The sequence below is a fragment of the Spinacia oleracea genome, chromosome 3, assembly GCF_020520425.1.
Source record: "Spinacia oleracea cultivar Varoflay chromosome 3, BTI_SOV_V1, whole genome shotgun sequence".
Taxonomy (NCBI): domain Eukaryota; kingdom Viridiplantae; phylum Streptophyta; class Magnoliopsida; order Caryophyllales; family Amaranthaceae; genus Spinacia; species Spinacia oleracea.
The window spans coordinates 1,305,006-1,447,454 of record NC_079489.1 but is presented as its reverse complement, the minus strand read 5'-3'; the positions used below and the strand labels follow the sequence as shown (position 1 = coordinate 1,447,454).

Below are 142,449 nucleotides of genomic sequence, written 5' to 3'. Positions count from 1 at the left end.
TTTACAATTTTTATGGTGGTTTTTAATCATAGGTTTCTAATTAAATTACAATTAATTATGAAAATCAAATTAATTCTAAATTATTCTAATTTTCAACAAATTAATCATAATTACAAATTAGATTGCATAATTAACAAGACTAGGCATTCAAACTTGTTAAACATATGCAGTAGGTCAATCAAAAATTCAAGATTTATCAACAAGAATCGCAAATATTTAATTTAACATCTTAAATTTACGAAATTTTGCATTCGAAAAACTAAAACCTTCGAAAAGTCATAGTTAGGCTTCGAATTTGAGAATTCTGGGTTCGGCAGAAAAATACTTATTTTTGTCAAAATTTTAGAATGCCTTTTACATGCGGAATTGACACAAAAATCACTCAATTCGGATGAGTAACGAAGAAACTGCCGAAAAACTGCGTACGTATAATTAAATAAACGCAATTTGCAATTAATTAACAATTACGAAAATTAATCACCCCTTTTAATTCTTGCAAATTTGTAATATTTAACCATGTTCATGCAATTTAGATTATGAAAATAATAAGGGGCTCGTGATACCACTGTTAGGTTATGATACATATGACATTACATAGATCATGCGGAAACAACCATTAACCCAGGACAACATATTATTTACACATAATCATATAGCATAATTTAGATGCATACTCTTTGTTGCGTGCCCTCCCTAGCTGCGCCCGAACCGAACAAGAACAAGTCTTTTAGGACTCCAAGTGTCGTCCCTCCGTAGATAGTCCACAGCACGTCCGGATCCGCCTTAAGATTGACCAACTAGAATCGCCCTTAAGGTACTAGAAAATTTCGGCACTTTATGAGCAAGATGTGTGTTTTAATTTTCTCTCAAAAACTCACTTTTGAATACTTTGAAACTTATGTATAAATTATGACCCCTAGGCCTTTATTTATAGAGTTATGGAAAAGGAATCGTAATCCTAGTAGGATACGAATTAATTGAAATTAGAATCCTACACGAATTCTATTTAATTAATTTATCCAATTAGGAATAGAAATTTAATCATACACTGACTCTTGCAGATTCAGGAATCACGCATGAGCACAAACTCACACACACACGGCAGCCACAAGGGCTGCCCATGCGCGTGCGAGCAGCAGCCCACGCAGCACGGCCCACGCATCCGTGGCCCTTGGCGCGCGCTGGGCCTGCCTTGCGGTAGGCCTGGGCGCTGCCTTGGCTGGGCTTGTGGCGCGCATGCTTGCTGGGCGATGGCCCCGGCTTCGTGCTGGGCCTTCGTCCGGCAAGCTTCGTCCGATGCTAATTCGTACGATACGCTTCCGATTAAATTTCCATTTCCGGAATCTATTTCCGATTACGAACAATATTTAATATTTCCGATTCCGGAATTAATTTCCGTTTCGAACAAATATTTAATATTTCCGTTTCCGGAATTATTTTCCGATTCCGGTAATATTTCCGATTCTGACAATATTTCCGTTTCCGGCAATATTTCCGATTCTGGTAATATTTCCATTTCCAATAATATTTTCCGATACGTACCATGTTTCCGTTTCCGGCAACATCTACGACTTGGATAATATTCATATTTCCGATACGATCCATATTTCCGTTTCCGGCAATATCATCGTTTCCGGAGTATTCATTTCTTGCCTGTGACGATCTTAGCTCCCACTGAAACCAAGATCCGTCGGTTCCGAATATTCATAGATGGAGTATTTAATGCCATTAAATACTTGATCCGTTTACGTACTATTTGTGTGACCCTACGGGTTCAGTCAAGAGTAAGCTGTGGATTAATATCATTAATTCCACTTGAACTGAAGCGGCCTCTAGCTAGGCATTCAGCTCACTTGATCTCACTGAATTATTAACTTGTTAATTAATACTGAACCGCATTTATTAGACTTAACATAGAATGCATACTTGGACCAAGGGCATTATTTCCTTCAGTCTCCCACTTGTCCTTAGGGACAAGTGTGCATTTCCTAATTCCTTTGTCGCTCGATGCTTGCTCTTGAACATAAGGTAAGAGTTGTCATCCTTATTATGTCCAGAGGTGTTCCTCGGTTTCAGAGTTCAACTGATCAAATAAACAGATAATCATAGCCTATGATTCATCCGAGCACGGCCATGCATTTCACAGTTTCTAGCTCTCCGAGTGGCCTTGTACAACTTTTAAGCATCTCTTCCCGATTTATGGGAGGACAATCCCATTCTTGCGATCTTGAGATTAGACTTCGTTTGATAGGTGATTACCTGAGCGTTGCCTTTATAGCCTCCTTTTACGGTGCGACGGTTGGTCAACGTCAAAGCAACCAGTTCTCAAACAAGTAATCTCAAATCACTCAGGTATTGAGGATTTAGTGTCTAATAATTTAATGAAATTTACTTATGACAGACTTTTATCTCTTACAGTAAAGTTTCATAGGTCTTGTCCGATACTAGTCTTCCCAAAGTAAGTATCTATGCAAATGATTATGACATTGCCATGTCCACATAGTTCAAGAAACAGAACTACTAGTCATCTTGCATTCTAATCGTCTAATGTTTTCTATGCGTCCAATTTTATAGAAAACTCCGATTAGGGACCATTTTCAACCTTTGACATTCAAGTTCACTTGATAGACATTTCTTAGTCACAGGACTGGTCCTGACAGTCTATCTTGAATATATCGTCAAGTTGAAGGGACTCATCATTTAATAAACCACAAATTAAATGGAAAAAATGAATTCCTTTCATTTATTGTGAATGATTAACCAATAATGTTTTACAAAGATTTAAACTCTAAAACTTTAAAACATTAAACAGAGACATCAAAGCCATTCTCCAATATGCTTGATTCCCATAGCTGCAGTGTGCGAGTTGTGCTTCGCTTGCGGCAGAGGTTTAGTTAATGGATCTGATATGTTGTCATCAGTTCCAATTTTGCTTATCTCGACTTCTTTTCTTTCAACGAACTCTCGTAGAAGGTGAAATCTACGAAGTACATGCTTGACTCTCTGGTGGTGTCTAGGCTCTTTTGCCTGTGCAATAGCTCCGTTATTATCACAATACAGGGCTATTGGTCCTTTAATGGAGGGGACTACACCAAGTTCTCCTATGAACTTCCTTAGCCATATAGCTTCCTTTGCTGCTTCATGTGCAGCAATGTACTCCGCTTCAGTTGTAGAATCCGCAATGGTGCTTTGCTTAGCACTTTTCCAGCTTACTGCTCCTCCGTTGAGGCAGAAGACAAACCCAGACTGTGATCTGAAATCATCTTTGTCGGTTTGGAAACTTGCGTCCGTATAGCCTTTAACAATTAATTCATCATCTCCACCATAGACCAGGAAGTCATCTTTGTGCCTTTTCAGGTACTTCAGAATGTTCTTGGCAGCAGTCCAATGCGCCTCTCCTGGGTCTGACTGGTATCTGCTCGTAGCACTGAGTGCGTACGCAACATCCGGGCGTGTACATATCATAGCATACATTATTGAACCAATCAATGATGCATATGGAATCCCATTCATTCGTCTACGCTCATCAAGTGTTTTTGGGCACTGAGTCTTGCTTAGAGTCATTCCATGAGACATGGGTAGGTAGCCTCGCTTGGAGTCCGCCATCTTGAACCTATCAAGCACCTTATTGATATAAGTGCTTTGACTAAGTCCAATCATCTTTTTAGATCTATCTCTGTAAATCTTGATGCCCAATATGTACTGTGCTTCTCCTAGATCCTTCATCGAAAAACATTTCCCAAGCCAAATCTTGACAGAGTTCAACATAGGAATGTCATTTCCGATAAGCAATATGTCGTCGACATATAATACTAGGAAAGCAATTTTGCTCCCACTGACCTTCTTGTATACACAAGATTCGTCCGCGTTCTTGATGAAACCAAAGTCACTGACTGCTTCATCAAAACGTATATTCCAGCTCCTGGATGCCTGCTTCAATCCGTAGATTGATTTCTTTAGCTTGCATACCTTTTTAGCATTCTTTGGATCCTCAAAACCTTCAGGCTGTGTCATAAACACAGTTTCTGTTAAAACGCCGTTTAAGAAAGCAGTTTTGACATCCATCTGCCATATTTCGTAATCGTAATATGCAGCGATTGCTAACATTATTCGAATAGACTTTAGCATTGCAACTGGTGAAAAGGTTTCATCGTAATCCACACCGTGGACTTGCCTGTAACCTTTTGCAACCAATCTAGCTTTGAAAACTTCAAGTTTCCCATCCTTGTCCTTTTTCAGTTTGAAAACCCATTTGCTTCCAATGGCTTGGTAGCCATCTGGCAAATCGACCAAATCCCATACTTGGTTTTCAGACATGGAGTCTAATTCAGATTGCATGGCTTCTTGCCACTGCTTGGAGCTAGGGCTCGTCATAGCTTGCTTGTAAGTCGCAGGTTCATCACTTTCAAGTAATAGAACGTCATAGCTCTCGTTCGTCAAAATACCTAAGTACCTTTCCGGTTGAGATCTATATCTTTGCGATCTACGCGGGGTAACATTTCTAGATTGACCATGATTCTCACCAGATTCTTCTAAAGATCTCTGAGTTTCATCCTGAATGTCATCTTGAGCATTCTCTAGAGTTTGTTGTTCGACTCGAATTTCTTCGAGGTCTACTTTTCTCCCACTTGTCATTTTGGAAATGTGATCCTTCTCCAAAAAGACACCATCTCGAGCAACAAACACTTTGTTCTCAGATGTATTGTAGAAGTAATACCCCTTTGTTTCCTTTGGATAGCCCACAAGGATACATTTGTCAGATTTTGGATGAAGTTTGTCTGAAATTAATCGTTTGACGTAAACTTCACATCCCCAAATCTTAAGAAAAGACATATTTGGAGGCTTTCCAAACCATAATTCGTATGGAGTCTTTTCGACAGCTTTAGATGGAGCTCTATTTATAGTGAGTGCAGCTGTATTTAGTGCATGTCCCCAAAATTCTAATGGAAGTTCGGCCTGACCCATCATTGACCTGACCATGTCTAGCAAGGTTCTGTTCCTCCGTTCTGACACACCGTTCCATTGTGGTGTTCCAGGAGGAGTCAATTCTGATAGAATTCCACATTCTTTCAGATGGTCATCAAATTCATAGCTCAGATATTCACCGCCTCTATCAGACCGCAGTGCCTTGATCTTCTTGCCTAATTGATTCTCTACTTCACTCTGAAATTCCTTGAATTTGTCAAAGGATTCAGACTTATGCTTCATTAGGTAGACATAACCATACCTACTGAAGTCATCAGTGAAAGTGATAAAGTAGCTGAAACCACCTCTAGCATTTGTACTCATTGGTCCACATACATCTGTATGGATTAAACCCAATAGTTCATTTGCTCTTTCTCCAACTTTGGAGAAAGGTTCCTTTGTCATTTTGCCAAGTAAACATGATTCGCATTTACCATAATCCTTTAAGTCAAATGGTTCTAGAATTCCTTCCCTTTGAAGTCTTTCTAAGCGTTTCAAGTTTATATGGCCTAATCGACAATGCCACAGATAGGTGAGATCTGAATCATCCTTTTTGGCCTTTTTGGTATTTATGTTATATACTTGTTTGTCGTGATCTAATAAATAAAGTCCATTGACTAATCTAGCAGATCCATAAAACATCTCTTTAAAATAAAACGAACAACTATTGTCTTTTATTATAAAGGAAAATCCCTTAGCATCTAAGCAAGAAACTGAAATGATGTTTTTAGTAAGACTTGGAACATGGAAACATTCTTCCAGTTCCAAAACTAGCCCGGAGGGCAACGACAAATAGTACGTTCCTACAGCTAATGCAGCAATCCGTGCTCCATTTCCCACTCGTAGGTCGACTTCACCCTTGCTTAACTTTCTACTTCTTCTTAGTCCCTGTGGATTGGAACATAAGTGTGAGCCACAACCTGTATCTAATACCCAAGAAGTTGAATTAGCAAGTATACAGTCTATAACGAAAATACCTGAAGATGGAACGACTGTTCCGTTCTTCTGATCTTCCTTTAGCTTTGGACATTCTCTTTTGTAATGGCCTATTCCATCACAATAAAGACAGCTTGATGTGGACTTGTCCTGCTTTGATTTAGCATTGCCCTTGGACTTTCCACCTTTCTTGAATGGTCTCTTTCTAGCCTTGAGTAAATCTTTGGCTTCACAGTCCAGTACTATTTCAGCCTTTCTGACAAGGTGAATAAATTCTGCAACTGTTTCTTCTCTTGGTTCACTTAGGTATTGTTGCTTGAAGCGACCAAACCCACTGTGTAGTGAATTGAGCAAGACAGAGACTGCCATCCTTTCGCTTATTGGTGTTCCTAGTAGACTTAGGCGATCAAAATATGAACACATAAGATCCACATGGAACCTCAGTGGGACGCCTACCCTCTGTTTAGTGCGAAGGAGCTGAACATGTGTTTCTTGGACCTCCATCCTATAACACCTGTTGGGAGAACTAACCTTTAGCCCAGACATTGATTCAATCAACTCATGGACGTTCAGGTCCCTGTCCTCCGTACTTCCACGACAGATATCCCTCAGATTCTTGATGAGCGTAAAAGGTTCATAGGCTACAAACCTTCTAGCCCAATCATCAGGGATATTGTTCAGCATGAGACTCATAACCTTTTTGAGATCCGCATCCCAGGCGTAAAATCTCTCAGGGGTCATGTCTCTGGCATAGTAGCTTGGCATGGGATGTGATAGTACATACTCAAGTCCATTGAGTTTGACTATTTCAACTAGCTTAGCTTCCCATTCAAGAAAATTTGTCAGGTTCAGCTTGACCATAAGCTCAGAACCCATGATGATGTTTTGATTGTTGTTTGCCATATTAAAACTACAATTGAAAAGAATAAACAAATAAATAACCATTCACAGTTTCTCTTAATAAACTTAAATTCTAGCATTCATGCATAATTCAATGTTTATTAAGCATTTTATTCAAGTTATGTGTTCCGGCAGGTGTGAATAAAATGATTCCAAGATCCTAAAATCATTGAAGAACTAAGCACAGTTTGTCGACTTAATCCTAGAACATCTTAGGTAAGCAAAAGCCTTTTGCTAATAGTCTAGAAACTATTCTTGGTTGATAGGTACGTCTAAGAACTTATTAGGTAAACCTATCGAATTTGCCACGACATAAAAGGACTCCTTACTTATATCGTTGAGTTTCACCAAAACTAACATGTACTCACAATTATTTGTGTACCTTGCCCCTTTAGGACCAATAAGTAACACCTCGCTGAGCGAAAACTATTACTAGATTGATGTAAAGGATATCCAAGCAAGTGTATATTTTGGCATGGCACCTTTTAACTCAATTTTTAAGTTTGGAACTTAAGGCTCTTACTATGTTGGTTAGATTTTAAGTGAACTAAAATCCTTAATCATGCAACATAATCAAGCTTTTGATCTCATGCATTTTAAGACATATTTAAAACAATAAATAACTTAAAACATGCATAAGATATTTGTGATCTAGTATGGCCCGACTTCATCTTGAAGCTTTGACTTCAAAGTCCGTCTTGAAAATCTCCGTGGGAGGCACCATTTTCTTCAAATAGGATAAGCTATAACTAATTACAACTATTTGATGGTACGCAGACCATATTTGAATTGAAAAATAACTTTGGTGCTTTAGACCAATTACATTCAAATTAATGGTACGCAGACCATATTTTCTATCCTGTTTGGGCCATACTAGTCACTTCATAACCTGCAAAACAGTACATATACAATATATACCATTCACCCATTCATTATCATGAATGGCCCACATAGCTGGTTAGTAAAACACATTATGCATCACGTAAACATTTGCAGCAATTAATCAAGGGCACCAATAATCTACCAATTATTCAGTCCTTATTAATTCTAATCGAGTTGTTTTAACCTTAAGGATTTGTAGACCTAATCAAGAGTTTATGACTAAAAAGCGCTCCCACTTAAACCAATAAATTCATATGCTTTACCAATTTTAAACATAAAATTGTATTTCTAGTTTAACCGGAAACATACAAATTTAATTAAAATTTAAAGCTCATATAAATTTATAATTGAATCCAAATATTTAATTTAATTTCAGTCGCATTTAAATTAATTCATGATTTTAATTTTAGTAAAATAATTAGAATAAATTCCATTTATTATAATTATAATATTCAAAATTAAAATCCAAGAAATTAATTCAATTTATTAATTTTAAAATTAATTAAAATTACGTGAACTGAAATTTTCAAATTAAACATTCAAAACGATCTAATCGTAACGCAAACACCCTACGCGTTGCACGCCCATGGGCCGTACGCACACAGCCATTGCTGGCCATGTGCGCGCAGCCCATGCGCTCGTCGCATAGCTGCTGCTGTCCTATCGCAAGCCTCCGCACAGCGCCCCATCGCACGCGAGCTATCGCTCGCAGTGCGCGCGCGCGAGATCGCTCGCTGTGCGCGCGAGCCATCGCTCGCTGGGGCGCGACATCGCTCGCTGGGCGAGCGACATCGCGCGCTGTGCGCGCGAGCCATCGCTCGCTGGGGCGCGACATCGCTCGCTGGGCGAGCGACATCGCGCGCTGTGCGCGCGAGTAGTGCTGGGCGCAGCGCTCGTGGCACGCGAGCTTGCGCTCGCTGCGCGCGAGGCTGCGCGCACTTGTGCGAGGCAGCGCGCGTTGTGGCGCAGCTCGCTTGCTGCCCACACGCGACTGCCTTGGCTCGCCCCTCGCCCATGCCCATTCGTTCATTGCTCGTGGCACACGACACAAGGCAGGGCTGCTGCCTTGTGCTCGTGCACTACGCCCTTGCTCATTGCATTCGTGCCGCACGGGCGACGAGCTCCCTTGCTCGTCGTCGCATGCCCGCATTATACAACACCCCTTAAGGGTAACACGAAGCGTCCATTGCTTCGTGCGTGCAAGTTATTTGAACGAATCGCATAAAAATTTAAAATTTATATTTAAAATTAATGACAAATTAATAAATAATATTAATTTCATAATTTTAGGGCGAAAAATCGAAAATTTATTATCCAATTGATTTCCGATTGATATGGATTCAAGTCTAGGTCATAAAAATTTAAAATTTATCGTAAATTTACAATTTTTATGGTGGTTTTTAATCATAGGTTTCTAATTAAATTACAATTAATTATGAAAATCAAATTAATTCTAAATTATTCTAATTTTCAACAAATTAATCATAATTACAAATTAGATTGCATAATTAACAAGACTAGGCATTCAAACTTGTTAAACATATGCAGTAGGTCAATCAAAAATTCAAGATTTATCAACAAGAATCGCAAATATTTAATTTAACATCTTAAATTTACGAAATTTTGCATTCGAAAAACTAAAACCTTCGAAAAGTCATAGTTAGGCTTCGAATTTGAGAATTCTGGGTTCGGCAGAAAAATACTTATTTTTGTCAAAATTTTAGAATGCCTTTTACATGCGGAATTGACACAAAAATCACTCAATTCGGATGAGTAACGAAGAAACTGCCGAAAAACTGCGTACGTATAATTAAATAAACGCAATTTGCAATTAATTAACAATTACGAAAATTAATCACCCCTTTTAATTCTTGCAAATTTGTAATATTTAACCATGTTCATGCAATTTAGATTATGAAAATAATAAGGGGCTCGTGATACCACTGTTAGGTTATGATACATATGACATTACATAGATCATGCGGAAACAACCATTAACCCAGGACAACATATTATTTACACATAATCATATAGCATAATTTAGATGCATACTCTTTGTTGCGTGCCCTCCCTAGCTGCGCCCGAACCGAACAAGAACAAGTCTTTTAGGACTCCAAGTGTCGTCCCTCCGTAGATAGTCCACAGCACGTCCGGATCCGCCTTAAGATTGACCAACTAGAATCGCCCTTAAGGTACTAGAAAATTTCGGCACTTTATGAGCAAGATGTGTGTTTTAATTTTCTCTCAAAAACTCACTTTTGAATACTTTGAAACTTATGTATAAATTATGACCCCTAGGCCTTTATTTATAGAGTTATGGAAAAGGAATCGTAATCCTAGTAGGATACGAATTAATTGAAATTAGAATCCTACACGAATTCTATTTAATTAATTTATCCAATTAGGAATAGAAATTTAATCATACACTGACTCTTGCAGATTCAGGAATCACGCATGAGCACAAACTCACACACACACGGCAGCCACAAGGGCTGCCCATGCGCGTGCGAGCAGCAGCCCACGCAGCACGGCCCACGCATCCGTGGCCCTTGGCGCGCGCTGGGCCTGCCTTGCGGTAGGCCTGGGCGCTGCCTTGGCTGGGCTTGTGGCGCGCATGCTTGCTGGGCGATGGCCCCGGCTTCGTGCTGGGCCTTCGTCCGGCAAGCTTCGTCCGATGCTAATTCGTACGATACGCTTCCGATTAAATTTCCATTTCCGGAATCTATTTCCGATTACGAACAATATTTAATATTTCCGATTCCGGAATTAATTTCCGTTTCGAACAAATATTTAATATTTCCGTTTCCGGAATTATTTTCCGATTCCGGTAATATTTCCGATTCTGACAATATTTCCGTTTCCGGCAATATTTCCGATTCTGGTAATATTTCCATTTCCAATAATATTTTCCGATACGTACCATGTTTCCGTTTCCGGCAACATCTACGACTTGGATAATATTCATATTTCCGATACGATCCATATTTCCGTTTCCGGCAATATCATCGTTTCCGGAGTATTCATTTCTTGCCTGTGACGATCTTAGCTCCCACTGAAACCAAGATCCGTCGGTTCCGAATATTCATAGATGGAGTATTTAATGCCATTAAATACTTGATCCGTTTACGTACTATTTGTGTGACCCTACGGGTTCAGTCAAGAGTAAGCTGTGGATTAATATCATTAATTCCACTTGAACTGAAGCGGCCTCTAGCTAGGCATTCAGCTCACTTGATCTCACTGAATTATTAACTTGTTAATTAATACTGAACCGCATTTATTAGACTTAACATAGAATGCATACTTGGACCAAGGGCATTATTTCCTTCATTAGGTACCCAAGTAATCGATGAAGTGCTTTCCAATGTTCACTACTAGGATTGTGAGTATATCGACTTAATCTACTTACCGCATAGGCAATGTCGGGACGTGTGCAATTCATCAAAAACATTACACTTCCTATTACCTTGGCATATTGCTCTTGAGATACGCTTGAACCCTTATTCTTTGTAAGCTTTACACTTGCATCATAAGGAGTCTTACATGGATCCACATCATAGCAATCGAACTTCTTCAAGATTTTCTCCACATAGTGAGATTGACTCATTGAGAACCCATCCTTGGATTTGGTCAAACGAATACCAAGGATCACATCGGCTTCACCTAAGTCCTTCATTTCAAACTTAGTAGACAAAAAATCTTTAGTGTAATTCACAACCTCAAGGTTAGTGCCCATAATAAGCATGTCATCAACATAGAGACAAATAATAACACAAGAGGAATCAAACACTTTAGAATACACACAAGAGTCCGAAGAATTAGTCACAAAGCCATCACTCCTAAGAGTACAATCAAACTTTTCATACCATTGCTTAGGAGCTTGTTTCAAACCATACAAAGACTTTTTAAGTCTACACACCTTATGCTCTTGACCCTTAACTACAAAGCCTTCCGGTTGAGTCATGTAAATTTCCTCATCAAGATCACCATTAAGAAAGGCCGTTTTAACATCCATTTGATGGACCACTAAGTCATGAATTGCCGCTAAAGCAACCAAAGTCCTAATGGTGGCAATCTTAGTCACAGGTGAGTAGGTATCAAAAAAGTCAATTCCCTCTTTTTGAGTGAAACCTCTAATAACAAGTCTAGCCTTAAACTTATCAATAGAGCCATCGGGTTTCTTCTTCTTAGTAAAGATCCATTTATTACTTATGGGTTTAGACTAGAGTTGGCAAAAATTGACCCAACCCACCAACCCAACCCGAACCCAACCCAATAATAAAAGGTTGGGTCAAGATTTTCAACCCGTTTAATTAAATGGGTCAACCCAACCCAACCCGTTTAATTAAATGGGTTGGGTCAGGTTGAAATTTTCAACCCGAAAACAACCCGCCTAACCCGTTTAAGTTCAAGCAAGTATGTAATATAGATCTGTAGAATGTGATTTGAAAGATTTTATTTCTCATTTTCTCTTCAACATTGAATAATTATTTGACGTTTTGATTCATGTCAAATACATATTGGAGTATTACTTTTTGCTATGAGATATGCCATAACAAAATCACCTCGCAATTCTATAGTCAAATCAATTTACACTTAAAAGTGGGAAAAAAAATTAAGCGGGTCAACTTCAGGTCAACCCGTTTATAGTTGGGTTGGGTTGGGTTGAAAATCTCAACCCGTTTAATTAAACAGGTCGGGTTGGGTTGGGAAAATCTCAACCCGTTTATAAATGGGTCGACCTGATTTCGACCCAACCCAACCCATTGCCAGCTCTAGTTTAGACCCCTTAGGCAAATCACATAAGTCCCAAGTATGATTAGACATGATTGAATCTAATTCACTTTTAATGGCCTCTTTCCAAAAACTAACATCTATGGATTTCATAGCTTCACTATAAGTCTTTGGGTCTTCTTCTAAGAGAAACAAAGAAACAACAATTTCACTCAAATAATCCACATCAAAGTCTTCTACAAGAAAAACGGTCAAGAAATCTGGTCCAAAGGTAGTCTCTACTCTAAGCCTTTTACTCTTCCTAGGTTGGACTTCTTCCACTATAGTGGGAGGAGGAGGAACACTAGGACTAGGCAAAGAAACATCCAAAGGCACATCAACACTTGACTCATGCACATGAGAAGACAAAGAGGATTTCAACGGGAAAATATGCTCAAAGAAAACTGCATCCCTAGATTCACAAATAGAATGATCACTCAAAAGCATGAATCTATATGCGGCACTATTATGAGCATAACCAATGAACACACAATCAAAAGTTTTAGACCCAATGGTGGTTTTCTTAAAATCTGGAAAAGCAACCTTTGCTAAGCACCCCCACACTTTCAAAATACTCATGTTAGGACTATAACCCTTCCAAAGCTCATAGGGTGTCTTATCCAACTTCTTATGGGGCACTCTATTGAGTACATAACAAGCGGATAAAACCGCCTCCCCCCACATGTTGTTGGATAATCCGGAACTTAGAAGCATGGCATTCATAGTCTCTTTTAAAGATTTGTTTTTCCTTTCGGCAATACCATTTTGTTGTGGGGTGTAAGGAGAACTTAGCTCATGGATAATTCCATTGGTTTCACAAAATTCTTTTAAAGACCATTTTCCATATTCACCACCTCTATCGGTTCTAACTCTTTTGATCTTAAGGTCAAGTTGATTTTCAACCTCGGCTTTATACTTTAAAAATGCACTTTCGGCCTCATCCTTAGTTTTCAAAAGATATACTTTAGTAAACCTTGAAAAGTCATCAACAAAAGTTATGTAGTAATTTTTCCCTCCTCTACTAATAGTGCAATTTTTAAAGTCCGCTAAATCCGAGTGAATCAACTCTAACAATTTAGTACTTCTCGTTGTCACTTGCTTAAAAGGTTTCTTAGTATGTTTGGCCTCAACACAAATAGGACATTTAGAGGCTTTGTCAATTTTATCAAAAGAAATTAAGTTCATGTTTTTTAACTTTTCCATGTAAGAAACATTTAAATGTCCTAATCGATTGTGCCAAACATCCATAGACTCAACGATGTAAGCAAAAGAAGAAGTACTTTCATTATTGTTCAAAACATTCAACACAAACAAGCCTTCACTAAGGTAGCCTTTCCCAACAAAGTCTCCATTCTTAGAGATAACAATCTTATCCGCCTCAAAGACAAGTTTTAGGCCGGCTTTGTTGAGAAGGGCACCCGAAACAAGATTCCTCCTTAGGGAGGGAACATACAAGACATTATTCAAAAACAAAGTTTTTCCGGAAGTGAGTTTAAGGTGGACCTTTCCTTTGCCAAGAACTCCGGCGGTGCTACTATTTCCCATGTAAACATGGTCTCCATCGGTAGCATCCTCAAATTCCGTCATGATAGCCTTGTTAGCACAAAAGTGTCTTGATGCTCCCGTATCCAAGATCCATTCTACCTTGTTCTCCACCAAATTGGCTTCAACCACCACCGCGGCTATCACCTCATTCTTTTCAACAAGGTTGGCTTGGGAGGCACCATTGGAGTTGCTCTTGTGGCGGTGATCACATTGATAGGCTTTGTGTCCTATCTTTCCACACACATAGCAAGCTCCTTTGGTCTTTTGAATCTTGTGGTTGTTAGTGAAGTTTCCTTTGGTTGAATGATTTTTCTTCTTCCCTTTGAACCTGTTTTTAGCCATAGGAGCACTAGATTCAACCAAGTTAGCTTTAGAAGAATTCAAAGAAAGGGATTCAAACTTATCCTTGAGGCGATTAGCCTCTTCGGTCCTCATATGACCAATGAGTTCTTGAAGGTTCATGTCCTTCTTCTTGTGCTTCAAAGAATTGCGGTAGTCATTCCATGATGGTGGAAATTTCTCCAAGAGTACATTGGCTTGGAGAGTTTCACACATCTTCATACCTTCACCCAAGATGTCGGTGACGATGTTCTCGTAATCATGGACTTGATCCATGATGGACTTGTCATCCGTCATCTTGAAATTGATCCACTTACCAACAACATACTTTTTCTTACCGGCATCATCGGCTCCATACTTCTTTTGCAAGGTGTCCCAAATGGACTTGCTTGACCGATTGGTGATGAGGAGGTCAAACAAGATTCCATTCACATGATGGAGAATGTGAGCCCGAACAAGTTTGTTGTCTTTCTCCTTCTTGGTCAATGCTTCGGCCGCCTTCTTGACATCTTCCGCCGAAAGGGAGGGATCCGGTGCTACCGCCTTGCTTGCTTCAATTGCTTCAATCACATCCTCATAGAGCACATAATCTATTTCAAGTTGCTCAAAAAAGATCAATAATTTTTGTGACTGTTATTCCAGTAGGAACACGCACAAGAGGGGGGGGGGGTGAATTGTAATTAGAACTTTGATAAAGTTTCTTGCGGAACTTAAGAAACAATCAAGAAACTGAGAATAGAGAAGACAATAACAACAATTGTGAAAACTTCTTGATACTAATCAAGAAGAGAATTCTTTTATTATGGTAATGCCTCGATTACAATAATCTCTCCAACACAAGTTCCTCTCAAACTCGTGTTCCTCACAGTAATCTACTTCGATTACAACTCCTTAACTTCTCTTTCTCAGACTTAAACTCTAAGTCTAAACAGGATAACTCTATCCTTACTAATACAAAATATAATTCGTGTTTGGATAACTCTAGATATTAATAATGCTTTTGTGTGGATATAAGGAACTTAGGAACTTTGAATTAACTAGGACACAAACTGTTTTAGAAAATCTTAGACAAAACGTTTTTAGGAAAGCAAGAACTCTCAGAATGTTTGTGTACTTTAAACCAAAAACGATTTCCCTTTTATAGTGTTTATCCTTAGGGTTAGTTCCCTTCAAAACCTCAACTGCTAACTGCCAGCACTTTGGTCTCCACGTCCCTTGACTTGAGGAACAAGGGGAAGACCACTTCCCACGTTCAGCCATAAAGCAGTTAGTGATTTGACTCAATCAAACCCTAAAATATTTCTCTAAAACAGATTTTATTTATCTACAAAAACTTAGGAGAATTTTTAGGAAAATAAGTTTTGTTTAAATAAAATAAAACGTAAATCTATTTTATATTAAATATGCAAAACTTGTTTTTATTTATGAAAATGTTTTCCATAAAAATCGCTTCCAATAAAATAAATGACCTAATTAAATCATAAGTTCCTTGGGTACTCTATATACCATTAGCATAATTAATATTTACATAAAATTCTAAGTACAGTGGACTACCTAGACTTTATGTCTTCCCTTTGTCTGGAACTTGCAACTCAGAAGCTTCAGACGTTCCAGTCAAGGAACATTGATGAGTTCCTCTCTAGCTAACACAGGAACTCTTGGCTATGAGTCTGTAATAGTTCTTGTGGATATTCGGAACTCTTGATATGTAACTGTGTTGCTCCTCTTGTGACTTCAAACTGGAACAGATACAACTTCCAGCTCTGAAACTCCATTGACCGTTCCAAGTGTACCTCAGGAACTTCACCAGTTTATTCAAGTTCCTATCCTAATAGAAACTTGGGCATATGCCTGTTCAAAGTCATTTAGCAACCATAATCAGGAAGTTTGCAATATGTGTGTGTCATCAACCAAAACTTAGGAACAACAATATTCCCCCTTTTTGGTGATGACAACACTTGCAAACTTTTTACAAAGAGAGTAAGTACAAACAAACAAGAACTTATACAGACTATTGTGAAACAGAACATAAAAATTGAAAAATAAAAGAGAAAGATTAGAGAGAAGAAAGAGGAGCACCCTTGGCTTACAGAGAGATTCAGAGAGATTGATTCAGGAACTGGATTGAGTGTGCCTTGGAAGTTTGCACCCATGACTTCCCCCTGTTGACATCAACAAAAAGCATAGCACGAAATATAGCCATTCCAAACACAGTGCCCCACGATCAACGTTTGGCAAGTTAAGCTAGCCTCAAAGTATTAAACTAACTCATACAATAAATTGAAAGCAAGCAGTAATGATCAAGACTAGAAAGCATAGATATGTGTAACCAAGCAAGTCAAAATAAGATGGAACAAATACCCAAGTTTAAAAATTATACAAACCGAAAGCAAATTAAAAAGATTGTTCCATGGAAAAAGATAAAAGAAACATGGGATAGGGTGATTTAGGCTTGGGATGGGGAACCAGAACCAGCAGTTTCTTCTATCACAGTCTCCTCAAAAGATTCCAGATTGTTGATCTTGGTGAGGATTGTGGCACGAGTTGCATTGGCTTGTTCTGAGTAGTGGTGAAGATCGTTTTGGAGAGTCTTGACACTTGTAACCAATGCACCTATGTGGGCCTGCATTGAGCTAATCCTGTGATCTGTTCCCTCCTGTAGTTCCACCAGACGAGCAACTGTTGCCTTTAGCTCCAATATCTGATCATCCTTTGTGTTCCAGGCACCCCCATGATCTTGAACATGTTCCTGTTCAGATGGAACACGACGAGCTTTGGACTTTTTGGAGGATCTGGGTGTCCTTTTTCTTGGCCTAACAGTTTCAGGCAGTTCCTCTTGATTCAGTGGAACAGCATCCTCCTCTATGGGCATCTCCTTGACATCCCCTTCCTCATTTATTTCCATGAAGACAGGCCCTCTTTTCTTGTTCTCCTTCATTGCTACCCTCATGCTCTTTCTTTTTCCTACACTCTTCCTGTTCCCTCGAGGTAAAGGGACCTCTATTTGTTCTTGTTCCTCCTCCTCCTCCACTTCTTCTTTAACTGCAATTCCTTCCTGATCTTCCTCATCTTGTTTCTCTTCCTTTCCAGCCCTAATGACTTTACCCTGAACCACTTTAAGATTTAATAGATGGAGCATTTCAAGTTGAAGGATTTGGGTGGATTTTAAGGGAATCACAAAGTATGGGCTAAGGTCAACTGAGAAGCTTTTGAAGATTTCTGTAAGAAGGGAGGAGTATGGAATTTTGAATTTGGGGATACAGGTGGATAAGTGTTTGATCATGATTGCAGGAAAGTTTATGGGAATTTTCCTTTCAAGACAATACATGAGACATGCATCAAACAGACTTGCTATGTTCCTTTTCTGAGTTCGAGGAACTACACCTCTCCACACAATATTAAACAGTAATTTTTGAAGAGGTGAAAAGCAGTTGTGTGAGGTGGAGGTGGATACTTTAGAATCTCCTCCAATGGAACCAACTATATCTTTCTCATCTACATTATCTATGGTCACTGTGATTTGACCTTTGAGCCACATATCAAAACCCCTATTGGGTGTACCAAACAGCTGTTCCAGATAAGAGGCATCAAATTCGATGCGAGTTCCATTCACTTTACTTGAACATACATTATCAACACATGCAAAGTTCTTGCAGAATTCTTTCATAGCTTCAGGAATTAAGGGGGATTTGGCATAGGTACTCAACAGACTTACCCACTTGTTCAAGGATTTCCATCAACTCTTTAAATTTCGTGGCTTCACACCATGTTGAGTTGATTGCGAACCCCTCGACCAGATTGTTTTCCTTTGCAGTGAGTTTCTTGGACCCTTTTGCTTCCCCCTGAGTTTGAGCATTCTCCTCTGTTTCCTCGATGTTTTCACCAGAAGCTTCCACTCGTCGTTTTTTGGATTTTCTTGTGGAGGATCTAGGGTTTGAGATTGGGGATTTCATTTCGATGTCAGTGTTGGTTTGTTCCCCCTGAGTGATTGCGAGCATTGGATTGTGGGATCGAAGAGGAATTGGCGATTGAATGGGTGAGGTATCCATGGGAACAGGAGATGAAGGGTTTCTCTTTCGTTTGAGGGATGTGAGATCAGTGTTGTTGCTTGTGAGAACCATGGTGGAGGTTTTTATAGGTGGAAGGAGAGGTGATGTCAGTGGAGAAGGCGTGTGAGAGAGAGAAAGGGGGTTGCATGGATTGATTGTGGAAAGTGAAGAGTTTCTCCTATTTATTGCCAATGGAACCGTTCCAAACATTCTTTGAATATGGGTATTCGGTTTTTAATTAAAAAAATAAATAGATAAAAATAAAAGGAAAATGAAAAAAAATTGTGTTTGACTTTGACTTGCTTAATTTCGTATCTCTGACTTAACTAGTTTGAAAGGAACTGCTTACCTTGCTCATTTGAAGTGTGAGTGAATTTGCCACGATGGTAAGCTTCAACTATGTTTGCACACAAGATTTTGTGTTTGTAATAGTCTATATGTACCATGATTTTTGCTTTTGCCTTAGAGGAACTCCAATTTGGCAATTACCTTAGCTTGATCATTCCGAGTTCCATTCTCATTTTCTCATGTTTCTCTCTGTTCAAAGGCTTAGTTAAAATATCAGCAATTTGGTGATCAGTTTGGCAAAAATCTAATTTGATCAAACCTTTCTCAACATTATCTTTAAGGAAATGGTGTCTGATGTGGATGTGTTTGACTCGGGAATGATGAACCGGATCTTTTGAAATACAAATAGCACTAGTGTTATCACAATAGATAGGAACACAATCATAGATAATACCAAAATCTCTTAGCTGTTGTTTTATCCATAGAATTTGTGAGCAACAAGCTGCAGCAGCTACATACTCAGCTTCAGCTGTGGATAGAGCAACAGTATTCTGTTTCTTGGAACCCCAAGAAACCATGCATGGACCTAGGAACTGTACCATACCTGATGTGCTTTTTCTATTCACTAAGTCACCTGCATAATCAGCATCTGCATATCCTCTTAGCTCGAAGGATCCACTTCTTGGATAGTAAAGGCATAGGTCATCAGTTCCTTTGAGATATCTTAGTATTCTTTTCACCGCAGTTAGATGGGACTCTTTTGGATTTGATTGAAATCTTGCACATAGTCCTACACTAAAAGAAATGTCAGGTCTACTGGCTGTTAAATATAATAGAGATCCAATCATACCTCTGTATTTTGTTTGATTCACACTTTTCCCATTTGGATCAGTGTCTAATCTGGTAGCAGTTCCCATGGGAGTGTGATTTACTTTGGCTGATTCTAGCTCATATTTCTTTAGGAGTTCCTTCACATACTTTTGTTGGTGTATCATGATTCCCTCCTCGGTTTGCTTGATTTGTAAACCAAGGAAGAAGTTGAGTTCCCCCATCATACTCATTTCAAATTCACTGCTCATCAAGCTTGCAAAATCCTTGCACAAATTTTCATTAGTTGCTCCAATCAACATAAATTTGAACTACTAACAAGTCAGTTCCTCTAGATTTTAAGAATAAGGTTTTGTCTATTCTACCTCTTTTAAAATCATTTTGAAGGAGGAACTTTGATAATCTCTCGTACCAAGATCTAGGGGCTTGTTTTAGTCCATAGAGAGCCTTATCTAATTTGTAAATGTGATTTGGAAATTCGGGATTTTCAAATCCAGGGGGCTGTTCCACATAAACATCTTCCTCTAAGAAACCGTTTAAGAAAGCACATTTAACATCCATTTGATAAAGTTTAAAACCCATGAAAGCAGCAAAAGCTATTAAGATTCTAATGGCTTCTAATCTAGCAACAGGTGCAAATGTTTCTTCAAAGTCAATGCCTTCCTGTTGATTATAACCTTTGACCACTAACCTTGCTTTGTTCCTTATGATTGTTGCATGTTCATCTTTCTTGTTCCGGAACACCCATTTTAGCCCTATCACCTTCTGGTGCTTTGGTTTGGGTTCCAAGTGCCATACCTTGTTTCTTTTGAATTCATTTAATTCTTCTTGCATGGCAATGATCCAGTCAGCATCTTCCAGAGCCTCAGTGTGATTTCTTGGCTCAAATATGGAGAGGAACGCGTGGAATGCGCAAAAGTTCCTTAGTTGTGACCTTGTCTGAGTTCCTTTTCTGATGTCACTCACAATGAGTTCCATTGGGTGGGACTTTAGATGCTTCCAAGGTTTAGGTTGAAATTGAGCTACTGGTGTTGTGGCATTTTCGTCAGTTCCTTCTATGACCTGAGTTCCCTGTTGGGGTTCCTCTGGTGTTGTTTCTGGATCTTCTTGGTTTTCTGCTTGTTCCTCTAGTACGGGAACTTCTTGATTTTGTTGAGCAGTTCCTCTTGCTGTGTGTTTGCTTATTTGGAACTCCTCATCATTTTCTGCAGCACGAGATAAACCAATCTCGAAAAATTCTTGTTCCTGTACTATGTCAGTTTTGTTAGATTCATCAAATATTATATGTACACTTTCCTCAACACACATAGATCTTTTGTTATAAACTCTATAAGCCTTGCTATTTAAGGCATATCCTAGGAACACTGCCTCGTCGCTTCTTTCATCAAACTTCCCCAAGTTCCTTTTTCCATTGTTGTGGACAAAACATTTGCTCCCAAAGGCTCTAAAGTAAGAGATGTTGGGTTTTATACCTTTTAGTAGCTCATAGGGGGTTTTGTTTAGGATTGCTCGAATCATAACTCTATTTATAATGTAACAAGCAGTATTGACTGCTTCAGCCCAGAAGTTCCTAGGCAAGGAACTGGCTATTAGCATGGTTCTTGCCATGTCCTCTAGGGTTCTATTTTTCCTCTCAACAACTCCATTTTGTTGTGGAGTTCTGGGAGCTGAGAAATTGTGGTCCATACCTTGTTCCTTGCAGTATTCATCGAATTTGTAGTTTTCAAATTCTGTTCCATGATCTGATCTTATATGGATCAGTTGGTGACCTGTGGTTTTCTGGATTTTCTTTGAAAATGTAACAAACTCATCAAACGTTTCATCCTTGCTTGTTAGAAATATGACCCAAGTAAAGCGAGAGTAATCATCAACAATAACTAATACATATTTTTTCCCACTTCTGCTTTGAATTCTCATTGGTCCACATAAGTCCATATGGATGAGTTCCAATGGTTTTGTGGTGCTTACCAATTTCTTAGATTTAAAGGAACTTCGGACATGCTTGCCTTTTGCACATGCATCACACACTTTATCAGTTAGGAACTTGATTGAGGGGAGTCCTCGAACCAGTTCCTTTGATCTTAGTTTGTCAAGCAGCGAGAAACTAGCATGTCCGAACCTCCTGTGCCATAGTAGGGAATTTTCTTCAAGGGCACTGAGGCAGGTTAGATTGTTCCTGGGAACTGTATTGAGATCCACAGAATATGTGTTCCCTTTACGAGTTCCTTCCAAAATAACCTTCCCAGTGTTATTGTTTATGATTTGACAGTTTTCAGAAGTAAAACTTACAGAGTTTCCTTTGTCACAGAATTGAGAGATGCTTAGTAGACTGTGCATCAAACCCTCGACTAAAAATACATTTTCAATGGCGTAGGAACTTGACCTTCCAACTTTTCCAATTCCAATAATTTCTCCTTTCATGTTGTCTCCAAAGGTCACAGTTCCTCCATTGTAGGCTTCTAGTGAGAGGAATTTAGATTTGTCTCCTGTCATGTGTTTGGAACACCCGCTGTCGAGATACCACGAGCTGTTCCCCTTCACTAGAATCTGTAAAGAGATCAAAGGTTAGTTACAGGAACTCGGGTTTCCTCGAGTTCCTTTTCAACTATAACTTCGGACTTCTTAACCCATTTTAGCTTTACATAATTTATGTTTCTTTGATCCTGTTCCTTCATCTTGGAACACTCAGTACTTATGTGACTTCCACTTCCACATGAGAAGCAGACTTTTACACTAGGAAGATCCACATACTTCTTCTTATGACTATTTTTATGGTTAAAGCCCAATCCTTCTGTTCTCTTAGATTGAGCATTCTCAATCCATTTGGGAGGAACTTTAGGTGGTTGTCTCTGTGCCCTGGCCATGGATAGTTCCCTTTCCAGTTTCTCTTTTTGTTCCTTTGTGGTGATCAGATCTTTGTTTAAATTTTCTAAGTCGATGTTAAAAATTCCCATGTTGATTTCCAAGGATTTTGTAGGATCTAAACTTAAATTAAACATCTTATATTGACTGAGTTGAACTTGTAGAAGGATGTTTTCATTTCTAATTTTTTCGAATGACTCATTAATAGAGGTATTTCTATCTAGTAATTCAAAGAACCTGCCTTGGACATCAGATCTAATATTGTTCAGATAATTTATGTGGTCTTTACTGAGTTCCAAGGCTCTATCACTTTGTGCTTTTAATATACTTAGCTTTTTGTAATCATCTAGAGTTTCTAGCAACAGTTCAATTAGTTTTGACTTTGAGAGACACTGAAGAGTGGAGGAACTTACTTCTTCTGATGGAACTTGATCAGTTCCTTCTGTTCTAGCCATAAGGCAGAGATTTGCAGTTTCTTCATTTGGTTGTTCCTCATCGTCTTCTGAGTCTGTTGCTTCGCCCCATGCAGCTATCATGGCCTTCTTGAAGTTTGGTCTGTTGAAGGTAGACTTGTTAAAGCGATCTTTGACCTGTTCCTTCCCTTTTCCTCTGGTCTTGTCGTTCTCCCACAGAGGGCATTCACGAATTTGATGATCAGTTTCTCCACATTTGAAGCAACCTTGCTCAGTTTTGGAACTAGTGATTTTCTTGGCAAAGTTCCTTCCTTTCTGGTTTCCTGGTTTGAAGTTCCTATAGAGCTTTCTCATTCTTCTGACCAGCATGGCAGCCTCTTCTTCATCTGGTTCAGATTCATCGAGTTCCTCAGCCTTTAGAGCAAGTCCTCGACTTCTTGAGCTCTCGGGAACAGCAGCTCCAAGATGCAGTTCGTGTGTCATCAAGGAACCAGCAAGTTGTTCAATGTTGAACTTGGTGAAGTCCTTGGTCTCAAACAGTGCAGTGACCTTTGTTCTCCAGCGATCATCTTGTGGCATGCTTCTTAGTATTTTTCTTACCTGTTCATCTGTGGGAATGATTCTACCAAGAGAAACTAATTCATTGGTTATGTTAGTAAATCTAGTGAACATTTCTTGAATAGTTTCTTTTGGAAGCATCTCGAATCTTTCATATTTAGACATCAAAAGGTCAATTTTGGAACGCTTAACTTCATTAGTTCCTTCGTGGGTTACTTGAAGTAGTTCCCAAATCTGTTTTGCGTTCTTGCACCCCATGACTCTGTTGTGTTCATGAGGTCCAAGCCCGCAATGCAAGATTTTGACAGCCATGGCATTCATCTCATATTTATCAAAGTCTTCTTTAGAAAATTCAGACATTGGTTTAGGAACTACCTCGTTTTCAGCATTGGTCTTTGTTACCTCGAAGTCTCCAACTTCAATTACACGCCAAACTTGGTAATTTTCAGCTTTGATGAATATCTCCATTCTATTCTTCCAGTATGAGTAGAACTTGCCATTGAACATAGGTGGCCTTTGTGTCGAGTAACCTTCTTCCAGTTTCTCTTGTGAGTTCATACTTTCAGGAACTTGACTCAAACAGGGTTTCCTGTGTTTTAGTGAGTACTGGCTCTGATACCAACTGTTATTCCAGTAGGAACACGCACAAGAGGGGGGGGGGGTGAATTGTAATTAGAACTTTGATAAAGTTTCTTGCGGAACTTAAGAAACAATCAAGAAACTGAGAATAGAGAAGACAATAACAACAATTGTGAAAACTTCTTGATACTAATCAAGAAGAGAATTCTTTTATTATGGTAATGCCTCGATTACAATAATCTCTCCAACACAAGTTCCTCTCAAACTCGTGTTCCTCACAGTAATCTACTTCGATTACAACTCCTTAACTTCTCTTTCTCAGACTTAAACTCTAAGTCTAAACAGGATAACTCTATCCTTACTAATACAAAATATAATTCGTGTTTGGATAACTCTAGATATTAATAATGCTTTTGTGTGGATATAAGGAACTTAGGAACTTTGAATTAACTAGGACACAAACTGTTTTAGAAAATCTTAGACAAAACGTTTTTAGGAAAGCAAGAACTCTCAGAATGTTTGTGTACTTTAAACCAAAAACGATTTCCCTTTTATAGTGTTTATCCTTAGGGTTAGTTCCCTTCAAAACCTCAACTGCTAACTGCCAGCACTTTGGTCTCCACGTCCCTTGACTTGAGGAACAAGGGGAAGACCACTTCCCACGTTCAGCCATAAAGCAGTTAGTGATTTGACTCAATCAAACCCTAAAATATTTCTCTAAAACAGATTTTATTTATCTACAAAAACTTAGGAGAATTTTTAGGAAAATAAGTTTTGTTTAAATAAAATAAAACGTAAATCTATTTTATATTAAATATGCAAAACTTGTTTTTATTTATGAAAATGTTTTCCATAAAAATCGCTTCCAATAAAATAAATGACCTAATTAAATCATAAGTTCCTTGGGTACTCTATATACCATTAGCATAATTAATATTTACATAAAATTCTAAGTACAGTGGACTACCTAGACTTTATGTCTTCCCTTTGTCTGGAACTTGCAACTCAGAAGCTTCAGACGTTCCAGTCAAGGAACATTGATGAGTTCCTCTCTAGCTAACACAGGAACTCTTGGCTATGAGTCTGTAATAGTTCTTGTGGATATTCGGAACTCTTGATATGTAACTGTGTTGCTCCTCTTGTGACTTCAAACTGGAACAGATACAACTTCCAGCTCTGAAACTCCATTGACTGTTCCAAGTGTACCTCAGGAACTTCACCAGTTTATTCAAGTTCCTATCCTAATAGAAACTTGGGCATATGCCTGTTCAAAGTCATTTAGCAACCATAATCAGGAAGTTTGCAATATGTGTGTGTCATCAACCAAAACTTAGGAACAACAGTGACCATCTCTTGTAGTTCTTGCCATCAAGAGGCTCCAACTTAGAGAGGTCGGGAAGGGTCTTGTTCATTATAGAGTTAGCCATAACAATAGACATAATATCTCGTTTTCAAATTGTTGTAGATTAAGAGTTTTCAAGGCTAAAATGAAGAACAAGAAAGTAAGACTTACGGAACTTGTTGTGCCGTGGTAACCAAACCACTGCCTTGAAAACGAGATTCGGTGCAACCGGGGTGCACAATTGTATTCACCGATTCGTTCCCTAAGGTTTACACAACCCTCAACACACAATGGCACTCTTGGGTGTGAGATGGAGTTACCAGAACTTATGCCCAAAAGAGAGGAAGAAAGGGAGATGATAAGGGAATGATTTTTCTGTAAACAAATCAAGAAATGAAGCATGTATTTATAGGATTAGAGGAGAATACAAAACAACCCAAAGAAACCAAAGGACTCAAAAGAATCCAATGGTATTGAATCACCAATTAAATCCATGATAATGAAGGGTTTATAACCCCCATAATCAAGAGAAATAATGGACCAACTTAATCATCATAATCAGAATGATAATTGTCCATAAATCATACATAAAAGGTTATCATAAAAGAGGAATCCAAAGAGAAGATCAAAAACGGACAACACTAAGAGCCGATCTCGAAACCTGCCGGTTTCTCAAAACCGGCCGGTTTTCGGTGCACTTCAAAAAATGCCTTTTAAGTCCGTTTTTCAACTCACGCTCGAAACCTGCCGGTTTTGGAAAACCTGGCAGACAGGTTTTGGGAAAACCTGCCGGTTTTCCAAAACCTGGCAGGCAGGTTTTGAGCGATTTTCCATCTTTAAATTCCAACAATAATAAGGAAATGGACTGACATTGCACGGCCAGCCCATGAACACTAAGCAGCTTAAATAGCAGTATAGCACCCATGTTAGTCGAAACGGTTGTACGGAGGACCAATTTTTATATGTACTCCGACTAGGACTGTCAAAAACTGACACGATTCAATCGATTTCTGACAAAAACAGAAATGACAAGAAAAAAGAAATTCACTAATTCAATCCGCATAAGTACAATGACCCCTTACAACTACATTATCCGATTATATCAGAACAGATTATATCCGACTCGTAACTGACCGATGACCCAATTTGACACCCCTAACCCCGAACGTGTAACTTTATCGGCTAATTTTAGCAGGTAATGTTCTATTCACCTTATTTCCACTTACTTTAGGAAAAAAAAAATCACATAAGTTTATGAAAAATAAGGATTGCCAAATATTCCGTACAATTTATAACTAACATAAATTTTGATAAGTTCAGATAAGATAATATATTTGTTTTAAAAGTAAAAATCAGATGAATATAACACACTCATATTCTGTATACATATAAGAAACTGAAACATGCATGATGAATTCCATAATGAACTCCATATATATTAAAGTTGGACTAGTATCTTTTAAACAAAAAGACATACCTTTGAATAATCATTACACTTAATAAAGTACCAACTAAACCAATATCAAGATTTTGTCATCCTATTTTCTGGAAAGAATCTTCTTTGATCTTCTGTCCATGGTTGCAAATTTGTTAAGTCATGCCCTTAATATTAAAATTCGATACGGAGTACGTACTAAAAAAGTAAACAAACATTAAGGACGAGGTATTACTAAATACTAATTAATCAATGATTAATTAAGTATTAATTTTATGGTCGGAGAATAAAAAAAAAAGGTACATTGTTTTGTGACATGTCTTTTAAAGATTTTCATGACCATAAAAAAGAAATCTTGATCTTTAATTTTACTTAATTAGTCGAAAAGTACGAGATGTAATTAAACATATAATTAAGCATTTAATTAATCAACAAAATCAGGAGTATATGTTTATATTCTAATCATGTTCTTTGAACTTATACATGGATAATGGTTATTCAATATTCATTAAATACACATGATGGATAAAGTTAGAACACTCAGAAAAAGAAGAAGTTAGGATGATGATGGCAGAAATTCTGGCAATCCTTCACGTTAATGGGCAAACATACTATAAAGGCCTTGGCCCAAATATTTATATTGTTTTTTTTTATGCAAGCAAAATATTGCTTCAACCAAAACGTCCTATGTACGGAGTATATGGTAAATTATTGGAGCCGTTTCGAGTTAATCTCAGTGATTGGAAAATTTTCGTAAATATTGATGATTTTATTACGAAAATGCCATTAAATTGTGGTTAAAGTACAGTGACATGTCATCAAATGAGGGGCACGTGTACGGACATTATTGTATTTTCATAATATATCAACAAGTATATAATATACAGTCAACCGCTTACAATATACAATCAACTTTTACTAATAAACAATCTACAACTATAAATATGCAGTCAATCACTTACCAATAAACAATACAATATTTTAACAATCATAAAATATACAGTCAACAGCGAGTGGTATACTATCAACACTAAGTAATGCAGTCAATAACCACAAATGTACAGTCAACACCTAACATTATACCGTCCACGGTTTGCAAGCAAAATATTTACGAAAATGCCATTAGATTGGAAATTTTTTCCAATCACTGAGATTAACTCGAAATTTCTCAAATTATTGTGGGTACTAGGTAGCACGGAAAATAATTTATTATCTAAAATTACAACTCTTACGTACCAACATACATTATTTTATGTTAATATTGTTAATGATCATTTTCATTATAAGAATTTGCATATTTAATGACAACCTAATTACGACGGGTCAAAAATCCCGTCGCAAAAGCCTTTTCCTTTTGCGACGGGGGCTAACAACCAAACAAAGACGGTTTACAATGGGTTAACGACGGCCCTTTTTTATGACGGGTTCGCGACAGGAAATCCCCTCATTAATCAACGATTATTGGCCTTTAGCGACGGGATTTCCCGTCGTTAATGGTACAATTTCTTGTAGTGTTTATACGTTAAACAACTAACGACTAACAACTAATATACCAAACAATTTATACACAAACCAGCTAGCACGTACATGCAGATAACATGCAGATAACTAGTCAAACCAGTTAATATAAACAACTAGTTAAACCAACTAACAACTAATTGTCGAAAATAAGGCACAAGATTATTGTTAAACATGAGTATGACGTACAAACTTTTATATAAGGCGGTCTTACACAAAGACCACCTTGGTGTTTTATAAGTTAAGAAATTGAATCAATTAGTTAAGCACTGAAACGAATTAGTTAACAACAGAAATCAATTAGTTAAGAATGAATCTAATTAGTTAAGCAATAGAACTAATTAGTTAACCAGTGGAACCAATTAGTTAAGCAATCAAAGTTTGCTAAGACGGTCTTACACAAAAGTTGTCGAGTTAGTATGATGATGCAAGAACAAAATTATCGTAAAGTATAAGTACTATCTTAATGAAGTTAATTAGTTTTTTCAAAAAAATCGGATTTCATAATATTGTTTCTAACAAATTTGCCTTAATGAATACTTGACAAACAGATATTCTTGAAATCGAAACATACATCAAAATCACAATTAACATACATGAGATTAGACCTGTTCAACGGGCCAGGCTGGGCCGGGCCTTGTCAATTTTTTTACAGGCCGGGCTTAAATCGGATTTCATAAGATAGTTTCTAACAAATTTTCCTTAATGATTTTAATTGTGACTATTTCCACTTTTTGTCTCCAGTGACATGTGGCTATTTGATACTCATATCGGATTTGTTTTTTGTAGAACTATGTAGTGAGGGATGATAATATCTGACGTGGCAATTTGATATTCATATCGAGATTTGTTTGTTGTAAATGTGTTGGATACAAGTTTTCGTTTAACAAATATTAATTGCGAGAAAAATAGTGTTGTAAACAATGTCCCACATTGTGAAATATGTACCACATAAGTAAAAATGAAAAGTGAAAATTTTAATTTGTCCCAGGAATTTGGAGGGGCAATCCTCTTGCATTACAATACTCAATTAGACCCCCTGGCCACAGAAAGAAAACTTCCCAATGGTTGGGTCTTGCTTCACATATGCAGCATGGTACGTAGAAAATCTAGAAATTAATAGCCTTGTAAAAAAAATTCTTTGAAAAAAGGTATATTTTTTGAAGTCTCAAACTGTGTTCGATGTTTTCTCCCCTACAAATGCGGATTTCTATCATAGGTCCACCTTCTGTTTTAACCACTATTCCACTATTTTATCAAGCCTATGTAGAAAAGCATCCCAAGGCAAGGAGGGAGGATCTAAGGGAATTTCTCTAGATCTTCTCTCTGAAAAATAGTTGACACTAGAAAAGAAAGGCTCCCATGGACAACACACATGACTTAACTTAAGGTAGGTGGATTTTCTACCCCAAGCATTGGGTGTTCACTTCTCACTTCTCTGGAGAAGGTGAAATACCCCTTAGCTTCATACATAGAAATTTGAGGACGCACGCGGAAGTTTTGATAGACCTTAATTATATAAAAAAATTATATTTTATCATTGATTACATTAATAAGAATTGTACAACAATATTGCGAGAGCTCATGTCTCTCACTTATCTCTTTGGTAGAACCCTTGTTTCAACCCCTCATATTTGTGGGAGCTCTCTTGATTGGCTCATCTCTCAATTTATGCACATACAACCTATTTATAGTGGTTGTATCCTAATTTCTAGATTTTTCTACCCTTGTCATTTATCTAGATTTTTCTAACTAGATTTTTCTTAGGATAATTCTAGAAATTTTCCTACTAGATTTCTACAAACATATTATCTAGATTTTTCTAGATTAATATTTCAACACTCCCCCTTAATCTTGAAAAATCTTGTAATCCAAAATGTTTATCTTTCGTAAATCTCGTTGATGCACTTGTCACCAACCACCAATCGACATGAACGCTTGAGTTCCATTAATGTTGGCACCTGTGTTACCGACCTATATCTTCTCGATACCTTTTATTAATCTTGATATCTTCTCGTTGGTATCCATGTTACCAACTCTCCTACTGATGCACATGTCACCAGTTATCTCCTGAAATTTTTCTTCAAATTTTATTTTGCTTTTGGCTCTTCTGGCAGGATGAAAAGCGGTTAAAGGAGGCTTTGTATTTCTCAAACGCATGTGGTGCTGTTACGATTACAAAGAAAGGAGCGATTCCCGATTTACCAACAAAAGATGAGGTCCTTCAAATCTTGCAACAAGTGTGATTACAGAAAAAATCTAGGTTACATTCATTTTTGAGTAACTTTTGTGTATTTGGTGTAATTCTAGGCTGATAATTTCCCCTTTTTTTAGGGTGCCACATATATAACATGTAGTTCTGTTCTTTTTGTTACAACTTCAAATAGCTTTTTCGGGTTTAGTTTGATACTTTGATAGGTTTCCTCCTATTTCAGACTAACCAGAAGTTGTTTAACTTGTAACATTGTCGAGCTAATTCTTTTAGCTTGTGTGATTGTTGGTGTATAACACCCCTTTCAGAATAAAAAGGCGCTATATTCTTGTATAGTTGTATCTTTGTATGTTTCATAACGTGTTACAGTATTAGTTTACAAAGCAGTACAGACTTATATAGAGGTCTGTAGTTTATAAGAGTAATTTTAGTGCAATTAGGCGCGAATGGAATACACAAATTCTTATTTACATGAGGTGTACGATAAATATTGTACACCGAAGTTAAAGTTGACGTAAAATGCTTAAAAGTTACCCTTATATATGTAAAAGTTATCTATTTTTTAGTAATAAAATTTTTCATTTTAATAAAAAATATTTCTTCAAAATCACTAATAATGTATAAAATTAATCATTTAACACTTTAAAATATTTATTTACTAACTTTTTTTTAATAATATAAAAGTTAGAGAAAACTTAGTAAAAATTAGAGAAAGCTAGGTAAAAGTTATGTTGGTGTACAATAAATTTATTATACACATTGTGCATGCAAGATCTTTTGAATGAAATATGGATTATGCGTTTTAGTACACTATGCAACCTTGTCCAGTTTTTTTTTATACATCTTAGATCATTTGAAGGGTGTTGGCCATGAGATGAAGCCCTAATTAATTAAGCAAGCTCAATCAAACGTACAACAAATGATACACGAGGGACACAATGTACACCCCTCCTTATAATTAATTAACTAGTTTTGGGCCCGGGCGATGCCCCGAGTTACTACATTAATAACATTCTCATCTGCTTAAATATTTTATTTTTGCAATAACATTAAACATGTAATAGCTTAGTGGTAAAAGCTTTATTGTTCACATTTTTTTTTAATGTGTATGAAGATTACATGGAGCGAACTGTCCATAAAAAGAGCGCCAAGTGTCACGTATCCTTTCTTGTAGACGCCTTTTAATATATAGTATAGATAGATTAAAATTCTAAAATCCAAAAACATCATCATACTCACTTGCTACAAGGTCTACAACTCTATAATTGGGGTGAACCGTAACACCAAAAAAAAATCATCAACTTTGGTGAATCGGGTGGTAACACCACAAAAAAAAATCGTACTCACTCACTACAGTACTATTTTTAAGGTACACGTACAACACGACAACTACCCAAAGTACCACCAAAAACAAACCTGGCCTGAAGAGGGCCGGGCTGGGCCGGGCCGGGTATGGTGAAGCAACACATACACAACAATGCAGCAAGGTAATGATCATATGACTAGCAAACGAGATGAATCAATCTTTGTTGAAGCCGATTAATATCTAAACATGTTATGTCATTCACCTACAAATAACATTACAAAATTGTTAGAAGATGTGTTATTAGTCGCGCGCAGATCGACCAGGGATACGGATTCTCTCTAGTGACTGAACGGTCTAATTATTGGGTGAAGTAGAGAAACGGGGTTTTGGTACACAATAGTTTTTCTATTTGTGTTTGTTCTCCTTCTCTCAATACATATGATAACTAGATGGTTCAGTAACGGGAGATAATCCTTTACCATACACTAAAACACTAGTGCATGCTCTAATATTAGTCTACAACTTATTCACCCTAATCTTATCTGAACTTATTTTATGTTACGTTATAGTATCTGTACTTATTGACCATTCTTTATCTTATATAATCTTATGATCTTAGTAGACCTAAAATAATTGAAAAACACGTGAACAAAATAAAGCCTTAAATATAGACAAAAGATTCAGATTCTCTCTAGTGACTGAACGGTCCAGTCCAATTATTGAGTGAAGCAGAGAAACATGATTTTGGGACAACAATAGTTTATCTATTTATATATATTCTTCTTCTCTTAATATACCAGATAACCAGAAGGTTCAGTAACAGTAGAGAATCCTTTATCATAACCTGAGTGAAGTAGAGAAACATGATTTTGGGACAACAATAGTTTATCTATTTATATCTATTCTTCTTCTTTCAATATATCCGATAACTAGATGGTTCAGTAACGGGAGAGAATCCTTTATCATAAACTACAACAAAACTTCTACAAATAAACTAGAAATTTGAAAGAAAACTTTTCATTTTACCTCGCATACCATCTTATGAACAACTCTTTCATCAACTTTGGTTGATATGCAGCTTGAAACACTAAGACCTTCTTCAAAAACTACTTGAAGTGCACTTGATAGAGCAAACCTTTCATCTTCACAACCAACCTCGATTTCTATATCGAGCCCTCCTAGACATGGGTTGATCACTACGGTTCCTCGGCGAGGTCTAGGATGGCTCGAACCACCCACTAGGTATGTCGTAGGAGTAGCCGCCGTGGTCCATTCGGGTGCGGCTGATTTTAGCTCATCTCTTTTAAGAGAAAGATCTTGTATGTTTTTCTCCAAGTCTTTGATGTAATTCACAGCTTCAGCTAAGTGATCACTTGTAGACCTTTTACCCTGGAATTTCATATATATTGGTTACTATTCATTCCCTAAAATTTACTAATGAACTTCATATGCACTTAATAAGTAAATTCCATCATTTATCCTGATACTTAAATAATTAATGGTGTAGACGAGATACAATCTCATATTTAAAGGTCAATGAACCACCAGTCCGACCACCATTGTATTATTTAACCAACTCAACTAGTTGACATCCATAACTTCCCTCGTTATGTGGGAGTAGTCCAAGCAAATCACCACCAAGTGAACTTCTTGTACATTATTGTCAACCAAACAACTCTCTAATCCATCCCCAATATCTAAGAAAATAGGATTTTGGTAATTCTCAAACACTAGCTCATACTTCACTTTTACTTAATAGAATTACTACATGTTTGTAATTCTGAAACACTAGCTCATACTTCATTTGTACTTAATAAGAAAATTCCTTTTCCCATGTCATGATCAAGTTCTAAATTAAGCAATGATGTAGACGAGATTCAACCCCAAATTCAAAGGTCATGGCAACCACCAGGCACCAGACCACCACCGCCATATAACTTAACCAACTTAACTAGTTGACATATATCCACAACTTCCCTCATTACACGGGAATGAAGTTGATCACCATCTCATATTCTCATGAACTTCTTGTATCATTGTCAACTAAACAACTCCCTAGCTAATCCATTCCCAACATATCAGAAAATAGAATTTTGGTATCAATCAAATGACTACTTGTTGTCACTCTTTAGTCTTATTTACCTATAATGTACAATTCCACTAAATTGATCTATTTTGAATTATTAGTCCTTTTTTAAACTACATGTTCTACTTTACATGACTATTTTTTTTTAGTTAGGTCGGTCAACAAAGCGAATGATAAAGAAGAAGATATAGATCATAGTCTATAAGATTTGGAGGTTGGGGGAGGGATTTTGGTAAAAACCCTAACGTACTTTCTAGTAGAAGATTAGTAATAATAATTGGTTTTAATGGAAATGAATTTTTGTATAAATTTGTAGGAAAAGTTTATGTTGGTTCCATGGTAATGTTAGTTCACCAAAATGTATTTTTTTTTCTTCATATATTTTCATTACCATCCTTTACTCATTCGAGGTGATATTTTTAATGTTATTTTCCCCTGCTAAATCACCCTTAAGTTCATCCCAATTCCAGTCAATTATTATCAGCTACCAAACTGACCGATATAGTCTAGGTTTTGGGAAAGGGGCTTTGGTAAATTGTAGAAACCCTAATCATCAAAAGAGGCAAAACCCTAATTCAACCTATGTTAAAGCTTTAATTAATGCTTTAACACTTCCTTAAACATGCTAAACAACATCTTGAATCATTTAGTTAACCCTTCAAAAAATAAAAATAATTAAAATTAAATAGATTAATTATGTGTATATACCTTAATATATTCAGGAGGAAGTGTAGATCGAAGTGAAGAATAAAGGTTAGACATTTCCAATCTTCTTTGACGCTCAACTTCTCTATGTATTGTCTTCTTCTCTTGATCATCCTTATTCTCATTGCAATTATTACTAGTATTACCAGGAGAAAACACCGATTTTCGGCCCCGACCTCGACCACGACCTCGACCTCGACCTCGGCCTCGATTATTTTGACCAAGGTTAACATTTGTTGTGTTCATACTTTGTACTACTTCTACTGATGTAGAATCAGTCCAACAAAACTGATTTTCAATGTTGTTTTGTTCTTCATTCCCAATGAATTCATAGATTTTGTTTTGTTCTTCTTCACCAATGAATTCATTTGGTTGGAAAGATAGTTCACCAGATCTTTGAAAAGGAAACATTTTTTTGGATTGGATTGTTTTTGATAGAAAAATAATGAGAAAATCAAGAGATTTAGTTAATATTAGGAGAGATATGATGGAAAAAGTTAAGATTATGTTTTGTAAGAAATCTTGTGATTTGTTCAATTATTTAAAGAAAAGATATAGAATAAAGATTGTAGTAGATGTCTAGTATCCTTCTGATACCAATGATGTCTTGGTCTAACGTCCTTGCAGTAAAACTGGAGGCGGTTTGTGTATGACATGTCATAAATTCAAATTCATTCTCCCCTATTTATAATGCCTATCACGGTATACTCACTCCGTGAGGGCGGCTTGTCACGTAAACAATACTTATTATAATGGTTCTGTTACGGTATACTCCAGCCGCTTTGATATAGTGGCGACACTTAGACTTTTAACATTATTCACAATTTTCAATTTGAACACCATTTGTGACTTACACGTATGGAAAAATATGGTCATGTAAAACCTTGTTTGATTCGTCTCAAATCTCAATATATGTACTTCAGAATATCAACTTTTTATATTTTACGTATGCATACAGAATTAGAGATATTAATATTTAAAAATTAATAAAGTAAAGTGTAACCATTATATCGAACGGGGAATAGCTCACAACAAGATATTTTATACACATGAAGTTGTGTGCACCTTTTTGGGGGCTCCACGATTTTGTACATATGTTATGAACTAACTACGTGGAATCTTTTATCCCCCTTGTATGATTTGATTAAGAGGGAGTGATCATTGACTATGATTAAGGAAAGATCTCAAATATTTGGTATATCTATTGAACTATTGTAAGATGATGTTTCCTGGTGTAGCCGTGTGAGAATAGAATTATTGAAGAGTAAATTAAAAAAAAAAAAAAGCCCACTCTCTTAATGTTCTTTATGTTTAAAATCTTTCAGCTATTTAAAAAATTGCGAGTATTTACTAATTTATGTTCAATATATGAGAAAATACGTAGTATATAAGCTAGTAATGTGGAGTTTTATTTGATTCATCTTAATGAGTACTATTACATCCATTTCTAAAAGTTTTTTATACTCATTATTTGCACAGTTGATATTGGATATACATTTCGAAATGAAATTAACAAAATCTCACATGATAACATTTTATAATAGTGTATATTTATGGTCAAAATTTTCATAATTTAAAGTTTAAACACATATTTTAAAGTATAAAAAACTTTAAGGAATAGAGGTAGTATAAGAATATCAAATTTCTACTAATAGAAAACTAAAGATATTAGTGGTCAAAGATGTGCATATGTTTCTTTATCGCAATGTAAACACACAGTTTTATCATCAGGGCCGTCTATAGGGAGGTCTAATAGGACCTCCAGCACAACGCCCCAAATATTGGGGGCACAAAAAAAATTAGTGGTAACTTACATAACCTAATTATTGGTTATATAATAAATCGTGCAAATAGAAGATACTTAATTGATTTGTGGATCAATGGTACAATCTTCTTTTAAAGTATCATAGGTTTTGAGATCGACTCCAATATGTACTTTTGTTTTTTGTTTTTTAGTGTTACTAATCGTTTTATTAAGTAAAGGGCCTCCACATTAAAAAAAAAAAAAAGAACAGGGCCTCCATTCCCAGAGACGACCCTGTTTATCATTTACGGAAAATGATAAATGTAACCACTCCGCATATCTTTGTAACGAAGTAGCAAGGGTTGATATGGTTCGTGAACCATTTGTGAATAAGTTCGGTTAAAGCTTGTCTAATTAAGCTATAAAGGCTCGATTAAAGATTAAGCTCATTAAGTAAATCAGCCAAATTCGAACAATTTTATATTTAATTCATTAATGTTTGTTAATTACTTAGGTAAATGACCCAAGCTCGAACAACACATGTCACCACTTTTCTTAACCTAAATGGACGGCAGCTCTTTTAATGATGTTTGTTTCCCGCCGTAAACTAAATTAGAGAACAGCTAATTATTCAAAGCTTTATGGTAAATAATTTCAGCCAAACAACTGATTTTTTTAATCATAATTCATCAATCTCGAGAGTAGACTTATGATCGAATGGGGTTGTTGATATATTTAATCGAGACAAGAATATGATTCACGGTGTTTTTAAAATAAAGCTTTTCGTCAAATCTTGACAAAATTAAAATTAAAGTTTGTTTGACCAGGAATGTATAGGAGTAATTAAGAATACTTGCAAGGGTTTGGATTAAAATATGCCTTGAATCGGTTAAATTTCTCTTAAAATAAATCAACACAAAAATAATACTTCTTTCGTTCTTATTTACATGACACAATGAGGTTTTGGACACTATTCATACAATCTTATTTGACTTCCTTATGATTTATATTTTTAAAAAAATATAGTCGTGTGGAGTCTTATTGGATTCGTCTCAATAAATATTTTTTAAATATCAACTTTTTATAATTTTTTCTTATCTATAATTGGAGATATTAACGTTTGAAATCGTGCATTGGCAAACGTGCCTAAATAATTGTGTCATTTAAAAAAAAAACAGAGGAAGTATCATTTTAAAGCTTTTTTCGCATCTGTTTAGAGAGTACCATGTACTATATACAGTTATAATTTTTTTAGGTCATCTGCGATCTACAAGAAATTGTACCATTAACGACGGAAAATGCCGTCGCTAAATGCCAATAATCGTTGATTAATGACGGAATTAAATGTCGTAAACCCGTCATAAAAGGGGGCCGTCGTTAATGAAAAATCCCGTCGTTAACCCGTCCTAAAAGATATTTGCAATGGTTGTTCCCGTCTTTGTTTGGTTGTTAGCCCCGTCGTAAAAGACTTTTGCGACAGGATTTTTAACCCGTCGTAATTAGGTTGTCATTAAAGATACAAATTTTTTGTAGTGTATTATCAATTTTGCTTATGTTATAACAGTTCATTTACAGGTGATCAGATTCTTCTTCAATAAGCTTGTATTTGGCTTATTGAGATTTATCAAGACGTTAGTTTAATTGAATTGCTTAGTATTCTGTATTTGTTTGGTTGAACACGAGAAGTGAGAATTTTATACTCTAGCAAAAGAAGAAAGGCGGCAGGGCGGCAGCAAAATAAACAGTGCACTAGTGCAGTATGATTGTATGAAGCCATGAAGGAGACACCGAAGCCAAGGGATGGCCTACATCCACAATTTTTATTGCACGTTACTCTTTAAAAAATACTACCTCTATTTCAAAAAGATCTTTACGCTTTGAAAAATGTGTCTAAATATCAAAACTTTGACCATAAATTCTCACTATTACATCTATAAAAAATTATCATGAGATATCTTATTAAATTCATCTCTAAATGTATTTTATAAATATCAATTTTTTATAAATTTTTTCATACGAAATTCGATATATTAACAGTCAAACATTGCACCGGAGTCCGTGCAAATAGTAACTGTAAAGATCTTTTTAAAACGGAGGTAGTACAAAGTACGTAGTATTAGATTAGTTTCTTAAAAAATGTGGCTATTTACGAGTCTTTTTCTTCAATATAGTGAATGAAAATATGGTGGATATTGTTCTAATTAGTTGAATTTTATGAGTAATCGAGTACATTGACCAACTCAACTAAAATATTAAGCGGATTGTTAAAGCCTCAATATTAGTTTTATACTCTATCACACTCCTTCACATGTTGAAGTGTGGATGCAGCATATGCCTCCTTATACTCAGTGCGAAATATTCCACTTTGAAAGGAGGGGTGGATGAGATTTAAACGCGTGACCTTCGCGTCACGTTGGCTCTGATACCATGTCAAAGGACCAACTCAACCAAAAGCTACAATGATTAGAGTACACATTAGACGAGTCAGACAAAAATCAACTTCATCAACGCTACAATAAATTCACAGAATCCCTTGTTGAACCTATGCTGAAAGGAAGTTTTACTTTATTCGGTTTCGGTAAGAATAAACAAATTTCTTTGATTTCGCTCACACATTTATATATACAACTATATTTGTTACACACCCTTCCTACTCCAGTAACATTACATTGCCTAAGTAACAAAAAGAACAATAAAATGAACATATGTGTAACACATATTGCATGATACTCCCTCCGTTCCAGATTAAGTCACGGCCCTTAAGAAGTTATATATGGAGTATGGGCGTATAACATTTGATCAGCAAACATGGTCGTTCATCAGTCTCTGTTGTAGCCGATTCACATCAATGCATGTTGTGTTTGCCACCTGCATCGAAGAAAAAATCAGATGAGAGCAGAAAAGGCAAAAATCACCCAGAGAATACATTCAAATCAAACCAGATCATACCATAAAAATTCACACTAGATTAGACAAGGAATAATCAAAAGAGACCAAAAATTAAAAAATCTGACCAGATTAGGTGAAGAGAACAGAGTCTCAACACGACCAATAAAATATCAACATCAATGTTACAAAATATAGTTGATTCCCGTCCAGGTTTATTAGGTTAGGGATTGGAGTATCATTAAAGCCATTAATACATCGGATCTAATTAATCTAATTAATCAACCTATAACTAAACATTCATTGAATGTACACTGGAGTATATCAGTTCACAATAAACACAAGTACGGAGTACATGAAATTTTAATGTGCCGTACTACGTACGCATGCAAAACATTAGTGATAGTGGATATGTATGTTAAATTCTGATGAAAGTCTGTCCTCTTACTTTTTATTTTAAGTTTTTTTTACAAGTACTATGTAATCGGTAGCACGAAACAAATTCAAATCCTCTGTCCCACAATTTATATACCATTTTTATTTTAACCAGGCTGATAAACGGTACATAAATAATACACAAACTGTAGACAGATGATTCAGACTCGTAAATAAAGTAGCTTAAACTCTTAAAGGTCCTAGCTAGAAGATATGCATGTTGCATTATTTCCTGCATGTTAAACGTTGTTGATTCAAATGATATATATTGTAATTAAGAAGACTATAGAGTAACATGGCTCATTTACTCAAGGCCACATATAAAACTGAATCACCATTAATCCATTGTTGACACCATTAAGCACATAAAGACTATCTATAGTACATCTCCAAGTATGTTTATACTTAAGCTAACCAAACTGTAGATATTATATACCCGTTTGGTAGCTTAGTAATGCTAGCTAACCAAACAGTGAACCTGATGCACCCAAAGAACATAAGTCATTATTAATGGTAAATGAATATGGCATTGTGATAAACATACTCGAATATAATCCATTATCACCATTTGTTACCGTCTGCTAAATTGGTTGTACGAGTTTTATTGTTAGAAAAGAGGATGTTGAAAATCAAAGTGTGTTTAGGAAGAGCATAATTTTAATTACAACTCCAGGAAGAGCATAATTATCAGCTGAATGCATGGGGCTAGCTAGGGATACATACATATTAATTGTTCTTCTTCAAAATTCTATCTTATTTTATTAAAAAAATGCATGGAACTAAGATATCCTACAAGTACAATGACAACAACCCATACAAAATCTCAAAGGTGCATAGAGAATGAATTATTTGCTGTAAATCCGTCCTAATTAAGATTAGTAAATCATGGGGTAATTTAGCTACTCCCTCCGTCTCTTTTTGTTTTTTACGTTTTCCTTTTTGGGTGTTTCAAAATTTTCTTTACGTTTCATTTTATATCATCACATTAATGATTTAATATTCTATCAAAATTTATGTCAAATGATTTTTTAACCAATTAAATTCATTGGTTATTTAATTTCTCACACCTTTCTATTAGGACATTAAATTTTTCTCATATTTCCAATATCATAATTTTGATAAAAGTGAAAACATTATAAATAAACGTAATTTTTCTTGTTTAAATAAAAAATAGAGGAATCTCAATGCACGTACATTAATTAGTCGTTAAATAAACGTGCAAAATGGCAAACGTAAAAAACAAAAAGAGACGGAGGGAGTAGCTAATATCAAGGACAAAGATTAACTCATCCTAATCTAGTTCCTGTTATTTTTATTATATAGTATAGTTTCTTCACATTTTCTTTTCTTGTGCTCTTAAAATATATACCCTGGTGTAGGATGGACACTTTAAGTTCCACAAATAATCCACTTCATGTAAAAAATTGTGCAATATTTACCTGACATTGCAAATGGTGAATTACTCTTTCATTAAACTTGGTTGAAGTGCAACTAACAACCTCAAGTCCTTCATCAAAAACTACTTGAAGAGCTCTTGCAAGCGAAAACCGGCCTTCGTCTTCATAACCAACACTAATCTCTATCTCAAAACCAACTACAGATTCTCTGATTAGTACAATAATGCCTGTAATTACTCTTGAAGAATTGCTTGATCCACCTAATTCATTAGTCGAAATACTCGATTCGATCGAGTTTTTAAGCTCATCTCTCTTCTCTTCAAGATCCTTTACATTCTTCTTCAAGTGTTGGATGTAATTTACAGCTTCATCTACATGATCACTTATTGATCTCTTTCCCTGAAATTACATAAAAAAAAAAAAAACCAACCTTAATTAAAACCTAACATTGTAACATTAACATGACCGAATTAAGATCAAGATTTTGGCCTAGTGGTTAAGACTAAAACCGGTATTCTGTATAATATGGCAGTTTAATTTGCATCCGCCATTTATAATTTTTATTGTCCTTCTGCCTCATTTGCAAAACCCCCAAAAAAAACAAGTCATAAAACCCCAACCAAAAACCCTAAATAAAGAAAATTAATACAAACTCAAAAATGTTATATATCCATCAAATTAAACATACCAATAAGAAGAAAAAACAATGAATAAGCATTACTAATTTTTCCCACTAATTATTATCATCAAATAATATTATTTTTTCATTCTTTTCATTTTCTTTTGTTACCTCGTGGAAATAAAACCAAGATCAGAAAATTGATTTTAACACACCTCGAACAGACAGTTTTCCGTGTTAGTTCTTAAAATTAGTGTGCAAAAATCACTTCCCTGAAAATCGAGACATACCTGTATCGATTCAGGAGGTAGGGTTAACCGAAGAGAATGATAAAGATTAGCCATTTCTTGCCTCCTTTGACGTTCATACTCTCTATGCAAAACCTTTCTCTCATTTTCATCATCATTATTAGTATTGGTATTAGTATTATCACTAATACCAGCTAATAATGATGATGATAATGTTCGGCCCCGGCCTCGACCACGACCACGACCTCGACCTCTTCCTTGAGTATTATTGAGGCCTCCAACAGAAGCATTATTGTCCATTATAATCTGATCTTGTTCAAAGTTGGTTAGTTCATCAAATTGGTCCCCTTCATCACTAATCTTGAAAGACAGCTCACAACTTTGCTGGAAAGGGAACATTTTTTGTTGTTTTGTTCTGATTTTAGGAAAGATCAGATCAAATAATGAAGATCAGTTCAAGAAGAAGAAATCAGGGAGAAAAGGGGGAAGGAGGATTTGTGAAATCTTTTCAAAAGAATGGGGGCTTTATTTATTTAATTTATTAATTACATAATAAAAAGAAATAAAAGAAGGGTTTTTATTGTAATGAGATCACCCCCAAGGCCCCAACGGCCACTTTATGTTACGATTTTCTTCACCTGATCTGGTCTAATTTTTTTAGTTTTTGTTCTGATTTGGTTTGAACTTTTCTAGTCTCGTCTGTTCCGGGTTGAATGTTTTTGTGTGAGTGCTAGCTTCTTACTTTTTGTGGTTTGATCTAATTTATTTAGTTTCTGATCTTGTTTGTTTTTGTTGTTTGGTTTGTCTGATTTGAATGTTTTCTATAAGCACTTCTTACTTTTTTCTGATCTGGTATGATCTGAGCTTTTCTGGTATAATATAATTTAAAATAGAATAAGTAATAAGCGTTTCTTACTTTTTCTGATCTGGTATTATCTGAGTTTTTCTTGTATAATATGATTTAAAAAAGAATAAATAATACTCCTACAATAAGAATAAGATTAACAAAGCCATATTAGGGTGATTCTCCACAATTTGATGGAATCTCAATCTTTGTGGGGCTACCCTAAAGTTGTCGTACACTATTATGATGTACTCTTTTTATTTATGACCCTTTGATGATATGGTGATGATAGATTGATAGGGTGATGTATCATATGATCAAGGGAGGATATGGGAGGATCATGGTGATCAAGTAAAGATCTAGAATATCTATTTAATTATCCTGTGTGTATGAATTATAGTATTGGGTGTTTGTTGACCCACCAACTAATGGATAGTGTACTATTCATAAAGACCTTGATAGTTGATATATATGGATACAATCTACTATGGTTTTTATAAAATGACTAGTTGATGGATTCGTTAGGTGTAGACATTGTTAATGGGCGGGTTTTGTACGGGTTAATAGTGGGTCGGGTCGTGAAAAGAAGGTTACTTTAAAGATGGTCAATATTGTGAAGGTTAAACTGGTTTGCGAGTCAATAGTGGGTCAAAATTAGGCAGGTCAAACCGGTTGTAGACAATGAGCAAATGAAAATGAAAAAGGAGAAATATAAAATCAAATATAAATGAATATGAAGTTATACATAATTATTCATATCACAGCTATTTTAAATTTTGAAATTATTGGGGTGATTAGTTTGACCATATATTGACCGGCCATGTCCAATAAGCGTTTTTTCGAGTACCCTATTAGATTACCTCGTCTAGTTAGGTGATGATTTTATGTCCAACTATTAATGATTTTAACGTCTGTCAAAGTGTGCACAACTTTAACCATTAATATATTTAATTTTACTTATTTTGTTTGTAGAATATATTAGGCAAAAATAGGACAATCCCTATTTCCAAAGGTCGTTTGTATTTGTTGAAACATGAAAAATAATTTTTTTTAATCACTACAGGAGTATCTTGTAAGTTACAAGTCTTTAAACCAAGACTGATAATTTCTAATTTGCTTATTTGAAAGCTTTAAAAAAGATAAATAATAATCCTCCTAAAAAAATGATAAATAATAATATAAAAAGGTCTTGGTTGTATGGTTCACCTAGTTGTACATAGAAAATAGGTAGTCAATATGTTCTTCTTTGGTAATTAGATAGTTAATCATATTAATATTTTATTAGACATTCTTTATCTGCATCAATTGAAAGTTTGACCACATACAAGTCCATCAAAATTCTATCGTTAAATCAATTGGTAGATAGCGGGCAACCTAACCAACATGTTCATCGATAGTTAGATAGTTAATCAATCAGATTCATTTTTTTTTTATTGTATTAGACATTATCTATCTCCATCAGATGAAAGATTGACCACATATAAACTGATGAACAAAATTCTATCAAATGGTCTTGCATGCACAAGGTGTACAATAAATTTAGTGTACACCAACATAATTTTTCCCAGATTTCTCTAACTTTTTACCCATTTTTCTCTAAATTTTATGCTATTAAAAAAAAGGTTGATAGATAAACATTTTAAAATGCTAAATGATAAACTTTATACATTATTAGTGATTTTGAAGAAATATCTTTTATTAAAATGAAAAATTTTATCAGTAAAAAAAGGTAACTTTACGTATACAAGTGTAACTTTTAACCATTTTGCGTTAATTTTAACTTCAGTGTACAATATTTATCGTACCCAGTGTAAATAAGAATTTATGAAATTCTATTGGTTACAAAAAAAAAAAATCTATCGTTAAATCAATTGGTAGATAAGGGACAACCTTCCAAAAATGACACCCTCTCTTTTCACTAGAATAGAAAGATAGGGATAATGTGAGGAGGTTGTTTTTTCGCATATCAGATATGTGTGGAAACACACATATCAACTAAAAGACAAATAGCTAAAAGACAAAAAAGAAGTACCATTCATGTTAAAAAAAAGTACCATTCGCTAAAAAAAGTACCATTCTGTAAAAAAAAAGTACCATTTTTGTTTACAAAAGTACCATTTAATTATTTTTTTGTCCTTTTTCTTATTTTGTCTTTTATTGTGATATGTATTTGCCCATACATATCTGATATGCGCTTGTACTTTCTCATAATGTGAGACCTCTAATAAATAGTCTAATTGTCACTCCATTCAAAGCATGATATATCACTTTCTCATCTACCCACACCTCTTTTTACCAAATTAGTCAGCTAAGGGTCCTTCTATTTATAGTATGCCACTAATACTATGCCATGGTAAGGGACTAATTAATGGTAGGGTGCACATAATTAATTTCTTGAGCTACTCGACCACATGTTCTTAAAAATATCTAGAATTTTTTAATATAGTTTTCAATTCAACTTTGGCTATGCATCATAAGATTTTAGAAATATTAATAAGGTTGGCCTTGTAGATTAATAAGCTAAGTAAACTAAGAAAATACTTCATCCGTTCTTTTTTAAATGACACAATTATTTAGGCACGTTTGCCAACGTACGATTGCAAATATTAATATCTCCAATTATGGATAAGAAAAAATTATAAAAAGTTGATGTTTAAAAAATATTTATTGAGACGAATCTAACAAGATCCTACACGACTATGTTTTTTCTTAAGTATAAACCACAAAAGGAAGTCAAATGAGCTTATGTGAATAGTGTCCAAACCCCAATTGTGTCATGTAAATAAGAACGGAGGAAGTATGTCAGAAATTGTATCAGAATTTATCTCAGAATTTATTGAATTATATCATACATACTTTATTTTTTTAAGTGAATGAGCCATAAATACAAGGGTAAGAAGTAAAAAGGATGAAGGAAAATTCAAATATATTAATTACTAGTCTTATATGTACGCGATGCGTGCGAATATAAGAAACAGATTTGTGTTATTACATTTATACCTGAAATAGCATGTAAAAGATAGAATATAAATGCGATACGTGCGAATATAAGAAACATATAAGTTAGATATAGCCGAACGCATATAAAAAGATTGATTAAAATGGTAAGAATTTATTTAAGGGGCTAGATTGATTAAAATGCTTCTTTGGCTTTTTTCTATTGGATAGATTGTCATTATATTCTCTATTCTATAAGTGTGGAGGATATTTAGTAATCCAAGGGAGACACTAAAAGTAAATTTACTAAAATAACCTCATCTCTTCACTATATAATAGAGATAATGCACACAAACTCTTTGTGTCAACCAAGCCAAGAGCTCTGGTACCTCTCGCGTATATTTCTAGCCATTTTTACAGGTTAAACTCATTGAACATATAACGCATCTATGATAAGAAATTTTAGTACCGTAATTTAAATGTTATAAGGTCAAACTTTTACCACTAGAGCAAGTTTTACTTGGTTACTTTATCTACCGAATTCTAATAGAATCCGATACAATTACTGAGATTTAGGGGTCGAATGTTGTAATGGGTTAACAAGTTTTGGGCTGGCCCACAAATTGGAGCCGACCTTTAAATAAACAAGAAAAGAAACGTGTGGAAAACTTCGAACGAGTTTTTACCAGTAGTTCGGAACACGTACGGAAAATGACCCTATAATAATATACATTCAAATAATTATTAATAAATAAATAATAATAATAATAATAAATAATAATAATAATAACACTAGGGCTTTGGGTTACGGTTTCTTTCCTTTTTCCTTCTCTTCTTTTGGGGAGTTAGAGAAAGGGGCTGTTTCGTTGCTGAAGCGGGTCCAGACGTACTCCAGGGCTCAAGACATAGGGGCACGGGCAGCTGCCCACATTTTCAGCAGGATCGGGTTCGCCATAGCTAGAGGAGTGGGGGCCCAGATTGTATCTCGGCTCCCCACCAACTTCTTGTAGTCTACTTGATCTTTGTAGCTTGTTAAGCTTGTAACGTTTTGGTGGTTTCCCATAATAATAGTTATATTAATAATAATTATAATAATAATTATTGAATGGTGGGAAAATAAAGGGGGCGCAGCAAAATCAACAGTGTATCAAAGTATCAAACAGGATTATATCTTCCAGCACATTACATCATAATATGATATTAGTGGCACCCACTTCACTAATTAATCACGATTACTTAGCATTGTTCACCATGACTTGGTCAATGTGTCACTCGAATTATATACTACTTTATCAAATTACCCAATATAATTATATTAGGTTAATGTCTCTAGTATAAAATTATTACTCCCTCCGTCCCTTAATACTCGCACCGGTTTGACCGGTGCGGAGTTTAAGACATTTGAATTGACTTATTAATTTAATGGTGTTAGTGGATAGTGGGGTATTTTTTTAATATTGTTAGTGGAAATGTGTAAAAGGTGGGGAGTGGTGAGTGGAGGATGTGAATTTTTAAATATTTTTTTGTAAAGAATAGGGGTGTAAGTGGGGTAGTAGATAAGTGTGAGAAATAATATAATATTGATAACAATTTCCATTTATAGAAGCGGTGCAAATATTAGGGGACGGCTCGAAAAGGAAAGCGCGCGGTGCGAGTATTAAGGAACGGAGGGAGTAGTTTATTATCTCATAAATCAAAATATATATTACTATAACAATAAATATAAGAGTTATTACGAAGTAATAAGGTATTTGCATAGTGATTAAGACTGAAGATCTGTGTACAATAAATCTGTTATCCATGTTCAAGACACTTTAACTAATGGAGCTAAGCAATTAATGCATTTTTTATTTTTTGAAATTTTTTTAGTTTATACGGAGTAATAATTATCAAACTCTAGACGATGTATCAATAATTATGGGAGAGATTTATATTAATAAAATCTAAAAGAGTTCTATTGTTTCTTTTAAGCGTATAAACCATGTGTGAGTATTGGACTAGTTATATACTCCGTATCCCACACTGAAGAAATACATAGAAAATGACAACATTGGCTAACATATAATATTAGTGGGCTACTTCACATATTCCCAATTAATTTTATGATGAAATACCGTCAGATTTATATGTGGTCAATATATACATTCTCTTGTTCGAACTCGTGTTAGGCCTAGTGAATTTATCAATTTCTATATCTCTTGAATATCAATGGTAGGAGAAATGAAGGGATTTACTTGGAACTTTGTGTCAAAGTTAGTCACACATTTTAAGTGGAAAATATTTGTATTTGGTAGGAATACTTGTGTAGTATTTTCTTTTTTTAGGTGGAATGTCAAATATGTTGGGCTGTTGATGCCTTAATTAAGCTGGTCGGCCTTTCTATGCTCCTTTCCATCTTCCTATCATTCTTGTCAATTGTCACATCCATTTGGATAGTGTCTCACACTTTCATTTGAATAGCAGTTAATAAATGATGGAAATGAGAATAAATTTAAGCGTAATTTGACAAGAAAGAAGCATCATATTTCATATTATCCAGGATAATTCAATCTAATCTTAAAATTAGTAAATTTCTTCACAAATTTACAAAGGATCCAAACATGACTTTACAAGAATATGATTGCAAATAAATCCAATTGCTCATCATATGATTAATTGGTTGCTATTACAAACAAATGAGCACTAATCTCCACTTCAAATCCAACCTTTCAATTAATTTGCTCAACATGAGGAAAATATCTAACCTCATTTATTTTTATTTGTACTATATATAATAAAATCTTGGAAGGTAATAAATAAGGGTGATGATAAAAGTCGCAAGTTGCGACAATATTTAGTTGTCGCAATCTTATGTGTCACAGTTTAATTGGTACATATAGGCGCCACGTAGGCTATGTGTCATCCGAATATTTTTACTACCAATGCAATATTTTTACTATGAAAATATGTAAATAAGGTAGTCGATATAAAAAAGGAAACAAATTAGAATATTAAGATTTTCTCACCTTTTTTGTACATATATAATATGTTATATATAAGTTAAATATTTCAGTTTCCAATTTAAATCATGACACGTAAACATGCCATGTCATCATTGTGACACGTCTTAAAGGTCGCATGTTGCGACCTTTATCATTTTCGAATAAATAAAGTCAAAAAAACTATTGGCATATCACTATTACATCAAATTAACTAAAGAAAAAAAAATTCTATCAAACTAACAACTCATAAATCAAAAGAAAAATATCTAGATCCAATGATTCATACATAATTCCAAACTAGTATAAGGTGGTTGCATTTATTCGATCTCTATGCCAAAACGTAGATCATTTCTTGTATACCATATTGTATCTTGTATGTGCTTTTGTTTGTAAGTTGATTCGTACGTAGTCATGTCTTGATTGTTACGAAGGACCGCCTGTAATAACAAAGTAAAGTAATTTACTAATTTACGTTAGATTATCTGTCTTGAGTGAAATGATTTCAAACCGACTTTAGAATGAGACGTTCAAAATTACCCTAGACTCGATCAACATGCATGGCCTGACATATAGACTGACTTATGATGATACGTTCAAAATTACCCTAGACTCCATCAACATGGCCTCACATAGCTCATCGATCTCATTCAATTGCATGTGTTAATGTACAAGTTACAACGTTCTAGTCTATTTGTTACAGGGTAAGTACGTACAAGGGTAAAGGGAATAAATTATATAAGGTACTATAATGAATTTGTATGCAATAAATAAAATAAATGAGAAGTTAGAACAATTTTCTGCTATTATAATTAGTAACTCTTACTAAACAAGCTCTTTGCAACCAATTATTCATCTCATTCTTACTACTCTTCCTCTCCTTTCTTTGTTTTCTAAGTTCCACATATTTTTCAAGGAATCTCTCAATATATATCTACCACCACAACTCAATTTTCAATAAGGAAATCACCGGTATTAATAACTTTGGCGCGCTGACCTCTTTATAGCGTTGTGAACAAAGTCATGTCGACAATCAAGGGTTCACCGAATAAGAGAATGTTACTCTTTCGGCCCTTTGTTATGTATAAGTTTAAATTTGTAACGTTCTCTAACAATTCAGGTAGATTTTATTTTTCTGTCACGTATAACTATAATATCGTGTAAATTCTTTTTTATTCATGCAAATTATGACTATATTTTAATGACTGTGACATACATACACTTGCATCATGGGATAGATCACGTGCATATATGAATTCTAGTTACTGAAAAATTTGTCAAACATTAAACAGCATTCATGGGGCTGAGTCCTACATGTTGCATGCATTACATATTTAATTACATATATAGTTTAAAGTTTAAGTAGTTAGCTGTTCTTGCCAGATAGATACATCTATCATTATTGCTACGGACCCCTTCATAGAATATACCGTTGATTTATTTGAACTAATATATACTCTTAGGAAACGATTTATCGTATCCTTTACTATTATTAAGATTTATAATGTACATAGAATTCCTAATGTTATGTAAATTTATTTATTATTAATAGGTTTAGGTTTTAGGAATTTATACTGTGTTAGGGTTATATTAAGCTAAGCCGTTTTCTCCTAATATTATCTGAGTTTAACAACTATCGATAAAAAATGTCACTAACTTTTTTTTTGATAGAAAATAGACACTTCACCATTACGTTAATAAGGCCCTATTCTTTTTGGCTTAATTCAGCTTCAAGACTTATTTCGTAGTTCAGTTCAGTTCAGTTCAGTTCAGTTCAGAAGCATTCAGTTCAGTTCAGTTCAGTTAAGTTAAGTTAAGTTTAATTTAATTCAATTCAACTTAATAATAATAATAATAATAATAATGTTATTATTATTTATTTATTATTAGTATTATTATTTATTTTATTACATTACTTATTATTTATATTTATATTATATTATTATTAAATGTAACTAATTATTTATTATTAATTATAATTTATTATTTATCATTTATTATTATTTTTAGTAATTAATTACGGATTATAAGTTATTAATTATTAATTAATTAGTTATTTATTATTCAAGTATTAATCTTAGTTCAATTCAGTTCAGTTCAGGAACATTCGGTTCAGTTCAGTTCAGCTCTAAGGAACAGGGCCTAAGTCACAAAAATATACGTCGTCTAAAGAGTTAGTAAGCTCGTCTAAGTCACCAAAATGTCACTAGCTAGCTTTATTGTACATTTGTACTTACTCCGTATGATTAATAGACAAACTCAATTATGAACAACAAACATATAAACACAACTTTCATACTATTATTTTTGATGTTGCGTTTATTATTGTTGATGTTGCGTTTATATATATGTCCTACCACTCCTACGTACAGCAATTCATGTCTGCTTCTACCCTTTTTTTTCTTCCATTTAATTTGGGTTAAAGTTAAGGAAAAGACAGGTCATTGGTTTGGCATCCTAGTCACAAATTTGGCCAATATGTTCAGTAAAACTCAAAGAAATTTGGGCACATATATGATTAATGAAAACCTTATCAATCATGAAAAAAAGGAGTTGGTTGATCAACTGCTTTTTGAGACGGAATTTTGGCAGCTCCGATCCATCACAAATTTGAAACGGCTTTTTAACAACTCTATCACAAAGTTGAGATGGAATTTTGGCCATTTTATGCACAACTTATAGACAAAATTTTGATATTTTATATAAGTTTGAGATGCTTATACTACCTGTCTTAATATCCGACTCTAATAGTTATACTTTTGTAGTTTGCATACCTCTCTAAGATTGCTCACAAATTTACTGATAGGTATTATCAAAAGGCCATAACAACCCTACTAACAACCATGGTAGTTTAAGAGCCAAGAAGGCACTCACACTCTGTTCTAGAGAGACGATTATCATCCCCCTACTTATACCGTTACACTTTATTGACAATTGATTTTAGGATGTGAAAGTTCAATAGAGGGAGTACGTGTTACATGTCAATTGCCAATTCATTTGGGTATGTGAAAGCTCAATAGAGGCAATACGTGCTACACGTCCACTGTCAATTGATTTTGGGATGTGAAAAAGCTCAATAGAGGCAGTACGTGTGACTTTGTGCTCCACCCTTTTGTTTTTTTTGTTTTTTTTTTTTGGTGCTACTATTTCTACATGTGCATTTTAAAGTTATAATTATTTGATATACTGTGTTTGGGGTCACATTCAAAGTCCTTGCAACATGTCAATTTAATTAGTTACCATAAATATTGGACCTTGTTAACAATGACATTATATATCAATCATATCATGCTCTCTCTAACCGTAGCTATTTTATGGTGTGTCATCCAAGATCCCAAACCACTATATTTATGTTGAAAATGAGACATGCAACCAAGTAACCGATCAACATGTTTGTGGTTGTGGATTTCCTCACAGGATTTGAAGATGACATGCAAAAATTAGATATTTTTTTTGTACGCATGCCAAGAAAGAGATGGTTATCATGTTAAGTATCGATTCCTCTATAATCCTACGTCTTAACAGAGATTAAGGAGGTCAAGATGTACACAAACTTTTTTCTATCGGATTGATAACATTTTATATTGTAAATAGTTACTTATTAATTAGGAAAGGGCCTAGTCGAACTCTCTCGATTCCCCTCACCCCCACCTCCCCTTGATGGTTTATCAACAATCCCGAGTCTAAACAGAATTTAAGGAGGTCAAGATGTACATAACCTTTTTCTTTATTGGATAATTGAGACCATTATTCATTGTTAATTGTTACTTATCGCATTAGAGGCCCAAGTCGGACCTTATGAGTATTATTAGCATAGGTGTGGAGTGTGGATACAACTCTTACCAAATTAAGAAACTTTTATGCATGTTATCTAAGTATGTTTTAACTTATCGTAAGATTAAACATTAGATGAAAATAGCTTCTAATTCTATAAGAAGCAAGGGAAGTCTATAAATCTACACATATAAGAGCACATAATAGCTCAAAAACAAGTTATTTTCTTTCAGGTAGAAAAATAAATTAACAAGATCCAACATGATTATATATATTTTGTTAATCATGTACTACATAAATAGTACCAACAATTAATATATTTTTTGTGTTAGCACCCGGTCACCCTTAGGGGCTAATTCGGATTCGGGGCGAGTTCCGGGTGATTAGGTTTCAGTCCCCTCCCAATTGTTGTTGTGGGGGATCGAACACAGGTTCTCCCTACCAAGTTCAGTATCAATCACCACTGAATCAACAAGCAATATGATACAGCTAAAAGGACGGAGAAAGTATTACGAACAAACCTGCATATGAAAGGATCATCTCTTATAGTCTTATGTATCATTTGAAGAAACTACACTCATCAATTTCTCTTGCAAATGACACGAATCTACCGATGTAACATCATCAACCTACACCAAAAATGATTAATTAACAACAACACAATACTAATCAAACTTATGCAAGAACTTAAAATCCAAATCCAAACTTAATTCTTGTACTTAAGTATACTCAAGTACAAGAATTAATTAACAAAATTAAAATAAAATTAGTATATACCTCACAATAAATCACGTAAATCCACCTTTGATTAAGTTTAGAAGTAACACAACTAACAACATCAAACCCTTGTTGTGCTAACAATTTGAGTATTTTTGAAATAGGGTAAGGATCTTCATCTTCAACTCCGGCCGTGATTTCGATCTGAATTGTTCTTGAGAATTTGTGAATGCTCACATTATAATCACTAGTACTACTACTGGCGGAGGTAGTAGTACTAGTTGATGATGAACATTGAAAATTATCTCTTTTATTATTTATTTGGTTTTCTAATGAAGAAAATGAGTGTTTAAGATTGTCTCTTTTCTCTCCTTGTTCCTTAACATTCTTCTCCAAGTCTTTGATGTACCTTGTTGCCTCCGTTAGGTGATCCGATACCGATCTTTTTCCCTGAAAATCAACCCGGCCCATTATTAGCTATCAAACATATATCAATCTACAGAACTCGACCATAATACAGTTTTGAGAAAAGACTAACCTAATTTTTTCGTATACATAAACAAAACAAAAAACAAAAACAAACTAGCTTTAATTTAATTTGCATTATGATTCACCAAAATTCAAATATTAAACAACATGATTTCAAAATGCATCAAAAATCAACACACAAGAAATGAATGAAGGTAAATTGCTAATTACCCTTTACCCTTAATTGGAAAAAGTAAACCCAATCTAGCTTTAATTTTGCATCATAATGCATCAAAATTCAAAAATAACATACTTGAAAATATAATGTATCAAAAATCAACACACAAGAAATATAGTATAAAATTTCCCCAAAAAATAAAATAAAAATACAAGATAGCTAGTTTTAATTTTGCTAAAAAAAAGTAAAATAACGTATGAAAAGAAACATAATTTCAAAATGCATCAAAAAAACACACACACACACAAGAAATGTATGAAAGGAAATTACTAAATTACCCTTAACCCTTAGATTGAAAAAAAAAATGCACATCCTTCCCCTTCCCAAAAGAAAAAGAAAAGATTCAAAGAAGAAGAATTTACCCTAACATACTCCATAGGAAGAAGGGAACGAAGGGAAGAATAAAGATTAGACATTTCTTGCCGTCGTTGGCGTTCGACTTCTCGATGAATAACCTTCTTGTTTGCATTATCATTCCCATTAATCTCATCTCCATTGTTATTATTATCTTGGATAGACTTTTCGGACCGCGATTTTCGAGTTTTTGAGCTCTTTAAACATGGATTAAGACCATGTTGAGGATTTTCTAGAAGGTTAGTAGTGGTAGTAGTAGGAACACTCACATTTTGCTCAAGTTGGTTATAAAGAAAATTAGAATCTTCCAAATTATTATTAGAAACTTGGAAAGACAACTCACCACTTTGAAAAGGAAACATGGAGATCAAGATCAAATAAAAATGATTGTGGAAAAAAAGATTTGGTTCAATGAATTAGGGAAGAAATGGGGAGGAGATTTGGTGGTTAGGGTTTGAGATCTTTTTTATGAAGTGGGAGATTCCATACAAATCCCTCTTTGCAAGCAAAAAGAACTCTTAATTAATTATATTAATTGATTAAGTAATTAATTAATTAAGTATTAATTAATTAATTAATATTGGGTATGGATTAGTTATTGATTAAGATTAAAGAAATGGTGAAATTTTGGAATGAGAAGGTAGCATATGCGCACCATTAAAATGGTGCAAAAGAAGGAAGATGAGGAAGAAGAGGAAAGAAAATAAGAAAAAGGAAAAAGTGATTATTAATTAGTTTGATAAAAATAAGAATTGATTCATCCATTTTTATACATCAAACTTTATGGACGGTGGGCCAAGAGTTGTCTGAACTAATAAGGGTAATGATTTGCTTATTTAATTAATGTGGGTTTTGTAGTAATAATTGACTAATTGGATATTAATATTGATTAGCAAAATCGGATTTGATCACTTAAGAGATATTGTTGTTGCTAAATCTTTTTTTAATTTGTATTTTGGTACTTGTTTGATTATGTATCCTTACTATATTAAGTGTATATATGTTAAAGATGCTTCACCATTGAGTTCAATGGAGAGCTAGCTTTTTTCTATAATTTTTTATTTTGTTTCAAACTACGGAATATAATTTATTAATTTTACTTAATACTTGATAAAGGGTACATATTAAATAAGGAAAAAAATTTATAGAAGACAGTCTGATAGGTTTTTATTCGTTAGATAAACAAATCAGCTCTGATACTCTACAAAAGTATAAATAGAATTCTACATGAAATCTCGTGTTTTTAAGCTTAATATCTGCGTTGTATTAACTATATTAGTAAGTCGTTAATTCTATTCATGCATATAAAATTAAACTAATTAAGATTGATTGATGGGGAATTCACCTTATAATCACTTGCAGGTCGCAAGTGGAGCCCAATCACCATCTGCTTGTGCTTGAGAGTGATAATTCCTTTACCATGTCCCTGTTCTCAAATTTTAACTTGCATATTTAAATTAGCTGACCTGTGATATATGTTACTTCACTAGCATCTTCTTGCCAATAATTGAAAAAAATATACATCCAACACTGTCAATCTTCCATACATTTCATTTTATTGTCAAGTTATATACTCGATCTAATTGTGCATATTCCAACACATTTCTCATTTATTGCTATGTCTCTTCCCCCGCACTCATAAAACCAAAGTAATAAGTTTAAGTTATGTATTATACTCCCTCCGTCTCTTTTTGTTTTTTACGTTTTTCTTTTTTGGGTGTATTAAAATGTTCTTTACATTTATTTTTATATCATCACATTAATAATTTAATATTCTATCAAAATTTGTGTCAAATGATTTTTTAACCAATTAAATTCATTGGTTATTTAATTTCTCACACCTTTCTATTAGGACATTAAATTTTTCTCACATTCCCGGCCAATATCATAATTTTGATAAAAGTGAAACATTATAAATAAACGTAATTTTTCTTGTTTAAATAAAAAAATAGAGGAATCTCAATGCACATTAATTAATCGTTAATAAACGTGCAAAATGGCAAACGTAAAAAACAAAAAGAGACGGAGGGAGTATAATCTTTGGTTTGTGTGTGAGTTTTTACTCACATTGTCGAGTCAATAATGTAACATTCTCATACTCACAAAAGTTACATATATAGTTGTAGTTTCTTGAGCTCAAGCAAAGCCGAGTTAGAAATTTCTAAATTTCATGTGACAAACTTGATTGAGTTCATTCTCAAGCTGAGTCTAAGTTGATCTATAAGAATACTTGAACCGAATTATCTTAAGGACAACCTCGATCAATTCAACTTATTTACATTTATAAATGCAACTTTCTTTGTGTTAGTTACTCCTACCGTCTCTTTTTGTTCTTTACATTTGGTATTTTGCACGCATTTTAACGACTAATTAATGTGCATTGAGAATCCTCTAAATTATGTTTATTTATAATGTTTTCACTTTTATCAAAATCCAGATATTGGAAAAATGAGAAAATTTTAATGTGTCAATGGAAAAATGTGAGAGATTAAATGACCCAGTGATTTTAATTGGTTAAAATAATACTTGGACACAAATTTTGATAGAATATTAAAGCATTTATGTGATAATATAACAGGAAATATAAAGAACATTTTGGTACACCCAAAAAAGAAAACGTAAAGAACAAAAAGAGACGGAGACCTAGGGAGTAAATAATTTTCGAAAGAAGTTATCAACAAACGATCATCTACAAAGCAATGCATATATTGAAAATCAGAATAAGATTTTCGTTTAGATAAGCTTTTTGATATGTAATTATAGACAAATTCGATTCAAATAAATTCAGGTGTTATAAGGTGAAGATAATGCACCCTAAGTAGTTGTATTTTTGTACGAATAGGGTTCCAATCATGCATGAAATGGGAAGTAAAACCTAACCCTATCTCTACCAAATTGGAAAGTGAACTGAGAATGACATCATACCATACGTCATATACTCATATGTGCTTTTATTCCGGCAGAATTTCATGAGTGTATTGGTAACTATCAACCCAAAAGTCAATAACTCACATTCCAATGATTTTCTTTGTTTATTTATTTATTATTTATTATTTATTTAATTGTTTTACTATTTAAATAATTTTCATTAAATAAGTGGCATTGTAAAACCTCACGTGGTTGAAATCCATCCACAACAGCAGCAATTGGTACAAGGACCACGATATTTAATTCAATTATTCACCCGTATTGTAACAAATCACTGTAATTTAATTTAATTAACTTCCATCAATTCAACTCCATAGAATTCTATCCACCTTTCTCGTCTCATTAATCAGCTAGTCTCCAACTCCCTCCGTATTTATTTAAGAGATACACTTGGGCGGGTACGAGTATTAAGAAAAAGAATTGAATGAAATAAAATAAAATAATAATGCAAGTGGGGTTGGGTAGATATTTTAATTAGTAAACAAGTGGGGACCATATCATTTTGGAGGTTGGGAGGTGGGGTGGGATTCAAAAATTATTTGTTTAATAGGATGGTGGGTCATATGGTAAATTAGATATATTATTTAATTAAATTGTAGGGTTGATAAGTTACTAGATATGGCAAATGTATCTCTTAAATAAATACGTTGGGAAAAGACAAATGTATCTCTTAAATAAATACAGAGGGAGTATTATATTGTCTGAATGTATTTACTTAACTGTGGAACTGGCTATGTAGGACAATATAATCGACTCTGAGTGACATGATGTTTTGGATTGGAACTATAGATACACATGTTGGTCACTTAAAGGCTCAAAATGACCTTGGTTCAACAAAGCGAGTTTTGAGAGAATATCGACTAAAATGTAATTTAATAGTTGAAATTTATGGTTCTAACCACTGAGCATGCCTCTCATGAGAGTGCTGTCACATGAAGTATATGAGAAACATTCGGACCACTAACCTTTTTCAGGGACCGAAAAAGTCCAAATTATACAAAAATAAAAGTTATATCTGTACAATGCATATTTTGACAAAAATTTGAAGATTTCAGACCCCGATCCCGGAAACTCCCAAAATATAGATAATGCATCTAGCGGCCTTGTACGGTTGTTTGGAACCATAAAAACGCATCATTTGGTAATTTAAAATCCCGAGATGACCTTGATTCAACAGGTTTTGTAGGAAATTGGCTAAAATGTCTTAAATGAAAGAAATTATAGACAATTTTCTTAAATACGCATATTGTTGAATCAAGATCTATCATTCCGAGGCTTTAAGTGACCAACATGTAGGGTTTTATGATTCCAAACTTCGTTATATTCTGTATGAGCATTGTAAACATTCCCAAAATTTTAAGGATTTTCCGTGGTCGGATTTCGAAATCTCCAAATTTGGTAATGCTAAAATATGGAGAATATTAAATTGACATAAATAATCCCAATTTTCACACATCTTCTAAAAATAATCCCAACTTTGGATTATTTTAGAATAATCCAAACTTTAGGGGTTACCTTCTCAAAATAATCCAAAGTCTTTTTTTCTTGTCATTACTAATCCATTTTGGGTCTATTGTACATAGGCAAATTGATACTTTGGATTATTTTTAGAATGTAACCCCTAAAGTTTGGATTATTCTAAAATAATCCGAAGTTGGGATTATTCTGAGAAGATGAGTGAAAGGTGGGATTATTTATGTCAATTTTTCCTATTATATTTGATTTATCTTATATTATTCGTGGGCGTACGCCTTATTACAAACTATATGTCCTACAATTCGTAGGATTCCTAAGTTCTATCACTACAAGAATTTGTATCTTTAACGACAACCTAATTACGATGGGTCAAAAATCCCGTCGCAAAAGCCTTTTGCGACGGGGCTAACAACCAAACAATGACGGGAATAACCGTCGCAAATGTCTTTTACGACGGATTTACGACGGGATTTCTATTAACGACGGCCCCCTTTTATGACGGGTTCGCGACAGAAAATCCCGTCGTTAATCAACGATTATTGGCCTTTCGCGACGGGATTTCCTGTCGTTAATAGTACAATTTTTTGTAGTGTATAGATTTAATCTTATATCATACTACGTATAACATGACTCTATCTCATATGATATTCTATCCTCTAGGAAAAAAAACGGTGTATTTATTGCATTCAATTTTTAGGGTATGGGGATAACAATAGCTCACAACCTCAGTACAATAATTAGAAAGGCCATAAAAGTGATCTTTAATTTCAGAAAAATAAGGATAGAGATGGTCAGGATTTAATTAATACGAAGTACGGAGTATCATATTTTAATTGTTTAGAAATATAGCAAATGATCGAAGATAGAGTTGTCAGGATTTTACTCTGATATTTTTTTTTGTTTTTTCTAAAAATTCCACTCTTTAATCCTTCGCACATGGAAAAACAAAATCGCCAAATCAGGATAATGTTAAATTATGTACTCCATATATTTCCTTTGTATCTGAATACTCGACCTGTTTTGATCGGACACGCTTGTCAATGCACAACTTTGACCACCAATTTCTTTAACTACATATTATAAAAACTTATAAAAATATAAATATTTTGAAAATATATATTAAGATGAAGCCAACAATATATTATATACTACGGAGTACCATTTATTTTCATATACTAGAAATAAAATATGGTCAAATTGAATTATGTAAATAGTGCAAAAAGTCAAAGCGAGTCGAGTATTAAGAGACGGAGGGAGTAATTTATTAAAATGGTTTTTATAAAAAATATTGATATTAAAATAAATTCGTTTGGGCTATACCAGCTCACAAGCTACTTATTTTATTTTATTTTATTTTTGTCCTTAGAAGTCTGGTCTGATTTGATTTGATTTGATTGTTGTTAGTTAGGCTTCGTCTATTTATCTAATCTGGTCTGATTTTTTAAATATGATATTAAATTTTCACATTTGCTCTATTATGAACTGATTTTAACAAAAGTAACGCACAAAAAAATAAGGCAAAAAACAACTTCATTAAAGTGTACTGAAAATAGAGTCGATGTATGAGGATATGATTATGTGAATGTGGAAATAGTGGATGCTCTCCACTACCATGGGCCTATAACCCAACCCATTGCTGTAGCGGTCTCACTTCCCAACAAATAAGAACATCCATTTATAGTTAAAGCCGGTAAATGTATTGTGTCGCGGGCGACGGATGTTCGTATCGGACATCAACGGGTAGAAAAACCTCAACACGAATCTGACTCATTTAATAAACACGTAGTGTGATCTTGGACTGTTTACCTAATCGTGTCGGAAACTCTTAACACTAAACTGTTCCTTTCGTGTCCGGTTCGTATCGTGTTGTCGTGTTTGTTCGATAAAGGTGAATTATTGGTTGTTCATTCTTAACCGGTTTAAGTTGTTTAATTTCGTGTTGAAAATCCAACGCTAACCTCTCATTTAATTAAATGTGTTATGTTGTGTTGACCGGTTTTAATTAAACGGGTTATAAACCTTGACACCAACCCACTTTTTTCGTGTCCTGTTCGTGTCGTGTCAGATTTCACCAGCTTCATTTATAGTGTATGAGATAATCTCTTAGAGTGGGAAAAAAAATGTTTGTCAGATGACCGTGCGACTTTACCAAGTTCACAACCGAGCTGGGGAACACGATCCTCTATAGCACCTTATTGATCATTGGTATCTATTAGGCTGCTCTTATCGCACGGTGTTTCCCATCTGACAAACACTTAACATATTATGTATTGGACTATATAAAGTCAACATATGACACCTTAAGTTCCGATATGGGATTATCAGATCATGGTTGACTTTTACTCCTTTAAAAATTACTTTGACTTTTAATATATCAAATCGTGCATGTGTTAGTAAAATTATAAATAATTAATATTTAAAAATTATATATCGATACAAATTTAAATTGACCCATAGACTAAAATTTTCTTATGTACGAATCACAAAAAAATGATCAAAATCATAGTGTAAATAGTACTCCCTCCGGGTATTAAGAAGAATAATTGAATGAAATAAAATAATAAAGCAAGTGGGATTGGATAGATATTTTAATAATTAAATATGTGGGGACCATGTTATTTTGGTGGGTGGAGGGTGGGGTGAGTTTATGAAAATATTTGTTTAATAGGATGGTGGGTAATAGGGTATATTAGATGTTTATTTAATTAAATGGTGGGGTTGATAAGTTACTAAAAATGGCAAGTGTATCTCTTAAATAAATACGGTCGGAAAAGACAAGTATATCCCTTAAAAAAATACAGAGGGAGTACAAAAATACATATGGTGCAATACGTCAGAAACTAAGGAAGTATTATGAATTGGATTATATTAAGTTGACATATGTCACCACTCATCTCATGTCCCGATATGGGATTATACTATTGTAGGGTTAATAACCAAATATCGACACGTCATCAGTGCTACCTGCTTGGAGTTGAGTTTACTCATGCTGGTCTTTGGTCCACTTATTCTGATCTTGCATGATTAAAAAGGCGGGCCGTGATGGTTTCGGGCCGGACCGCAACATAAAACCAGTCTATCATGTCGGGCCGTGCAAAACTTCGCGCCGTTGTGTGCACAAAAACCTCTATTTTAAACCAAGATCCTCTTTCCTCCCTTTCCTTAAATTAGAAGATGTCCCGTTCTCGCTTATGAGTTAATTGGAAACAACCTCTTTGCAATTGCAGTGGTAAGGTTGTATACGACCGCTTATTACGGGTGTTTCTTTGAAGGCACTGGTGGTTCAGATGGTAAAAGATGAAATATTAAGCTAGAACATCTGCATGAAAATGGGCTTAAAACATGACAAAACCATTATTACCGGGTCGGGATCAAGATTATCAGGTATCGACGTGAACTAGCGTTCCAAAACGGGCTATATAAACGTAACTTATGTAACCTCAAATCTCGATATGGGATTAGCCGTTTGGAAGTAAACATGGTTGTAAGCCGGCCCGGCACGAAAAAAGTCCTGCCTGGCACGAGCACAAAATCGTGGTCCATGGTTGGGACCTGAGTCGCATTTTCCGGAAAAAGTACAACAAGACACGACACAACTCGACTCGGCATGACAAAGCACCATCTTTACTTGAAAGTAAGAATGTCACATAATAGTATAATACATTACTAAACACGAAGGATTTGAGAGAGGAATCCCATACCGGAAATCCAACACATAAAAGTATAGCTTCACTCTTATATTAATAGACACTTGCACATTGATGTACAGAGTAAGAATACATAAATATCACAAAATAAAATAAAAACTTCTGCAGCTTATGACCTCAGTTCATGTACAAGTTCACATCAGTTTTTCATGGAGTACTAGAAAAATAGCAGGCCCGGCCCGTTGAATTCTGACCCGAACCTAACCCGACCCGTCGAACAGGTCTACGACTGAAGATATTAATGGAGATGGTGATGCAGAAAATACATTTAATTAAAGTAAGCATCAAATACCAGACTTAGCAAAGAAGCATCAATACCAGACATCATCAATACCAGACTCAGCAGAGAAGCAGATAACAGTATGAAACACAAAAGCAAGGATCAATACCGGATTCAGGCAAAGAAGCAGATAACAGGGTATAAAACAGAACGTTGTCCGAAATTGCCAAACTGGTCACGACCCCATACGTGTTTGGTGCTCCGATGCTCCATTGTTATGCATCAGTAAATTTATCAAGCATTGATAGCGCTGAATGAAAGACGAAACCATGAGGTTGACATCGAGATTCTAGTGTGATTACACGAGTGCTAAATCCTGCTATAATCACAAGCCGGAATCAGTTAAACAGAAAGGCAAAAACCACAATGATCAGTTAAGAGGCTGCATACTTTAACCTCAGAAGTTCAAAAAAATGTTTGTCAGATGACCGTGCGACTTTTCCAAGTTCACAACCGAGCTGGGGAACAAGATCCTCTATAGCACCTTGTTGGGTCAATGGTATCTATTAGGCTTGCTCTTATCGCACGGTGTTTCCCATCTGACAAACACTTTACCTATAAAGAATTGAAGTATATAAAGGTAACTTATGAAACCTCAAATCCCGATATGGGATTATGCATTTATGCTATTGTATACCAAAATCAGCCTATGGTATAAAGATGGTTGTAGGTCGGCCCGGCTCGACCCGACACGAAAAAAGTCCGGCCCGGCACGAGCACAAAATCGGGCCATGGGCCAGGTCTGAGTCGTTTTTTCCAGAAAAAGTACAACCAGGCACAACACAACTCGACCCGGCATGACATAGCACACTAAATTCAGTAAAATTAGGCCTAAACAAGACGACCTGTGGGCATGGGCGTTGTTTTGGAAATTTCGGCCCGGCACGCTGTATAGCAGGCTTGGCATGGGCCGGGCCCGTTCAAGCCCGAATCCCGCCTCGCCCCACAGCCATCTTTACATGGAAGGTCATAATGTCACATAATAGTATAATACATGACTAAACACGAAGGATTTGGAGAGAGGAATTCCATACCGGAAATCCAACACATAAAAATATAGCTTCACTCTTATATAATAATAATAATAGACCCTTGCACATTGATATACAGAGTAAGAATACAGAAATATCACAAAATATAATAAAAACTTCTGCAAAAATCATAGGCTACGCCCAGACCGGCCCTAACCCGACCCGTTGAAAGTACTATTATGATACAACAAGAACAAAAGCAAGCAAGTATTAGTTAATTAATCAAGCATCGATAGCACTGAGTGAAAGATGAAATCATGAGGTTGACAACAAGATGATTATAGTGTGATTACACAAGTGCTAAATCCTCCTATAATCACAAGCCCGAACTACGTATTTTCGGGTCGGGTTGATTTTTAACAGGTCTAGTTGCTGGTGCCTCAGGTCTAGTTGCTGGTGCCTCTTTGAAGTCACTGGAAACCTGATTCAGACAGTAACATATGAGATATTAAGGTACAACATCTGCAGGAAAACGGGCCTAAAATATGCACAAATTTATAATTGTTCGGGTCGGGATCAAGATGATAGACCTGCACAAATTTATAATTGTTCGGGTCGGGATCAAGATGATCAGGTCTATCGCGTCCAAAAAATTGTTTGCCAGATGACCGTGCGACTTTTCCAAGTTCACAACCGAGCTGGGGAACAAGATCCTCTATAGAACCTTATTGGGTCAATGGTATCTATTAGGCTTGCTCTTATCGCACGGTGTTTCCCATCTGACAAACAATATACATATTAAGAATTGGCGTATATAAAGGTAACTTATCACACCTCACATCCCGATATGGGATTATGCATTTACGCTATTGTAGGGTTCCTCAGAGTAGAGCTTAAATCTGTACGAACTGATCACTTCATTGGATCATGATACAACAACAAGAACAAGGGACTCTATACTATTTTAGACTGAAGATATTAATGAAGATGTTGATGCAGAAACTAAATTAATATAAAGTTAAGCATCAATACCCGACTTAGCAGAGAAGCAGATAACAGGGTAAAAAACAAAATAAAGCAAGCATCAATACCAGACACAGCAGAGAAGCAGATAACACGATTAAACAAAAGAAAGCATGCATCGATACCAGACTCAGCAGAGAAGCAGATAACAGGGTACTAGTGGGGATAACAAGCAGAACATGAACAAACAAAACAATATCCGAAAGGGTAATAGTGGGGATAACAAGCAGAACATAAACAAACAAAACAATGTGTTGGGTCGGGCTTTTTTTCGTGTTGAGTCGGGCCTTGGCCCGGCCCGGCCCATGACCATCTTTACTCTGATGCATCATTCTTATGCATCAGTAAATTAATCAAGCATCGATAGCACTGAGTGAAAGATGAAATCATGAGGTTGACATCAAGATTCTAGTGTGATTACACAAGTGTTTTAAATCCTGCTATAATCACAAGCCCCAATATCAAGAATGGATAAAGAGGTCCATGCTTTAACCTCAGAATTATCAAATACACACTAGTTCTATCAAAGAAGCTTACGCGTCTCACCTAGTCACATCCCTTGCGATTTTCCTTCCCTACTTCCCTGAAAAAGATCAGTTAAACAGAAAGGCAAACGACAATGATTAATAAGAGCTGCATGCATTCACCTCAGAATTATCTGATACACAAATTCTTTCAAAGGAGATAAAGAGCCTCACCTAATCACAGCCCTCACAGGTTAAGATAACTTGGTGGCCGGTACCATGAACGCATGGACAATGATTCTTAAACGAGCAAAATAAGAATCTCTTTCAAGGAAACAATCCCCTAAACTCTATTCTTATTGACAAAAGATGTGTGAACTGTGAAGTAATTTTTTTCTTTTCATTCAAGTATAACTTATAACTGTACAAGAAGGTAACTTAACAATGTGGCTTTTTTAAAGTTACAGTTTATTGTACAAAAACTCTCAAAAGAATAAGCTTATAATGCAATTCCTCTCCAGATTTACAAAAACTAGGTTGTGCTAACAAATAGCTCTATAGTCTATAATAAGTATAGTGTTGAACCCTAATTTGCAACAAATTAAACAAACAATTACCTCACCGGAAATTCTTTCTCCGTGACCTGAAAGGGTATTGGGAATACTCTACTGGTAGCTGAGGAGGAGCTAACTCCCCTGTAAACATCCCAACAACTTCTTTCATAGAAGGCCGACGACCCGGTGACTTTTGCAAGCACATAAGAGCAACTATAATACAAAGTTTAGCTTCTTCCCTGTTCAAACACCGGATTCTCTTATCAATCAAATCAGAAAGTTTCCCAGAACGAGCAAGTTGACGTGCCCACGAAACAAGATTTGCTTTGTGGAATTCAGACATGGGTGAACCAGTCACTTGCAAAGGCCGCCTCCCAGCAACAAGAACCAAAAGCAACACACCAAAGCTATAAACATCGCACATTTCTGAAAGATCGCCACCACTGCCGTACTCGGGTGCAATGTAGCACACGGTTCCTCTCATACTAGGCGTGCTACTAACACCACCACCACTCTTCGGGATTTCACCACTCATTGAATCGAAGCTAGTTTGTTGACGAGATTTCCAAAGATCACCACTAAAACCATCTAACCACCAATCAACGCTACTATGGCTGTTCTTCCTACTCCTACTATACTTCTTGTTCTTCTTGTCAACATACAATTCATCATCATTTTTAGTCCACCAATTCTCCCCATTATTATCACTCTTTGCTTCATGTTCTTGTTCTTGATTCCTTCTTTTCTTCTTTTTCTTTTTCTTCCTAGCAAGTTCTTCACCATATTCCTCCTTCCACCATTCCCTCACCGGCCTCCTTTTCTCCTTCTTCGAAACCCACCCTTCCTCCATTGATACCCACCATTCCAACGTCTTCACCTTCCCTTTCCCCTCCCCCTTCCCGCCTTTCTTGGGCACTACTACAGAGCTCGAAGAAGCTCCCCCTTTATTACAATCATTATTAGAACCAACCTCCATTCCCATCCACTCCATTACATACTCCTTTACCCTCCCATTTCGCGTCTTTCCCACCTCTTTCCCGACTTTCTCCATATCCATCCTCTCAAATTGACCCTCTAAATCAAACCCCTTATCATTAAACTCAGAAGGGGAAGTCTTTGCAGTCACCATTTCCGGCGAGGTATCAACCCTCATCGGAGATAGATCAATCCCTACACTACCCTCCTCGAACCCCACCGTAGTGGTCACACTTTCGGTTTCCATCACTGATCCAGCATCCTCCATTCCAACATCAACATTATTATTGTTACAATGATCAACATTATCATTATGATTATTAGTAGACTTATTAGTAGTAGTATTATTATTATCAATATTACAATTAACAACAACAACCCCATCATTAATTTCCCCCAATTTTAACCTAGCAAGACCAAAATCTGCAATTTTAGCTCTAAAACAATCATCCAACAAAATATTGCTAGGTTTAACATCACCATGAATTACAGGAGGATCACAATAATGATGCAGAAACGCCAAACCTTGAGCAACCTCAATTGCAATACGAAATCTGTGGGACCACTCCATCAACTCCTCACATTTCCTGTGCAACAAGCAATCCTGCAAATTACCATTCACCATAAGCTCATAAACAAGGCACATACGGCGTCGTTTCCGGGACGAAGCGAAACCCAGAAGCTTAACAACTCGATCCGAGTCAACCAGCTTGTTAGCAATCAGCAACTCGTTCTGAAACTCACGCTCACCCTGGAGGGACCCACAATCCAGAAGCTTAACCGCGACGGAGAGTTTACGGCTGCGAGAGAGGGAGAGAGTGGCAGAGAATACCGACCCAAACCCGCCTTGCCCGAGGCGGCGGGAGGGGGAGAATTTTGCGGTGGCGCGTTTGAGAGTAGAGAAGGAGAACCGGCGTGGAAGGTTGTTGTTAGAAGTGGAGGAGAAAGAGGGGGTGGGTTTGAGGTGGTGGTAGAAGCGGCGGAAGAAGGAGATGCAGATAAGAATGAGAGAGAAAGTGAGGGTGGCGCCGAGAAGAGGTGGAAGGAGGTGAGATGGTTTGATGTGGTGGTGGTGGTGGTGGTTGTGGGGTGGAGGAGAGAGAAAATTGGGTTGTGGAGATGGTGGAGAAGCCATGGGAGTGTTTGGAATCTGGGGATTTGAGTAGGTTGAAGAAGACGATTGATTGATCAGTGGGAATTGATGATGAATCTGGGGATTTGATTTGGTGAAAGTTTCATGGTTTTTTTGTGTGAAGAAGAAGAAGGAAGAAGGAAATGGCCGTTGGTGAAGAAAAGTAAAAAGTACGGAGTACAACAGACAGACTCAGAGAGAGTAGCTGTTGTTGCGCGCTCTTGCTTAATGTTACTGTTACTCACTGCCTATGACTAATTGACTATGATGAGTTTATTTTTCTTTGTTTTCCTTTTTCTTTTGTAGAGCGGATGTTTACGTGGTTCGCTAATAATGTAGGAAGTTGTTGGGGCTGCACAAGAAGATGTTTTATTGATATCGAGGACTACGATTGAAAATGACACTGGGTCGGGCTAGCACGAGGCACAACAGGGCATGAAAAAACACGGCCGGGCATGAGCACAAAGTTGTGGGCTGAGCCCGAGCCCGAGCCCTTTTGAAAACCACGTTAAATTGAGTGAAATTATGTTCAGGCGTGATGGCCGGAAAGTGGGCTTAGACCGTGCCTAGGCCGTATTTTTTAGATTTGCGGCACGACCCGACCGACAAGTAAGAAGTAGCCTTGGCGTGAGCCTGACCCGTTCAAGCCCAAGACACATGGGATTGGCATAGGTCGAGCTCGTTCCCCGTTCAGACACAAGGGACCTGAGCTAGGCACGAAGCAATGTCCGTCCCACAACAATCTTTTAGTACAAATTACGACGTGCATAACTATATATTAAGGCTAGGACCAATACGGAAAAAAATGTACTACCATTATTGATCCAGTTGTGGTGGGTTGTTCATAAAGGTAATACAGATTCAAAGTATATTATAAACATTAATATTGTTTTCTTTTATATACTAGATATTTGAGTGTGCATTTATATGAGAAACGAGATTACTCCGTATTATATATGTACGTACCACATATTCGATATATTATGAGTAGACAAGTTGTTTATAAAGGAGTTGTTCAATTGTTAATTGAAAGACTTGGTTTTAATATTTTACTAAACATAATGTTGCTACTTGCTCTACAAGAGAGAAGATAAGTTAAAACTCAAATAAAATTCTTAGAATTATTTAAAATTCATGTAATTTACTCATTGACGATAGGTCGATATGTCATGGAGCACACTCAAATGTCAATATTATCATGTATTCTGTTTTTTACACTAATTGTGTCACGTTCTTGATCTTCTATATATACACCCTAGCAATAAGTTAATGTTATAAAAAAGAATATGGCCTAAATCTAATTCAAGTCACTCGATTCAATAATTCAAACACAAACTAGTACTACCTTCGTTTCTAAAAGATCTTTACACGTACTATTTGCACGGAATTCAATGTAATGTTTAACCGTTAATATACCCAATTTTATATGGAAAAAAGTTATAAAAAGTTAATATTTATAAAATATATTTTGAAACAAATTTAACAATATATCTTATGATAATTTTTTATAGCTACAATAGTGAGAATAGTCAAAATTTTGATTGTTTGACAGGTTTTTCAAAAGCGAGAACTTAATGAAAGGATGTAGTATAAGAAACTTCCATCAATTCTTATTCTCTCTTAAGTCTTACACAAAAGGTCCATTCAAGCCACGTGTAATTGTACAAAGATTTTCTATGATGCATACTCCCTCTGTCCCTTAATACTCGCATCGTTTTGACTTTTTGCACTATTCACATAATTCACTTTGACCCAATTTTATTTCTAGTATATGAAAACAAATGTTATTATATAATATATTGTTAGCTTCATCTTAATATATATTTTTAAAATATTAATATTTTATAAGTTTTTATAATATGTAGTTAAAGATATTGGTGGGCAAAGTTTTGCATTGGCAAGCGTGTCCAGTTAAAACGGTGCGAGTATTAAGGGACGGAGGGAGTATATATAATTGTACAAAGATTGGGTGTGGAGTTGGTGTTATTTCTTGTTTCCTTCTTCATTAAAATCAATATCTTAAGTATATCCCACATTGTAAGATTCACATAAAGTAAGCAAACAAACAAACTAGAAAAAAACACCCACCCTTTTCTTTTCTTTAATTTTTTTTCTTCTTTAGGTTGGTTTGACAATTCTTAACAATTATGTCGACATTTACCAAGCTTAATTAGTTAATCTCCCCATTAGGGTTATAATCCTAGAGTCAATTTTGCCAACTATTAGGAGGACAAAAACATCACTTAATTTCCAAGTCAAATTTTGTTGTATTCTTTTCCTACCATATCTTTCTTGAATGATAGATATATACCCTTTTGGACTTTGTCAACCCTGTCATTTTATGTGAGATTAAGCATTCGATTTTAACTTTTGCATGGGCATATATTATCAAATAAGTCATTGTCAAATGTTCACGTATGATAGAGACATGCAACTATGCAAGTATAAACGTGTAGGGAAGATACAATACAATACAATACGGAGTATTCCGTAAGCTTTTGTTTACGTGGATTTGTCCTACATTGAAGAAATATGAGAGAATATATCATCTTATAAGATTGAGAATTTACTTTTAATATGGAATTATAAGTGAATTGGGCTTTTATATTTTGGTTTTAAGTATTTTTGTGAAAAACAAAAAACAGTAAACAAAAAATGATATCGAACGGGCCCTTAGATCAGAGTTAATATTATGTTTACATATTTTCATTTGTTTAAGTTAAAAGTTGAGAGTTAAAGTAGCAATTGAGATTGTAAAATACAATAAAGCTCATATTGTTTAAAACTTTATTATAATTTAATCAAACGCCACTTGGCACCTGCTATATTTAAACGCTAATATATTTAATAATTGAAAAAAGCTATTTAACCGCTAATCACTACCTTGTGAAAATGCTACACGCCTAGACACTACCGACGAACACGCCCATGGTTTTTTTGTAAACTTATAAATAAAATTCTTTGGAAAAAAAACACATAGGATAAAGCTAATTTTCTATAAGTAGTAAGATAAGGTATTAGCAAATGTGGGGGTCATAATCCCTTTACAATTTCCATAGTGAGTACTGAGTAATGAATGAAAGAAACGTACATTTATAAAATTCAAGTATGAAGGAGACAAAAGGTATAACACTTTATCAAATATTCAACGATGAAATCGTATGATCACCGGCACTTCTTTACACTTTAGAGTCTTATATTAGACTCTTTTCAAGCCTCATAAAGCTAGGTGGAGGATTAAGCAATCCTCATCAATCAATTCCCATTAATCATAGAGTATGAAGCACGGCACGGGTTTATAGAAAACCCGGACAAATAAGTTCAAACACGCTCTAAAATAAGTTCACACAACAAGTTCACACAAGTTCACAAAAAGGCACATCATACAAAATAAGTCGAATAGAATATAGCCTAAATGATTGATTGAAAGTTAATGAGTTTGTTTACATATTATGCACAAATGTATATATGTAATAAAACTAATAATGAAAGCCACTCCAAGTAATGCTTTTCGGCTTCAATGATTTTACCAACCTATCCAACCATTATCATCTATGAAGATAATGATGGAATGATGAGATTTCATCAAAGTTCATAAAGAAAAAGTAGACCTAATTTGCACAACAAAGACAACATTACAAATATACACAACACTACAACAGCATTATACAATATGATCAAGACCTAAGATACCGACTTTTTATGTATGAACGATGGTAATTGAACTATTAACCAAAACCTATGAGCAAAACACAGAGATCAGATGAATTGAGCTGAGGTTAAAAAATCAGTTACCAGAACCATTCATTTCTCGCATCCACGGCTTTTACGTTAGTTGATACGAGAGGAATATTACCATAGAGGGAAACAAAATCGTTCAAGCATTTATGTCTTTTGCTACTGTGATCTTGTAAACTACTTATTCCGTAAGAACCAATCTCATGTATCTTCCCTGCAAAATAATAATAAGGCAACAAAATGGGTTTCATTAAACTGCATGCTGTTATAATAAGGTCTGGTTTTCTGTTACTTTTATTCAGAAATTGTACAACGACAACAACCAAATCACAAAGCCTCCTGAATCTAGCAAAAAGTCAAGAAGAGGTTTATCAAGAGGTTTGTGTTGAATTTTAGAGGTTTGTAGACAAAACCTCACAATTGTTGAAAAAAGTTACAAAATCAAAGGTTACAAAAGAGTAAGTGGTTTATCTTTGCCATGTATGCAAAACGTTTTAATTTTTGTTTTGTTTTAAGTGAAATGAATGCTTTTGAGCTCCAAATATAGACTTTTGTATAGGTTTATCTATTGTTGGTAGAAGGTTTATTACAATCAAGGTTTGTACATGATGATGTGGCATGAAAACAAACCTCATTTAAGTTCATTCTATTGCTATTGCCCTAGGAAGTAAGGCCCTACCCAGAGGTGGTTGTACTCTGTGTATCATGATTTGAATGATTAATAAAAGCTCTTTCTTACTGATAAGTAGTATTGAGTCTGATATCATAATCAACGACAAAGTATAACAGTATATAACTTCAGCGGACACACAGACGCCACTAGTTTCATATTACAGGTAATTTCCCATAATAGAGTGCAATTGAATGCTACCCATATCCCATAACTCCTACCTGTTCGGCTGTTCCCCTGCATGGGTGTGTTTATCACATAACTCATGTTCAGATTCTGCTAAGGGGTGTGAGGAGTTTACCCTTCCCTTGCACCTTCTTCAAACCTAGGTTTGTGGCTTGAAAGAGGCATCACTGGTTGGACCCACCTCCATCTAAACCACAACCCCCCCCCCCCCCCCCCCCAGTCCCCGACGCAAAGGAAAAAACTGCCACCCTCCTCCTATTTGACAGCTTAATGAGTCAAGTTTCCAAGTTCATGTTGAGAGTTTGAAAGTTCAAACATCAATTTTAAATATTCCCAACATTATACTTCACTAATATTCTTGAAAGTTGATTAACAGGAGAGGAAAATGGAGAGTGAAGCCAAGTGAGGGAGTGAAACAACTGTTATATAAAGCCAAACTCGAAGGTTGGTCAATAGGAGAGGAAAATGGAAGTGAAGCCAAGTGAGGGAGTGAAACAACTGCTAAATATACCAAAACTTGCATGGTCTATTACAAACCATAAATTAAATACTTCATAACTCTCCAAATAGACTGCAGAAGGCTAATGTTTTTAAGAGAATATGTTACCAACATTTAATGGGTTTGTAAGTTGACAAGATAGACCTGTTCACAACGAATATTTAGTCTATCAACCCTCCCTGGCCTCAAAGGGAATTCAAACTGCATCTTTCCTATTCGTATCCGAACCTTAACAATATATTCTATAAAAACAGACTCCATCTATTCCATGAGGCCATGGTACTCTTTCTATATGGTATGGATTATTTGATCGTCTAGATTAAATAACAAATCTATATCCAGCTTATCATTTTCCCTGTTCAGATTATACTACCATATCTTTGGTTAAATTCTGTTTATTAATTATACAATCTAACAATTGAGAAAAGAACTACTGTGACAGTCATCGTGAGATTAAGGTGGTACTGGCACCAGTGTGTAATCTAATCCCATAGGTTGTCAAGCGTGAAATATGCTCTTTACCAAAACCAAGCAAAAGGTTCAATCTCCATGCAAGACATAAGTACATACTCTCTACCTTAAGGTCTTACATTTACGAAATAACCATGAGTTTAAAAGGAAACAAGGTATTGTGCCAAAAACTAAATGCAGAGGAATATCTGCTTCAGCATTTCAATAGTTTCAAGTTAATATAGCTGGAAGATCATGATACAAGATCTTTTTAAACAAACAACACTTACCCTTGACCCAAATGGGTGGAGCAGCTGTGGCGTTGGCAACAAGCAAGGACATCGCAATATCTTCACAGTTCCTGTGGATGGAAATAAACAGCAAGACAAGAATGTGAAAAGGCAGAATTGTGATTAGGAAGATAAACAATTCAAAGAAATAAATTGCCAAGACCTCTCTCTAGTTACATAGTCACGTATGGATGCTGGCATCTGATTGGTATACATATCAAGGTACTTCCGATGAAAAAATGCTGCCTTGGACAAAACCATACTGTAAGAGCCCGTCCACCAAACCGACCACCATCCTCCGTAATAATAAGATGCATGGGTATCTTTCTGTGATAAAGAAAACGGGGGGTAAAAGAGTAAGAACCAACAGTCAAGGTAAAACTAGTACTTGAAAAATGCATCAACTAGTTTTAATAGTCTAGTGCAATTGGTTTTTGAAAGAGCCTTGTTATTCCGGATTAACAAAGTTATCTCTTCCCATATCTCTTCAGAAATGAAGCCCTAATGCAACAGTTGTCTAGAAGAACTCTGTAGCCAGATCCAGCACTAATCACAAGGAAGGTGGAGCATACTTCTTTTGCCATTAAAAGCCTAACAATACCAATTGATAATTTGATTACTGGTCAAACAATAACGTTCATTTATGATGTTTGAGCTCAAAATTTCTATATGATGTTCAACTCATAATGTCATTTTCCAAAAAGGACTCCTCACTTGTGAACTACATCGTGGCATAAAACAACTTCTGTTAAATAGTCACTTATCATCTTTCTTATCTACAACAAGAAAAATATGACACCCTGATTGAAATCCTTTATAGGTTTACCTTTTCGCTCAGCCAGTGCATGCGAGGAACAAATCCAACCATTGATGATGGAGCAGTTTGCCACGTGGTAAAAGCAAAGTCTAGTGCATCACAAGGCACAATGACGTCATCATCAACAGAGAAGATCGCATCAGTCCTCAGGTCCTTAATGGGTTTGAATCTATTGTTCAGATTATCCTCCTCATTCACATCAAACTTAAAGTTGGGTTTCAGAGCTGCGCGAGACTTTGCCATCACTTTCTTTCTAAGATAAGTTTTTAAACTATCTGAGGGACGATCACTCTCACTCCATACCACATGTATCGCGTCAGTACCACGGCATGAAGCATAATGAGCAACAGACTGCTTTAAAAGAGAATTGCGCTTCCATGTGTTCATGAGTACTGTATATCCACCTCTGCGGAGGAGAAAATAAAAAAAGGAAACAAATAAGTAGAGAACAATTCTCCCCCCTTGCGCCTTATTTGCACTAAATTCTATGAATGGGTTACATATTAACTGCGAGCTATACGACTGCCAATTGACCATCACTCGAGTAATTAGAAGCCCCAATAGTTTTCCATGCATGTACACTAAGTAGAAAGTTAATCTCATGTCCAAATTCTTCCCTCATATCTCCTCTTACCCCTTGTTTATGTTTCTATTCTTCTGCCCTCCAAAACTACTCTGATCCAGTAATTTGAACACTCAAGCGCCAATATAGTATAATCTAGAAGAGCAGGAATCCAAAAAGCTCAATGCATCCTAGTATCCTACAGCCAAGAGAGTGACACCTTACGTCAAATAGGAACAACATTCTAATGCTCCCCGTATCATCCATCAATCATTTCCAATTTATCATTCTCTCAAGTCCTAAATTTAACAAAATGGCATACTTTCACGAAAACATACAAGCATGTCACTCTAAATTACCTCAAATACAATAGTGAACTGCATTTCATTACAGCGATTCTCTGGTATTAAATAGTTCTTACTTGCTTCAAATAGGAACAACATTCTCATACTCCCAATATCATCCATCGATTATTCGCAATTTATCGGTCATCCAAGTCCTACATTATTAACAAATGACATACTTTCACATAACATACAGGCATATAATTGTAAATTACCCCCAAATACAATAGTGAACTGCATTTCAATGATTTCATTACAGCCATACGCCGGTATTACATACTTCTTAGTATCTGCCAAAGAACTAAAAATCGGAAAACCAGATCCTAGCATAAATTGTGTAATTAGCCATAATAACATGTTTAAAACCAATATATGCCTAATCCAATCAATTTCATGATAATAGTAATTACTAAAAACAATAACAAACAACAACTTTGGCAATGATTATAGTGAATTAACTAGTTGTAATTAGCAGTATCAGTTACACCAAGATCTCATACTCAGAAAATTTAAAATTCGAAAAATCATCATAATTCAGTTACTGAAATGCAAAAATCCAAGCTAGAAATCACAAATGATGAACAATAAATCATTAATACCTAGAAGGAGAGAAAGCAGAAGAAGGCGAGTGAACATTCCAGCCAAAGGAAGACGAAATCCGGGAGGAGAACAGAACGACGCCGCATAACGCACAAAATACGAGAAGGAAAAACTTAAGCTTAGCGATACGACGGAGACGCCAGAAGATATGGAAGCGGTGTTGATAAGGGCCTCTAATGGAGGCTTTCTCTTTCGCAGGGGAGTAAAATCCGCCGTTGTTTTCGCCGTCACGGATGGCGATTAGGTTTAGTGTCGTCATTTTCCGGCGAATGCTTTTCGGAGTGTCGTTGTTTGTTGCTGTTGTTGGGATTTTATGTGAATCGGCCCAAGTACGAGGAAGTCTTTGTCAAAAATGTGATTTCTAATTAAATTTAATTAAAGGAGTACGAAATATGAGTCACTTAACTTGACTTATTTTCTTTGACCTTGTTGTGTTATCTGTATCTGAAAATGGCAATGAGCCGACCGACTCGAGGTACGGAGGGCCCAACATGAAAAAAAGCACGGTTCGGCACAAGTAAGAAGTCGTGGCCATGAGCTGGGCACGAGCATGAGAAAAGCATGACAAGGCGTGATACGGTCTAACGCGACAAAGCACGTTAAATTGATTAAAATTATGTTTAAGCACAAAGGCACACAACGCGACCAGACATGTGGGCTTAGGTTATGCTTGGACCGCTTTTTTGAATCTTTTTTCACGGCCCAACAAGAAATAAGTGGGCTTGGTGTGGTACAAGGTCGTTCAGGACCAATACATGTGGGCTCAACACGAAAAACGGCCCGACCCATAACTAGCTTATTTAGAGTTATTTTTTCTGAAGAAAAAATTGGAAATAAGCTCTTAATATCAGTCCACTTATAAGGCAAATACAAGTTCCACTACAACAAATTAACAATAGTGAGAGTAACTCCTCAACCTTAATATTTTCTGCCATATTTCTCCAATATGAGAAAATTCACATGTGAATATGTGACTATGTGAGTAATATTTGGTTTCAACAATTAACATGTAGTAATTCGAATCCTATAGTTGTTTATTTCGAATTCACATTGTACGGAGTATGATAAAATAACAATGATAATGCAATATTATTAGTCCTGTTAAAACGAAGTTTGAGAAGGTTCAAATATATGTTGTCTTACTCGTTTACCACCAATAAGTTGAAGACTACTCCGCATTTAGGGATGGCAATGGGTCCAAGACCCGACCCAGATCCGATTGGACCCGGTCCTATTTTAAGGGTCTGGGTCCAAAAAAATTAGACCTTGTGGATCTGGGGCGGGTCTGGGTCCGGGTCCAAGAATTAAAGATCCAGATCCGACACACAGACCCATATATATAATTTTTAAAATTTAAATATAATTCAATCTTTACGTGCTAAACTTTATTCAGTTCTTATGATACTAAACTATTTAAAATTTATTTAATGTGACATATAAATAATAATATTAGAAACTTTAAATACTTTATTGTATCACAAGGGTAATATGATTGTTTTCCTAAACAAAATTAATGAATATTCCATATTTAATGGTTTTATTAAAGCAAAGTTACGTTTACATACAAAAAGATGGGGAGAAAAATTACGTAGTATAATAAAAATGAGGGACAAATTTTTTTAGAAAACAAATACGCTTAGACCCATTTAGAACCCAGATTCGACCCCAGACCCATTAGATCCAGTGGATCTGGGTCTGGATCTGAACTTTTTGGACCCAGCGTATATGGGTCGGATCTGGATCCACCTCTTAAACAGCGGGTCTGGGTCTGAATCCCGTCAGACCCGGTCCAGATCCGACCCATTGCCATCCATATCCGCATTACATAAATACCCTAAATATTGTTATTTCTTCACAAGTCTTATGAAACACATTCCTACTACCCCGTACAATATTTCATTCATATAATATCATATTATCAGTACATTTTCATTTACCCTCGTGCGAAAGAACCCCAAAGTTATTCTCCTTATTTTCTCCAAAAAAAAAAAGGTACATTTTCCCTAAGTCTTATTTAAAAAACAATAAAATCCAATTTCCATTACATAATTATCAAAAAAATAATAAATAAAAATAAAAGAAAATACCTTAAACTAATGAAGTTTCTTTTCAGCCCAAATAGCGGATTTTGGTGTGAAAATTTCGGCCCAAGCTTAGGCCCGAAACGTCCTATTTTTTACGGCCAAAGCCCGACACAACCCATGATATCGTAACCCTCTTTCAGCAGCCACATTTCCTTCTCCCTTCACCATATTCAGCCGCTTCACTCTCTCTCCCAACTCGACCAGCAAAATGGTAAACACTTTCTCTCTCCTCATTCCTCTTTCTCTCTTCAATTCAATGTTTTACGATTAGTATTCTCTCATTCATCTGCAGATCTAGTAATCCCTGTAATTGTTTTGTGTTTCTTGTTCTGTTTTGCAATCAATTGAATTGGGTTTCATGTTTTTTTTGCTGTTTTACATCAGTGTTTTAGTTCATATTAATATATTTATTTGGCGAATTAATCTTATGGATTTGAGGATTTTAGGGTATTATTAGCTCGAAGCATGTATATAGATTTACCGAGATGAAAATAATGTGAACTAGAAATCTAGAATGACGTGAATTTGAAGGTTTTTGTATTTTATGCCTGGGTAAATGAATTTTATGGTATTGTTAATTCGAAGCATTTATTTTGATTTATCCAGAGGAATATGGTGCATGCGGAGTAGAATGAAGTAAATAGAAAAGTTGTGTATTTTATAGTGCTAGAATTAGTGTTTTTAGGGTTTATTTGTTTCGTTGAATGTATTCTTGAACTATATAGGGTTTATTTGTTTTTAGGGCTATAATTCTAGCACTAGTTGAACTATAGTGCTAGAATTAGTGTTTTTAGGGTTTATTTGTTTGGTTTATTTAGTGTTTTTAGGGTTTATTTGTTTCACTGGGGATTTAGAATTATATAGGTTAGAGGTTTCTGAATGTTAGTAAAGAGACATAAATCTTACCATTTGATGGGATGTAGTCAACAGCTGGTTGATTGTTGGTGTGTGTTCAATAATTTTAGCAGCTTCTTTGGGTGATTTTAACCTGATTGTAGTATGTTACAATGTATCTGGCACTGTTTTGTTCCTGTAATGTTATTGTGTGTGGAATGATGTGAATTAATGTTGAAACTGTTAGTTTAGTTTATGGGTTTCCTAACGAATGACTGTTTTTTGCTTGGCAGGCTCCCGTTGTAAAAAAAGGTGCGAAGGCTGCAGTTGGAAAGAAGAAGACTGTAAGTTGGATTAAGTTTTTCCACTTTGCTGCATGAGTCCTGTTTCAAGTTCGCTTAATTCTATTGAACTAGTGATTTTTATTTGGGTGGATGATTGTTAAGATAAACAATAAGTTCTGTCGATTGTTTTACAAACTGCAAGTTCTAGCTAGGTGTTTGGTGCACAGATGTCTATTAAATCTCTTAATTCTTACATTTCCTCTTATGATGTCCGTGATCAATGTTGCTTGATTCGCTAGTATAAAATTGGGTACGGGTTCGCAATTCGCTACATAATGTGCTAAATTAGACCAAAATTATGCCGTTTTCATGTTATAATTCGCTTCTTTGGTTCGCGGTTTGTAGGATGATTAGAGAATTAGGTAACACTGTTCGTGATGATTAAGCAATATCAGTTTCTTGCTTAGGAGTTATATGTTTAAATTCCTTAGTATTTATTAGGTGTAAGGTATTACTGTCCGACACTAGAATGTTCTCTCGGGGATCATGTCTTGTAGCTTTATCAATCATTTTTTATGGAGGAAATGCTATTGACATTGAAAATAACCTCATACTGTTGTTTGAAAGTGTCACGAGTTTATGGAAATGAGCAGTTTCAAGTTTTCTAAATGGTAAATGTCTACTGCAGGAGAAAACCACAAACCCTTTGTTTGAAAAGCGACCCAAGCAGTTTGGAATTGGGGGTGCTCTTCCACCAAAGAAGGACCTCACCCGGTTTATCAAATGGCCAAAGGTTGTTCAACTTCAGAGGAAGAGAAGGATTTTGAAGCAGCGTTTGAAGGTCCCCCCAGCTATTAACCAGTTCACTAAGGCTCTTGACAAGAACCTTGGTAATTTTTCCCGTTTATATGGTTTCCTTGAAACAAATGTTATAGTATGAGTAATTCCATCTTTTTTTTACTGTTGACCCGTTTCTAAATCTACCTTTGTCTTGCAGCGTCAAACCTTTTCAAGTTGTTGCTCAAATACAGACCTGAAGACAAGGCTGCTAAGAAGGAAAGGCTTTTGAAAGCCGCTCAGGCAGAAGCTGAAGGAAAGAAGCCAGAGAGCAAGAAACCAGTTGTTGTGAAATATGGTCTTAACCACATCACTTACCTGATTGAACAGGTAGTGTATCTGGATTATTTTTGATACATTACTGTAGCTGTTTAGGTGCGATTGTTTCACGTAGTGGTATGGGTTTGGAATTAGGAATGAAACCGTGGCGGTACGGGTATGGAACTTGATTCCTAATACCATGTGTTATCTTTTATTTGATACCTAAAGGTTGGATATGAGCCATACCCACCTCCCCCCTTGGGTTTCTAAACCCCATACCTTCTGTGTTTGAGGTATGAGTTTAGAAAATGAAATTTTATAAACCAAACAGAAGGCATGGGTTTTGCCCATTCCAAACCCATACCTCATACCAAAAATCTGGGAACCAAACGCCCCCTTACTTATGTTCACTGATCAAATGGTTGTTGTAAAATTGGTATTGCAGGGAAAGGCTCAGATGGTAGTGATTGCCCATGACGTCGATCCAATTGAGCTTGTAGTATGGCTTCCTGCCTTGTGCCGTAAGATGGAGGTTCCATACTGTATTGTGAAGGGAAAGGCTCGCCTTGGAACGGTGATTGCTCTTCTACTATATTTTATTTATGCTAATTTGTAATGGCATAACATAAATCTGATGCAAATGTTTTGTATCTTGAGCAGGTTGTCCACAAGAAGACAGCTGCCGTTCTTTGTCTGACATCTGTGAAGAACGAGGACAAAATGGAGTTCAGCAGAATCGTTGAAGCTGTCAAGGTAATAATTGGTCCCTGATGAGTGATGCCTATTTAAATTGATCATTATTTATCTTATTGAACTGAGGATCAGCAACATATTTTTATGATCTTGGCTATGGGTCAAAAATGGTGTGCTAAGAGTAGGATCCGCCATTTTTTAGGGGGGTATCCTAGACTGAAGGAGGTTTAATAAGAAAACAGGAGAATTTTGGTAAAGAGACCAATTAAATTTGATGCTGCTAAATTTTTGGAAAGATTCTGGCATTTTTTGAGTGAAAAAGCATGGAAATTGATTGAGAGAATTTGTAGAGAGAGAGAGGGGTGGGGTTTGCTGAAACAGAGACGCGGTCTATTTGTTAGAGGGTATTTTTTTTTTTGAAATATCAAAGAAAAGGCCATATTAATATATGATTAATGGGGTATTTTTATTTCAATTTGATTTGGTTAGAAATAAAGTTTTTTGTCTTATGGTAACAAATGAAATCAGGAGGATTCATAAGCATATATATTCCTCTGTTTTCAAATACGTTTGTCACTTTGGTAGTATAGAATTAAAGATGTGCATAATAGACCTGATCATCTATAGCCCGACCTGAAAAGGCGTGGTTTTGACATCCTCAATTCCTCAAATACAGTTTTTTAGACCAAAGCCCGAACCCGTCCCAAAAAGACTGAAAAACTCAAAATCGACATGAAAGCCCACACCAAATTTATGGGTTTGGGCATAAGTTTTCGCGGTAAAGCCCGGCCCGGCCCGAAGTTTGATCACCTCTAATGCATATGAGTTTTCTTGTTCTTTGACAGGCTAACTTCAATGACAAGTATGAAGAGCACAGGAAGAAATGGGGAGGTGGTATTATGGGTTCCAAATCGCAGGCAAAAATGAAGGCAAGAGAGAGAGTCATAGCCAAGGAAGCTGCCCAGAGGTTGAATTAGGGCAAAAACTCTTTTGTTGCAGAATTATTATTAGCTTTCTTTTTGCTAATCTACTTTTTGTTACATTATGAATTCAGAAATTGATACTTTAGTTTGTTCCGTTCACAAATAGTGTTTATAATCTCAAGATCATTATTATTAGTCCCATTAAAATGAAGTTTGAGAAGGTTCAAATATACGCACTCTTACCAGTTACCACCAGTAAGCTGAATACTAATCCGTATTACATAAAACTCTCTTAAGTATAGCTATTTCCCAATCCTTTTGGAACTGGTTGAGACCTGATCTATATGAGTCTGACCTGCTAACCCGGCCAGGCCCGGCTCAAAATTTTGTGGGTTTGTGTAGAATTTTTAGGCCCGGTTTTGGACGTGGCCTGGCCTGAAAATTTAAAAGCTTTAACAGGTTTGGGCAATTTTGGTTATAAATTTGCCCTGGCTTGAAAATGGCCCGAAAATCTGACGTTTTAAGCCCGAAATAGTGGTGTCAGGCACCAAAAAACTGACCCGAATCTTGCCTTGGTCTGGCCCGACATATGGGCTGACTATTTATGCTTCGGCCCGGCCTGCCTTTTGGTAAAGTCTAATGTCTACTGCATACAATATTTCATTCATATAATATTATAATATCATATCATACATCGTTACATTTTCCCTAACTCTTATTCAAAAGACAATAACATCCATTTTTTTCCCATTACATTGACAAAATTATCAAAGAAAATACCTTAAACTTATGAAGTTTCTTCATCCTTTATGATTAAAACTAGATGGTGGCAACCATGTCAAAACAACAGGACTTCTTACCCTATGAACTTTATCCTTCCACACCAAGTACCCGGCTTCGGGCCCGGGCTGCCTTGAAACCGTCTTAAACGTAACCTTATAAGACAACTTCTGATACTTCTTAGTAAAATGCAGCACTTGTGGTTGCACAACCACCTTAGCCCCTCTAAACGGGGTAACCCTAACCCGGTAACTCGACACGGGTCGACCCACATTCGTGACCGTTCTTTTAAGTGTTACACTTGATACACTCGTGTTTGATGGAAACAAAACTGATAAAGCAGGGTAATTCAAGTCCCCTGCTTGAGAAAGTCTGTTATGGCAAGCCAATTTACCACCCTTTGAGAAGACCTGGAGTTGGGCTGGGCTCGGGTTTTGAGTACAAAGAAACTCAAAGTACTCTTGAGGTGTAATATCATAGACCAAACCCGGGTTGAGAGCCTTCACCGGGTTTATATGACCCGCCCCGTGATCATACGGGCTAGAGGATGCACCTGTTCCTGCATCAATTATCAGTGTATTATTGTTATCATGAATATACGCTGTTGTCATGAGAGAAGATTTTATTACAGCAGGACTCCAGTTCGGGTGCTTAGACTTGATCAAGGCCGCCACACCACTAACATGAGGGCACGACATTGATGTACCCGACAGTATGTTAAACTTGACCCGCCGTTTATCACCTGACACGCTTGACGGGCCGGATGACCCGGTCCATGCTGCAAGGATGTTCACCCCCGGGGCCACCATGTCGGGTTTTAGGATTTCTAAGGAGAGGATGTTGGGCCCCCGGGAGGAAAATGCTGCTACTACAGGGGATGGTTTGATGCCTACTTTTGTACCGAGGAAAGACATGGTTGCTGTTGGGTTCGGGTTGGTGGTTGTGTAGTGTTTTAGGGTGTTGCCCTCCTTTTCTCCGACGGCGACCGCCGGGAGGAGGTGGCAGTCGGCTACTAACTCCTCGCCGTTGGCGGCGGTATTGGTTAGGATCATGCCGATTCCTCCGGCTTCTTTTACTACTTGACCCTTTTGAACCCGTGGGTTTATGCCACGGTCACATATTACAATCTTTCCTTGTACCTTTTCTCGATCAAGAGTACCTTTTGAATTCATGAAATAGGCAAAACAAGTTAAGAATTTACAAGAGTTAAAACCAACAAAGCATAAAAGGTTGATTATGGCCGTAAATCAAGTTAACATGGTCACTAAACATAGCTATTCTACACTGATTTAAAATGCATTCTTAATTGGTCACTTTGTATTTTATCTTGCTTTGTCTACTACATTAGTACACTAAATACAAATTTTGTCATTTTCTTGTTAAATTTAGTACTTGTACCATATTCAAATTGTGATTTCAGTTAGAGAAACAACAATTCATGACTTATATAAGGTTCAAAATGCGTGTTGACTTGATTGACCTAGTAGGACCTAATCAGACCTTATTGATCTAATAATACCTAATTTTGAGGGAGTTATAATTACACCTGATTACAACTTTTCTGAACTATTTTTAAGGTCAAAAGAACCGTCCCTAACAAGTCACTTTCTTATGTCAAAAAACAAAAAAGACAAGTCACTTTCTAAATTTAGTAAGTAAATTTTTTTTTTTCCCCGCAAATCAAATACGACCTACTTCGCATGTAGTATTCAGGGACAGAGGGAGTGTCGAACAATAACCCACAACAAAGAAATGCAAATCAAAGTTCATTCAATGAGTAAAATTAGTACTAGTGACTAGTAATTTAAGCAATTAGAATACATACCTTCCAAGCACAAGGAATTCGGGTCCGGAAATGTAGAGTTACTACCCATATACACAATCGGGTACAACTTCTTGACGGACAAATTCATCCTCCCTTTATAAATAGACGTCCCAGTGAATAACCTTCCATTCCCAAGCCTAACATAACTTGGGAAAGTCCTATCCAACGTACTCGCCCCGACGGTGGCAACCCACGGGGCGACGTTCGTAATACTAATCGGGTCAGGCCCGCCATTACCGGCCGAGCACGAAACAAATATTCCCTTCTCCATGGCCCCGAACGTGGCCACGGATAAGCTATCCCGGAAGTAGGACGACACTCCACCACCCCCTAGGGAGATGGAGAGTATGTCCACTCCGTCGGAGATAGCTTGGTCGATCGCCGACAAGATGTCTGAACTGAAACACCCGCCAGTCCAGCACACTTTGTAGGCGGCGACCCTGGCCCGAGGGTGCATCCCTCGGGCCGTGCCTGGCGCGTAGCCTAGTAAGCTCGCGCCACGCACGGGGGACCCAGCCGCGGTCCCCGCCGTGTGGGTCCCGTGACCATCCTGGTCCCGGGGTGACTTAAACTCCGTCCCCTCGTCTATCTTCCCCGCCGCAGCCTCGTACCCCCGGGAGAAAACCCGAGCCCCAATAACCTTCCTATTACAATGTCGGGCCGGGTCGAAACCTCGACCCGGCTCGCACACACCCTTCCACCGGGCCGGGATCGGACCAAACCCAGAGTCATTAAAACTCTGGCTTTCGGGCCAGATCCCGGTATCCAACACCCCGACAACAACGTCGTAATCTCCCCGGGTTTGTCGACCCTCATCAACAACCACCTCCTCCCGGCCCAACCCAAGAAACATCGGGCTTCTAGTAGTATGAAGCTTATACATTGTCTCTGGAAACAAGGCTACAACACCATGATCACGGCCCAACCTTAAAGCCTCCTCCTCCGTGAGTCGGGCCGAAAGCCCGTGAAAAGCATTTTGATAAGTATAGATAATCCTGCTTTCATCTTCCTCCTTATTACTGCTAGTAGTAATATTTTTCGAATCAACAATTGAGCTGATTTTTGAGCTATACCAATCAAAATGATTGGAAAAAACTAACGGCATAGCTGAATTATCAATCTGAACAATGTATGTCTTCTTCTTCCCCATCGAAACCGCATTAGTAAAACATAGTAAAAAACATGTTACATACAGAATTCTCAACCCCCATTTCACTACAGAATCTGTTTCCTTGAACATTTTTTTCTGGGTTTTTTTGTTTTTTTTTTCTGGGTAATTTTGTCAAGAAATGTATTAGAAAAAAAAAACAGAAAACAGTAGTTGTGTGTCTGATTATTATAAAATGGTGAGGAAATGAACAGAACATGTGCATGTAATAAAAGTGGGTGGTTGTTTTTGGTTGATGTGTTGAATGCAGAAGAATTGACAGTAAAGAAGATGACTAAAAAGAGGTAGATGAGTGTGAAATTTATGAGAGGTGGTGGAAGTTAATTAATTTTGGGATGGTCCTTTTTAGATTTTATTTTTGGGTAATTAATTCTGATGTTATTGTAGAAATAGTTTGCAGTAATGCACTGATTCATTTGTCTAGGATAGACTGATAGAGTGGTACTCATGGACATGAAATATTTATTTCGATATTTAAAGAGGTGGTAATGGGTCGTTCGGAATTGATTTTGGGTTCAGGTTGATTTTGGTCGGGTCGTAATCATTCTATTAACAATACGGTTTTTATTATGATAAAATAATCATTATTAAATAATTTGGTTTTCAGGTCTGTTCATTTAGCCTTTGCTTGGTAGAAATGAATCGGAAGGAAAAGAAAAATATAGGTTATGTGTTTGGTTATAAAAATTAAATTGGATTTGATGGGAAGGTAAGGAAAATGGAAGAAAAAACATCATTAATAATCTTCCTTTCCTTTTCTCTCAAAAGTGGGGGAATTCGAAAGGAAAGACAAAGTTAAAAACTGTCAAATGATTTTCTCTTCTTTTCCTCTCATTCCCTTGCATCAAACCAAACAATGGAAAATAAATTAAGTTTCATTTCCCTTCTTTTTCCTTCTCTTTCCTTTTCTTCCCTTCCCTTCCTTTACTAATATTGTACCAAACAAAGCCTTAGGGTCAATTGAAGTTTAGTATGAGTCAAAGCGGATGAGAGATTTTGGGTAGAGTTTAGATCTCGGGTTAAATATTTTAGTGTTCTTGTTAATATTTGACCCACGAAACATTACACAGTAAGTGTCTCACATTGATATAAAAAGAGACATAGTTAACCAACCACCTTATAACGCTAAGAGGTCACCTCCCTTATTGACTTACTATCATATGGTTTTAAGGTGGAACTTTCTACAATCTTGTAAAGTGGGCTTTCTTTCTTGATCACGCATTCAGCCTAAACCCGTATTTAAGGTTAGGAGGGACTGTATAAGATTGTAAGTGTTTTACGATTTTAGTATTCTTGTTAATATTTGACCCACGAAACATTACGTTGTAAGTGTCTCACATTGATAAAAAAAAAGAGACAGAGTTAAGTAGTTAACCAACTACCTTATAACGCTAAGAGGTCACCTCCCTTATTGACTTATTAATGGTTTTAAGGTGTAACTTTCTACGATCTTGTAAAGTGGGCTTTTTTTCTTGATCACGCATTCAGCCTAAACCCGTATTTAAGGTTAGGAGGGGCTGTATAAGATTGGTCCAATGGTCCAAGTACGTTGGGCCTGAAACTTCCTTCTTTGGGCTGGGATGAAGATTTAAAGCTTCTTTATACATCATACAGTGATACAGCTATTTCCAATTTTGGCATCCCAATATGAAGAAAAAGAAATAAAAAATCGTCGACAGCAGGGTTCGAACCTGCGCGGGCGAAGCCCAACAGATTTCAAGTCTGTCTCCTTAACCACTCGGACATATCGACTCTTCTGTCCCATTTTAGACATGCAATACATATATATTTAAACTTAGAAGAAGGGAAATTTATTAGTTGTATAAGATACAGATACATTATACTACAGTTATTACTCCCTCCGTCCCGGAATACTCGACCCGGTTTGACCGGCACATAGTTTAAGGGACTTGAATTGACTTATTTAATTTAATAGGTAGTAGTTGATAGTGGGGTATTATTTTAATGTAGTTAGTGGGAGGTGGGTTAAGAGGTGGGGTTGGGGGAGAGTATGGGTTGAATTTTTAATTATTTTTTGTATGGAGTAGGGGGTAGGTGGGTTAATAGGGGTGGAGTGGGAAATAATATAATATTGTTAGAATATTTCCATTTTTAGAAACATATCAAGTATTAAGGGAAGACCCGATAAGGAAAACAGGTCAAGTATTCCGGGACGGAGGGAGTACGTGATTAACATCTCATTTATTTCCAAACAATCTTTAAATTAAAATGCAACATGACAATGTCGTAAACATTTCAAAAATATGACGTGAATGATAGTCAATAGACATAGTAACATAGGTATAAAGATTAGAATGTAAGTGGTTAAGTATGTGTCATACCCAATGTTATGTCCCTCGTTAATACCAAGAGCCACTTTACCATAACCAGGGGTTGGGAGCTCTGATGGCGCACATTTAGAACGTACGGAGTAGTTGTTCTTTGAGGTTCATTCTTAAGTTTATCGACACGGCCTGACATGACAAAACACGTCTAATTGATTGAAATTAGACATAACACAAAGGCACAACCCAACCCAGTCCGACAAGAGGGCGTGTGGGCTTCGATCGTACATGGGCATCCTTTTGAATTTTTCGGCACGACCCGACACAAAATAAGTGGGTCGGGCTCATTCAAGCACAAAGCACAATCCATCTCGGCCCACATCCATCTTTACGTCCCTCTTTTCTTTTCACATCATTCATCATCCATCTAATCTTTCCTTTTCCTATGAATCTGATTGCAAAGAACCGAATAAAGTAAATCTAGTTTACAATTGTATTTTTCTTTGAAAAACATTTTGCATTGAAAATCTTTTACACCAAACCCAACAGAGCGAGATAAAAATTCTCCCACGTTACATACCGGTCAAAGTGCATGTCATTAATCTTTTACCATTCCTATGGGTATTCCAAAGTCAACAACTAGACTCTGCTTCTTTGGTTTTCCTAAGTCAACAGCTAGACTGTACTTTGACTTAGAGTCATGAACCAGGTAATAAATCTGGATATACCAAATTTGAAGACTTCCAGAAATATGGTATTGGTAAGTTTGAAGTTTTAAACTTTTACCCAACTTCTTCCAAACAACCTGTAGTAAATAAATACAGAATGCTGTCCACCAATCATCTAAAAGTCCTTTTATTTAGTGGTATATTCATGTTCACACTGCAACTGGTTTCTGTCAATATGATTGACCTCTAATAATGTAGCATAACTATATGCATTTCAAAGGGTAATTTTTTCAATGTATCATCTATAAAGATTGCCTTATATTCACTTATCTTAATTTATCTAATTGGACGTATATAAACTCATTCGGGCATATTAGAAGTTTAAATTGTACTTGTGTAACCCATAATTTTTTTTGAACTTATCTGAAGTAGGATTTGTTCTCTTCACCTTAAATGTTTTATTACTAATTATTCTTAAAATCAGACCAGACGAGAAAACTCAAACCAACCAAACCCGAAAAAGAAAAAAGTACTCGTATAAAACATTCAAAACATACCAGACTAGACCAGAAAAATTCATACCACACCAAACCAGACCAAGAAGGATCAGAACATATCATATTATAAACTAAAATGGACCATGTGATGAGAACGTAGCTTTATTTGAACTTATTTTTTTTAATAAGTGAAAATAAGGTGAATAAAATAGGGCCCGAGAAATTAGAACAAGTAGTACGAGTCAAGACCGACTTTGTGACAAATTTATTGTATGATGGACTTTGAAATACATATTTGAGTCCAACCACTCCAAGTCTCGGATTTCCTTTGTCTCTCCTTACTCATAAATGTTGGATATCAAAATAATTGAGGAACATATTTTATGAACATTTAACTAATTGGAGCCATCTACCAATTGCTTGTTGGTTCAGTGGTGATTGGGGCTGAATTTGGTAGGGAGAATCCGTGTTCGATCCCCCGCAACAACAATTGGAGGGGACTGGAACCTAACCACCCAAAACTCGCCCTGGATCCGGATTAGCCCTAAGGATGAACCGGGTGCTAACACCCAAAAAAAAAAAAAAAAACAATTGGAGCCATCTCCTTACTCATTTTTGTTTGGATAAACGTATACGTATCATCCTTATTTTAGTTGATAACTACTGGTAAAATTGGAAGGTTTAAAGTCTGATATTTCAACCTCTTGTTCAAAATAGTGTATTGCTTAAACTCACAACTTCAAAGTCACAACGTAAAATTTACATCAACCCGTAAATGACATTCTATTGGATTAATTAGAACGTATTCCACATATAACAAGTGAGCAACACTTATTGTTCCCATTTGGTTGTGTGAATTATTTTGTTCAAATAGATTATAGACGTGTTAAGTAAGAACTTTAAATAGTAACAATTCTAAAAAAATACTACTGGTGCGTTCTATTCACCTGATTTTCACTTATCTTTTTCGAAATCTAAACTTATTTGAACTTAACTGAACTTATCTGAACTTATTAAAACTTATGTTAGTTATAAGTTGTACTTGGTCAACCATTATTTTTCCTGAATTTATATTGTCTGAACTTAACTCACACTCGTATGAGCAGGCATGCAACGATTCACAAAAACTCGACTTCTATGAATATTGCGCTGCTATCACAAAAGGGTGTGCCAAAATCGTTCCTCGTTGATATCATTACAAAAAAAATTATCCAAAGTAAACAAATTCAAAACTACAAATAATTACTGTAAATTCATAATTCAACATGCATTGGTGCAGAAACAAATAGTACGTTCCTTCCAATTACTCCAATTTTTGAATTCCAAGTTCACCTCATAGTAAATGCCACGACCTAAAATGAGTCATAACATTTATTAAAAGCCTGTCAAATAAATTTAACATGTCACCTTTTTTTAAAACATGCCACCTTTTATTTACTAGTTTTATTTTTTTTATTTTATATTTTCAATAATTACGTATCTTTCTATATATAGCTTCATCTCTACCCTAAAAATAACATACACATCTTCCTCCTCTATTTTTTTTTTGCAACCAAACAAGCCCTTAGATTATTATTATCATTCTTTCTAAAACTTCTATGGAGTTGGTTTCCAAATTTAGCCAAAATTCAACCATACAAAATCTCCATAACTTACCAATAATAGAACATTTCAAATTCCTCGTTATTTTACTCTTTTCATTACTCGAATCCTTTCTTATTCTCACAAAATGCGACCTATTTTTTCAAATTATTATCCCCGTTTTATGCACAATTTCATACATTATTATATTTCGTTATTTTCTCTTGAAACCTCCTAATATTTACTTAGTCGATTTTTCGTGTTTTAAACCTCCAAACTCTTGTAGAATCCCACTTACTTCGTTCATAGAACATGTCCATTTATCCGAAAATTTTGATAAACAAAGTGCGGATTTTATGTCCAAGATCCTTATTTCTTCGGGCCAAGGCCCGGAGACTTACGTACCGCCATCTTTGCATTACATCCCTCCAAGGCCCGCCCATTTTGATTCCATGGATGAGGCTAAAATGGTAATTTTCCCCATGATGGAGGATCTTCTAAGGAAGTCCAATCTTTCTCCTTTTGAGATTGATATCCTTATTGTGAATTGTAGTGGGTTTTGCCCTTCCCCTTCGTTGACTTCTTTGGTAGTCAACGAGTTCAAACTTAGGCCCAATATTAAGGCCTTTAGTCTCTCTGGAATGGGCTGTAGTGCTAGTATGATTGCAATGGGCCTGGCCCAAAACTTGTTCTTGGTCCATAGAGAATCGAATGCGGTTATTTTGAGTACTGAGATCCTAAATACGGGTTGGTATTCGGGTAATGATCGGCCCAAATTGGTCCTAAACTGTCTCTTTCGGATGGGCGGGGCTGCTATTTTGTTATCAAATAAAAAACAGGCCCGAAAAGAGTCCAAATACCAATTAATTTGGTCATCAAGGACCCAACGGGCCGTTATTGATAGGGCTTATAAGTCCGCATTTCGAGAAGAGGACTCTAATGGGCTTACTGGTGTGACCCTTAATAAGGATATCCTAGAAGTCGCCTCGGATATGATCCGGGCCCAATTAATCGCTCTCGGGTCCGTCATGTTACCCGTTTCGGAGAAGTTAAAGTTTGTTACATCTATTATTAAGAAGAGATATTGGAAGAAATCGGCCGAGATTTATGTGCCGAATTTTAAGACGATTGTACGACATTTTTGCTTGCCGGTTTCCGGGAAGCCGGTGATACGAGAAATAGCGAAAGGGTTGAAGTTAGGGGAGAGAGAAATGGAGGCAGCTTTGGCTACATTGCATAGATTTGGCAATCAATCTTCTTCATCTTTGTGGTATGAATTGGCTTATTTAGAAGCTAAGGAAAAAGTGAGGAAAGGGGAAAGAGTTTGGATGCTTGGAATGGGAAGTGGGCCTAAGTGTACTAGTGTTGTTTTAGAATGTATTAAGCCCATTGTTGGTGAGTCCAATAAGGGCCCATGGGCTCGGTCCATTGACAAGTATCCAGCTTTAGCATTCAATAGTTAAATGTTGAAGTCATTTTGTAACAATTTTTATTGGCTCTTTCAAAAAATGTACAGATAATAAAATTTCATCCCAAAACCAATTTCCCAACATTATTTAATACTTGCTACTTTTTTCATTTTTTTTTCCATCTTTTTAATATAATTGCACCATTTGATATTTCACGCTTGCGCCAATGCAAAGCTTTATTCATTAATATATATAACAATATATTAGTTATATTTATTAAAATTTAATATTTTGAAAATAATATTAAGACGAATTTAACAACAAGATTTCACTTGACAATATAATTCCTTTTGATAAAAGAGAGTGTGTAAATAGTATTTAGTAGACGGTAGTTAAGGTGGTGTCAATTTCAAACAACAACTACAAATGACTTGTAATGTTGCATTGTTATCCTAACCTATTGACTAATGCAACACATTAATATTTCAATTGACACACGATATGAAATCATTTAGAAATGATAGAAATGGCACGTCACATGAAGTTTATGAGATAATATCGAATAAAAAAAGCTCTCGTGTCTAAATAAATAATCAGTAGCTTATATGTAAAAAAACATATAGTACGGACTACAGAGTACTACATCATTTTTCCTCCGCATCTATAAAAACATGTACAAAAATGGCCACAATTTCCAAAAGAAAACAAATGAAATGGCTAATGTTTCTATTTCTTTATTTTTTCTCTTCTTGTTACACCTAATTAGTTACATTATTCCCACAATTTCCCTACAAAATTTAGAAATCCCACCACCCTTACCAATCCTCCCACTCCCTTCATACTCCCAACTAAAATGGCAACAAAGAGAGATCATCATGTTCTTCCACTTCGGCGTAAACACGTTCACGGACTCCGAATACGGTACCGGGCAAGAATCCCCGACGATTTTCAACCCGACCCGTCTGAACCCTAACCAGTGGCTCAGGGTTGCGGCTGAGGCGGGTGTATCATTGGCTATTCTTACAGCAAAGCACCATGACGGGTTTTGTTTATGGTCGTCTAAGTACACCGACCATTCGGTTGCTAAGAGTCCTTGGAAAGGCGGTCATGGGGACGTTGTTCAGGAATTTGTTAGTGCAGCAAAGGTGCAAGGAGTAGATGTAGGGTTTTATCTTTCTCCTTGGGATCAACATGACAAGAGATATGGTGAAGAGAAGGTGTATAATGAGTACTACATGGCTCAATTGCAAGAGCTTTTAACCAGGTAATTTTAGAGGTGATTAAAATTCGGGCCGGGTAGGACGTTAACAAAAAAAATCATGCCCAAACCCATAAATTTGGTGCTGACCTAAACGGGCTTTTGGGCCTGGGTCAGATTTTGGTCTAGAAATACATATTTTAGGCTACCTAAACCTGCATTTTTTCGGGCTGGTCGGGCCAGCGGACCGGCTATAGTTGATAAGGTCTAGGTAACTTAGTCCACTATACACTTGGTAATAACTACTCCCTCCGTATTTATTTAAGTGATACATTTGCCTTTTCCGGCCGTATTTATTTAAGAGATACACTTGCCATTTTTAGTAACTTATCAAACCACCATCTAATTAAATAATACATCTAATTTACCCTATCACCCACCACCCTATTAAACAAATAATTTCATAAACCACCCCACCTCCCACCCACCCACCAAAATGACATGGTCACCACTTGTTTAATTATTAAAATATCTATCCAACTCCACTTGCTTTATTGTTTTATTTCATTTAATTCTTATTCTTAATACCCGTGCTCGGCCAAGTGTATCTCTTAAATAAATACGGAGGGAGTATATATTTCGTATGTTACTTGGACTCCGGAACTAAAATCAGATGCCGGTAATTAGACCTATAAAACGGGTCGATCGGATCAGGTTATAATAAATTACTTTTCGGTTAAGATTAGTCTGGGTCAGTCACTTTAGCGTTCGGGTTTACAAATGTTTGTTCATGACCTAGAACTTTCGAGTTCGGGTCGATTCAACCGGCTGAGCGATTATAAAACACGTATTATATTTTCATTAATTTGCGTATTAAATATAAACCTATATCAATAAAATATACACAATATTTGCACAAATTAATAAATTATCATACACAAATTTATATATTGTCAAATACAATCATATAATAGTCTATAATTTAAATCAAAATCATATTACACCTAACAATAGTAACATGTTAACTGTGTTGAAAATTCCTCATAATCTTATTTATTACTATGAATACAACGATTTTCAATCGATCGCCAAAAATGGGTTCGGTCAACCCATTATTTTTTGGGTTGTTTGAGTTCCGGATAAAATCGAGTTACAGGTCACATAATTTTGTTCAAGACCCATTATTTCCAGGTCCGGGTTGATTTTTGCCCTGTCTACACAATAGCTATGCTACTTGGACTCGGAAACTGAAATCAGATGCCGGGAACCCATCATGCTGCATTGCTGCTTAGCTTTGTTACTCTGAATCAGAAAGATTTTGTAAAATCAACTGATGTTGAACTATTTATTTCCATGATTTCATATGTTTAAACTTTAAACTCATGAAAGTCTTCTGTTGTAATAGATATGGAGATATCACAGAGTTATGGGTAGATGGGCACAAAGGTTCAGATGTACCAAACATGTCCTATTATTTTAAGGACTGGTTTGCCATGGCCAAGGGGATTCAAAGTTCAATCAACATATTCTCAGATGCCGGTCCAGACGTCCGATGGGTGGGAAACGAAGACGGATTGGCTGGGAACACTTGCTGGTCTACCATCAACAGGACTTCAATAACAATTGGAAGTTCAAGCATCGCTGAGTAAGGCCATGTTCTTTTAAACTGAGTTTTACTGAACTATATTGAACTGAATGCTACTAAACCGTATTAAACTGTACTGAACTGAATGCTACTAAACTGTATTGAACTATACTTAACTTAATGCTATTGAACTGTACTGAACTGAAAACTACTGAACCGTATTGAACTGAACTGAATTGAACTGAACTGAATGCTACTAACTGTACTGAACTGAATGCTATTAAACTGTACTGAACTGTATTTGACTGAACTGTATTTGACTGAAATGTATTTGACTGAACTGAATGCTACTGAAATGATTCTGTTTATGTCATCAACAACTAATTTCTTTATCGAATGCACTTATGCAGATATCTGAACACCGGAGATCCTAAAGGAACAGACTGGTTACCACCAGAATGTGATGTTTCAATTAGACCAGGGTGGTTTTGGCATGAATCTGAAGAACCAAAGAAATTAAGTGAACTCCTACAAATATACTACACTTCTGTAGGAAGAAACTGTGTGTTACTACTAAATGTGCCACCAAACTCCTCCGGCCTAATCTCCGAAACTGACAGCAAACGGTTAACAGAGTTCAAGAACGCGATCAACAAGATTTTCTCCCACAATTTAGCAAAGAATTCCTCAGTAAAAGCAAGCAGCCAAAGAGGAGGAAAAGGGAGTAAATTCGGGCCAGAAAACGTGCTCGACCCGGACCACTTATGGACTTATTGGGCTCCTAGTGAAGATGACAGGAATGAGAAATGGGTTGAGATAAGTTTAGATGATCAAGGGGTTAGATTCAATGTGGTCATGATCCAAGAGGCAATCGGGCTGGGTCAGAGGATCCAAAAGTATGAGATATATGTAGACGGGAACCGGGTTGTGGGTGGTACGACGGTAGGTTATAAGAGGCTTCATTGGTTAGGAGTTGAGGGTGTGCATGCTAAGCGGGTGAAAATTAAGGTAGTCAAGTCACGGGACGTGCCATTAATTTCGTCTGTTGGGTTGTTTTTTGACCCGTATTGGCATCCAAAAAGTAAAAGTAGGAAGAACAGAAAGAGACGGAGGAAGCAATATTAGTAGTTAAAAGTCATTTCTCTTCAACTATTAATCAATACTAAAAATGTTATACTCTACAATAATTGTAACATGTATCATGTAATTATCTGAAGATTAAGGTAGTCAAGTCACGGGATGTGCCGTTAATTTCTTCAGTTGGGTTGTTTTTTGACCCGTGTTGGCATCCGAAAAGTAAAGTAGGAAGAACAGAAAGAGACGGAGGGAGCATTGGAGCAATAATAGTAGTTAAAAGTCATTTCTCTTCCACTATTAATCAATACTAAATATGTACAATACTCATAGAATAATTGTAATATATTATGTATCATGTAAGTATGTAACACTTCCTTTTGAAATGAAACGAACTACCATTACACCAAAGTACAAAACCTTATATGAAGAAGACGCCTTTTACTCATCTTATAAGGGGTGTTCAATATTTACCCGTGAACAATTAGTTCTTTTGGCAGGGAGAAGAAACAAGAGATGCATGGATACAAACAAACCAACAGAAAGAGAAATGCTTTATCTGTTCTTGTTTAGTGTCTCATTACTTGTCTTATGTCTTATTTATTGTTTTAGCTTTCTATCTCATCTTTCAATTCCATTTTATCTAAAGAATCAAAGTTTTGAATGTTGAAAGTGATGATAAAATCAATTTACTTAAGAAGAGTACGAGTTAATTATGATTGTTTTTTGCACAAAAGCGTAGATAAAGTTATCCAAGTAATGACTCGGGGCATTGCCTGAGCCTAAAAACTAGTTTAATATTCAAAAAACGTTGCGTGTCTTTTTCTAGACTTGGTCAACTATAGCCCGACCGACGGCCCGACCCGAAAAGTGTGGGTCACACCCTAAATTTTCCATTTTTAGACAAAAACCCGAGCCCGCTTTGGCCCGACCAAATTTATGGGTTTGGGCATGATTTTTTGTGTTAAAGTCCGGCCCGGCCCGAATTTTGATCACCTCAATAGTTAAGACGTAAAGCAACAGATAGTACCACATTAGTGAATCCACAACTATAAAGCATGTGCAACAATGGCCAAGTAGTTTAAGTGGAAGGAAAAAGACACACACACAAACAGTCACACTTCACAAAAACAGTAGCTATGGTGGTTAATATCTGTATTCCTTTGTTTTGTCTCCTCTTTATACACATATTTAGTCACATTATTCCCACAAATTCCCTTAAAAATTCAGCAACACCACCACCCTTACCAATCCTTCCACTCCCTTCATACTCCCAACTAAAATGGCAACAAAGAGAAATCATCATGTTCTTCCACTTTGGTGTCAACACATTCACAGACTCCGAATGGGGTACCGGAAAAGAATCCCCGTCTATTTTCAACCCGACCCGTCTGAACCCGGACCAGTGGTTCAGGGTCGCAGCTGAAGCGGGTATTTCGTTAGCTATTCTTACAGCAAAACACCATGACGGGTTCTGTTTATGGCCGTCTAAATACACTGACCATTCTGTTGCTAAGAGTCCTTGGAAAGACGGTCATGGGGACGTTGTTCAGGAGTTTGTTAGTGCAGCAAAGAGGAATGGAATTGATGCAGGGTTGTATCTTTCTCCTTGGGATAGACATGATAAGAGATATGGTAATGAGAAGAAGTATAATGAGTACTACCTTGCTCAATTACAAGAGCTTCTAACCAGGTAACTAATTAGTCCATTGTTCAAATGATTCACTTGGTTAAGCTATGTTACTTGGACTCGGGAACTCATATCAGACACCGGTAACTAGACCTGTCAAACAGGTTGGTCGGGTCGGTTTGTAAAAAAATTATTTTCGGGTTAGTTCGGGCCAGTCACTTTTGGCTTTGGGTTTACAAATGCTTTTTCAAGAACTAGAACTTTCAGGTTCGGATCGACCCAACGGGTTGAGTGATTTTAAAAGGTGTATTATATTTTCATTAGTTTAGGTAATAAATATACAAAATATGGGCACAAATTAACAAATTTTCCTACACAAGTTTATATTTAGTCAAATTCAACCATAAAATGACGTATAATTCAAATTAAAACCATATTACGCCCAACCATAGTAACAACAACTTGTTTACTATGCTTAAAATTCTTCATAATCTCATTTATTACTATAAATACAACTATTTTGAATCTGTCAGGTGTTGACCAATTCTTCTTGGGTTGCTCGGGTTCGGATAAAATTAGGTTATGGGTCACAAAAATCTTGTTCAAGACCCAGTATTTTCGGGTCGGGTTCGGGTCGATTTTTGACAGGTCTACCAGTAACCCACCATGCTGCTTAGTTAAGTTACTTCACATCAGAAAGTATTTATCAAATTAACTAATAATGAACTATTTGTTTCTCTGTTTTTTTTATGTTAAGACATTTTGTGAACTTTGTTTTTGTTTTGGTTTAACTTGTTGGGGATGATAATGTAAGTGTTCTTCTATCTTAGATATGGAGGTATAAGAGAGATATGGTTTGATGGAGCTAAAGGTTCAAACGCACCAAACATGTCCTATTATTTTTGGGATTGGTTTGCCATGGTTAAAGAGCTTCAAAGTTCAATAAACATATTTTCCGATGCCGGACCTGACGTCAGATGGGTGGGAAACGAAAAAGGATTTGCTGGTAACACTTGCTGGTCTACTGTTAACAGGACATCAATGTCAATTGGCAATGCAAGCATTGTTGAGTAAGTATTTACTATGTATGAATTTCAAAGCTAATGATAGGGTTTATGTAGAATTTATAATATTAGAACAATAAACTAATTCGTTTCATTGATATAAAAGTTATGAATTACAACAACTATTTATAAGCAAAATAAATAACTACCTAAAAGTAAGAAATATGATTAATCATGATCCCACGAATCCATTAAACCATTAACTATAGTTTTGGGAGCATTTTCAACAGTTTATATAGTAGTAATCTGATTGAGTGGAGCTTGATATCATCCTAATTTCTTCCTAATCCTTCCTCTCTCTACCTAAATGTAGCATAGGAAGTATATTGTTTATGTAAGAAGCCCATCCTGAAACATTTGTTCAGCAAAAACTAAGTTAGGTCCTGTTTGGTATCCCTGTCTGTTTTATGTTTTTGGTTTTTTTATGTTCAAAGGCATATGAATTAGGTTGATTTGTGAACTTAAAAGAAAAGTGGAATCTTCTTTTTGCGATTTCCATAATTTAGTATTTAGTTTTCAAAAAATAGAAAACTGGAAACAAAAAAAACGGTAACCAACGTGGCCTAGTGTTGAAGAGATGTGAGAACAGAGTTGTGCAAGTGTGCATGAATTGTAAGTAAAAGCTAAAAATAAAGTTATTTTGTTGAATGGAGTTCACATAATCCCACTAGTATTCCTACACTTTTCCTGATGTAGTAAAAATAATTTCGTAAAGGAACAAATTATTGATATTTTGGGACTAAGGATTTGTTGTTGTTGTTGTAAAGGAACAAATTATTGATATTTTTGGTAAGACATGATTAAGAACAAAACACTGAAATAATTGATGTATCCAAAAGCAGAATGTTTCTGTTTACAGTTCATTTTTGAGTTTTTATCATGCAAATATGGTTTATGACTTTATGTGTGATGTTTGTGTCATAAAAAACTGATTTCTGTATCAAATGCAGATATCTAAACACTGGAGATCCTAAAGGAACAGACTGGTTACCACCAGAATGCGACGTTTCAATTCGACCAGGATGGTTTTGGCATAAATCTGAAGAGCCAAAGAAACTAAGTGAACTTCTACAAATATACTACAATTCTGTAGGAAGAAACTGTGTGTTATTACTAAATGTGCCACCAAACTCAAACGGCCTCATCTCCGAAAATGACAGCAAACGGTTAACAGAGTTCAGGAACGCGATCAACACAATTTTCACCCATAATTTAGCAGAGAATTGCTTAGTAAAAGCAAGTAGCCAAAGGGGAGGAAAAGGGAGTGGTTTCGGGCCAGAAAACGTGCTTGACCCGGACCACTTATGGACTTACTGGGCTCCTAATGAAGATGATAAGAAAGACAAATGGATTGAGATAAGATTGGGTAATCAAGGGCTGAGATTTAATGTGATTATGATCCAAGAAGCAATCGGGCTGGGTCAGAGGATCCAACGGCACGAGATATATGTGGATGGAAAACGGGTTGTAAGTGGTACAACAGTAGGGTATAAGAGGCTTCATTGGTTAGGTGTTGAGGGTGTATATGCTAAAAGAGTGAAGATTAAGGTAGTTAAGTCACGGGATTTGCCTTTAATTTCTTCTGCTGGGTTGTATTTTGACCCTTATTTGCACCCAAATGAGAGTTGAAAGAAAACAAAATTTATGTGACTTCTTCTTGGATTAGGTGAATAATGACAATATAAAGTATCGAATGTTTTATATAAGCCAACAAACTTAGTGGGGAGCTTTGTTTTACTCATCATTTCTGACTTGTTTTTTTGTAATTATGCAGATAATAATAAAATTTGGGTTTAGGCTTGCAAAGAGATTTTACTTGTTTTAACATATGTTGGTTTCCCAAGTGGTATTTGAAGCACTCAACAATGGACGGAACTATAAGTGGTCAAATTACAAGGGGACAAATGGTGTAAACAGGATTCAATCCCAGGTCTTGGGTACCAGTACCACCCCTCAAAGAGTCAAGACTTTACCAACTAAGCTAGTTGGCATCCACCCAATCCCTCTTAGTTGAGTGCACAATTTCAAGGCAAATACTTCAAAACTATAAAAAATAAAAAATTTACTGCCCTACATTTCTGACTATTTATGTTTTACCCTTGACAATATATTTCCTATGATAGAGCACAGCTCAGAGGAGTACAGAAGTAATTTCTGTACAGAAAAACTGTGTTCTAGATGTCTACAGAATTAGTGAAGCACACATGGTGTCTTTAGGAGTTAGGATCATGTTTTTCTGTGTTCAGTGCTGTGGAAGTGGAAGTGAGTGGAAGTGTATGTCAGAAATCAGTACCACTTGACTTTTTAAGATTCCCATGGATGGAGAAAATGATTAGGTAATCTGTGGAGAAGGCATTACAGGATATAAAGTGCAGTGGTCACCTTAAAACGCAAAAAAAAAGGGCAAAAGAAGAGGAAGAAGAAGCAAAAGCATGAGTACTTTTTCTCTAAAAGTTCTAAAAGTTGGGACCCCAACTAGGGCAACCACCCACTCTTTGCCCTTTACCTTTTCACCTAAATTGGAAAGCGTGTGTAGATAGGCAACGGGGAAAATATTTTGAGACAGAGGGAGTATATCGAAAAACAGTTACGAGTCTTATGACATCAGATACAGCAATAAGAAGTCGATAACTATAAAACCTTTACTTAGTGAAGTTAATGTGTGATATAAGAGTGATTAGAATAATTAGTCACATTATGTCATATACTTTCACTTCTTTTAAGTGCCATATGATTCCTCTGGTGACCTCTACATTTTATCTTTCTTCTTACAAGTAATGTTATTGGAATTTCAAGGTACTTATTTGATGCAACTCACAAAATGACATGGGATATTCTGATTGTAGAGAAAGAGTAAGGTTAGTGACCGGAAACGGGTAGAACAATAACGATTATGAGTAATGCTTTTCCTTATTCATCCTAACCTCTTTCTCTGTTATTGTCTACGCCCGCCGTCCCTAAAAGATTTTTGCATACTACATTTTCACTTTATTAAGATAAAAGGCAAAAGAAAAGTAAGTGGGTTGGTAGTTTTGTCTTTTTGCTAATTTAAATAATAGAATGTGAGAGAAAACATATGAGGACTACATACTATAAATGGTATGGGACAAACCGAAAAGGATATTGCGGAAATCTTTTAGGGACAGAGGGAGTATTACTCTATTGAATAAGGATGACGGCGGTATTTTACATTGTTTTATAAGGGATTATTGTTTTATCAGGATTTTTGTATCAAGATTCAAGAGAATACATTGTTTTACAAGGGACTATTGTTTTATCAGGGTTTATGTATCAAGATTCTTGGGAATACACAACATTTATTCAGCTAAAGCCTATTAGTCATACTTCAATCTTGTCTTATCCTTTTCTTTTTAACTTTTGAATCCCTTCGAGGTTTTAAGAACGTGAAGAAAATGCAATTGTTGATCATGCAACCATGAAAACAACCCTAGTCTTAGTCCTACCAAGGGAAATGGAGTGCCAATAATGACTTTGAATTTGACACAATGCTCTATATCTTCACACTAAATATCTGCTTCAAATTCCAAATGAACTGCACAAGCTAAAAATTCATTGTACTTGGAAGTTGACTCAATTTATTAACAGAATTTAGAACATAATCATCAGAAAAGATTCGAAAATTGAAACTCAGACTTACTTGAAAAACGATCTGCATGAATTCCATGTATGTATAACATTCTTTCAACAATGTCTTCCAGAAACAAGCTTGTATAACTTCAAAGAGAGAACAAACAGTCGAACATTTTCTTTGGCTTGACCGGAAATCAGCCACCAAATTTATTTTCCAAACTATTTGAGCATTCCAAATTCTAAAACAAACACACACAAAAAGGAACCATGTGATTAGGATTCGAACTAATAATTTGAGAGAACGAGTAAAGCTGTCAAACATGTTCTAGTAGAAGGCGCTAAACTTACAAAAATAAATCAATATGCATAAAACCAAGTTTAGCTATGCCTCAAACAATATGAACTACCTGCATGGTTGTATCTTCATCCTCCAATAAGAAGTTGGCGTTCTTCTGTGTGCAGAGGTTATTGACTTTGCACCAATATGGTCACAGGATCTTGTAAATAATCTAGAAGTCATCTTCTGTGAATGACTGCATCAAAATTAATTCAGTTATCAGGGAAAATCTATCCTTAACAACAATAAGCATTTTATGTCAGTATGTCGTCACACAGGCACAAATATATATTTGCCCACCTCTTAAAAACTTCTGCATTGATGTAAAGGTTAATGCTAAGTTTGTTGCAATGTTTCAAAATTAAGAAGGCTACTTATCTAGTTTACCTGATACCATTGAAGGTTAAGGCTAACTAGAATCAAAACAACTGAGCTTAACACAAGAAACAGATAATAGTTTTCTTGAAAATAAAAAGGCCCAGCAACTTTACCGGCACAGTTTTGTAATTTCCTTCAACCAAACATTATTATCCCGTGTTGTCCAGAAACTGAAAAAGTATCAACACAAACAGAGGACTATGGATTCTTGAAGCAACAGCTTGTTCTCGTCCAGACTAGGACTTTAGATACTGAATATGAATTACAAACACTAAAATTCATGTCAAAGAAGCACTTCAACTACTTATCCAAGAAAAGCGCTCATAAATTCCATCATAACTACGGATCTGCATAGTATAATGCTATCACTACAACATGACAAGTTTCATGCTTATATCAATATGGTAAAAGATGTTACCTTTATTATAATATGGAGTACAAGTTTTGGTCTTGAGGTGTTCTGAAAGTCTCTCTTTTCTGAAGGCAGTGCAAGACCTCCTTTACGAGTGATTCTCTGAATTCAACTTCCAGGCATATATTTATTCGAATCAGTGAAATCATTCATATCCCATCATATACATTCACAGCTAGTTGGTTATTCAACATCCAAATCATTTCTTTGAAAACCAATCTTCATCTCATTTTTTAGTCCATTCAATAACCAAACTAGTTCATCCATCACAAGTTCAGGTGATCCTCTAACAGAAAATTCATGAACAACACCATCAACTTCAATACTGCTGGAGCCTGGCATGTCCTTTACAATTCCCTTTTCTTGCATAAAGTTTCTTATTTTCTTTACATCATCAAATCTACCAGCTTTAGCATATATATCACATAGATTGATATATAAAGCATGATTCAGGGGATCCAAATTAATCAATCTCAAAGCAACCTTCTCCCCTAACTCTACATTCTTGTGCATTTGACAACCACCAAGCAATGCACCCCAAACATAGGCATCCGGCTCCATTGGCATGCCACTGATAAGCTTTTCTGCCTCGTCAAAAAGTGCAGCTCGACTGAGTATATCAACCATACAAGCAAAGTGATAAACACACGGCTCAATTGAGTAAACACGTGTCATTATATCAAAACACCAACGGCCTTCCTCTACTAAACCAGCGTGAGCACATGCTGACAAAAGGCCAACAAATGTGACATGGTTAGGCCTCATTCCCTTCAATTCCATCTCATTTAAAAGACCCAAAGCTTCTTTTCCATACCCATGAAGAGCATAAGCCGAGATCATGGCAGTCCAAGCCAAAACATCCTTTTTTGGCATATTTCTAAACGTTTCAATTGCTTTATCAACGCGTCCACATTTACCATACATGTCAATTAATGCTGTTTCAGTCACCATATCAATCTGCAACCCACTCTTCTTGAGGTAATCATATACCCAATCTCCATACTCAATTGCGCCAAGAGATGCACAAGCAGAAACAACACTAGCAATTGTTATCTTATCAGGCCTAACTCCATCATCACTCCTTAGTTGCATTTCCTGAAACAACTCCAAAGCAATCTTTGGTTTACCAGCTTGAACAAAACCTGTTATCATAGAATTCCAAGTGTAAATACTCCGCTTCTCCATCTTCCTAAACATACCCAATGCTAAATCAACCCCCCCATTTCTCAAACACCCAACAATCATCGAATTCCAAGAAACAACATCCCTCTCAGGCATTTTATCAAACACCTTCTGCGCACAACCCAGAAACCCACATTCACACAAAAAACTAATCATACAATTCTGAACATATACATCATAATTAAACCCAAATTTCACAATCTGGGAATACACAACCATACCAATTAATCCATCAACCCTTCTAGTACACTCCTTTAACACAAATGGGAAAGTAAGATTATCAGGAGTAATCCCATTTCTTAGCATTTTAATATACAAATTTAAAGAGGGGCAAGAATTAATAGACTGCCCAGAATATGATTTGCTAGCATAAGCTCTAATTAGCGCATTGTAAACATAAAGGTTTGACATTTCCAAATTGTTGAAAACTTTGGTAGCATAAGGAAGAGAACCTGCTTCTGAAATTGCGCAAAAGAAGAGTAGGCGAGTTGTGAGGAAATAACGGTCTGATTCTGAAATTTTAGGGGATTTTATAATCTGGGCATGGATTTTTGTAAGGTCTTTCATGTTCTTGCATTGGCTAAGTAAGCAGGAAATTGAGGTTTTGAAGAATGTATATTTGGGTTCTGCCATTGTTGTATATGGAGAGAGTACTGGTTTTGTTGTCACCTTCCCAGAACTTTTGCGCGGTAGTCATTCAGATTCAAAGAGTGACTATTATAAAATGGTGAGGTTTTGGTCTAATGGTTAAGACGGGGCCTACAGTGAACGCTTGTATTTTTTGTTTATGATATTTCACATGATCGAATCAAGCATTATCCATTTGTATCGCCCTTATTGCTTGCTCGTTCGCACCAAAACAAAATACTCCGTAACATTTTAGACTTTAATGTAATGTGGTGTAAATCGTGTAAGGGTTGCATATCGATTTCGTAGGAAAATATCATAATCGGTTCCGTTTCGTGAAGTAAAACAAACTTGGGAAAGTATCATAATCGGTTCGTGTAGTAAAACAAATTTGGTTTGGTGAATAGGTCTTATAGTAATTTGGGCCAAATTGAGTCATTAGACTTTTTACTTGAATATAACTCGATCTGAATAAACATGGCTCAAGCCTGAAGTGAACAACTCAAGTACAACCTGACATATTTTTTTTTATTGCATATGCTAGAAAATTCAAATAGCCCTTGACCCCTTGATTTAGATCATTTATCCAATCTTAAATATAGGAAAATATCATAAAACAACACTCAATATCTTGATCCAATCAGAACTAATTTTTTTTAAAATTTTAAGGCTCGTTATGTGTAAGTTTATTAGCCTTAGTAAAAAGCTCGAACCGTCCGTATTAAAACGGGTTTGGGAAAAAGCTCACACCAACCCGTCCGGATTTCAACGGTTTTGGGCCAAAGTTCGGTCCGATGTAAACGGCTCATTTTATCATGGGTCAAGTACTTGACTACTTCATATTTCTAGGTCCATATCCATGTGACCATGTCCATAGACCATATCCAATTTCCCGGGTTTCATCAAAAAGATCCGAACCAATTTGGAGTCCTTCTTCTCCACCACCTCCCCAATGCAAACTTCCAGATTCTTCTCAATTACAGTAGTTTGTGATTATTTCTCCAGAATTCACGCCCTTCTTCCCATTAAGAAACAAACTTCAAAAAAAAAAAAATTAAGGAAAATTCTGACCCAATTCCTCTAGGAAGAGGAAGAATCCTTGTTCTTGTAAATTTCTCACTCGGAAATCTTAAATCAGAAATCACAAAATTTCAATCTACTTTTTGTTGATACCCAATTCATTAATGACCCTGAATTTCAACAATTTGGATCAAAGGTAGCGCCTTTTCTTCTCCAGAAAATCATGGCATCATGGAACAGACAATCAAGGTTTGTTTACAACACTTTTAAAAGCTTCAGCTCCAAGTTATTACCTAAATCCCCAATTCAATCCCCTTCCCCAAGGCTTAATTCAAGTTCATCTTCTTTGTTTTACAATCAATTTAAGCCTTCTAGGTTATTTGGGTCACCTTCAATTTCTGGGAATTTTAATGGGTTTAAGCAGAATCAAACCAGCAGCTTGTTTTCTGGTATTATTACTAGGAGAAATTACTATGTTGATAGTAACCAAATTCAACACTTTAAACCAAGAGGTTTTAAATCATGGTTTCAGAACCCTAGACATATGTTCATTGTAGTTGTGGTTGGTTCTGGTGTTGTGATTACTGTTTATTTTGGCAATTGTGAAATTGTGCCCTATACAAAGAGGAAACATTTAGTACTTCTGTCAAAATCCATTGAAAGGAGTATAGGAGAATCCGAATTCGAGAAGATGAAGAAAGAAATGAAAGGGAAAATATTGCCTGCAATTCACCCTGATAGTGTAAAGATTAGGTTGATTTCTAAGGACATTATTCAATCACTTGAAAGAGGGATAAGCCATGAACAAGTGTGGAGTGATCCAGGTTATGCCGTTGAAGGCGGTAGCAGCCATAACGAGGTTGATGGAGGTGAAACTTTGAGAGCTTTTACTGAGGTCGAAGAAGAGAACGGGGTTGAGAATTGGCGTAAAGGGGAAGAGATGCTTGATGATACATGGGTTAAAGATAGTAGGAAAAAGGGGGAGGAAAATAAGGCTAAGGCTTATACTGATCATTTGGAAGGGATGAATTGGGAAGTTTTGGTTGTTGATGAACCAGTTGTGAATGCCTTTTGTTTGCCAGGTGGGAAGATTGTTGTTTACACTGGATTGCTTAGGCATTTTCAATCAGATGTTGAAGTTGCTACAATTATTGGGCATGAGGTATGCAATTACTTACTTCAATTTGTAAAATTGTTGTTCTTTTTTGTGTTTTGAAGGTATTGTTTGAACATTAATGATGCTACTAACTTATCTGAACTTATTTATCTGAACAAAACTTATTTTGACTGAATAAACTTATTTGTATGTTAAAATGTATGAAACTTGTCTCCTTTATGAGGTCTTGATTACCTCTTGATAATGTATTTCCTATTTCTGCATTTTAAAAAATGTATGGAACTTATTTTTTGTGAACTTATATTATCTGAAATTAACTGAACTTATCTGAACGGTTTGAAATAAGTCAAGCAGAACATATCCTAAATCACTACAAGGCGAATGACATTTTTTTTGTTGGTGTATTTTTGTTCAAGGTTGGGCATGCTGTGGCTCGGCATACTGCAGAACAGATTACAAAGAACTTGTGGATGGCAATCTTACAACTGATCCTTTATCAGTTCATCGCGCCTGATTTTGCCAATGCAATGTCGAATCTTCTCCTAAGGCTTCCTTTCTCCCGAAAGTAAGTCTGTTGCTCCTAAATCCTAATATGTTTTGTCTTGATTGTTTACTTTGGCATTTTCTTTGTGAGATAAATGTGTAATTCCCTTTTCATGACATATGTTACAGTTCCTGTTTTTAAGGTTCCACAATAGTATAATTGCTTTAAGTTCAGTTGTATGTTTCTTCTTGGTTGAACGATGATTAAATGATCTCATGCAGCCACACTGCATGAGAGTCACTGGTACACTAGGGCTTGACATATAACTTATGGGGAAGTTGAGAATGTTTAGCAAATATTACAAGACTCGAATGGTTCAGGTGAACTCTGTCATAGTTTTCTACCTTAAGGCTCCGTTTGTTTTGACGGAAAACACCTATACGGAAGATGATTTCCCCATTTTCCTTTGTTTGTTTTTATTAAGGGTGGAAAACAATTTTCCCAAAGGTGGAAAATAACTTTCTTCTGAAAAGAAGGAATGCCACATTTTCCACTATAATCCCTCACATTTCCTTTTCTCTCATCTCATTACCACTTCTATGTTCTTTTTCTTAATAATTTTTCTTGTAAGGAAACAAACAAAGGGAAAATATTTTGCCTTGATGTTTTCCCTTGAAAATTGTCTTCGATGGAAAATCATTTTCCTTTGAAAATGTTTTCTGTTGAAACAAACAGAGCCTAAATCTCTTAATAGCCTGAGTATTTTCTTTTTAGCTGAGAACCAAAGGAAATAGAAGACGATTAAAGGGGTTGGTTTCCTACTGATGCAGTTTGAACTTTTAATTATCTTTTGCTGATATAGATTTGGGTGAGAGAAACTTAGGGGAAGTAGTAAGGTGACTTATAGCAGAGTAGTGATGACTAAGCAGGCATTTTCAAGTGATCATATGGATTAATTTCTTCGTGATTTTATAACAGGACCATGATGGTTTGATAATTGAACTTAGTCATCTAGATTATTTTGTGTTTCAGCATACCTGCCAACACACATTAACTTGCTTATCTGACATTGTTATCAATCTGGACATCCGTTCTCTGTTACTCCGTACTGTTGTAGTGGTGGAAATACATGAATAGAAATAGCTTTCTTCTTTATATGTAGCATATGCAGAGTACTTAGTTATTGTATAACAACCTGTTAAATTTGAAAGTTCCAGGGAAATATTCTGATATGTTTTCCCAACTACTTTTTGCCCCCCAACTGGATTGCATTTCACATGTTTGAACTTCCACCTGTTGATCTTGAATGGGTCGGCAGTGTTTCGAGTTCTTCGTTTTTGGATTAGGTTTATATCATTTCTCTTAGTTTAAACCCCGCTCGCTAATGATATGAGCCATGAGGTGAATGTTTTCATAGATTCATGTTCCGAACACTTTCTTTCGATGTGAATTTAGCTAATCTGCTTCTAATCATGGACCGTATGGCATTCTCAAAGTCGATTGCATTAGAGTTTGAACACTAGCTCATTCTTTTGCATGCCAAAGGTGTCAATCTCCCTGTTTGCTCTTTCCTTATAGATTCTTGCATATCTTACTACAGTTTTTCAGTGACCATATCAACAATTCAATTCTGTCATAACTGTCTAAATCCAAACATTTCTGCTACTACTTTTGCAAGTTCTTAAATAGTCCTAGGTTTCTGCAACGAAAGGCTTCTCGCCTATTTCACATCCCCCTCTCCTCTCCTCTCCATTGTAGTTCTCAACTTCTTGTACTATCAAGGATCCCGTTCTATTCGACTTATTTTGTCTGAGCTTATATTATCTGAACTTTCTGAACTTATTTTATTCGAAAAAACTCACTTTGTCTGAAAATCTGAAATAAACTTATTTGTGTGTGAAAATGTCTAAAAAAAACTTTTTTTTTTTTCTGAACTTATATTATCTTATCTGAACTTATTTTGTGCGAAATAAGTCAAAGTAAGTCGAACAGAACAGAGCCTAAGAAGACTAGAAGAGAAAAGTCAAAGTAAGATATAGCTTAGCCTTTTTTTATCTAATTAATATACTTTTGTGTGGTTATTATTGTGTAGGATGGAAATAGAAGCAGATTACATAGGACTACTATTGATGGCTTCAGCCGGATACGACCCACGAGTCGCACCTCAAGTATACGAGAAGCTAGGAAAGATATCCGGTGCATCCGGAGGACTTGAAGACTATCTTTCAACTCACCCGTCTGGGAAAACGAGAGCTCAGTTATTAGCTCGGGCTCATATTATGGAGGAAGCCATCAATATGTACCGTGAAGCTTCGGGCGGGCGGGCAGTTGAAGGGTTTCTGTAACCCTAAAAACATATCTACTTTCTCTAACAAGGTGAATTGTTTTGTGGATCCTACTACATGTACACTTAGTAAGGCATCTCGTACACCATGTTCTTAGTGGGTTTGATGATGTGTCAATAAATTAATGGTGGTGTACAAAAGAATCTTATACACTAGATGTACATGTAGTCTTTTCCCTGTTTTATGGTTTTGAAATAATTCTTGGATTATGTTCAAGCTGTTATTTCTTCACTATAGGAAATTGTGAAATGTTGTTTTTTAAGTTGAGAAAACCTCAACAATCAAGCTTATTTATTGTTACATTGTTGTTGGTAACCCTGTAAATTCAACCTGTTTAAAGTTTTTCCTACATTTTGTTGTTGATGTGCCTTTGAATGCGATAATGAGGCCATCTGTTTACCTTATTTTCAAATATTTTATCATTTATTTAAGAATAATCTTTAATTTAAATAAATTCATATACGAGTTGACAAGGGATGTTCATATTGATAAGTTTTTTAGAAGTTCTTTAGTACTTTAAATAAATTCGAAAGTTGGGTGAAGTTGGCACATCTTGAATTATATCTACTTTTATTACTCTGTATTTACATACTTTCTCCACTCATAAATACTTAACGTTTATCACTTTCACGCAGGTCAATACACATTTTAAATCGTCAATATCTTAAATTCTTTTCAAGTAAAAATTATAAAAAGTTGATATTTTGAAAAACGTATTGAGACGAATCTAACAAGACCCCACATGACTATGTTTTATTTGACATATAAATTACCAACAATAGTCAAAGCGAAATATGTGAATATTGTAAAAATTTCAAATGTTGCGTGTATTTATGAACAGAGGAAGTATAAAACTTTAACTTCACATATAAAAAGAGAGTGGCATTCCTAAACCAAAACAATTCTTGAAAACAATATCACAGCAAAGCTTATGGATGGTAAGATACATTAACATTTAAGTACATTGGACACATCTAAACCCTAATAACCCCCAAAACACTTGTTCGATAACTTTGCCTAGAAACCGACTTGAAGTTACTGAAAGACCTCTGAACCTGACCTAAACCGAACAACCTGTATTAAACCCTATTTGATCCTTTTATCATATACTTCCTCCGTCCCGAAATACTCGGCCCGGTTTGACCGGCACAGAGTTTAAGGGACTTGAATTGACTTATAGTAGTTGATAGTGGGGTATTATTTTAATGTAGTTAGTGGGAGGTGAGTTAAGAGTAGGGGTTGAATTTTTAATTATTTTTTGTATGGAGTAGGGGGTAGGTGGGTTAATAGGGGTGGAGTGAGAAATAATATAATATTGTTAGAATATTTCCATTTTTAGAAACAGGTCAAGTATTAAGGGACGGCCCGATAAGGAAAACAGGTCAAGTATTTCGGAACGGAGGGAGTACGATATTACACGAAACCAAACACAGGTTCGACATCAACGAAAAAAGTAGTCATTGAACCAAAGACTAGTAACGTGATGCCGGATTCAAAAGCCGATAACCGAATATGAAAAGGTTACTAAACTATGCAGTTTATGAAACATACATCAATGTATATGAAGTTAATTTGATGGAAAGATGACGGATTACCAGAAGAGTACGAAGTATTATGAGGTTTGAAGAAACAAGTGTAACCAAATATTACATAAATCTTTAGATCATACTATTACACTTGCAATTACTGTAAAATTGTTCCTTGTAAATGAATAAATTAACCAGGGTCCTCCCTAATTAATCAGGCTAAACTTACAACTAAACACTCCCCCTTGCTTAATCGCATGTATTTTATCACCCCAAAAGTAACAAAAAAAAAGGATTAAAAAAATACAAACAGATGTGACGTCATCAAAATTGTTTGCACCTTGTGCACGAAACACAGATGGCATTAACGACGACCATATCCACCACCACGTCCTCCATATCCTCCTCCACCACCATATCCTCCACCACCATATCCACCACCACGTCCTCCATATCCGCCACCACGGCCGCCTCTTCCACCACCGCCAAATCTTCTGCTTATTTGTACTTTCTCTTCTAATGGAGGCAAGGCTTTAACTACATCCAAGTTCACCCCTGCAGCATTTTCTGCGCCTGGGAAAGAAAACAATATCAGGAAAAAAAAATCAAAACAGCCAACTTTACCATCTTAACTTGGGGGTGTTCGGTTTTTCGATATCACAATAAGTTTTCAGTTTTGAAAGCCATATGATTAAGATTGAATCATGATCTAAAAATTAGTCATACTTATAGTGATCTTGTTGAATTTTTAAAACTGACAACAAAAAGTACTTTTTATGGTTTTCATATTTTGGTTTTAGTTTTGTAAAAAACAGAAAACTGGAAACAAAAAAACGATACCGGGGCCTTAGAGAAAGATAAAACTAGTTTGATGGAAATATCTATGGTGTACATACCAACAAGGAAAGTTTCCAAATCGTCAACTGGAACGTCGAAAACGGCACCACTCTTGTCAGCGGTTAGTGCAACCCCCATGATTGAATCAGCTTTTGTTGCGGGCAAGAACCTCTTCAATACAGTGTAGGCAAAACTGTAAAAAGAGTAAAAAGTTAGAACCGGGAGATAAAAAACAAATTCATAAGCCACACACACAAGAACAGAAGTAAATTCTCTTCCATTCTGACAATACAAAATAAATCTAACATACAATAGAAAGCTTATACGCATGAGAACAGAAAATAAATAGGTCATTGTTTCCGTCTATAATATCTCGATGAAAAAACAATTGCATAAAACTCGATTGGGGTCTTACATCCTATGAAATGGCGGAAACCAAAACCGTGTTCACTGGTGATTACTCCCTCCGTCTCTTTTTGTTCTTTACGCTCAGAAAAATAAATAATCTGTGTTCGTTCCACTATCGCTACTATATTTTCTAATTTGGGTTCCAAATTCCCATAAAAAATTCTCTCTGCCTAAATCTGTTGATCTTTCTCTTTACAGTCTATTCCACTATCAATACCCTACTTTTTTTATTTGGATTCCAAATTCCCATTAAAATTTCTGTGTCTAAATCTATTGATCTTTCTCTTTACTGTCAACTAGCACAAACACAACGTACACAGCCAAACAGAGGAGCAACTAGCAGCATAAAACTAAGCCGTAGTAATGACAAAACTTACGATTGTCCATAAAATGGTCTTCCTGCATCAAGGAGTAGAGTTACATAACCCTCCATGCCGGTTAGAAGTGATCTTTCCTTTATATCCGAGTAACCCTGTTCAAAGAAGCATATCATGTCAATATTCAAAAACAATGAAACTCAATCATGAACACCAGAAATGCACAAACACAGATGCAAAAACTTACAGCGGCCTTGGCAAGGGCTTTTGAGAGTATATCCACGGCTGATAGACCAGATGTACTCAAAAGCTCTTCAGCAGCATCCTTGAAAGCGGGAATCACACTGAACAAGGAAAAGAGGGTGTAACTTCATCAGATAACTACAGTGCAAGTGGCATGATGGAAGCTGCTGCTTCAATACCAACAGCTTTGGCAACATCAAGTGATTTTATAATATGTACAATTCTAAAATATTGTTACGAAAGTGATTTTATAATGTGTAAAATTATAAAAGATGTACTACCTATCAGAAATTTGGAGGATGGCAGCTGCTGCTTCAATACCAACAGCTTTGGCAACATCAACGGGTTGGGGGGCAGATAAATGCTCAAACTTCACACCAGATTCTCTTTCTATTTTAGTGACACTAGACCTCTTTGGATCATAAAGCATAACAGCAACTCCCGTGTTTCCTGAAATAAGCATCAATCCTCAGATTAGCGTCTAAAGTGACAGTGACTATTTCAAATAGACTTTAAGAACATGTAGCAACATTACATACCAGCCCTGCCCGTTCGTCCTGAACGATGGATGTAGTCTTCAACATCGCGGGGAGGTTCGCACTAAACACCAAAAGAACCAAAGAAAAATTCATAGTGATCATTAATTAACAAGTAACATCAAGTCAGCAGCCAATAATGCATGACAAGTGAAAATAAATTTACTTACTTGGATGATTAGCTGCACATCATTAATATCCAGACCTCTTGCTGCTACATTTGTTGCAACCAAGGTCATAAATTTTCCAGTTCTAAATCCTTTGAGGGTTACCTAAAATTTTACAGATCACAGATTAGTTAATACGCTTTCACGTCTAACCTAAGAAGTACTACAAATAATCACTTCATTAAAATCACTCTATTAACTACCTCTCGTTGTGTTTGTTGAATATCTCCATGCAAAGGCCGCGCTCCAGTCAATAGCCCAGCAAGTTGAGAGGCAGATTCTTTAGTCTCGGTAAAAATAATTGAACGGCCTCCACTGGATGAACATAAAAAGCAAAATTGGTAACTACTAGGAGGCCTGGAAGCTGCCTCGCGTGAAAATTAAAGTAAATGAAACAAAATACCAACCTGCCATAACAACGAATGATATCTGGAATGAGATCAGGCCTTGCAGAGGCAGAACATGGTATGACAATGTGCCTAACACTTATACTGGCCTTCATTTTCTGATCACTTACAAGATCTACGGTTTTCTTCGCAGACTTGAGAAACCTTGTAGATATCTTGACAAAAGAACATAGCTTATTTAGAACACAATAGATATTTAAATTACCATCATATGAATAAAATGTTAACGGGGTTCAAACCTGCTTGACCCAGGAGGGCAAGGTAGCACTGAAGAGAAGAGTCTGGACTTTGCTAACATCGTCAACTTTTCCTGCAAAATCAGTAGAAAGGTTGTCAAAAGTTGTGCAATATTTATAAAGGGTTGAAAGTAGACAGACCAACAATCTACTTAAATCAGATGATAAGGCAACTCTGACCAGAAAAAAAGTAGAAATTATTATACCTAGGATCAATTCAACATCATCAACAAAACCCATTTTCAACATCTCATCAGCCTCGTCAAGGACTCGGAATAGAAGTGAACCGAGTTTAAGAACACCCTTCTCTAAGAGATCCTATAAAGATATTCACAACAAGTCAAGTTAGCCACAATTGCAAGAATCCGGTTAGCATTAAAAAATTAAGTAATATTGCATTTGCAAGAGATATCACGCAATACCTTCACTCTGCCAGGTGTTCCAACAACAATATCAACACCTCTGGTTAAGCTACTTATCTGAGAATGGAAGGGCGCTCCCCCGTAAACACTACAAGCAGTAAGTCCTACTGCACCTCCATAAACTTGGAAATCAGCCAACACCTTCACAGAAAGAAAGAGAATGTAAAAATACGGAAGAAAAGATATCTTAAATACAGTAAGTGGTTCAATGTCGAGGAAAGGGGGAAATTAAACAGAAGGGTATCTTCTGCACAGTACCTGAGTTGCCAATTCCCTGGTGGGCAGAAGAACCAGGACACTCGGTAACCTTCCATGGCCACTTCTCCTTAAATCTTTGGTGCGCCCATTAACTAGAGACTCTACTATTGGTAACACAAAAGCAAGTGTTTTTCCCTGTACAATAACAAACCGTTAATTATTTCAGCAGTAAACAAACAAATAAAAGCCATTAAGAAAATTAAGGGCAGCAATATATAGTAATGCTCGTTAACTTTAGGGAAAAGCAAATTAAGACCATAAGACCTATAGGGAAATATGCTTCTGTAGGACATAACCTCGACTTAAACTCGCATAATAAAAGAGGATGGTTTTCCTTTCTTAAGTGACATACATACGAAACACTATATTCAATTTGTAACAATCTGTTGCCAGGATTCAGAGTCATACATCAAATTATCAATCCCTTCCCCTCAACTCGAAATAGCTTAAAACACCAAATAAGATATAGTATACATATCATATTAGTAAACTACTCAAAGGCAGCTATATAGCATGAACTGATCAGTTAGATTCCATATTGAAACACATAACTAGATTAAAATGAGTTCATCTGTTCATCCCTAACTTCAAACATGATAGCTCATGTAAATTTTGATTCTTGCAAACTCCTAAAACTATTAGCGATCCCTTTTGTTTTTGTTATATAAGTCCTAATTGTTTCTATCTACCTATCCATAATTTTCCAAGAATTAACCCATAAATATAATGTCAACAAACCGCCTTCCAATTCCAAGCTCAGTTACCCTAACCCACTCATAAATTTACCTTAATCAAGCTCAGTCATTATGAGCATAAAATCACTGATATGACCTTAATTTCCAATTCCAAGCTCTGTCTCCCTAACCACAACTCATAAATTCACTAAAATCAAGCTCAAACATTATGAATAATAAAAGCACTAATCATAACATGCGCAAACTCACAATTGATCAAAGCTCAAATAAACAAAAAGAGACTTGTACAACAAACTCACTGAATTCAACAAACACCAAGAAAACTACAAGATAAACATTGTACTCAATGCCAATCAATTGAGAAATTAACATCTTTAATTCCAATTCAAGCTCAATAATAATAATAAAAACACTAATCTTTCTAATTCCATGCTCGGTTTCCCTAACCAAAATACAATAAAATCACTAAAATCAAGCTCAGACGTTACAATCATAAAAACAATAATCATAACACTCACACAGACACACAGTATCACTAAGATCAAGCTCAAATAAACAACAACAATCAGTAAAACCAAAGCTCAAAAAAATTTAACGAAAACACACCTGACCAGTACGAGCACGGCCAACCAAATCACAACCATCAATAACATTATCAAACGTCATAGCTTGAATAGGAAACAACGCCTTAATCCCTTTCGAAATCAAAACATCCTTCAACGGCTTCGAAATCCGAAAATTCGAAAGCGAATTAGGGTCCTCAGCTTCAACAACAGCCTCTTCCATAACTTTAGCCTTTTTCGGCTTCAAATCATCAGCCTGAACCAATTCAGAGCTGTTATCACTCTTATCAGAAGAATCATCCAAATCAACAGCTTTACGCTTCTTCTTCTTTTCCTTCTCTTCTTTATCCTTTTTACCGCTACTACTACTCTTCTCCTTCTTCTTGCTGCTGCTCTTTTCCTTCTTGACGACGGTGTCGTCGGAATCTAGGGTTTCAGACTTCATCTTCTTCTCCTTTTTTAGGGTTTCTGGTGTGATAGCATCGGACATCATGGAGATTGAAGGCATTTAGTTTCAAGATAGATAAAACTAGGGTTCGAGAGATTCTCCTCCTGGTAAAGATGATGAAGAGAGAGTTTGCTGGGTTTATGGCGTTGAAGTTCCTCTCTCTGGTTTTTTGCGGGAGGAGGGAAAGAGGAAGAAGACGGTTAGGGTTTTAGGTGGTTTTATATGTTTGTTTGATTTTTGGGGGTGAGTGTAATTTTGGCCGTCCGATTGTGAAACCCTACTCTGTTTAATATGTTGCCGTTGGATATTTTTGTTAGGGGGGTATAATTGGAATTAGCATAAAGTGTACGTTTGGGAAGATTTTTTTCATGTTAAGGAAAATATCTATTTATGGAAGATTGTATGGTCAAGGGGAAATAAGGAATTTATGGATTGGAGAGACATTGGCAAAATAGGAAGGTGTAGCCGTGTAGGTAGAGTTACGCATGTGTCAGGCCAGTATGTGTGTTGTTCAAGTTCAATACGGCGACGATTTACAGTCCGAATGTGAATATTATTTTAGAAATTGGCACGATTATGGCATGAGCATAGCGTGCATGTCTCGATAACGGGACGCTTATAGTTTAAACAATTAATAAAAAAAATCATTGAATTAGTAAGGGGGACCATTAGCACGGCACAACATGACAAGTGGGACGGTCATACGGTAAAAGTAGAGACTAAGCCGCGAAAATTATACTAAGTTAACAAATACTTTGAATCTGTAACAGTTATGTATTGTAAGTTGCGGTTAACATTACGGGCGTATGATTGTAACAGTTATGTATTTTCTTTGAATTGTGGTGTACATATCTCTTTTATCATTGTATATGTTATATGGGGAATTATTAATAATATTATTTTTTCTATTACTTTAGTGATTTACATTTGTGAACAATATAAATATAAGGAGTGTTATGCAGGAATTTCCTCCAACAACATAAGAAACCAACCTCATAAGTCATAATCCATACTTCTTTATATACTTGCACTTTCATGTGTTTACGTTCAAAGCGATCAGAAGTCCTCGAAACACGCAATACACAACTCCACTATAGTATAATCACATGTAAAGATGGTCGTGGGGTTGTGACAGGCCGTGTTTCGTGCCGAGCCCGCGTATTATGGGCTTGAATTAGCCCTATCCATGTGATGCCCGTTTGTTTCGTATCACACCAAAAATTCCAAAAGGCGATACAGACACAACCAAACCTACTTACCCTCGTTTCGGACATTCACACTTAGGCATAATTATCATTCAAGTTAACATGATTTGGTGTGTCGTGTTTTTTTCAAAAAATACAGCCTAAGCCCAACCCATAACCTCTTGTCTAGACCGTACCTTTATCGTCCTGGGCTGGGCTGGGTTGGGCTGAGTTTCTTACATCTTTATTCACACGTCCAAACGATGTTCTATTTTATGGCCATCCCACAATAGACCACTAAGCTTATGTATACTAGCTTGTTTGTTGAGTTGGTGATCTCTCCAAATGAGGTAATGGGTTCTCCACTTTTGGGCCTTGATCCTTGGATATCAAATATCCCAAAAACATAGGCCCAATCCAGTAATCTCTTTCGATCCAGTCCACTATTCTCTTTTGTATCCATATTAGTCTAAACTCCGATTTAATCCACTAATCTCTTTTTTCCCCCCACTAACTACAAATATCCATTTCGATTAATTAGAAAAACACAAAAGTCTTTTCTTGGGTGTGTCAATGGGATAAAAATTGCACTATCTTAACACTTTACTGCATATTTTTTAGGCACTCCCTCAACTCATATTCATTAATCTAATAATTTTACTCCTAAGTACGAAGTATATTTAGAGCTGAGTACATGTACCTAATGTCTTTTTTTTTGTCATAACTTTATCGGTTTTGTTTATTTATGATTTAGTACAACCGAATAATAAGAAAAGAACCGATTCAGAGTACACCTAACTATACATAAAGTTAAGAACAAGATAAAAGTTTTCATATACGGTTGTATGTCATTTTTATTTAAATGAAATGTAGAACACGTACTGCGTATAGTATCGAGTTTCGAGTATCCAACTTGTCAACTCTTTTTTTTTCAAAAGAAAAATACATTGAAATTAGGACAGACTTCTGTCAATATTGTATTAGGATAGCCTTCTAAGGTAATAAAATGTAGAACATATACTACGTATTAGTGTGTTCAATTTTCGGATAAAAGATCTGATCTGGTCCAGAATTTTCTGATCGGAAAAATGTGATCCGAATCCAATCCGAAAGTTTGGGTTATCCGAAAATTTCGGATCGGATACCCGAAAATGCAAATCAATCCGAATATAATTTATTTTTTTTAAAAATAGGGTGCTAGAACCCATCGGTGCCAAATTTGAAATTTTCAGCCACACTGCGCGCGTTAGTCATTATAAATGGGGGAGCGAGAATTCGTACATGAGACCTATCGTATTCAGTTCAATGCCATTACCCAATAGGCAAAACACCATTGGTAAACCAATAGAAATTATAGAGGAAAAAAGATTCGAGCCTGAAACCTATCGATTATCCTCTATCATACATTAGTATCGATTCATCATTAGTGGACTTATAGAATAAAAATAAAAATAAAGGCTTCCCCATAAACTTCAGAGTATAAAGGTTGTAAACATGTAGGACCAAATCATGATTTGAGAGATTCCATTCGTAAAACTTGGCTGCTTTCCCACTTTATCATATCAAATTATCAATGAACACCTCTTCAACAAAAGCTGGAATTTTTGAAATTGTTTTTTCATTAATCTACCACACTTATGCTTTCGAAGAAACTTAATTAGGAATTATAAATCATAAATTAAATTATTAATCCGTATTATATAGTACACCGTGGCATAGATTATCGCACGTTAGTTCTTCGTTACTCCGTATTTGATTAATCGGGTATATATAAAGGCAAAGGGAGAAGTCAAACTTAATCATGAGGCAAAGAATAAAAAGAAAGGAAAAATTGATGTCAACAATTCAAAATATGGGTAGTTTGCTTTAAAATGTACGGAGTATTAATTTTTTTTATCGAGGCTAAATGATCCTAACTTTTAAGAGTATCATTTCAAACGCGTTCTCGTGCATAATTGACTTGCTCAACTGGTTAATGTAGCAATAAAAACGACAAGTCAATAATATATGATGAATGTTTTGAGCTGATACTCCAAAACTCAAGACTTAATTAAGTTAATAAAAAGGCGAGTCATTTTAAAGCAGACCGTCTATAATTAATTAAGGTTGTTGATGTCACTTTTTTCTAGCTAATAAAAACCAATGTGTCTTTTCAATTAATTAAGTTGGCTTGTCTAGTTATCTAGTTCTTAATTCCATGTTTCATCAATTATACAAATCATTTTCATAACAATAATAGAAGATCGATGACTACCACATGAAGCCAAGAAGGCATGAACTCCACTCCTTATTTGAATAAAAAGTATGGCCTATGTATTTGATAAGTTTGTAGGTTGTGGTGGTCCATCTTAATTACTTCTAATTGTCCAAATTAATGCATCAACCATCAAATGAGTACCCAATTGTTTCATTATTTGCCTTGTTTATGGCAACAACAACCCATGCTCTCATTGCCATTCAATCCTTTTGGTTGACATATACACATCAACTTAAGTACGGATTTGAAGTTTCACAATCGTCTTACCAAGGTTTCGTCCTCTTCAACTAGTATAAATCAACTTAACAATAATGATTAGAAAATAACAATTTCATAAGTATTCCAGATCTGTCAATTAAACCAAATAAAATCGTATTTTTATGTGAAAATGTGTAAAGAAATAAATATCAAAGATCCGTTAAATGGAACAATACATAAAATGGGTTGTTGCTTACGTGATAAAATAGACCAGCACATACGTACTTATTTAACTTTCGAACACAAGTGTTAATCATATTTTTAGATAGATAAGTTACCCATAGGGTAATAGGGTCGTACCATTATTGTTCTCTTAGGGCATCAATGGATAATGGGTGTGTATTGCTTTATCCGACCTTTACCCTCCTAGCCTCAAACTGAACTATCATACACGATCTTTCCATACAAAATATGCCATATTGCCATCACACACAACTTTGTAGGAAATTAGTGGGACTAGATAGAGACGCACACACTTCGTGTACAAACCTACATACGTACGAAGTATAAAATAAAATAATACTCCGTACGTACAAACAAACCTGTTTTTAATCAGTATCATTATACACTCCATCACACAACATAAATTATGCGACATATGATCTCAAAACCTGAATTTTACTATCTATTGAATGAAACAATGTTTTTCTCGTATTGAAAACATTGCAAGAAGGAAAGATAAATATACGACATCATTAAAAATGATCATTTACGTATTAGTTCATAAAATATGTAACAGTTACCCTACTAGTCATCGCCTCTTTCAAATTAGTCAGCTCAACTACGTATATCTAACGCTTGAGCAACTCCCAAACATATTCATGGTTGATCTGGCTCGACTAGAAAATATAACTGTTACCGATCACTTTATAAAGTGGACACTATTCTTGTATGTAACACTATAGCAGTATAGCGTATGATTATACACATTTAGTCGTTTACTCATCTCTAAGCTAATTACATGTTAAGATCATGCTCTCTTTTTTCCTTAACTCTCTTTAAAACACCATCAACCGCAACATCAATAGCATCCTTCATACTCCCTAAACCTTCATTAGGTTTTGCATAAATAAACCTAGGAATAAAGTCCACAACTTTTTCCCTCATCTTTTTTACCTCCTCTTTACTAAACTTTTCTAACACACTTCTTACCAACGTCCCATTTTTAACCTCATCACGGTGAATAAAAACCGAATAACTTTCCGGTTCACCCGGTAAAAACCACTCATATTGAAGATAAGCCGACCGCCTCCAGAAAAAAACCGGTATCGAACCGGCCAACATACAGTCAAATATAGACCGACGCGTGTAACTATCACCCCTAGGCTGTAAGCAAAACTCCGAGTCAAGAAACGTTTCGAGGATTCGAGACGTTCCGTTAGAACACTTATTACCGCTACAGTCCACGACTCGGCATGACTCGGACGAGTTCCTGCATTGACTCAGTAAAACTCCCCGGAAATCGTTAGCAACCCATCCCCGAGTCGCACCGGCGAAGCAGAAGAGAGAGTGTCGCTCACGCGACTTAACAAAATCCTGCCATAAAACGACGTCGTCTTGGCTATTAGGGTGGAATCCAGTGGGGTAAGGTACACCAACATCGAAATAGTCCCAAATATTTTTCTCGATCAACAACCGTGTAACATTCATCATCAACGGTTGATTTATACACTTTGAACCCCAATCTTGATCACTATAACGTCGGAAATCCCATGTGATCCTCCCCATGGTAAGAAAATGATCCCAACCGTTGGATTTGTTAAAATATGGATACTCCGACCCGACCCATTTAAGCATCATTTCGCAATGGTGGTCTCTTTCTTTCGGGCCGTAATCGGAGTATAAATATTTTCCGACGGCAATTCCGGCGTAAAACGGGATGTAGTATGCAGTAGCAGATTCCGGTTCAAGGGTGCGACATTTATGGGAGAGTAATCGGTTATGGAACAGAACTTCGGAGGCGAATTGATCGGTGAAGTACCAAGCGTCGGCGAGTTTTTCCGGCATTATTTGAACGTTTTGTGTCGCTTTTTTGCCGAAACCGTCGTTTGAGAGGGCCCCACACCAGGACCCCCATGGGCTTGACTTATCGCAGTTTGTGTAGAGGTCGGTGTTGAATTGTGGTGGGAGGTCGTAAACGAAGATTTTTCCGAGGTCGCATTGTTCGGTGGTGGTGGTGGAGGTGGAGGTGGAGGTGGAGATGGTGACGGGGAGAGGGGTGGGGGAGGAGAAGAGGAACGGTGGTCGTTGACCGGAGAAGGAGAAGAGGAGGAGGAGTTGAAGGAGGAGGAAAGTGGAGAGGAGGATTAAGCAAGGGTGGTGGTGGAGGAGAGAGGTGGTGTCTGATATAGGAAGCATCAGAGACTCAGAAAGGAGGTTTTCCGGCAGTATTTTACCGGCGACAGGGGATTTGAAGGAATGAATTTTAAAAGACGGTTTTCCGGCGGTGTTATAACTGGTGGAAGGAATTTGACTGCAATGTTGTGGTGGTTGTTGTGGCGGGGGAACAGGGGATGAGGAAGAAGAGAGGGAAATTGCGGGAAAAACGGTTGGTGGTTTTCCGGCGATTGTAAAGGCGACAGGTAATTTGAAGGAAATGGATAGCAAAAGACGATTTTCCGGCGATGTTGTAACTGGTGGAAGGAAATTTGACTGCAATTTTGTGGTGGTTGTTATGGCGGAGGACAGCGGATGAGGAAGAAGAGAGGGAAATTGCGGGAAAAACGGTTGGTAGTTGTTAAGAAGTGACAAAGTGATGTTTATTGAAAGGTTTGTAACTCTTCGGTTTTCCGGCGGTATTGTACCGGCGACAGGAAATTTGAAGGAAATGGATTGTAAAAGACGGTTTTCCGGCGGTGTTGTAGTGGTGGAAGGAAATTAGGCTGTAATGTTGTGGTGGTTGTTGTGGCGGGGGAACAGGGGATGAGGAAGAAGAGAGGGAAATTGCGGGAAAAACGGTTGGTAGTTGTTAAGAAGTGACAAAGTGATGTTTATTGAAAGAAAGGTTTGTAGGGGGTGAGGAAATTGGGGTGAGGACGTGAATAGGAGTTGTGGGCTTGTCATATACGGCGTACGAAATTATTGCTATTTTTTTGTGAGTATTATTTTTTAAAATATGAGATTACTATTTTTGTTTTTTATAATGCAACTGAGGTCATACAAATTAATGAATTATTGTTGTTTGTTACCTTCAAAACAGCCCTCCAAAAAAAATTTAATGAATCGAATAAGTGAGAGATAATACTAACTTGTAATTTATCGTATTTAATTTATTAATTTATTAATTTATAACACATGAAATAGCATCAAAAGCCTTGTTATATTTAACCCGAACAAATGGGTTTTGACACAAAAATGGTCAACACTGATCGAGATGGAGGGTTGAATTGTTCATTAACAACCCAACCTGTATTTTAATAAGGCCTAGCTAGTAGTCTAGTACGATCGAGTACTTATATACGAAAATTGTTAAAAAAAGAAGATTCGATATGATATTTGATATGTGCTAGATTGTTTCATACAATTACTAAAAGTACAATTGATCAAAGAAAAATCTAACGTATCGGACCAATTTGTGAAATTTGCCTATGTTTAGTATCACCCCTAAGTTTATTCACCTTGGCACCTCGCCATAGTCAAGTTTACAACCACTTATTCTTAACTATATACAAAGTACTTCTTGATGATACTAACAAATAATACAATATACCAATTCGGTACGATAGACCATACGGAGTAGTCCGTGTATGACTTCGATTTGGAGATGGATTCTCTAAGAACAAATGCATTACCATTTACTAAGTAAATTTTTTGGTGTTGACTAAGTTTTCTCAACAATATTTTGCGTGTGTTGATCTCTCCACCTTAAAAAACCCAATCTTCCCAAAATCAAATCTCTTATGTGTACCTTTCTTTATGGGTTCTCCGTTGTAGAGCAACACACAACCAATAAGGTACTAGTTCAAAATGTTGTGAGTTGTACTAGCTTGTGTCAAAGCGGATGCATTTTTTGGATCAAGAGCCGCTTAATTTGTTGTACCGATCATTTTCCTTTATTATGGGCGTGTTCGGCGGTAGCGTTTGAGGTAGCGGGTAGCGTTTTGACCTAGTCAAGACGCTATTTGTAAAATTTGTAAGTGTTTGGTAAAGTAGCGATTTAGGTAGCGGTTAGCGGTTGAGGTAGCGGTTGGGTAGCTTTTGTCAAACGTTAAAATTAGTCGCGTTTAAGGTAGCGGGTAGCGCTTGACAAATTTATAATAAAGTTTTAAATAATATTCTTGCGTTTATTTTTATTTTTATAATATCAACCGCTACTTTTACCAAACACCTATATTAGTTACCGCTACTTTGACAGCTAACCGTTACCCGCTACTATTCACCGCTACTCGCTACTTTAACCGCTACCCGCTACTCAACCGCTAACCGCTACCCGCTACCGCTAATTTTGCCGAACAGGGCCTATGTTTATGAAGTACAGTATATGAATGAGTACTCGGTGATTATTATGTAAAAGTTGAGGTTGGGTTAATCTCTGTCATCCAACTCTCTCATTGATCTAATGATGTTGATAGCCATAGTTATTAGAAGAAAGATGAATGATGGGGGAGCTTTTGATCGAGGGTGGTAGGGGAGATGAACAAGTACAAATTTTGTTTGCTTTTATTCTTACGATAACTAAATAAGTGTTGGTTTTCCCTCAAATAAAAAAAAAACCAAGAAAAACACAAATCATACAATCAAGATTTCTAATACCCTTTCCCACCAGCTTCATCCAAAACCACAATCGAAAAATGAAATGTGTTTGCTGTGAACTTGGCAAAGACTACGAGCAACACAGAAAAACGACAATCGGGAAGTTGTTCCAAAGCCTTCAATACGGTGAAATTCAAAGGCGGGAAGTGGAGTGTTGAAAAAACGGGACGAGGGGAAGTAATATTGTTTGACTGTTCTAATGTTTTATTTACCAAGCTTGCTTGGTGTGGTTGGTTAAGAATTGAACTCGTGACATTTCAATTCATGCCAACTGGAATTGCCTTGGGAATATTTGAATGGGTGATGATAAAGGTCGCAAGTTGCGACAATATTTAGTTGTCGCAATCTTACGTGTCGGAGTTTAATTGGTACATATAGGCGCCACGTATGTTATGTGTCATCAAAATATTTTTACTATCAATACAATATTTTTACTATGTAAATATATAAATAAGGTAGTCGGTATAAATAAGGAAACAAATTAGAATATTATGATTTTCCTACCTTTTTTTCAAACATGTATAATAGATTATATAAGTTAAATATTTTAGTTTCCAATTTAAATCATGACACATAAGCGTGCCATGTCATCATTATGACACGGCTTAAAGGTCGCATGTTGCGACCTTTATCATTTTCGTATTTGAATTAACCGATTTAACTCTCTTGTTCTTTTAAAACGACACTAAGTCGGACTTGTCCTTAACAAGAGGTGTTAGTGTGTGTCCAAACCATATTTTGTTGGAATAGCACAATAAACAATGACATAATACAACAAAATAAGTCTGAGTTATGCATAGGCATCTAAATAAAACGAAATTCACAATATTTTGTGCACCACAATTGATACGTAGACTCAAGTCGTGTTTTATTTTAACTAAAAGTTTCGCAAGACATAACCAACCTAACTTCGCAATCGACATGTAACAGGTCACGACAAAGCATGACAAAATCCTTTGTTTTTTTTTCTTTTCTTATTACGGCGTAGAGCTGATCAACATGAGACCGACTCGAAAATTAGTGGGGTTTGCACAGAACACTCGGATTCCAGGGCCAACCTGACCTTTTAAATTTTATTGGCGGTTTTGGGCAACACAAAACTACACTTTTAGTTATAGATTTGGCCCGACTCAAAAAAAACCGCTATGCACAAAATCGACCTAGAGCTTGACCCGGCCCAATTTAACGGGTAGAATTTCAAGGCCACGGCCCGGCCGAACCCGGCCCACCTTTTAATTATGTCTATTACGGCGGCAACATTAACCAGACGCGATAATTGAACTCTACCAAGTACTCCATCTTCTCTGTTCTGCATTTCTGCCCCCCAGAAAATCTCGAGGAGGGACGAAGGAGAAGATCATTGAAGCGAAGATTAATGGCGGGAATTCGAAGGCTTGAGAAGCAATGAGAAGATAAGCGTCGCAAAAGTGAAGAACTCAAGAGCAAAACTGCTTCCGCTCAAGGCCAAACTGGTCTTCTTCAATTCGGTTCCGGCACTTCCGAGGTCATACATTTCTCTCTCCACTTATTATGTATGTTTTGGGTTCATGATTATCGCAAATTGAAGTGTTCTTTGTATTCAATTTGATGAAAATTTTAGTTTTAGGGTTTTACTGATGGTTGCGATTTTAGAATCTTTGGTATTAGGGTTTAAGGTTTTTTTCTATCAATCGGAAATTATTCTGGTTTTTTCGTCTTTTATTTTGAGTGATATTGAACCTAATATTTCATTTTTTCATTCGTATTGGTGACGCACAAACACACTATTTGTTTCTATTTTATATGATGTAAATTCCTTCAAAAATAAATACTTCGTATGATGTATATTTTGAGTGTTGCAATGTGAAACTAGAAAGGTTGGAGCATTTATGAACTAGTGTAGTTAGGATTGCTGCAATTACGAGGATTTATGGACATCACGTAAGATATTGATACCGAGCTTAACTCGGGGAACAATGGACATCGCGTAAGATACTGATACCGATCTTAACTTGGGGAACCAACTTTTAAGTAGAACTGTCGTAATTGAGAAAATGAATTTTGTAAGAATGTAGGGATTTAGGGTTATGAGCTTATGATTCTTTCGTGGGTTGTAAGCTTATGATTTATAGCCAATTAGCCGTATATGTGGTGTCATTTGTGATGGCTAACAGACCTTCGATGGTGTGCAAAGTTAATAATTGATTCGGGATAGTAACGACTTGAGCTCGGTTTAGTCACTTTGAGAGAAAGATCTTTGATCAATCACTTGACTAAGTCTTGAGACTTTTCAAAACAATGAAGATGTAAAGAAAGTGATAGTGTGCACAGTTGGTTGAATATAGTCAGCGATAGCCAATAGGTCTCGAAGAAAGTTTACGATAAATCTCATCAATCTTGTCAATTGTAAGGATCTTCAAATAATCATACATAAAAGAGGTTTTTAATGAAAGGCTTCCCTTGGTGCAGCGAGGTAGGTCTTGTACACCCCTTTCCGATTACAGCCCAAACTCGACAGACCTGAGTGAGTTTGTTGTTTACCCTTTGGATGAGGTGTTTTTTTTTTTTGTTGTTTATGTTTCCTGGAAGTCCTTGCGATGTTCCCTACTTTCCTTGAACACGGGATGCTAACTAAGAGATGCAATTGTGTTCTTAGTGGTAGACAACCCCAATTTTATGTGGTGTAGATGAAGGGCGACGTTCCTTTTTGGTTCTCGATTGCCTTTTCTTGACGTAGTCCTTGAAAAGAATCAAGACAAAGTGCATAGGAGTTGGGATTAGAATACTCCCATCTCATGAAACACAACTGCAAGTATCGTGCCTAATAAGTGGGTGCTAGAGGGCTTTATTTTGAAGGCTATCTACTTAATTTTCTTACCCTAGGATTTACTATTCTTTATTGCTTGAGCTCTACTCCCTCCACTTCACTAAAATGATTACAAATTTTTTAGGTAAAAGTTTGAAATCTTTGACCAAATATTGCCACCCATACAAACGTGAAAATGCTATCCTGTTGTGTCTTGTTTGATTCGTCTTGATTAGTATCTTAAGAATATTAGTACTTTATAATATTACTAATACATAATTAAAGATATTAATGACGAAATGTGAGTATTGGAGACCGTAGGGAAAAGCAAGTATACCCATTTTAGTGAAATGGAGGGAGTATAACCTTTTTCTTTGGTAGGTAAGGTGGCTAGTGTATGTGAGTTGTGATGACCTATAGAGTCTCAGACTCATCACCATCTTACCTCAAGTACTCATGTTATATGACTTATATCCTCTGCACTTCTACTTTGGTATTTACATACTTCAATTTGGACCAAAACGTGGAATATTTTCTTAATTAGCCGGTTGTGATATATCCATACATGAGTATCAGGGTATGCGAGTCTAAGTAACATAGGTGGTGACTCTTTTCTTGTTCTTCTCCCTGTCCCCGCCCCCCTCATGAGGAAGTATGGTCACTGATCTGTTAAGTTTTCTGTGTGTAGAGAACATTGCTAGATGTTGTGCTATTGACTCGTGGAGGACACTGTTAAGTTATCTGTTTGTGCAGTTCATTGTTTTGAGCTCTTTAAGAAAGCGATTTTGAAGAGTGGAGCCGGATTCCACGATATTACAAATCTCACTGTCATCTTGTTTAATCCCTTGTTATTGGAAACTTCCTTTGTCATCATTATCATTGGCAAACTCTTATTTGACCGTCTCCCATATGGGCTGGTCAAACCAGCTTTTGATTTGTCTATTTTATTTCTTGAAGATAATTGTTTATATTAAATTACTATTCCATTTTCCGCTGCTTTGTGTCGTCTACTTGTCTGTACGATCTGCTAATTTGTTGAAATTGAATTTGAAAAATCAGTATACAAATTATATGTGCATCGTTGACCTCTTTTCGTAAGATATATAAGGTGATCTAAGAATCTTGCCCTGCTGTACTCTCAAAGGAAAAAAAAATTAAGTATCTTAACTTGCTGAAGTGAAATAATAATTTTCTGTTTAAATATATACTTAATCCACTGCCTGATAAATGTTGCAGATTTTAGAGACCGCATTCAAGAAAGAAACTGTTGGTGTTGGCAAGGACCCTACTGTTCAAATTCAATCAACAATGGCTAAACCAGTCGAAGAAAAACCAGGCATAGAAGCCATTAACAAGCTTAAATCGACAGACCCACCATTATTTCTCTCTCCAAGTCCCGACCTTTCTTGCTTTTCCCGCTTAGCCTCCCAACATATCTTTGCTTCGCTCAAACCATTCTCTCCCAAATCGCCTTTTGACCAGCTTCATTTACATGGGTTTGACGCTGAGCAAATTTGGCAGCAAATTGACCTCCAATGTCAGCCTTTAATTACCTCTCTTAAACGAGAAATCAAGCGATATGAGAAAAATCCAGATAAAATCTTGGATCAGTTTGGGGTATCTGGGGCCAATGGGGTGTTGGAGAGAAGAATTAAGGAAAACGGAGATGTGGGTTTGGAAGATAGTGAGGAATTGAGTGATGAAGATGAGGATGAGGAGGGAGAAGATAGGGAGTCTGAGTCTGAGGAAGAAGAGGATGATGATGATAATGATGAAAGTGGGGAGGAAGAAGAGGAGTTGGAGGATGATGGTGATGGAGTGCCAGAGGTTGAAGATGATTTTTTGAAGATTAAGGATTTGGAGAAGTATCTAGTGAGAGAGGAGGAGAAAGAATATGGGTCGGAAGAGAAGAAGAGTAAAAAGAACAAGAAGAAGAAAGGACGTAAAAATGTTGATGGTGATGAAGAGGATAAAAACGAGGAGAGTGAGGAAGAAGAAGATGATGATGAGGTGAGGCGATTTACATGTTTATTTTTAATAATTAATCTATGATTTTTTGTACATGTGATTTTAACAACAAAAAGAAAAAAGCGAATTTTTCTATTAATTAATTGTTTACCTATGGAAATTTGGTATGTTTGAGTTGCTTTACTACTTGGTGGTTATCTGACTTGTTGTTTGATCATGTAGCTTCTCATGTATGGTGGAGATGGCGAAGACGGGTCTGACGGTTCAATCAGGTGCTTCTTTTATTTTTTTTGTCTATTTGATAATTATATGTAGAAAAAGGTTGGAAATATTGGCACATATTGTGTGAAAAGTATGAACTAGATTACTGGCAACTAGACCAATGTGCTTGAGTACTATGTAATCTGTTTTATTGCAGAGTTGAGTTTTAAGTTTTCAATCGAAGTAGTTACCTACTAGCTTTTTGTGAAAGGCTGTGCTATCATGACTATCTTGAAATATGGTGACATCAGTTTCCTGTTTGCTGCGTAGCAAATCATCCGTGTGCCTTTGAAAGATAGATGTTCATGAACATGCTTATTGCTTAAGAACCAAAGGCAATGAGTCTGCAATAACTAGTGTAGATAAGCATGGTGTGGATAATCTTGTTCAGTTTATGCGTAGTCATGAACTCATCAATGTGGCATAGTAATAAGAATTTGGCGACTTGTGGTGATTATATTTTTATTGATTGTTGGTTTGCTGTAAATGAATACAGTACTTATTTTTCGCATAGCCGCATAGGTAAAAACCTAAAGGAGTATTTTTACAGGGGGGCTTTGTTGGGGGAGGGGGGGGGGGGGGGGGGGGGGGGGGGATAACAAAAAATAAAAAGTTCTGAGTTCTTGAAAATGTTTATACATGAAATCTTATTTTTATTCCCACAATCATTTTGATACGTTAGTCTTGAGCATAGGTTTGTTGCTAGGCAGAACACTATTTTACTTATTTGCTTCCACTATAAGATCTATGACCATTGCACTTGTTTTAACCATCTAGTCTGGGCTAATTACTCATTCTGCATTTCACAACTTCTAGATATGAAGATTTCTATGTTTCTAAGAAGAAAACGCCAGTAACAAAACGGAAACGAGTTGACAAGTCAGATGACTCTGATATGGAGGATGAAAATGTTGATGATTCTGATGACGCAGAGATGGAGGATGAAGATGATGATGATGCTGATGATTCAAAGATGGAAAATGATAATGACGAGCAGGTAGTTGAAATGATCTGTTGTTACTGAAATGTGACATATTTTTCTTTTATTGTTTAATATTGAGCTTGAGTTGCTGTCCATTTCCAGAATGGAAATCTGTCTACTTATGAGAAGGCGCGTGAAAAGATCCAAGCCAAAATAAAGCAGATGGAAGCTGAAAACTTGGCTCCAAAAGATTGGACCATGCAGGGAGAGGTAAATTATTATTTTTGTCATGTATGGGTGTCTTGTATATGAACCTGCAGCATTTTACTAAGAATCTCCTGGTTATGGTTACTATGAATAGATATCTGCATCCAAGAGGCCAGTAGATAGTGCATTGGAAGTGGACCTGGATTTTGAGCACAACATGAGGCCGCCTCCTGTTATAACAGAAGAGGTGACAGCATCTCTTGAAGAAATTATAAAGAAAAGAATACTTGAGGTAAAACTTGATGTCTTATGGTCAATCTTTATGTTTTATACTTAATGCTAGATTACCTTATTCACTGTAATTGTACTAGTAAGACATTATAGATGCTAAAAAAACCAAGATTTATTTGTTTAAACTTCTGTTGATTAATAAGGATACTTGACACTTCAAAACCAACAAAATGCGAACTTTTCCCAAAAAAATAAATAAATTTGCCGAGTATGACACTGTCCATGACTAGCCAAAGCTCAACATCAGGATTGGAGTCTCAGTAGTCAGTACAATAGATTGAATTGGACTTGCTTGCTAACCACAGTGTACATCAAGTATAGATCACCTTTGAAAGTCCCCATGCTACTGCGTTCCTCAAAGACTAATATTAAAAAAAACCTACCCAAAATCCTACTATTTGGCTCCAACATAACTAATTGGATGGTCAAACACCCATTTATCTATGTGCGTCAAAATAGATTTCAGATTGGACCCTACACCCTGCAATTTTAAATTTTTAGTGTTTCTACGTCCTTCACTTTTGTCTATGAATACTTCCTCTGTTCTCTTATAATTGCAACACTTGTACGTATACGTTTATTAAGAGAAGAGAAGAGAAGGGAGAGGGAAAGTGGGTAGTTAACTCCATGTTATTACCCAAAAGGCAAGTGTAGAAGTTAAATTCACCACTTGCACTCAAAACCCCACTTGCAGATTTGCTATAATGTAAAAGTTACTATTAGTACAAGGAAGTATTGCGAATTTTTAGAAAGATCCCGAACAAGTGTTGCAACTTTAAGAGAACGGAGGAAGTACTTTTTACTTGATTTGTTTGTATGAAGTTTGCTAGTGTGCTCAAAATCCCATGCTTTGTTCTTCACCTCCTCACTAGTCACTATCACCATTCTCATATTATTTGACGGGCATGCACGCTATACTCAAGGAAAATGTCCTAAGCGTAGAAATTTCATGTTTTCAGGGACAATTTGATGATGTTCAACGGGCTCCTAAATTGGTATCTGCAGCACCTAAGGAAACTAAAGAGCTGGTTTGTTCTCTTCCTTATTCATGTTCTGTATTGTCTTCAATCTTTTATTTCCATGTAACTGACCTGCCTGCTTTTTATCTTACCTTCTGTGCAGGATGATCATAAGAGCAAGAAAGGCCTTGGTGAAATTTATGAGGTCAGATCACTTTCAGGAATGCATTGTTTTCCGATCTATCTGATTTTATATGATGTTTGCGTGTTTGACCAATGTAACTTATGTGGTTTTTCTTTTCTCTTTCTGAACCACCATAAAGAATTCTAAAGTTATTACTTACTTTTGAATGAAATTCTTGCAGGAAGAATATGCTCAGCAGGCTGGGTTTGTGTCGGCGCCCTTGTCAATGAATGATGAATTGAAAAAAGAGGTATGTACATAATCATATACTTCGGATATTTGTTATTGGTTGGGTCAACAGTTTTTGGCTTAGTACGTTCGGCATTACAATTTCCTTCTTCCCTTCAATTTCTTCTTAATTTTTTCCTTTCTAGCTGTGTGATACATTGTCATCTAATTCTGTACCCCCACCGCACCCCCCGAACTGGTACAACGGTACACTTTTAAAGAAGTTTAACAATGATAGGTAGCTAATTATGTTCCCGTACCAAAAACGTACCTTAACTTTGGTAACTGTCAAACCACAAGTGCAGGTCTGGCTTGATTCATCAGGTCATGTCCTACCTATCGTGTGAGGAAAAAGTCTACTCTGTAAGTTGTCTGCCCCGATTTTGGTAATGTTATTCTTGAAGGTCTATTTTTCTGTTCTAAAGCTCAGTCTAACACAGTAAGGTACTTCTATTCATTAGTACGACTTAGTGTCAGTTCAGTCATAATTCTTGCTGTGTGGTTGTACAAAAAGCATCTATTCCCCAGATCTTGCATAACACTATTAAGTTTATAGTATTAAGTTTATAATGTAATGGTCAAACATTATAAAGATGTTTGCTTGGGATGTGGAATATTTAGTAAATATTGAAGCTTTGGAGTGGAAATCTTTCATCAAATATTGTGCGCAACAAATCGACTCTGTAAATTCCCAGCGGCTATCTTAATGCAATGTTCTAGAAATATTCTCAACGTAGTCCAAGTTTCTTTAAGCTGGTTTGAATTATCTCAGTTTTTAAGTTTTCAACCAATAGTCTGGCTTGGACATTTTTCTGTTGCACCCTGGTTTGAAATAATTTTGGCTTCTTATATAGTTAACCATGATTTTTTTTTTGCCAGGCAAGCGATTTGTTCAAAAGATTGTGCCTGAAGCTGGATGCACTTTCCCACTTCCATTTTGCTCCCAAGCCGGTATGTTTTCTTCGTTTCTATCCATCCTATAACTAGGATTAGTAAATTCTTATGTTCATAAAATTATTAGTTTTTCGGGGCTCAAGTCAAGTTTCCTGTGCTTAATCACTATATTTTCCGGAACAGGTTGTGGAGGACATGTCTATTCAGACCAATGTTCCTGCTTTAACCATGGAAGAGGTAGGAACTTGCCTCCTACTGTATCTTTTTAGATTTTGTATTAAACTTACACAACTTTTCATGTTTTCTGGATTTATTTAATGTGGTTTATTTGGTTTATCGTGCTTTTTCTTGAGCAGGTTGCCCCGGTAGCCGTATCGGATGCAGCTATGCTTGCTCCTGAGGAAGTGTTTTCTGGTAAGAAAAATATCAAAGAGGATAATGAGTTAACAAAGGAGGACAGAAAGAAGAGGAGAGCCAAAAAGAAGAGAAAATTCAAAGGTAAAAGTTGAATAATATGCAATTCCGTTTTCTGGATTTTTTTATTTAATGTTGTATCTTCCCATACTTGAATAACATACTAACATGCGCGCTATATGTGGATTCTCTCTTGGATTTTGCATGATTTTAGCTGTAAGTGCAAAAAAAGCAGCAAGCACAACGCCCAAGAAACCATCTCAAACTCTGAATGAAGGTAACATATGAAGTTGTATTGATCAGTTTGATCAACTTGGAAAAGAAATTTGAAATATTTCACCGACATTTTCTCCCAATTGTGCAGGCAAGGAGCAGTAATAGTGTTCCTTAAAATTTTAAAACAGTCCATTAAGATTTGAAATACAAGCTGTCATAGAAGAAGATGACAGTCATTGGAGGTGGCATTTGATCGTCAACTAGGTGAAGCCACACGAATTGAGGCAGGTGTACAAAGAGTATAAACCAATAAAGGAATGTGGTTGGTTTTGTTAGGAGCTCCATGCACAATTTTGGGAAGGTTTTTATCTGCAGTTGTTCAATCTACCTGCATATTCTGAGTTGTGCACCCAAATTTCCCAGCATGGTTACAGGTAAGAAAACATTCAAATGAACGATGGAACTGTTTGTGAGAACTAGTTCAGCTGACTAGTAAACAAGCTCGATTTCTTTTTAAAACTCTCAGTTCTGAAAGGTTATAATATATGAGAATATATATGACTTCTTCAGTTTAAGTTTGTGGGAAGAAATGGAATATCAACGTACTATTATGATTGTTATTTTTATCCTAATATATTACTGCCATATATTAATACGAAGTATGTCTGTATGCTCAACTGCAAGTCTTGAGCTACACCTTTGTTTAAAAGAAATTTAGTGATGATTGGATCTTTTGGCTATATTTGTGATTCCCTGTTGTTCAGTCTGTTTGGTTTTTGACTCAGATTTGGCATTTATTTCAAACAAAAATAAAAACCTTATTATGCCCTAACCCTGCCACTTCCTCTGTTCACAGTAGTTGTATTGGTTTAATTTTTTACATTTTTTTTTATACACTCTCATTTAATAAAAATATATTGTAAATAACTAGTATTATAAAAATACTGCCTCTGTTTTTTTTTATAAACGCATTACTATTCACACTCTCTTTTATCTTTTTTTGTGATTTATAAGAATTATATAGTCATATATTAGTCCATCATGATGGGAAGATCCCGCCCAAAGCTAGGCAGATAGATAGACTCCTTTCCCGCTGCGAGTGTCCCAAATCACTTGGGTGGTGAAGAAGATTTTTGGGCTCACCCTTATGCTTGTTCTCTCTCTCACATAAAAGCAGCGCTCTATTTGAAATGATGTGCGGGGGCCCTTATGCCTCTTCTTTGAAACACTTTGGTAGTGCTTTTGAATCAAAGTTCCTGCACGGCCTAATCAATAGTTCAAGTCACACACGGAGGACTCACTGGAATAGTCCTGGCTAATTCTGGGCTTTAACGTCGAGTGACTTCGTAACCTTTGCAGCCTAGTTCGTTATCGTTCGAAATCCTATTCCAACTGGGTGGCCACCAGAATGCGTGAACGAGCCGCTGCTCGGCAAACAGGGCGATCACTTCGGTTAAAGCAAAGCCCCCAGGGTTGGAACCCACTCTTTATAAGTTTATACTTCCCACAATGAGAGCAAACGGGCCGGTTTACGCCCCCTTCAACTGCAAGCACCCTGGCTTCAGAAAAGACTTTTTACCCTTTCTAAGAAAGTCATTTAAGTCATCGATTGCCTGTGTGAGATTTTTAGATTCGTCGCGATATATATTTTCAAAATATCAATTTTTGTTTTATAATTTTAACTAATTTATGATTAGAGAGATCAATGGATAAGTTTGTATTATAATCAAATGGTGCAATTATTAAAAAACCAGAGGAAGTATACATTAAGAGTAACCAAGAATAACAAAAAATAATGACATTTATCTTTACGGAGTAATAAATAACATGGTCAAAGTTAGTTTGTGAATTGCTATGTTGCTCGGACTCTTATTTGAATTCATGTATCGAAATAGTTGTCCTTAATTGTCGTAAATAGCATAATACGCCATTTTAGTAAGATTGATCATACAAATTACGAAGTATTATTGCCATAAAATATGACTCGATCACACTTTACAAAGTGGACAAAAATATAGTATGTGTAACAAGCTAACAATAGCAAATAATTATACACAAAGTAAAAAATAATCATATATTCTAAACTATAATTACCACTTATAATTAAACTCTTTTTGGTCCTTGATTCTCTTTAAAACCCCATCGACGGCAACATCAACGGCATCTTTTACGGTTCCCAACCCTTCATAGGGTTTCGCATAAATAAATTTAGGAATAAATTCCACAACTTTTTCCCTCATCTTTTTTACCTCCTCTTTACTAAACTTTTCAAGCACATTTTTTACCAATGTCCCATTTTTAACCTCATCACGGTGAATAAAAACCGAGTAACTCCCCGGTTCACCCGGTAAAAACCACTGATACTGATAATAAGCCGACCGTCTCCAGAAAAAAACCGGAATCGAACCGGCCAACATGCAATCAAAAATAGACCGGCGCGTGAAACTATCACCCCTAGGCTGTAAGCAAAACTCCGAATCAAGAAACGTTTCGAGAATTTCCGACGTTCCGTTAACGCATTTATTACCACCGCAGTCGACAACTCGGCATGACTCGGACGAGTTCTTACATTGACTCAGTAAAACTCCCCGGAAATCGTTTACAATAGTGCCACGTGTAGCACCGGCGAAGCAGAATAGCGAGTGCCGCTCACGTGATTTTACAAAATCCTGCCATAAAACGACGTCGGATGGGTTTTTGGGGTGGAATCCGGTGGGGTAAGGTACACCGATATCGAAATAGTCCCATGGATTCTTCTCAATTAACAACCGTGTGATGTTCCTCATCAATGGTAAGTGGATACATTTCGACCCCCAATCATGATCTTTTGAACGGCGGAAATCCCATGTGATTCTCCCCATGGTAAGGAAATGATCCCAACCGTTGGATCTGTTGAAATATGGATACTCCGACTCGACCCATTTAAGGACGGTTTTGCAATGGTGGTCTCTTTGTTTTGGGGTGTAATCGGACCATAGATATTTACCTACTGCGAGTCCAGCGTAGAATGGGATGTAGTACGCTGTAGCAGATTGCGGGTTTAGGGTTCGACATTTGTGGGAGAGTAGACGGTTATGGAAGATTATTTCGGAAGCGAATTGATCAGTGTTGTACCAAACTTCGGCGAGTTTTTCCGGCATGATACGGTTGATTCCGGTTGATTTAGTTCCGAAGCCGTCGTTTGAGAGGGCGGCGCAGCGGGAGCCCCAGGGGCTTAGGTTGTCGCAGTTTTTGTAAATGTCGGAGTTGAATTTTGGTGGAAGATCGTACACGAAGATTCTCCCGAGCTCGCATTCTTCTGAATTAGGGCTTGGATTGGGGGAAATTGAGTTAGAGTAAGTGTAAGGGTTTACAATGGCGACGGAGAAAGGAGCGGAAGTGGCGGTGAGCGATACTGGACGATGGCCGGAGAAGGAGAGGAGGAGGAGTTGAAGGAGGAGGACGAAGAGGAGGAGGCATGAGCGAGGGTGGTTATGGAGGAGAGAGAAAGTGAAAAGTGAAGGTTTACTGAAATCAGAGGTTGAAGATGACGGTGACAGTGATAGTAATTTGGGAGGGGTTTTAGGTTTTTTTATAGGTCGGTCTGGAGAAGACGATGAGGTGTCTGTTACAGGAAGCATGGATACGATGGTAAAGTAGCTTGAGTCGACAGAAATGGATATTTTCCGACGGTCTTGCCGGAAAAATGATCGGAAAAGTGTGAGGAGGAAAAGTGTTGGGAGTTGGGAAAGAGAGAGTGACAAAGTGAGGTTTATGGGAACAAGAATTTGTTGGTGGGATTTTAATTATTATTTATTGTATTTTATTTTATTATTATTTAATTATAGAAAGGGACGCGTGTTAAATTGGTGGTAATGGGACGAGTTTCGCTACCGACAGGTGAAATGAGAAGGGGTTGGAAACTGGCACGTGGCAGTTACCTAACTGGGTAAAATGGGTACTGTTGTGCTGGTGTCAGAATTTCGTCAGGTTAACTGGTTAAGGCTGTGTTTGGAGAAACAAAACTGTAACGTACTGTAGTAACGTGACAAGAAGAAGTACATGTAGAATTATGCTAAACTTTTGGACATGGAAATCTATATATGGTGAATTTCAGAATTAAGAATTGGTGTTGGATTTTACTCTGTAGTTTTCAGGTATATCGTCAGGGATGCAAATTAGTCGAGACTTTCAAGAATTGATCTTGGAGTATTTGGGTTTGAGTTCGGGTTCGGTTGTAGCTTGTTTATGTTTGTTTATTTAATAAATGTGTCGGGCTTGAATAACTTTAAAGCTCGTTTAATAAATGAGGTTGAACATGTCAACATGAACTTGTGTATGCTCGTTTATTTCAGTTCGTGAATTACTTGTTTATTTATGTTCATGAGAAAGTTCGTTTATTTATTTTAATAATCGAATTTGTCATACATAATTACGGAGTACTTTATTATAGATAAAATCATAATTTGTCTTTTAACATCCAAAACATATAGCATAGAATAAAAATATATTAAAAGTTGAACTTAAATTGCTAAATTAGTGCACATTTCTAATTATTATTCAAATGGTTAAACTCTAAGACGCAAAACTTGTTTAAGAAAAAAGCTCGTTTATGAACCCGAACTCAACTCGATTATAAATGAGACGTTTACGAACACAATACATCTCTTAAACGAACCGATCTTTGACAGATTTTTGATCTCGGTTGAAAGCCCGATCTCGATCTCGCCTAAATTAAATGAATATGAACATGAAAAGGATAGTATTCGGCTCGGTTCAATTCGTTTGCACCCCTATACATCATATTTCAGCTGTTCATACATTATGTTCATATAAAATGTGATTGCCTGTGTAGTACAAATGTGTTTACTTTTGTAGTATGAGGTAGGTTTTGTATGTTAAACTCGACGAATTAAACGGTGAGATTAAATCGGGGGAAACAAGAATAAAATTTACTGAAGATAATGTGTGAAACGACTTGTACGTACCATACATATATTATGAGATGGCCAGTAAATATAACCAACACAAGTTAGTGGGAAACTTAATTAACAAGTTGAGTCCTTTCAACTGCAAAATGTCTGGGAGTAAATTTAAACGTAGATTTGCGTAGCTATATGAGTATATGACTAATTTTAAGCCAATGATTCTCCTTATTACCTTATATCGAACGTGATTAGATTTCACATCCCCTTAATTAACCTTTGTGTTAAGACTTAATTAAGCATAAATATTGAGACAAGAAACATGCATGGTCGGTTCCGTATATGTTTGTCATTATGAGTAATTAGTGCTTCTCAAATGTGCGGTCAAGTGAACGTGATTAGCGTCTTCAAAATTTAATGGATGTAGGACAATGCAGGCCAGCAGGTGCTTAAAAACATTGAACTTAAATTAAATTAAATTAAATTAAATTAAAGAGTTCATACTAATTGAACTTAAAAACATTGTTAGTCAAAACTGAATAAAAGTCAAAAGAATGTTGGGTTATGACTTATGAGAGGTTTTAAATTATGAAAAAGTTTTTGAGGTGAATTAGAGGTTTGATGATTTTAAAAAGGAAAATTTGTACTTATTAATTTAATCTTTGTCCGATTTTCTTTAATTAAGCCTACCCATGCGATATTTCTAAATAATCCAACCTTTATGACCCAAGTACCCAACTACTATTATTAAGCCTGGATGACCGGTTACCTGCTACAAAGTCAACGTTAAAAACGTTGACAACCTAAAGTTGGTTTCCCTGCTAAAATATTGGACACGTCATCATCACTTGCCACCTAAACAAGAATTTCAATTTTTTTTTTCAAAAAACCCTTAACCCTTCCTTTCTCCTTCATTACTGTTGTTTCAACCACAATTGTACTGGTTCATGACATCATCAGCGATTTTCTTGTGGAAATAGGTGACTTCATCCACGCGCATTCAAATTTCTTCTCCAAAATCGTACAATTGAAGGTGAACTTACGAACCTCAGCGTTTTTGTTCCTTTTTTGGTAAATTTTGAATTTTGGGCTTCCTTGATGGTTACTGCGCATTGTGGTCTTGTTGAAAATTTAGAAAGAAAAAAACCTTGAATTTGAAGAAGATCCAGATCCAACAGGCAAATGTTTTACCCCAGCCATAGCAATTGCTGATTATTTTTTATGAACTTCGAATGGAGAGGTATGAGGGATCGACAATGGTGGATAAGAGGTAGAAGATAAATAATGGAGAGGAGTTCGAAGATGAAGTAGAAAATCGCAGAGGAGAGAGGAACGAAAATTAAAATAGCAATTAAAGAAAACAAGGGGAAAAAAATTATAATTGTTATATGCCACGTAAGGGTGATTACCGCCTATAGCAGGTTAGTAACTTGTTAGGCTTAATAATAGTAGTTGGGTAATAAAGGTTGGATTATTTAGAAATATCGCATAGGTTGGGTTATTCGGAGAGTTATGGAAGAGAGTTTCGGGATGAAAAATGCAAAATTTTGAAAAGTTCGATACAAGGGCTTTTACATTAGAGGTTTGAAGAGGCAGGTATTAAAGTGTCAACTTGTTCTTAATGATCGTTATTAGGTTGTCATAAAAAATACAAATTTTTGTAGTAATTGGATCCTGAATTCGTAACTTTAATTAACTAAATTAATCGACATCCACATATCACGGGCTTAATATCTTGACACGATATTTTTTTATCTTTACGTGGCATTTTATACTAAAAAACACATAAAATAAACATCTCCAACTTAGTCAACGACTTGATGAAATTAGTAGTCGTCCTGGTGGTGTTAAGTTGAAAAATTACAATAAACACGTCTTAGATATGCTGCCTGCATTCCAGAACACAATGAAGACTAAACACGTGCATTTTAGGAATTTAGATACTCCAAAACTTAATACTCCGTATTAGTCCTCTTTTGAAAACGAACCTTTTATTATGTGACAAGTACAATTACAAAAAAATAATTAGAAATCACTAGTTTGGTGAATTCTTATGCTGCCCTTTCGAAATCAACATTATTATGCTTTTAAAATCATAATTAAGATGAATTAAATCATACTTCCTCTGTTCATAAATACTCGCAACGTTTGATATTTTTACGCTATTCACATATTTCACTTTGACTATTGTTGGTGATTTATATGTCAAATAAAACATATAGTCATGTAAGATCTTGTTAGATTCGTCTCAATACGTATTTTTAAAATATCAAATTTTTATAATTTTTGCTTGTAGATAATTCAAGTTATTGACGATCTAATTAAATTGTGCATTGACATGCGTGAAAGTGACAAACGTTACGAGTATTTATGAACGGAGGAAGTACTATCATAAAACAAAAGATAGTCGGCCTGGTGGGTCTGGACTCTTGCATGATAATAAGATAAGTGTTCTATGTTGGAAGTTCTCAACTTCTCATTGAAAAACACAAAGAAATGAGTTTAAAATAAGAGAGTCGCACATTGGAAAAACTTTTAATATTCTCCTTGTTTATTAATTGGGGAATTGGTGTAACTCTTGTTTAAAAAAGTGTGAGAGAGGTATGAGTGGCCACATAACACAAGCGTGCACCGGGCCGGGCCATGGGCCTGGGTATTGGCGATGCGGTTCGCACGCGTGGAGTGGGTTTTGTGGGGCAACCT

General features: G+C 36.1%; 15 protein-coding genes and 1 non-coding gene across 23 annotated transcripts; 6 read left to right on the top strand and 10 right to left on the bottom strand.

Moving 5' to 3' along the window:
• Positions 1-31,584: 31,584 nt before the first annotated feature.
• LOC130470664 (transcription factor bHLH36-like) lies at positions 31,585-34,993 on the bottom strand. Its single transcript, XM_056841191.1, has 3 exons — positions 34,525-34,993; positions 32,757-33,119; positions 31,585-31,992 (listed from the first exon to the last, which is right to left on the bottom strand). Exons 1-3 carry the CDS (start codon positions 34,930-34,932, stop codon positions 31,927-31,929), a joined length of 837 nt encoding a protein of 278 aa, XP_056697169.1. The 5' UTR covers positions 34,933-34,993; the 3' UTR covers positions 31,585-31,926.
• Positions 34,994-38,813: 3,820 nt separating this feature from the next.
• Positions 38,814-54,908, bottom strand: LOC110782431 (uncharacterized). The gene is made up of 6 exons (XM_056841222.1): positions 54,169-54,908; positions 53,161-53,550; positions 52,938-53,012; positions 41,893-42,294; positions 41,026-41,382; positions 38,814-39,133 (listed from the first exon to the last, which is right to left on the bottom strand). The coding sequence occupies exons 1-6, from the start codon at positions 54,520-54,522 to the stop codon at positions 39,065-39,067; spliced, it is 1,647 nt and encodes a 548-aa protein (XP_056697200.1). The 5' UTR covers positions 54,523-54,908; the 3' UTR covers positions 38,814-39,064.
• An 8,719-nt stretch (positions 54,909-63,627) lies between these two features.
• On the bottom strand, positions 63,628-68,452 carry LOC110782429 (receptor-like serine/threonine-protein kinase At4g25390). 6 transcript variants are annotated; one of them, XM_056838289.1, is made up of 3 exons: positions 65,244-68,452; positions 65,092-65,128; positions 63,628-64,301 (listed from the first exon to the last, which is right to left on the bottom strand). In XM_056838289.1, the coding sequence occupies exon 1, from the start codon at positions 67,671-67,673 to the stop codon at positions 65,628-65,630; it is 2,046 nt and encodes a 681-aa protein (XP_056694267.1). In that variant the 5' UTR covers positions 67,674-68,452; the 3' UTR covers positions 63,628-64,301; positions 65,092-65,128; positions 65,244-65,627. The 6 variants fall into 6 exon arrangements, with proteins under 6 accessions (XP_056694267.1, XP_056694268.1, XP_056694263.1 ...); XM_056838290.1 differs by having other exon boundaries at positions 63,628-64,003; XM_056838285.1 differs by having other exon boundaries at positions 63,628-64,003; positions 64,113-68,452.
• A 2,613-nt stretch (positions 68,453-71,065) lies between these two features.
• Positions 71,066-76,169, bottom strand: LOC110782281 (glycosylinositol phosphorylceramide mannosyl transferase 1). The gene is made up of 5 exons (XM_021986399.2): positions 75,826-76,169; positions 74,330-74,726; positions 73,667-73,830; positions 73,504-73,574; positions 71,066-71,622 (listed from the first exon to the last, which is right to left on the bottom strand). The coding sequence occupies exons 1-5, from the start codon at positions 76,083-76,085 to the stop codon at positions 71,462-71,464; spliced, it is 1,053 nt and encodes a 350-aa protein (XP_021842091.2). The 5' UTR covers positions 76,086-76,169; the 3' UTR covers positions 71,066-71,461.
• A 1,785-nt stretch (positions 76,170-77,954) lies between these two features.
• LOC110782428 (60S ribosomal protein L7a-2) lies at positions 77,955-81,949 on the top strand. Its single transcript, XM_021986580.2, has 7 exons — positions 77,955-78,121; positions 79,038-79,088; positions 79,717-79,918; positions 80,026-80,195; positions 80,572-80,700; positions 80,787-80,879; positions 81,665-81,949. The coding sequence occupies exons 1-7, from the start codon at positions 78,119-78,121 to the stop codon at positions 81,794-81,796; spliced, it is 780 nt and encodes a 259-aa protein (XP_021842272.2). The 5' UTR covers positions 77,955-78,118; the 3' UTR covers positions 81,797-81,949.
• Positions 81,950-82,386: 437 nt separating this feature from the next.
• LOC110782424 (subtilisin-like protease SBT1.3) lies at positions 82,387-85,866 on the bottom strand. The gene is made up of 2 exons (XM_021986576.2): positions 84,348-85,866; positions 82,387-83,681 (listed from the first exon to the last, which is right to left on the bottom strand). Exons 1-2 carry the CDS (start codon positions 85,585-85,587, stop codon positions 82,543-82,545), a joined length of 2,379 nt encoding a protein of 792 aa, XP_021842268.2. The 5' UTR covers positions 85,588-85,866; the 3' UTR covers positions 82,387-82,542.
• Positions 85,867-87,185: 1,319 nt separating this feature from the next.
• On the bottom strand, positions 87,186-87,267 carry TRNAS-UGA (transfer RNA serine (anticodon UGA)). Its single transcript has one exon. It is a non-coding gene; the product is annotated as a tRNA-Ser (tRNA).
• Positions 87,268-90,480: 3,213 nt separating this feature from the next.
• Positions 90,481-92,101, top strand: LOC110782427 (3-ketoacyl-CoA synthase 5-like). The gene has a single exon (XM_021986579.2). The coding sequence runs from the start codon at positions 90,564-90,566 to the stop codon at positions 92,007-92,009; it is 1,446 nt and encodes a 481-aa protein (XP_021842271.2). The 5' UTR covers positions 90,481-90,563; the 3' UTR covers positions 92,010-92,101.
• Positions 92,102-92,590: 489 nt separating this feature from the next.
• On the top strand, positions 92,591-96,197 carry LOC110782237 (alpha-L-fucosidase 1). The gene is made up of 3 exons (XM_021986356.2): positions 92,591-93,219; positions 94,559-94,798; positions 95,149-96,197. Exons 1-3 carry the CDS (start codon positions 92,627-92,629, stop codon positions 95,861-95,863), a joined length of 1,548 nt encoding a protein of 515 aa, XP_021842048.2. The 5' UTR covers positions 92,591-92,626; the 3' UTR covers positions 95,864-96,197.
• LOC110782280 (pentatricopeptide repeat-containing protein At5g66520) lies at positions 93,235-105,766 on the bottom strand. Of its 2 annotated transcripts, none has more exons than XM_056838283.1 (4): positions 103,231-105,766; positions 102,505-102,630; positions 102,165-102,336; positions 93,235-94,455 (listed from the first exon to the last, which is right to left on the bottom strand). In XM_056838283.1, exon 1 carries the CDS (start codon positions 105,037-105,039, stop codon positions 103,408-103,410), a length of 1,632 nt encoding a protein of 543 aa, XP_056694261.1. In that variant the 5' UTR covers positions 105,040-105,766; the 3' UTR covers positions 93,235-94,455; positions 102,165-102,336; positions 102,505-102,630; positions 103,231-103,407. The 2 variants fall into 2 exon arrangements, with proteins under 2 accessions (XP_056694261.1, XP_056694262.1); XM_056838284.1 differs by lacking the exon at positions 93,235-94,455 and adding an exon at positions 98,509-98,854.
• Positions 96,877-100,304, top strand: LOC110782426 (alpha-L-fucosidase 1). Its single transcript, XM_021986578.2, has 3 exons — positions 96,877-97,505; positions 98,273-98,512; positions 99,457-100,304. Exons 1-3 carry the CDS (start codon positions 96,952-96,954, stop codon positions 100,133-100,135), a joined length of 1,473 nt encoding a protein of 490 aa, XP_021842270.2. The 5' UTR covers positions 96,877-96,951; the 3' UTR covers positions 100,136-100,304.
• A 144-nt stretch (positions 105,767-105,910) lies between the features above and the next one.
• Positions 105,911-110,093, top strand: LOC110782423 (mitochondrial metalloendopeptidase OMA1). Its single transcript, NM_001426340.1, has 3 exons — positions 105,911-107,215; positions 107,587-107,735; positions 109,747-110,093. Exons 1-3 carry the CDS (start codon positions 106,277-106,279, stop codon positions 109,997-109,999), a joined length of 1,341 nt encoding a protein of 446 aa, NP_001413269.1. The 5' UTR covers positions 105,911-106,276; the 3' UTR covers positions 110,000-110,093.
• Positions 110,094-111,589: 1,496 nt separating this feature from the next.
• On the bottom strand, positions 111,590-117,232 carry LOC110782420 (DEAD-box ATP-dependent RNA helicase 7). The gene is made up of 14 exons (NM_001426341.1): positions 116,658-117,232; positions 115,357-115,491; positions 115,099-115,239; positions 114,883-114,994; positions 114,680-114,750; positions 114,441-114,595; positions 114,237-114,348; positions 114,037-114,138; positions 113,870-113,930; positions 113,612-113,780; positions 113,335-113,431; positions 113,148-113,242; positions 112,422-112,555; positions 111,590-112,098 (listed from the first exon to the last, which is right to left on the bottom strand). Exons 1-14 carry the CDS (start codon positions 117,120-117,122, stop codon positions 111,890-111,892), a joined length of 2,058 nt encoding a protein of 685 aa, NP_001413270.1. The 5' UTR covers positions 117,123-117,232; the 3' UTR covers positions 111,590-111,889.
• Positions 117,233-121,389: 4,157 nt separating this feature from the next.
• Positions 121,390-124,320, bottom strand: LOC110782422 (xyloglucan galactosyltransferase XLT2-like). The gene has a single exon (XM_021986574.2). The coding sequence runs from the start codon at positions 123,117-123,119 to the stop codon at positions 121,719-121,721; it is 1,401 nt and encodes a 466-aa protein (XP_021842266.2). The 5' UTR covers positions 123,120-124,320; the 3' UTR covers positions 121,390-121,718.
• A 2,459-nt stretch (positions 124,321-126,779) lies between these two features.
• Positions 126,780-135,519, top strand: LOC110782419 (M phase phosphoprotein 10-like). Of its 2 annotated transcripts, XM_056838282.1 has the most exons (14): positions 126,780-127,017; positions 129,535-130,308; positions 130,489-130,538; positions 131,344-131,524; positions 131,612-131,719; positions 131,811-131,948; positions 132,907-132,975; positions 133,070-133,111; positions 133,272-133,340; positions 134,198-134,269; positions 134,396-134,449; positions 134,569-134,710; positions 134,841-134,903; positions 134,991-135,519. In XM_056838282.1, exons 2-14 carry the CDS (start codon positions 129,607-129,609, stop codon positions 135,002-135,004), a joined length of 1,704 nt encoding a protein of 567 aa, XP_056694260.1. In that variant the 5' UTR covers positions 126,780-127,017; positions 129,535-129,606; the 3' UTR covers positions 135,005-135,519. The 2 variants fall into 2 exon arrangements, 1 of the variants encoding a protein (XP_056694260.1); XR_008929659.1 differs by lacking the exons at positions 134,569-134,710; positions 134,841-134,903; positions 134,991-135,519 and adding an exon at positions 133,624-133,681.
• Positions 135,520-136,790: 1,271 nt separating this feature from the next.
• LOC110782418 (xyloglucan galactosyltransferase XLT2) lies at positions 136,791-138,630 on the bottom strand. Its single transcript, XM_021986572.2, has one exon. It carries the CDS (start codon positions 138,460-138,462, stop codon positions 136,933-136,935), a length of 1,530 nt encoding a protein of 509 aa, XP_021842264.2. The 5' UTR covers positions 138,463-138,630; the 3' UTR covers positions 136,791-136,932.
• Between the last annotated feature and the right edge of the window lie 3,819 nt (positions 138,631-142,449).

What these genes read in the sequence shown, in the direction of transcription:
- LOC130470664 (XM_056841191.1), bottom strand. Translation starts at nt 34,932, where the DNA reads ATGTTTCCTTTTCAAAGATCTGGTGAACTATCTTTCCAACCAAATGAA. An exon ending in TTCCTCCTGAATATATTAAG is followed by an intron (nt 33,120 to 34,524) that starts GTATATACACAT and finishes ATGAAATTCCAG; the next exon opens with GGTAAAAGGTCTACAAGTGA. An exon ending in TTCATAAGATGGTATGCGAG is followed by an intron (nt 31,993 to 32,756) that starts GTAAAATGAAAA and finishes TGTTATTTGTAG; the next exon opens with GTGAATGACATAACATGTTT.
- LOC110782431 (XM_056841222.1), bottom strand. Translation starts at nt 54,522, where the DNA reads ATGTTTCCTTTTCAAAGTGGTGAGTTGTCTTTCCAAGTTTCTAATAAT. An exon ending in TTTACGTGATTTATTGTGAG is followed by an intron (nt 53,013 to 53,160) that starts GTATATACTAAT and finishes TTTTTGGTGTAG; the next exon opens with GTTGATGATGTTACATCGGT. An exon ending in TTCACCATTTGCAATGTCAG is followed by an intron (nt 39,134 to 41,025) that starts GTAAATATTGCA and finishes TCTTCGATGCAG; the next exon opens with GTGGCAAACACAACATGCAT.
- LOC110782429 (XM_056838285.1), bottom strand. Translation starts at nt 67,673, where the DNA reads ATGGCTTCTCCACCATCTCCACAACCCAATTTTCTCTCTCCTCCACCC.
- LOC110782281 (XM_021986399.2), bottom strand. Translation starts at nt 76,085, where the DNA reads ATGACGACACTAAACCTAATCGCCATCCGTGACGGCGAAAACAACGGC. An exon ending in TCTGCTTTCTCTCCTTCTAG is followed by an intron (nt 74,727 to 75,825) that starts GTATTAATGATT and finishes TCTCCTCCGCAG; the next exon opens with AGGTGGATATACAGTACTCA. An exon ending in TGCACTGGCTGAGCGAAAAG is followed by an intron (nt 73,831 to 74,329) that starts GTAAACCTATAA and finishes TCTTTATCACAG; the next exon opens with AAAGATACCCATGCATCTTA.
- LOC110782428 (XM_021986580.2), top strand. An exon ending in TCACTTACCTGATTGAACAG is followed by an intron (nt 80,196 to 80,571) that starts GTAGTGTATCTG and finishes TTGGTATTGCAG; the next exon opens with GGAAAGGCTCAGATGGTAGT. An exon ending in GAAAGGCTCGCCTTGGAACG is followed by an intron (nt 80,701 to 80,786) that starts GTGATTGCTCTT and finishes TATCTTGAGCAG; the next exon opens with GTTGTCCACAAGAAGACAGC.
- LOC110782424 (XM_021986576.2), bottom strand. Translation starts at nt 85,587, where the DNA reads ATGTTCAAGGAAACAGATTCTGTAGTGAAATGGGGGTTGAGAATTCTG. An exon ending in GAATTCCTTGTGCTTGGAAG is followed by an intron (nt 83,682 to 84,347) that starts GTATGTATTCTA and finishes TGAATTCAAAAG; the next exon opens with GTACTCTTGATCGAGAAAAG.
- LOC110782427 (XM_021986579.2), top strand. Translation starts at nt 90,564, where the DNA reads ATGGAGTTGGTTTCCAAATTTAGCCAAAATTCAACCATACAAAATCTC.
- LOC110782237 (XM_021986356.2), top strand. Translation starts at nt 92,627, where the DNA reads ATGTACAAAAATGGCCACAATTTCCAAAAGAAAACAAATGAAATGGCT. An exon ending in TTGCAAGAGCTTTTAACCAG is followed by an intron (nt 93,220 to 94,558) that starts GTAATTTTAGAG and finishes CTGTTGTAATAG; the next exon opens with ATATGGAGATATCACAGAGT. An exon ending in GGAAGTTCAAGCATCGCTGA is followed by an intron (nt 94,799 to 95,148) that starts GTAAGGCCATGT and finishes GCACTTATGCAG; the next exon opens with ATATCTGAACACCGGAGATC.
- LOC110782426 (XM_021986578.2), top strand. Translation starts at nt 96,952, where the DNA reads ATGGTGGTTAATATCTGTATTCCTTTGTTTTGTCTCCTCTTTATACAC. An exon ending in TTACAAGAGCTTCTAACCAG is followed by an intron (nt 97,506 to 98,272) that starts GTAACTAATTAG and finishes CTTCTATCTTAG; the next exon opens with ATATGGAGGTATAAGAGAGA. An exon ending in GGCAATGCAAGCATTGTTGA is followed by an intron (nt 98,513 to 99,456) that starts GTAAGTATTTAC and finishes TATCAAATGCAG; the next exon opens with ATATCTAAACACTGGAGATC.
- LOC110782280 (XM_056838283.1), bottom strand. Translation starts at nt 105,039, where the DNA reads ATGGCAGAACCCAAATATACATTCTTCAAAACCTCAATTTCCTGCTTA.
- LOC110782423 (NM_001426340.1), top strand. Translation starts at nt 106,277, where the DNA reads ATGGCATCATGGAACAGACAATCAAGGTTTGTTTACAACACTTTTAAA. An exon ending in CTACAATTATTGGGCATGAG is followed by an intron (nt 107,216 to 107,586) that starts GTATGCAATTAC and finishes TTTTTGTTCAAG; the next exon opens with GTTGGGCATGCTGTGGCTCG. An exon ending in AGGCTTCCTTTCTCCCGAAA is followed by an intron (nt 107,736 to 109,746) that starts GTAAGTCTGTTG and finishes ATTATTGTGTAG; the next exon opens with GATGGAAATAGAAGCAGATT.
- LOC110782420 (NM_001426341.1), bottom strand. Translation starts at nt 117,122, where the DNA reads ATGCCTTCAATCTCCATGATGTCCGATGCTATCACACCAGAAACCCTA. An exon ending in TGCCCTCCTGGGTCAAGCAG is followed by an intron (nt 114,596 to 114,679) that starts GTTTGAACCCCG and finishes TCTTTTGTCAAG; the next exon opens with ATATCTACAAGGTTTCTCAA. An exon ending in ATCATTCGTTGTTATGGCAG is followed by an intron (nt 114,349 to 114,440) that starts GTTGGTATTTTG and finishes ATGTTCATCCAG; the next exon opens with TGGAGGCCGTTCAATTATTT.
- LOC110782422 (XM_021986574.2), bottom strand. Translation starts at nt 123,119, where the DNA reads ATGCTTCCTATATCAGACACCACCTCTCTCCTCCACCACCACCCTTGC.
- LOC110782419 (XM_056838282.1), top strand. Translation starts at nt 129,607, where the DNA reads ATGGCTAAACCAGTCGAAGAAAAACCAGGCATAGAAGCCATTAACAAG. An exon ending in GCCTTGGTGAAATTTATGAG is followed by an intron (nt 133,112 to 133,271) that starts GTCAGATCACTT and finishes AAATTCTTGCAG; the next exon opens with GAAGAATATGCTCAGCAGGC. An exon ending in TCCATTTTGCTCCCAAGCCG is followed by an intron (nt 134,270 to 134,395) that starts GTATGTTTTCTT and finishes TTTCCGGAACAG; the next exon opens with GTTGTGGAGGACATGTCTAT.
- LOC110782418 (XM_021986572.2), bottom strand. Translation starts at nt 138,462, where the DNA reads ATGCTTCCTGTAACAGACACCTCATCGTCTTCTCCAGACCGACCTATA.